The 144179-nt window shown below is 39.9% G+C and overlaps 2 protein-coding genes across 10 annotated transcripts; one reads left to right on the top strand and one right to left on the bottom strand.

The window, feature by feature from the left end:
- Positions 1-47105: 47105 nt before the first annotated feature.
- C2H5orf22 (chromosome 2 C5orf22 homolog) lies at positions 47106-61592 on the bottom strand. Of its 5 annotated transcripts, none has more exons than XM_075142508.1 (9): positions 61402-61592; positions 58740-58885; positions 57399-57548; positions 55115-55577; positions 52989-53051; positions 50708-50829; positions 49736-49802; positions 49003-49142; positions 47106-47614 (listed from the first exon to the last, which is right to left on the bottom strand). In XM_075142508.1, the coding sequence occupies exons 1-9, from the start codon at positions 61498-61500 to the stop codon at positions 47482-47484; spliced, it is 1383 nt and encodes a 460-aa protein (XP_074998609.1). In that variant the 5' UTR covers positions 61501-61592; the 3' UTR covers positions 47106-47481. The 5 variants fall into 5 exon arrangements, with proteins under 5 accessions (XP_074998609.1, XP_074998612.1, XP_074998613.1 ...); XM_075142511.1 differs by lacking the exon at positions 61402-61592 and adding an exon at positions 61126-61198 and having other exon boundaries at positions 57399-57592; XM_075142512.1 differs by lacking the exon at positions 61402-61592 and adding an exon at positions 61126-61198 and having other exon boundaries at positions 57399-57568.
- Positions 61593-61596: 4 nt separating this feature from the next.
- DROSHA (drosha ribonuclease III) lies at positions 61597-137896 on the top strand. Of its 5 annotated transcripts, none has more exons than XR_012672445.1 (33): positions 61613-61665; positions 64358-65215; positions 65319-65378; positions 68430-68522; positions 69489-69720; positions 70637-70778; positions 74390-74544; positions 77610-77690; positions 80293-80379; positions 80487-80573; positions 83619-83690; positions 85240-85321; positions 86632-86706; positions 90094-90263; positions 94886-95010; positions 98210-98309; positions 101303-101410; positions 106071-106178; positions 110099-110237; positions 110916-110976; positions 113159-113218; positions 115138-115237; positions 117984-118086; positions 120580-120650; positions 121748-121792; positions 124818-124975; positions 125829-125934; positions 130131-130272; positions 131254-131336; positions 131428-131553; positions 133614-133706; positions 134506-134552; positions 137454-137896. XR_012672445.1 is itself a non-coding variant. In XM_075142503.1 (33 exons), exons 2-33 carry the CDS (start codon positions 64365-64367, stop codon positions 137582-137584), a joined length of 4071 nt encoding a protein of 1356 aa, XP_074998604.1. In that variant the 5' UTR covers positions 61613-61665; positions 64358-64364; the 3' UTR covers positions 137585-137896. The 5 variants fall into 5 exon arrangements, 4 of the variants coding, with proteins under 4 accessions (XP_074998606.1, XP_074998604.1, XP_074998607.1 ...); XM_075142503.1 differs by having other exon boundaries at positions 131450-131553; XM_075142505.1 differs by lacking the exon at positions 65319-65378 and having other exon boundaries at positions 61597-61665; positions 131450-131553.
- Positions 137897-144179: the final 6283 nt, after the last annotated feature.

Raw genomic sequence — 144179 nt, 5'->3', positions numbered from 1 at the left:
GCTATTAGTGAATATTCATGAAAACCTTGTTCTTGAGAAAATTTCCTAACACCTTATAGGATCTCTGCAGAAGGAGAATCTCCAGAGAGGCATTTAGAAGGGCTCTTTAACCAAAAAAGCTTTTTCCTTCTTGCCTTACTGTAGATGGATTCCAAAATAAGCATCAAACAGGAACTGCAACTGACAGATTTTTTTCACTGCAACTCCTTTTTTCATATTCTAAACAAGTGCAAAAGGAGCCTGTGGTCCTGCTGAAAGTAGGATATAACCAGATTGTTTTAAGAACTATAAATAATGATGAATTGGATTTGAATGGACAACCTTTTATTCTGTTATTTTTAACTTAAGTGCCTGATGTTATATAAATATTGTCACTTCTTAATATGTAAGTATGAGAGAGAAAATTGCTTGTCTGGTTTGGTTGCAAAGACAACCTTCCAAACGTGAACAGCTGCTATTTTGTCTTGGCCTGAAAATCTCAGCTTTGGGCTGCACGAACATTTTCCATTAACATCAGTGTGACATTAACCTGCAAGTAAAGTCATAGCTAAGGGTCACATTTGCCGAGAGATGAGACATACGCTTAAATGACCACTTCTGTTTGCAGGCAATCTGAGTGTGAATCAGATGTGTAGCAAGCCAAATGAGCAAATGCTAGAAAATTTCCAGCACATTTTCCCTCCCCAAACAGAGATTCTGCATGAAACACTAAGTAAGATGAAAATCGCTAATGCTTTATCATGTCCAACTTCCCATTGGCAGTAACTGGAATTACCTGTGAATTAAGTTATTGCCATTCATACTGCGGTTCATGTCCTTTGTTCTCTGCAAATGCCTAAAGGGACTTATGGGAGTAAGATGCTCGACTCCCATGATTGGGAAAGTGGAATCGTAGAGCTCTTTGAGAGTCTTTGTTTATAGTAAAATGTTGGTATATTCAGCCTGAAGTCATCCTTCACCATTACGTTTGCTAGTGAAGATGCTTTGTAAACAGTCTAAACTGATGTGATAGCCTTCGGTATGACACAGAAGTTTATTAAAGATACATTTTGATGAGTGATAATAATGAAAGAAATCAGATTGAATCATAAGAATTCTAGTACCATGTAGGATCAGTTTAGCTTTAGATGGTAAAAGGATTGCATAAAAAGGAATATTTTATTCCTGACCTAGCATATAGGAATAAATAAAGGTTGTTACTGAGCTAACTTCAGTTTAAAACTGTCAGAAACAGGTAATTACAATCCTTTTAAATTGATATGGTAGCTTATTCCTCTCTTTCTAAAATGTAACTGAAAAAGGACAGGAGATTAGGGAAGAAGATTAAGAAAGACTCCAGGCTGGTTGACAGAAGCATCTGTACCTTTAAAAAATCTGTTATATGCAATCCAGTAAAGATCAAATGATGGTAATAAAGGACATGGGACATTGTTTTCCCAAAGTTTCAGTAAATGGGACCCATGTTTTTATCAGGAAGTGATCTTTCTCTAGATTTTCATATTTCAGCAACATTGAAAAAAGGCTGTAGAATAGCTACACCTTAGCTGTACACATGATAGTAATTTCTTCTATGAACAGTGGTAACTATATAACGTTAATAGGGGATGTACAGTCAATAGCTTTTCTACGTGTAGCCATACAAAACACTAGTAAATGCTGAAGTCCATTTATTTGAAGAATCAGTCTCCTCCCATCCCCTCACTTCAGTTCACCATATATTGCCTTCTTGGATAATCCGAGATCGAGCATTACGATTACAAAGGCAACTCATTTCAGCCATATTTAACAGCTAAGCAGAAAAGCAATTTTTTAGGCTCTTGGTACATTATACTATTAATGGATTTTCATGATCTTAGGTAGAGGTAATTGAATTTCCCAGTACAATTTAGAATTATAATAACCATATCAAAGAATAACTACCTAAAAATGAACAAAAATGCATTACACACACACTCTTTTCATTTTTACAGCTTTGATTAAGCCTTCTCCCTGCCTCTCCATTTATTTGGTCACTTAAAATTGTATGCGTATGCAAAAAAAGGATATATCCATTTACTGTAGTTAAATCTGTGTCAACTGTATAAAAGTGCATAATAAAGGAAAGAAAAATAATCCTTGTGAAGTCATTAAGAATTCCAGTAAAGAAAAAAATATATTTAATTTCTCCCCTTTTGCTTCCTTCTTTCTTTCTTCTCAACCTTTACTCTGGCGGCAGCAGCACTCCAAAATACATTTCAGGCCCAAGAGAAGACATTGTAGTTTCCAGAACGATTTGATGTAATAAGCAAAAGTGGATGGAAAAAGAAGAGAAGTGTGCAATTTAACTCAGCTCTGACCAGCAAAGTGTCATAACAGAAGCTTGGAGGCTTATCAGTAACAGGAGTTGGAAGTTCTAGAATTGTCTCATAGATAATGTCATTGTGGTAGTGTGGTGATCCTAACTATGTCTACAGTTTTAAAAGCAAAAGGAACGTGTCAACAAATGACAAAAGTAACATTAGTGCATACTTGTGATCACTTTGCAGAGGTTCATTTTGTTCAGCCAGACTGAAGTATTACAAGCATCCATAATGCTATTTATAAAGTCAACTTTCAACATGCAATACTCCTTTAAGGAACAGCTCCAACACATCTGTCTCTTCAAGTGGCTTTTTTACAAAATTTTTTTAGGAGACTTGGAAAAAAAACCACAAGGTTTTCCAAAGAACACTTACTGGAACATCAGAGACATGATCCATCAGTTTTCTACTTATTTGCTATGCGAAATGGTGCTTGACTTTCTAATCACTAGGCTTAAAAAAATCAGTCTTTTAAGAGAGCCTCAAAACTTATAGGAGAAAAGCAAGAAGAAAGTTAATCAATCAGGCATCTTTTTCTCATAGTGGAACAAAAAATGGATAGAATCTAATCTCAGAGTATTTCTCAATATCACCCTGCAAAGCAGTATCTGTTTAGTAGCCATCCTCTGGTTGTTCTCTCATTTGAACTACCTGATGATACCAAATACTAGCAGCAAACATAGGTTTTATTACAGTGCTTTTGTTCACAGCCAGCTGAGCGGTGATACAGTTTGAAAGCAGAACAATTACTTTCCAGCAGTTCGGGCATTCTGAAACGCAGGCTTATAGCGTCAAAGGGACAATCTTATCTGGAAATTTGAGTCTGAAACATTAGGAAGAGCTGCAAAGTTGTAACTTGGGCTGACAGCACTTCGTTTAGGAAGTGTAATTACTGAGCTTTTTCGTCCACTGCAGGGAAACAGTCTGTTTTTTCAGCCTGCATCAGCATGCGTCAGCCACAGTACTTCCATACTCCTTTGGCCAGTAGTTGAAAAAATAATTTCCTTTTTTTTAGTTGTCTACTTGTTGTGTGTTCAGTGACCACAATTCATTTGAAAAGGCAACTCACATGTACAGGCAATGGTCATGCATTGAAGTCGTTGAAAAGGAGACACAGCAGGAACCAGTTCTCCCATCCTGATTTTAAAATCACAGCCACAAACTCATGTGTCAGACACCTCTTCCAGATTGAGCAAGTCATGTGGGAAGTTAGAGCAGCAGCCCAGACGTGCTGGAAGCGAGTGCCCCCCCTGCTCCCAAGCAGGCATAGAAAGAAGTTAGGATGGCATTTTCCCCCCGATTCTGGACGGTTTCTCTGATACATAAGGAGAAAGCAACCTCGTTCCCACTCTGAGAAAGTGGGGAAACAGCTGCAGCCATCAGAGTGTGTTTTCCAGTGGAACAATGAGCCGCGTGTGGCGGTCTTTGCGAGTTTTACCCAGGCAGGAGAAGAGGAAAGATGGTGAGCTGGGAGAGCTGGCTTGCTGCATCTCGCTTAGAAAGATTTACCAGACTCCCTTCCGCTGAGAGCAGCAGGCGCCAGGTAAAAGGAGAGCTGCTTTCTCCTTAAAATTCTTTCTAGTGGGATGCAGTTCAGCACCTCTTCTCGCACGACCCTCACGTTGGCCTTTACTATATGAGGGACGCGAGGGGCCATGGGCTGGCGATGTCCAGGCGAGGTGACGGCAGGCGGGTGCTGGGGCAGGCTGGGTGGTCGGGGAGGCCAGTGGCTGGGACAGGACTGGGGCTGGGGCTCCGAGGCAGCTCCTAAGCATGAGGTGAGGCCCCCACAGAGGCCTCTCCCGGCTACTTCTCACCTGGCTCCTGCCCGGCAGCCGCAGCCCGGGTCCCGCCATGGTGTGGAGGCAGAGCCCGCTGCGGCCTGCAGGGCCCTTCCCTGCCTGGGGAAGTCCAACCAAGGGCACGGTCACCTCGTGCTGCTGCTGGTCCCTCCTGGACGAGTGCCTGTAGGAGGTCCCAGGGTGTGGCTCAGCTAGGGAAAAGAAATGTCGTGGTACTCTGTAACTCGTAGCGCCATGCCTTGTGCCATCCTAGAGCATTAAATGACAACTGCTCTGAGGGACTGAGACAAAGGAGGAACAGTTTTGTATTTAACTGAGAACCTAAAGAAAACAGGCTTGAAAAAGCTGTTTAGCCGGTGTCGTCGAGCGCTGCAGTTTGTGGCGTGTTAGCTAGACCTGTGTTTGCCACAGGCGCAAGACACGGGTGCACGTCCAGAACAGGCCAGATGGAGACAAGCGGGCCCTGTCCTGCCACCCCCTGGGATGTGCTGTAGGTGCAGCGGCAGCCGGAAAGTAAAATACCAGGATGCTTCGCCTATGGCCTCGCATTTCACAGTTAGGGCTGTGGCCAGCAGTGCAACTCTGATCCCTGTGGACATAAAACACAGAGCTTGTTTTCCATTTTCCTTTCAAAAAAATGCCTATTAATTTAAGTTGCTACCAAAAAAAAAAAAAAAACAAAGCCCAAACCCCGCAAAAACAAAACACACATATACAAAAAAACCTTTCCTTTTTTAAGAGCAGCCTCTATTTCTGTTTGCTGAAATGATTTTAAGCTAGCCAGTTTAGGAAATGTGGGCACTTCAGCTGCAAACTTTGTGGACCAGCTTGTTGCCACAAAATCCGTCGGAGATTTGGGTAGCCTGCACTGACCCTCAGCAGCCACTGGGCGAGTGACTTGTCTGAAGGCTGTTGCAACTCCTGTGATGTCTTTGGTGCAGGAAGAACATGCAAAGGACAGGAGTCTTACAGGAAGATTAAAATTTCATAGATTTAATTGTAGCTTCTCGGTGATGCTTGAGAAGAACTTATCAATTCAGTTGCTGATGGATTCATTTTAATCTCCCTTCCTGCTTTTTGACCTATGTGATAAGGAGTAAATAATTCGTAGCCCTGAATGACAATTGATACCTTGCAGCCACTGAACCTGAAATAATTAGCTTTTGTGAACTGACCTATGTTGCCATGTGAACAGGTATACAGATTCAAACTATAATGCAGGCAAGAGGATTTAGCTGGTAGCACTAAACTCCAGCAAACATTGGTCTCAATGAGAGTTCACAACCATCACCGCAATTTGTCAACAGCAGCCAGATTAATTTTGACTGCCAGAAAGAAAAGAAGTTGTTGGAATCACCCATGCTGCAGTGCAACAAAGATGCACAGTAATAAAGCTGATAGCATCCCTGGGTAGTAAAGGCAGCTTTTGCTTCTAGAGCTTCATGTTTACTAACAGGTCATTACAATGCACCCAAGAGATAACACACCTTTTGCAGAGACCGAAAGGTGAACTACAGGCTGGGTCTCCAGTTCTCCCTTTAGACTAATCCCTAACCTGAATTTACTGATGTTCACTTGGAACATCTAGTCAAGGTAAATATGTATCACTAACTTCGAGAACGAATACCATTTTTTACCTTTGATCACCCAGATTTTAAAGTTATGTCCATCTTACTGCACATCATGTCTTTCCCCCATAACACAGCCTTTCTGGTTTTACACCTTCCCAGACACAGCTGTATTTCCAAAACTGCTCTGTGACTATCCAGTTTAATTTTTATTCATTGTGAGAGAAGCTTTGTGTTTGCCTGATACGCCAAAATCTGCTTCACAGGCTTGAAAAATTCCCAAATTATGTTCCTTCTCCATTCTGAGAGGGATGGGATACTTGGTATCTCAGCTCAGCACATTTAAGCCATAGCTAGGCAAGTCTTTTGAAACTCATTAGACAATTGGCTGGCCCAAATTTTGTAGGCGTTTGAAGAAAATTCTCATAGCTTAGCGTTCAGAATGGTGTTTGAAGTTTGAGTAGAAATTTTCCTCTCCCCTGTGCTACCTGTCATCCTGCTCCACAGGTAAGAACATACAGGAAACAATAATAATGAAAATTCTGTTTCCTGAAGATATGATACAAAGCTTTCCTTGAACAATATAAGGTCTTTTAAAATGAAGAAAACCCAACTACCTAGTATTCTTAGCTGTGTCAGACATAAGCTACACTTATGTACATGTACATAAGTTTTAGCTCTACAAAACAAAACCAGATAATAGGCTGAGATTAAACATTTAGAGCAACAGTTGTCAGACCTTGTCAAATGCTGAGGTTTACATGGGGCATGGACGTATAGGCAAGCCAGAGTAAATTTACAGATTTCTGAAATTATAAAGTAACCCAAATGTTATACCTGTTGGCTATGACTATGTGATTTAGAGTGCCGAAGGATTATGTTTTGGAGACTTTAAGTGATTTTAGTTCAAGTCAGTTTTGGCTATCAAACAACTAGGTTTCCTACAGAATATTTTTCTGATCCTCATGCCTGTGCCTTTGGAGCCTGAGCAGGCAGAGACCTAGAAGCTGATAATGACAAGGAACTCCAAAACTTTCTTATTTATTAATATCTGTGGGTTTATGATACAGACTACCTGGATTAATCTGAGAGATGTACATCCAGTGGAAGAACTCAGAGAAAGCATTTATGAAATGGGTGTTGACACATGCACAGCCGATAGCAGAGACCTGAAAGTCATTGGCTCCCCTGTTACCATGTGACTGAGTGCCTCTATCCTTGAGAAATAATATTTAATGAAATATAGTTTAATCTAGTTTGCAGTATACACCATTGCTCATTGTCTTTTGCCAACTCTTATCTTCTGCGTTATTGCCACCACTTGAGCATTTAACTAAAGTGGTATTTAATATTAAACTAGAGGGTTCATCACTTTTCTTGTTATCATATCCTTCAGCACTCAAAAATATATTTTCATTACAATTAACACTAACAGTTCCTTTAATTGATGTTAGGTATGCTAGGTCACTAATCTAACCATCTTTGCATTGTCTTCTCAGTATGGGTTAGCTTCATGTATTAATACAAACTCTTTTTGAACTGAAGACGTGGGGGTTCACAGTTACAGGACATTAACTGTGTAGCATTTACTGATTTGTTACGATCATTATGCATTCATCTTTTACCAGTGAAGTAATTTTGGAAGAGCTTTTTAAAATCTACATATCATACACATATAAAGGCAAATCTGTACACAAAAATGAAACATGATAACCTGATTTTAATTCTACTAAAACCAAGAAAATAGGTTCTTACAGTTGTACAGAAGGTGTATTCAAATGTATCAGCACACAGATTCAGCTGAATTTGAAGCCATTGTGTTAATTTGTGGTCAAGAAATATTGTAGTCTATAGCTGAGCTGGGTTTTAACAGCAAGGATAAATCTTAACAGAAGCTATTTCTTGTGGTAAACTGATAGATCTGTACTCAGCTTCCTTGGGCTTCTACCTTCCTGTCACAGAGGTGTGACATTTAAACACTACTTAAGAGCTTGTTATCTTTCACTAAGGTGCTTTGAACTGTCAAGATAGACCTGCAAAGATATCTAGATTTGCAGTCTAGAGCTCCAAAAATCTCCTAGCTGGTAGAATTGCAGTAGCACAACGCTTCACTATGAAGCACAATCAATTGATTCTTAAGTGGCCATTATTTGTGAAGTAGACAGTCTGTTCATTAGTGGAACTGATGAAGAGTGAGATGTTAACAGCAAGTATTTTACTGCCAGCTTTCAGAGCTGCAAGGGGAATATGCAGAGGGAAAGTGAGCCTTCAGAATCTCCATTCCTCATCATTACAGCTACCTCCTTAGAAATGCAAAGAAAGTAGAGGAACAGCTTTGATGACTTGCCAAAGGCTGCCTTTTACAGCAATTCATGCCTCGGATAGTTTAATCATATCATGGTGCTTTTCTTCAGATATCAGTTTGAGAGAAGTCTAGTCACTAGGCTCTTATGCCCCTATTTAGCCTTGATTTATCAGAAGTTTGTGATTCTTTCTCATACAGGAAAAATCCCAGTCTTTTCAAAAGTGCAGAACCATGAACACATGCAGCACTGCTGTCTTCTATGGATGGAAGGTACATGTCCTTCTTTCACAGCCCTACACAAAAGTGGACTTGATACTACTTGTAAAGAGTTGTCAAGGTGTATGAGAAGCAGCTACCTTCTCCTTTCAGCCCCTCAGAGGTTATCCCTTGTAGTGCAGAGATATAACCTCCTCCCTCACTGCAAAACTCCATTGCAATCAGGTTTCCACCGTGAACCTTTAGAAGCATGGTATGGACAGCTACAGTTTAAGAGAAAGACTAGTTACCAAAAATGGTAACAGTAAGACTTACTTTTAAAATGTCAATAATTGGTCTTAAAGGCTTTATTTTGAAGCTGTTGGTGAGAGAGAAGAAAACAGCCAGGTATGGCTTCATTTCTATCACCTCTGCTCAGAAACTGGTGAATACAAAGGACAGGACGATGGAACTTTCCACGTTTTATGGATCATAGGGTGAATTCTCAGTCATACTCTTGCTGCCCAGCCTTGGAGGGGCGTTTCAGCTCAGGCAGAAGGATCACTAGACCTAAGTGTTTGGCAAGGAGCCAGCAACACAGGATTTTTCTCCGTTCCACGAGGCTCTAGAAATTCCTAGTGCTTTTCGATGTTACGGTGACAACATGAGCCAAACTGTAGCATTTGTTTAGTCATTTGACAGACTGCCACATATCTCAGGAGTTCAGGCAGGAAGCTAGAAACAACAATTAAGATCCCCTGTCTCAGTAAATTTGAGATATTTGAGGAACTGCTCTTTTGGGGTGAGCTTTTGTCCCAGAGCCTGCCATTAGAAAAGGCTGCAACAATCTTTTAATATTGAAAATATTAGGTAACTGAACCGTTAAGCTTTCAGTCCAAACAAACCTTACCTTGTCAAGCCTGATGTACCTCCACTGAGAGACAATAAATTTTAAACTCCGTTATGACATTTTGACAATCATAATAATTTCTTCTGGTTACATCTTCCTGTTAACATGCCATTGGATTTCCAGCATTTACACTACTGCCACAGGACCTGTAGCATACTTGTTTTCATTAATATTTCAGATTCTCAGAGACTAATGAGGGATCCTATTAGCTCCAAGTACCATATGACATTGAAAAAGAAGCTCTAACATATCTAAATTTTATCTCTGGCAACCTACATTTTAGATATCAGTTGTGATTTCTGCTATGTTTTGCATCTGTTCATAGTTTTGGCTTGTATCTGTTCCCTGCTGCAGTTTTCTTTGGTTTTGTGCGAAGCAGTATATGTCTGAATATATTTACAGTTTATTATTTAATTAAGGAATGTTGGCAAGATGAGTATTTTTTTTTTCAGTTCAACAACATATCACAAGCCTTCTGTCTGTTCTTGGAACAGACAGTTTGAAATTTAAGAATTTGGTTAGAACTGAACAGTTTCTTCCATTTTCTCTTAATGACACTTTTCAGTATACACCCAGAGGTAACTATAAAAGTACATTACAAGCAGAAGCAAGTATGTTCAGAATAATTTGTTTTGTCTGAAATTGGACATGCTCGATGCATTGTAATAACACAATTTCCTTTTTGATGTAGATTGTGTACAATGATGAAATATATATTGCATCTGATGATCCCTAAACAGTTAAGTAATTGTCGCAGCACTGACAAATCACCGCATAGCAGAACATTTAATGCAGCTGCTGGGAGCCCATATTTTCCTACAGAAGTAGTAAATAGGTTGCAGATTCATCAACTCAATAAACCTCAGGTTTTTATTCCTAAGTACTTTCTTTCAGTAAGAAGTCAGCTCATCCATTGCCCAAATATATTGACCTACAGTTATTACTTCTCCATTAAAAAAAAAAATCAATGACATGACCTGTCTCAGTCTCTTCACACTGAAGTACTATAATATAAAATCTTACTTCTGAAGGAATCGATTGTACTGATGTAGATAAGAATCTCTTGCTTCAGGCTTGTGACATCCGACCCAGTAAAAACAACAGAAATCTTTCTGTCAAGGACAATGGGTGAAAAATTAAGTTCCATTATGCATGAGTAGCTCAATCAATTTATTATTTTCTAAAAACAGGCTCTTGAACCTATGCCACGATCTTCTCACAAAAAAAGTACAGGTTGGTACTCAGCTGCCTTTGAGGATCATTGCTAATTTTATTTCTAATGGGTATATGTGGTTCTCCTTCTATAAATCAAATGACAGTACTGCTTGACAATTGGAGGATGACCTGTACATTTCAAGGGAACACACTGGCTATGAAACGGAGTCACTTCTTCTGACTGGAGGTTTGAAGTGCCACTTGATTAAATCAGACTCAGGCAGACTTGGAGGCTGGAGTTCTACTCCCTCCAAAGCAACTTAATGGTGCTAAGTCCGCAACTGCACAACTTAAAACAAAGCATTACGTAGTACAGTAATTTTAAAGGGAATGCATATCTTGCAAGACAGATGCTCTGTAACTTAAGAGTCTTGTTTAATGAAATCAGATATCTGATCTTCCACATTTAAATGTGTGCTGAAGAACCCATACTCCAGCCCATCAAAATCACATCCATGTTTGCTGCTCAAACAGCTCCATATTAGGGCAGATTAATGCAGTCAAAGGAAAAGGGTTATGCAGTCTCTTCACTGCACGTACCAACTTGGTTAGAAAGTTTATAATGTTATCAGGCCCACGGATGGATACACAATCTTACTGTGTTGTTGACAGAAACAGCAAATACATGGATTATCCTTTCAGTCAATATGTTCCTATGACTTTCTCTGGAGGAGGTGGTGTTGCTGTAGCAGGACTGCAGTCTACAGCCTTCTCTTTTGAAGCCACCTTTCGAAGATAATGGGCTACGCCAACCTCCTCCATGTCATTGCAGTCTTCCCACAAATCTCACAGAAGCTCGGCTGCCCGGCCCACATCACCTCTGTGCTGCCCCTTGCACACACTGCTACCAACAGACTTTCTTTGAACACAAAAGCATGTCTTACCCCAATGCTCCCTTCTCCAGCTTTCATACTCTGACTCCTCTCCCTCAGTACCTCCAGTATGTATCTTGAAACCTCACTCACCTCCTCGCAAGACCTCAACCCTGTCCCCAACCTCTCTCTCAGGGACCTCTGGGAAGGGAATTTGTAAGCTTGATGTACTTGGACCCTTATTACCCAACACCTGACAATATCGTCCCTTCCCCAGATGCCTTTTCCTCTCTCCAGTCCTGGAGTTCCCTTATATTCCCAGTTTAGCAGCCAGTACTTTCTCAATAATCACAGTCACTGCTACAGGAGCGATAAGGAAGTAATATCACCAGCTTGTCCTTGAAGCCTCAAGTTGTTCTGGCAGTAGCCTAACCCTCTACTTTCTCCATCTGTGCACAGAATACTACTTTCCTTCCTCGGATATGACAATTTTGGAACCAATAGCAGTCCTTGATCTAGAAGATCTCAGTTATACGATCAACACTCCTATAGCAATCCTGGACTTATTTGGCTTGGGAGTTTTACTCAAGAGATTAACACTGTCACTCCTTCTTAATGACTACATGACTAATGCTTTTCTTTCCCTTAAAAGCACATGTAGGCATAAAACAAGATACAGAACCTTAAAGATTTAGATGTTTTCTCAACTGCTGTAAGCATACATAAGTTGAACTACAACATTAGTATTTAGATAAAGCCATGCATTTTTTATGCTCTTTGTGATCAAGTAAATCCCCTGATGATATTGAGAAATTCTGCTTTGTAGTTTCTACTTATGAAGCAGAATTCATAATACTCTAATTTAAAATAGAGATGAACAAGAGTTTTGACAACTTTGATCATTTATCCAGTTATACCACCACTTTTTATGCAGAGCCAAAAAGGTGAAATAACTTTCTGTCGTGGTTTAACCCGGCAGGCAGCCAAATACCACATAACCACTCGCTCACTCCCCCCCTCCTCGCCAGTGGGACGGGGAGAGAATCAGAAGGATAAGAGTGAAAAAACGAATGGGTTGAGATAAAGACAGTTTAATAGAACAGAAAAGGAAGGGGAAAATAATAATAATAATAATAATGATAGAATATACAAAACGAGTGTACCCGTGGAGCAATGCCCAAAAAACAGCGATCACTACTTCCTGGACATGCCTACCATTCATATACTGAGCATGACGTCACATGGTATGGAATACCCCGCTGGCCAGCTAGGCCAGCTGTCCCGGCTATGCTCCCTCCAGCCTCTGCTTGGTAGAGCATGGAAGCTGTCCTTGACAGGGCACTTAGCAACAACTGAAAACATCAGTGTGTTATCAACATTCTTCTCATACTAAATCCAAAACACAGCACTAGGAAGAAATTTAACTCTATCCCAGCCGAAACCAGGACGCTTTCAATCATAGACGCCTGTCCTAGGCAAGAGAACTTTTGAGGTGTGCTTGTACATCATTTCGTGATGCATGGAAAGAACTGGAAGTTAAGTGGCAACAATCAATTCCTCCCAACACTGTTTCACATGTATTTTAGCTACCCTCAGATTTAAACTCTGATTGAACATTTGCTAAGTTAAGAAAATGAAGAAAGAAACTTTGCATATATTTTTATTTTATGAGAGCAACCGGAGCAAGGACACATTTTAGAATTGTAACAGAAATACATTGACTTTTTTTTCCCCTTGCCCCTTCCAACCTAATAAAAACTGCAGCATCCCAAAGGTATATTCTGTGTTGCAAGAAGACCCCTATTCATATGGATTCTGTAGAGCATAAATAACCTTTTCCAAACTGTGATGTTTGTCCCTGACATGAGGCCTGTCACCCACCATAAACAATAGTCTGCTCTTAACGCCTGCTTTATAGGTTTGTCAGAACTTGCAGCATGGTTTTGTTCAGTCTTTGAAGAATCTTCTGTAAGAGGTGATCAATTTTTCCCCCTGGTTCACATGTTACCATTTAAAATGTATTGTGGCAAACTTTAAATGAGAGCATAACAAATTAAACTAGAGGAGTCCCTAGGTATTTATAACATTAACAGCTGGAGCACTATAACAAATATTTTTCCAATTTAAAAAGCCCTAGCTCATTAAGAGTGAGGGACAGTTCATTTCAGATCTTCAAATGCAACAGGTACTAAACAGTCAATTAACTTTTGAGTCCTGTTTTGTTCCTCAACCTGAATGTTAATAGAACTATATTAATTGAACATTATACCTAAGAGAGAAGAAAGAATCCATTTCATGCCTAGTAATTGTTTAAATGAGCCCAATTATAGGCCACCTTTAATGCCACATGTATTACATTCCTAAGTTCAGCACATGTACTGTCTGCATTGCTGACTTTGAGATTTAAGTTCTGTGCAGTCACCAAAACAATGATTATGCTGTAATAGTGAGAGTGATGGTTACAGTCAGTCGAGGGTACATTTCCTTTCACTTTCATATCAGCAATTTTACCATTTCACCACTTTTATCCATTGCTTACTGTTTTCAATCCCACATATTGCAGTTGGTAAATATGTGGCTGCTTGTCTTGGTTTTTTATGTTCTTAAGGACATCCTAACATGCTCAGAGTCCACATCTAAAAAAAATGCGCTTGGGGAAAAGAACCACAGGTTGAGCTGCAGTTTGAAGTACAGAATGATTTTTACTCTGCTGAACCATATGCTTCACTGTCAGGAGTAGCATTAGAGATGGCAGAAAAATTTTCTACAAATTACTCAGAGAAAAAAAAAAAAGAAATTCCCAGAAGTAGGAGGAGGGAGATTATCATTTGCAAAGAAGCTTTTAAACAGAAAGGTACCATGGGAGCTGAATTTCAGCTCAGATAAACCACTAGAAAGCAGGGAGTAGCTCCTTGTTGACACAGGATAAAATTAAATGAAGTGACGTGACACTGTATCTAACTGTATGCTAGAGATCTACACAGCCAAGCTCAGGGGCTGAGTTTGTAGAGACAGAGTTTTCTGCACTCCATCATTTCTACTTACTTATAAAAGAAGGAATATTAACTTTAATTAACAAGATATACTGAAGAGGGAAACTCCATAGATCTGAGGGAGGAAGATATTTGCACTAAGAAAAGGGCGTGCACAGAAATATTCAGATTCCAGATATATATACCATGTTATCTTCAAGAGCAACAGCTACTGCTTAGTTTTTAAACCAAGATGATGTTTATCACAGGTGTTTCATGGATATGCAACAGGGGACAGATGTATTTTGAAGAAAAACTTCTTAAGCAGAAAGTAATGAAGAAAACCCTGTTCACCAAAGATAACTGCAGCCAGTTATCATAACCCTCCTGAGAGGTCGGAGACTGGCAGATCTGAGCCAAATCTGATTCTCTTGAACAACTTTCCTTGGACACAGAGAGACTGAACCAACTTCAAAAGATCTTGTTTTCAACCCCCTTAGTTTCATTTTTTCTGTTCTTAGAGAAGTTTTACTTGTGTGTAACTGACTCCTCGAAAATTACAGTTTCATGAAACAAGAAGCCCCAGATCAGAAATCTCCAAACTCACTCAAGCTGCAAGGATACAGATCAGGACCACCCTGAGGATTTAACACTCAAGCATGATGCTTAGGAGCTGCATCTAGCCTGGGAAATAGCCTCCAGCTCCAGTGTGTTTAACTGTTTTTCCCCTGAAGCTAGTCACACTATACTTAGAGCCAACTTCTATCCACGTGGTAGTGAATTCTGATTTAGACAACATTGCTCCTACTCACTGTCCTGCCCCAAACCTCGGAAAGCATATCACATTTTGAGACAGCATGCACAACCATATATTGACAGAACAGAATCCATGAGGCTATTTTGTCCAGGACAAGAGCCACGCTAATTTATGCCTTGGAGAATCAAAGTTTATTGTTGAATCTAATGCCAGTAGCCTGACAATTTACATACACCACCAGCTTTTACAAAAAGAAAGAAAGGGGATAAAATTTTTCATTTTTCTCTGCAATACACTCCTCCCTCTCTATTTCTACAGAGTAAAAGCACATCTTCGAAATGTTATTCCCTTCCGTATCTCTTTCTGAAAAAACTCTGTTTTCATTCTAATATTTAATTGCTATAGCCTCTCACTGGATGCTGTGTCCCTTCAAGCAAGCAATACAGGCCTGCATTTCTATTTCTCTTGTGAAAGTCTAATCCTACTCTATAAGGCTTGTAGATTACACTAGCATTTTCATATCTTTTCTGTTTCAGAAAATCAGAATGTAAAGATAGTTTTAAATTCCTTTTATGTTGGAGAAAGTTAGCCAGACTAGGCCGCAGTGGGAAAATTCTGAGTCATGTTGACAAGGGAGAAAAGAAAGTTATGCTGACCTTGCTCTGTGCAGATAAGCAACTTTGAGAAAGTATAGTATAGGGAAAACAGGATGGAACCCGGACCACGTAGCAGTAACCGAAAGTAGGAGGAATATGATAATGTAATTTTTAGAGCTAAGCCAATGATTGTGAGACAAGTATGCATAAGGTAGAACTTAGTGTATAAATATGTGTAGGGTTTTACAATAAAGTTGAAGCTGGCCTTATCACTCACATTGAGTCGACTGCCTGCCTTCCCTCGCTCGTCGCAAGTGGCGCCCGAACAGGGACCCCCCATCCCTGTTTTCCACCAGACAGCGAGATCGGAGAAGCACTGGTAGCAGCGACCAGGGAGCAGAAGATCAGTAGACGCTGTCACGGCGTGCCTGATCCGTGCTTGAACCCAGGATGATTAAAAGGGGTTCGCCGTCTGATAGAAGGCTACCCGTGGGAAAAGGCTGCAAACGACCGGATAATTAAGAGGGTCAAGAGAAGCGCGCAATGGAAGTAGAGGTAGCCTTCGATATTTTAAAATGCTTTTTAGAAGAGCGGGGAGTAAGCCAATTAAAAGACCTGGCTGGGTTAATTGCATTAGGGAAAGCGAAAGGGTTTTTTAAAGACCCTGAAAGTATGTTTGAAGTAGACGAGTGGCGTTTTTATGGAGATTGTTTGTGGGATCTAGTAATCGATGATGATAAATCAGCAAAAAAATTAATGAAATCTTGGAGAGATGTTATTAATTGCATAAAAAGATATAAAACTGAAAGGCGAATAGCTACAGCCGCCTCCGATCGGCTTGAGCAGTCCGATCCTGCCGCTGGACGTCTCACAGCAGGGGGTGACTACTTTTCACCTCCGCCTTCGGGAATTCCTGTTCCCGTCGTTCGCCGACCCTCTCGTCCCCCTCCTGATCCACCGACAGAAAGGGCTTGTCCCTCCGCACCGCCGGGGGAAAGGGAGGGGGAGAGGGAGGGTCCAAGTGAAAATGAGAGGGTAGACAGTAGCGGACAGGAGACTGCTCAAGCTGAAAGTCTTCTACAAGGAGCAAAAAACTTTACAAGGAGCAGCGCAAGTGCAGCAGTGACCCGACCTGAGCCAACTTTGGTGCCCAGTAACTCCACGCAACGCACCACCTCTGCTGACCTGAGTGACCACCATAACAGATGGAGCCCAAAGTCATGGACTAAATGAACGCAGTGGACATTTTGTGTACATTTATGGATATTTTATGGACATTTTACAGGGGATTGTGCGGGCCTGTCCTACGTGTAGCCACCATGGGCCTGGTCTTGGAATCGGCGTGAATCCCAGCGGACTCGAGGCCAGAGAATTGTGGCAAGTGGATGTGACTCACGTTGCTGACTTTGGCAGACTGAGATATATACATGTTACGATTGACACCTATAGCAAATTTATATGGGCCACGGCACAAACAGGAGAACGAGCACTCCACGTAATGCAACATTTGAGTAGTTGTTTTGCAGTTATGGGAGTGCCACAAACGATAAAAACTGACAATGGCCCTGCATACACAAGCGCCAAAGTGAAACGTTTTTTCCAAACGTGGGGAGTGCGACATACTGCTGGTATTCCGCACTCACCCACGGGACAAGCTATCATTGAAAGGGCGCATCAAACGCTGAAACAATATTTGCAAAAATTTAGGGAAATCTCAGATGTACAAGAAAGACTTGTTAAGACTCTTTTTGTGCTAAATCATTTATGTATTTTTGCAGATCAGAAAGAGCCACCAGCATGGGTGCATGGTTATCCTAAAGAAAATAAGGATGACAAGCCAGTTTTCGTTATGTATAGAGATCCAGCAACCGGACTGTGGAAAGGTCCAGCAGAAGTGAAGTATATGGGTAGAGGTTATATGTGTGTACTTACTCCCACAGGGCCGAAGTGGATTCCAAGCCGCTGGACCAAAGCTGCTGTTGCTGATGATGATCAATGCAGCTCTGTCTGTACTGATCCCAGCGATGCCGTTGCCCAGCCGTGCGAACTTATGGGTGGCGTGGGCAAATAAAACTGGGATGACAGATTTTTGCCTGAGTTCAGCTACGGCAACTGAGCCCTTTAAAACATGTCTGATAGGCTTTCCTGAAATTATTGCCAGAGATTTTGATAATTGGACGTCTGTAACAGTTAATTGTATAAATGTTACTGTAGCAAATTGCTCGGTACAACTAATAAGAGCCCTAAATCATACTCTCCCTTGGGACCCCCAAGAAATCGACCTTTTGGGGTCAGAAAAAATTGGAAATGCAACTGATAACGTTACTACTCAGACATGTTTTGTGTTTGGCAGCTTTAGCCGCTTTGCCGCACAGGCCCAGACCTTTCAGTCATTGATCGGCATAAGCAGCCGCACTGATGATAACAACCCTTTTGTTAATACCACCGGTTGGACTGTTGTTTCACCTTTTACGAAAGGATTCGAAATAGGCCAATATTGTGGGAATTATAACGCTTCCAAAACACTCAGTGCCTATGGACGGAGTATGAAGGGAACCAATAACTCTTTGTGGAACAATGATACGGCCAAAGCTCTTCCCCCCGGATATTTTTTGATCTGTGGGGATCGAGCATGGCCTGGCATTCCAAAGAACGCCTTTGGAGGGCCTTGTTATGTAGGTAAATTAACTCTGCTCACAGTTAGCCGACAAAGTTGGCTCAATATAACTACAGTAGCGACAAATCGACACAAAAGGTCTATACATCAATTGCAAGCAGATTGTAACGACAATATAGAATTATGGTCAACCACAGCCAATGTATTTGCTTCCCTAGTGCCTAACATAGGCACTGCACACGCGCTGGCTTGGTATTTTATTAACAATTATAGTTATAGTAAAAATAGCATATCACTGTATTTTAAATAATGTTGTAAAAATGAACCACAATGTATTGGTGGTCCAAAAAGAAAAAGGGGGAAATGTTGGAGAAAGTTAGCCAGACTAGGCCACAGTGGGAAAATTCTGAGTCATGTTGACAAGGGAGAAAAGAAAGTTATGCTGACCTTGCTCTGTGCAGATAAGCAACTTTGAGAAAGTATAGTATAGGGAAAACAGGATGGAACCCGGACCACGTAGCAGTAACCGAAAGTAGGAGGAATATGATAATGTAATTTTTAGAGCTAAGCCAATGATTGTGAGACAAGTATGCATAAGGTAGAACTTAGTGTATAAATATGTGTAGGGTTTTACAATAAAGTTGAAGCTGGCCTTATCACTCACATTGAGTCGACTGCCTGCCTTCCCTCGCTCGTCGCACTTTTACTTGAAACTGAGTAAGAATCAGTGAGCATTAAAGGCAGCTTCATCTTCATCCTGAAGAATGATTTATCTCAGAGAAGAGAATAAGATGGTACACTAACTGCAGTGTTGAGAAATGCCAGTTTCATTCAACCTGTCTCCACAGGAGAGATTCAGTACAGATGGATTTCAAAACAACAACGAAAATGAAATGAATGTTAAAGAGCAATTAAGTTCCTATGTGCAATCTCAAGCCACTACACTCTTCGCGTTCCTATGTGAATGCAATTTGCTGCTATTATTCTAGCATAATTCAATTGTCTACAGAACTAAGATCACAACCTCTTGAGCAGTGAATGAAGATAACAAGAGCTGTTTAACCTGGAACACTAAAATTATATCTGAAGCCATTACCTTCAGAGGAGACAACTGCCTCAATAAGTAGGTACCATGAGAAATGTTTGCTAGCAAAATGTTTTTATATCATGACAGTTCTTTCCCAATTCTTGAGCTATTTCAGCTGAAAAAAGTCTGAAACAGTTCTTACATGTATTTAAAAAAATAAGAATACTACCATCTTTCCTGGTGAGTTTCCTTGTCTGTTTTAGTGGGTTTAAAGCTCTCAAAGTTTCATCATTTTATACAAAATGGACCAGGATGGATTAGTGCAAGATAAAATTTCTTTAAGACAATTAGGCATCTCCTGGGATTTTTTAAAGATCTCTGGTCTACTTTATGAGAGAAAATGCTTTCCAAAACCATCTTTCACTCAGAGTAATCTCCCTTGAATGCATTACGCTGCTGTTCACATCCAGAGGGAAACTTGAGTAACGTGAGAAAATAGGAGGAATATACATTGTCTCAAGGAAAGAGTCTTAATGTTCAAGAAATTCAAGAAATTCCAAACCCAGTAAAAAAGTCTAGATTATAAGACCTAGAAAGTAAAGACTTAACAGAACAATATATCTTTGCAAATCTGTAGAGGTGTCTGCTTTGAAATAGATATTCTTAACCCCAGCCTCGCCACTTTACTGGCATTTCCATCCACAGCTTAGGAGCACCTCCTGGACAGCTGTCAGCAGAGAGAAGTAAGACACAGGACTTACCTGGCATGTTCCCTGAACAGAGCATTGCACAGTCTATTAAAGGCTAATATTAGCAAGAGCCTTTAGCAGACGACAGCATGGAATCAGGCTTTTCCCCAAAGAAAGCTTAGGTCCTGCTAAGGAAAAAGACCAAGTTATTTTACACGGTGTATCAGTCTATGTGCACTCCTTCCAAGTCCCCAGAGAGGTGTTTTTGACAGAACAAGAGGCAATGGGTCCAAACTGAAACACAGTAGGTTCTCTCTGAACACCAGGAAACACTTTTTTACTGTGAGGGTGACCAAGTACTGCACAGGTTGCCCAGAGGGGTGGTAGAGTCTCCATCCTTGGAGATATTCAAAAGCCATCTGGACATGGTCCTGGGCAACCGGTTCTAGTTGGTCCCGCTTGAGCTAGGGGGTCAGACCAGGTGACCTCCAGAGGTCCCTTCCAACCTCAGCCATTCCGTGATTCTGTTCTTACTATTTTTGAGGCAGGTCCCGTGCCAAGAATGCACCTGGAGAGAACCTGGCTTGCATTCCCAGATCCGTAAACTTTATGCAGAGGATGTAAGCCTTTATGGAGCCTGTAATTTTCCAGGCTGAGCACTTCCCCTGCTCAGGGTTCAGAGCACAGAAAAATAAATACTCATTTTCATGTAAAAGACTGGCTCAAATCCTAAAGGCTTAGTAAGTAACAAAAGAGAAATTTTAACTCACCATTCATTTCTGAAGGATCTGGTTGGAGTCAATAACTTCTGTTGAGCTCTTCTTATGCAAGGTGACAAATTCCTAAGTCTGAACTTTTACAAAGATGGTTTGCTAATGTCTTCCTATAGAAGCTTAAATCAATCAACACTTTACAAGGCTTAGGACTTGACTGCTTTCAGGTTCTTGAAGTCTGCAGGCTGAATATTCATAGAATCATAGAATCATAGAATCATAGAATCATTGAGCTTGGAAAAGACCTCTAAGATCATCGAGTCCAACCGTCAACCAACTCCACCATGCCCACTAAACCATGTCCGTAAGCGCCACATCTACACATCTTTTAAATACTTCCAGCAGTATTCAAGCAGTCAGGCCCTCTGACCCTTCTTTTGAGCCTCACTGTTCAAAAGCAGTAAAGATCCCAGGTAACTAGCTTCATTCAGAGTAGAACATCACCCACCCTTTCAGCAATTTTGCTATCACCACTTTCATGTAACACCTGTGACATCTTGAAAATGTACTTCCCTGAGCCTTTTAATTACTCATGTGAAAGCTGAAGTACTTCGCCTCCCAATAAGGAACTTTTGGTTGCAAAACATGAGACAGAAAAGTGACTAAGATCCATTTCTGTGGCCAGAAAGCCACAATAGAAAGCATGGATCAAGATGTTCCAGGCAGCATCAGAGCTTGCTTAGTCTAAGAAAAGTTCAGGACCTTATGCATCAGATGCAAAGAAAGTCATCTCCATGCCTTGCTGGGGTCCTCTGTCAAGGCTGTGTTGCGAGAGAAAGAAGTGCAACTACAGAGACAAGTAGCCTGAAGGAAGGTTCTTTTCCAGCTGAAGACCAACTTTCTCAATAGCTAGGGAGGAGGGAGGAGGATGCATGTGCAAAGAAAAAGTGGCAGCAGCAGCCGCCTATACTTCCTCTTGACAGCACATGCATAGTCAAGCTTACCTTCATAGAAGTGAATGTGTTTAGCTTAGAACAGTTCAGCAAGTTTCTGGCAAATATTTATAGGTTAGTCTGCAAGAAATGATGTTGAGTCAGAGAAACAGTTACTATTACAAGTACAAAATGAGGAGGAAACATTATTCAGTAACTATGTGAAAAAATGAATCATATTTATGCCTCCTCTTATGGGCATTTATGTAGAAGTATCAGAATAAAATGTTATTTTAACTTTTACCGACATACTGTTTCAACAGACATCTTTACTACATAAAATATGCATAACACATCAATGTGAAGTGAATTTTATTTTAATTAAAACTTTCTTTGTATTTACTATGAAATCCAGCTCATCAACACTACTCGCTACTTCTCATTCACTACACCCCTTTCGTTCTCAGTGACTCACTAGTGCATCCCCTAAGAAAGGGAATACCATCAGTCAGGAGCTCACAGATCAAGGATGCTTGCTAATAGGACAGTGCTTCTTTGGGCTTTGTACAAGAGAGACTTGAAGTTTGTTAATGTTAAAGTTTTCCAAAGCCTAAAGTACTTCCAAGCTTTGGACCCATGATGATGCCAGCTGCACTTTTTTATCGTTGTTGGAGGACATCACTTTGAAGTGACCAAGTAAAGATACAAGATGAAAACATCACGCTGTTGCAGCAGTTGTGCTGGGGGGTAGAGGAAGGCAGGGACAGCCTACTTTCCCACTGTTCTTTATAGAAGGAAGCAGACTCAAATTTGCTTGCTTTTTGCAAGTATTATTCTCTTACAAGAACCAAAACAGACTCTAGATGTTGTTTCAGTCATTGCATGATTTTAGAAGAGCAGCAGGACTGAAGGGACCCTGAGGATCCTCTGAAGACAATGCACAAAAATGCTTGTAACTGCTGCATTAGTAACTCAAGAGGTGACAGTTGCATCCTGCCCACAACTGAGCCAATGCCATTCTAGGAGGTGAAAACATTAAAAGATTTTGATAAAAATTTTGGCAGTCATTTTATTCCAGTCCTTCAACAAGGACTGCTAATTCTTCATGTCTAACAAACATACTTCTGCCTAGCAAGTGTACAGTTAGAAGAGAGGCTGTATAAGAGACGTACCTGTTTATTAGCTGTTCCGAAAGGTAGGCTAGAGCTGACTCCACCTACTGTGTTGATGCTTACAGGATAAATACAACCTGGATTTCCCATGGATGGCTAAGGAATCAGCAGGTAAAGGCCAGTTGTTTTTGGCAACCAAGAGAGTCAACATCAGCAATCAAGGAGTTAGGCTAGAAGTAAGCTAGCCCCTCAAGAAGTGTTGGGTTAGAGGACCTACAGTTCTCCCCCAACTCTTCTGGAGGTCAGCACAACACCTTGATTCTTCCTGTTCTGTGTTTGGGATGTCCTTGTTCCTGAACCCAAGGCTCCTGCAGTCAGGAGGATGCTGGAGTCAGACTGGGCTTCCAGTCTGTAGTATCCTAGTGTAACCTATACACTAAAGCTGGTCCCCTAACTAATAGGGAACAGTAACAGTGAAGAGTATATGCATTGACTAAGGACATGAAAAGCAGGCAGAGCAATTTATGACCAATAATGCTGAAGAATTACAGGAAATAAAACCTCACTTACATATAGTTAATATTAGGAAGATCTCAATGACAAGGTCTCAATGCACGCATTTTGTAACCAATAGCTCAACTTTCCTTATTACCAGGAATTTAGTGGTAGATGACAAAGGCTATCATTGAGTGGCTTAACTATCAAATATGTGAAAAAGCCTTTGCAGAACAATCTCATGTTAATTCCACTCATAGAACAGAATTATAGAATAGTTTGGGTTGCAAGGGACCTTTACAGGTCATCTAGTCCAACCCCCCTGCCATGGGCAGAGACATCTTCAACTAGATCAGGTTGCTCAGAGCCCCGTCCAACCTGACCTTCAATGTTTCCAGGGATGGGGCATCTACCACCTCCTTGGACAACCTGTTCCAGTGTTTCGCCACCCTCATCGTAAAAAATTTCTTCCTTATAGCTAGTCTGAATCTACACTCTTTTAGTTTAAAACCATTCCCCCTTGTCCTATCGCAACAGGCCCTGCTAAAAAGTCTGTCCCCATATTTCTCATAAGCCCCCATTAAGTATTGAAAGGCTGCAATAAGGTCTCCCCGAAGCCTTCTCTTCTCCAGGCTGAACAACCCCAACTCTCTCTGCCTTTCCTCATAGGAGAGGTGTTCCTCTGATCATTTTTGTGGCCCTCCTCTGGACCTGCTCCAACAGGTCCATGTCTTTCCTGTGCTGAGGACTCCAAAGCCGGACGCAGTACTGCAGGTGGGGTCTGACCAGAGCAGAGCAGAGGGGCAGAATCACCTCCCTCGACCTGCTGGCCACATTTCTTTTGATGCAGCCCAGGATACGGTTGGCCTTCTGGGCTGCAAGCGCACATTGTCGGCTCATGTCCAGCTTTTCATCCACCAGTACCTCCAAGTCCTTCTCAGCAGGGCTGCTCTCAATCCCTTCATCCCCCAGCCTCTCCCTTTATTTCAGTTGACCACCACATGAAGTGGTATTCTTTAATAAGACTTAGTTTCCCACGTTTTCTAGTTATTTCTCCTTCATCACTAGGATTCCACAAATCCAACATGTTTTTTAAAAAGTGAAAGTTCCTGCCATTTTACTTCATGCTTTTGCATTCTGAGGGAAAAAAGGGGATACAATGCATGCAGCCCCTGGCTGCATTACAATATTACACAGTTCCCATTCTCAGTAATAAGAGAAATCCCTGGGTGTCCTTTTCGTTATGAGGGCACCTCAAGAAATGAGATACCAGCCTAAATGCATTTGGTGAACCAATGCTGTCTACTCAAGGCTACTGAGACTAAAAAGTATGCACTGCTCCAGGTTATTTTGGCAGCCCTTCCTAGTTTCACCTGTATAAACCAGCAAAGAGCTGGGACTGGGACAGCTAATTTAACTGATAGAGTATTTTTCTTTCACAAGCAGAGGGCTAACTCCATGTCTCACTCAACACCACCAGTGTTTTGAATGAACCACCTTTCCAGGAAGCACAGTTCCCCACGTGCACACAACCCCAGGCGTGCTTCCCAAACTTCCCAACCCTCCAGTTATTCTCTCTAGCTGCAACAGTTTTCTCCCACCCGCTAGCTGATTAACGAGAATAAACCCAGTGCTCCCCAGTCCCTACTTGTTATAAGTATGCACATCACAGACCACTTTCCAAGACAGCCTGACTTTCAAGCAGCTCCCCAGACCCACCCCGCAGCTTCTTCACCCTCCTCTGCTTTTCCCTTCTCACCATGTCACACATCCTCTTCACCAGGTACCATCTGCTACAGCCACTAAACACCAATTCTGCCTCATTACAGCTACCGATCCACCCTCTGAACTCCCTGGCTTCTCAATTATATGATTTCCTCAGTAGAAGTAGAGCTTGTGGCATCTCCTTTTAAAGGTCTGTCACCGTTCTTAACGTGCTTTCTATCTCCTTTATATCTGAGGAACATTAAAATGGAAGTGTAAACACATTTGATGAAGTGTAAAAATCTAAAAAGAGAGCTATAACTACAGTTACGCTGAGTTGGGGAAAAAAGCCTGACTCTCTGGGTGAAGCAGCTGTTGCCCTTACAGCAGGCAATTTAAAGATCAGAATTACCAAGTACCTAGACATGTCTAAATGGCACACTGAGCACTGCAAGCAAAAGTAAATAAAGTGTTAAGCTACCCACGAAAGGGCAAACTGTGGTGCAGAGAACAGTTGTATCCATTGCACTCTGAGTCACTGACCTCGATTTTAACTGTGTTTTCCTGCTGCAGATGTTCTGAAGCTGTCTTTGGTCCCAACAAACCAGACTCTGGTTTGCTGATCCATGAGTTTTCTCTTCATCTCTGACTGCTGCGTTGTTTTTCATGGCTGTGTCCACACTTGCTATGTTTGACCCTAGACGCACAAGAGGTGACCCCTGAGACAGCCAGCTTTAGCCCAGACCATGGCAGGCTGGGTGAAGATCAAGAGACTCAGATCGACCAGAACTAAGGAGGCTTCTTTCCTTGTGCAGTTCTGTCTTCTGCATGATGCCCTTGTGTCAGAAAGACTGAGCAGCTACCGGACTTCTCTCCACCACTGGGAGGTCCAGCAGGGCTGTGTGCATGTGTGTGAGCATGTCTGCATGCTCTCGAGTCTCATAAAAAGTTGGCTCATGCTGCTGCCTCATGAGGAGCATTTGTAATGTCTCTTCCCAATCCCTGGTTTGCTCTTTACACAGAGCTTATGGGAGGGTGAGGCTGACAAGTCTGAGTCACTAATCGTCTGCAGAGTTTGCTTGAAGCAGATTAACAGAATTGGCACTTATTTGGGGGAAAACGAAGATGGAGGACAACAGTCACACTCACTCCCACACTGTGGTGATTGATGACTCATTGCTTTAGAAGGCTACACATTTTTGAGAACTTCTCCAGCTCTCCTCCAGACCAAATTGTTTCTCTGTCCTCCACCTACAGAATGGACAGGGCTTAAAGTGTTCATTCAGCTCCTTTTGCTTGATAGCTTATTACACAGTGCAGGTAAGTAAGTGTGTCGCAGTCCCTTCCTTCCAGACTGGAGAATCATCACCAGCATCCTTTGTTGTCGTGAAATCTTCCTCAGCTTATGAAATAATTAAAGCTTCTAAACCATAGCTGGGAATATATTTCTGCCCTATCAAATACCCATGTTACTTGTATGTGTGACTATATATGATTTCTGCTTCTGGAAAAAAAAATAGAAAATTGTTTTGTCGATAAATTTCTTCTCAAGTTTATGTTTTGCAACAGGAAGATCAATTTTCCAAATGTGGCAAATACAAACAATATATTAATTTACTTGTATGTTACATTCTTATTTTTAAAGCAAAAAAAAAAAAGTTTTTCCCTCTCTCTAGCTATCATTGTTTGAAAACAATATATACAACTTGACCTTTACCAGCAGAAGCTCATATCTAATGCTATTCCGTCCTTAGGAAATGCATAACTCTGAAAATCAAAACCGTATCATCAAAACATAACCACAGTATTAATCCTGCTGGTCACAGGGAGAACTCTCAGAGAATAAACACATTCGAGATAATGTCAAAGGTACTTAATATATTAATAGTCACCCCTTCAATAACAACTTACTAGTTCCTGTGTTTTCACTTGTCAATCAGAAACATGCAAAGAATCAGGGAGACAAAAATTCTGCAGTAACAAACATGACAAATGATGGAATAACATTTCCTTCTTCCTTTTCTCCTTTCCTCAGTGGAACACTCACCATGATTGAGAAGGTTGAAGAAAGTGTAGGTTGATTAAGATTGATGTATGTCTAAGATAAGTTTTACTGTTATACACTGTATGATTACAGATTGTGCGTACAGTTATAGGTATGCACTAATGTACATATAAGAGATTGTATTGTACAGATTCCAGCTATAGAATTTAGCTACAGGTACTTCTAACAAGCTGTTTATAACTCTTTATAACACTTTCTACGGGTAAATCTCTAAAGCCATTGATGACTATTCATACCTGCCCTATATTTACAAGTTAAATTGCGTATTAACTTGTCTTAAGTGATTCTTAATATGCCATGTTGCGAAGTGTGATCAATACAATGATGGCTTTCTTTTTATACTTAGGTAAGAAGCTGAACATAGGATGGTCATATTCATACGACAAAATAACTTTCTGTTGGGAACAAATAAGTACTGGCCTGATTTGAAAATCATCAAAGCTAAGAAATGGGCACAGAGTGTGGAAGAAAGTTTTCAGAAAAAAATACATCAATATTATCAGGAATAAATAAACTCTTTGGTGCAAAAACCAAACATTCTGGAAAATTACCTTTCATTCATGCAAAAAAGCAAACAATTGCACACAGCAAACCAATTTGTAAAATACAGAAGTAGGTCATGCTTCTTACTAGCAGGGAAGAAAGCTAAATGTAGTAAATAAAGTATTTACAATAAATAATCTAGCTGTTAAAGCCTTTTCATCAATTTTATTGATGGAACTACGGATGTCACTAAAAGGGAGGTCTTGGAAGCAGACCTGGAAGCTGCTGTGACTTGCAGACAATGGTGGTGTTTTTTTTTAAATGAACTTTTTTTTCTTTCACATTAGATAATGTGACATAAAATATGACAAGGACTGTTTCTGGAAGAAAAATACAGAAGAAATTAAGTACAATAAATCACCAACCCACAACTGTTAAGTTTTACACAATATGTTAGCATCCTGGTTGACAATATGTTTCTTGTTCTTAGCTACTGTTAATCATTTTTTCTTATGTATCAGAAAAATGTATTTTTCTTCTGAAATATATAAGCTGGAGCATTTTGATATTATTTCAATTAAAACTTTTCATTTGTCAGATGAAATTATTTTTATTCATACATTTCCTTAATCTTACTTAAAAAAATATTTCAAAGACTCCACATTGAAGCAAACACATTAAAAACATAAGCAATTTTGACCAACTCAGTATGAAAAATTTTTACAAACTAGTAAAATTACAGATAAAAATGCTGAAGTTTCATTATTGCCAGTGAAACAAAAGGGAGGTGGATTTTTTTTTTACATGACCTAACCAGTACTTACCAACTATGAGCTATAAAATTAGGAATAAAAAATTAGACATCAAAATGTGAAAGGGAGAAATGGAAATTGAGGGAGTATCTTTGGCAGGGTAGGGAAGGTCATAAGACACAGAAGAAGGGGATAATACAGCACATTTATATTTGGAAATTTCTCCTAAAAATGCCTTTAAGTGAGCAGCCTCTCTTCTGTTTCCAGTCACTTTTTAAAAGGTGATTGACCTGTGTCAGGTATTTACCAGGGTTTCCTCAGAAACCTGAAGAATCACCTGAAGAAGCAGCACCAAAACTAAACACATTAGTGGGAAGTCATCCCCAATAACATTTAGTGCTTTAAAAGTGTTTCTTCTCCATGGGGCCAGTCCCAGCATTTTGTTCACTGACCAGTCCTCCTTTTCAGCTGTTGGACCTAATTATGAGGACATTTTGGCAAAGGGCTTAAGCAGCACAGCTGTATAACTAGCCACCCTCTGTTTAATAAGATGTCTAGTTTGATGGTTTTAGTGTTACTTATTCTGCATTGTGCACAGGGTTGTGACTTAAAGTAGGATATTTAATACTATGGCATTCAGGGCTTAGAGGTGTCTTGTGCCTTATGTGCTCTTAAGGCTGAATGTTGGACGTGGCTCGCAGCTCCAGCACACCTGCGTTTCCTGCTGTAACGCAGAACCCAGGACCAGGAAGGGCAAAAGAAAGAGCCTGAAAGTCCGAGGCAGTAAGAGTAGCTTTCCGTTCTCCTCTTGCCTGAATTGAATGAAAGAAGCTGTGTAATTGATTAATACAAAGGCAAATTAATAAGAAAGGTGTTTTTCAGAGTGTGTGAGGCATGGATGACTGTTGTCTAGAGTCAGAAAATATCAACTGAATTAAAGGCTTAGAAGAAAAGAGGAGAGAACCAAGGGGAAGGAAGTAGATTAAAAAAAAAGGATGAGCAGGTGGGAGGGGAAGGAGCAGAGGTTTTGTTGCTGGGTTTGCTTGCCTCCTTGAAATCTGAGAAACAAAGGAAAAAAAGGGAGTTACTTCTACTCTTCTGCACTGTCTAATGATACATGAAGCGACTTGTTAGAAAGGAAGGAGCAGCTTCCATAACCTAGCCAAAGGCAGGAATTTTAATACACATATTTTATTCAGACCTCCAAGAACCTCTTTCCTAGGGGCTGAAGGACTGAGCAATTTGCTTTTTTTGCTGTCAAGCACCCTATGAAAACTGTAGTTTATCATATATATTTTATAAACATATTTCTATTCTTCTTGCAATTTATAAACAAGGAAACAAAAAATTCTATTAGTAAAGTATTTCTGTCTGACACGATATTGTTGCCTGCATTGAAACTTTTGGAAATGGAAGTCACTAATCATCAGCTTTTGATCTGCACTTCTCAGGAACTTTAATGAGCTAGCTGTGAGCAGTCCCATATTCACTTGAAATAAAATAGCACTTAGAGGCATGGAAACAGAATCCATCCAAGATCTGGGTTTAGTTACAGGAATGTACAAAATGCCACACTTCAAAAAAAAAGAGAAAGAGTTGTCTTTCTTTTTCAGTGTTCAAGGTGTGAGGAAGGACTGAGATTTATCACATCAGAGTTGCTTTTTGAGAAGAATTAGCCCTGTGTGCTGATTGAGGACGACCAGCCACCTCCCATTTTAATGACTAGCCTGGAGCCAAGGTAGGGAGGGACTCGGAGAAGCAGTGGGCTGCCTGGAACAAGGGGGCATTCGAACTCGGGCAATTGGAATTACAGAGATGGTAGCAGAAATTCAGTGTTAACGGGAATTGGGTAGCTGGTGACCTGTACTACCCTTAAGTGAAAAAATAAATAAAGCTAAAGTAAAGAGAAGAAAGCCCCAAGGCAGGCTTTGATGTGTGGAAGTCAGGTATTTGAGTTAGCTTGGACATTAGCGTTCAGAACTGAGTGAAATCAAGCGGCCAGGAAGGACCACCTGGTGCAGGGCAGAGCGTTCCAGAAGGCTTTCATACACCTTGGAGTCTTATTAAATTCATGTTTTCCAAAACGTGTATGGCAATAACAAGAATGGCTGGAAGAGATGCTGGGTAGCAAGCAGAGTAGAAAGGACATAAACATTAGGACAGAACATAGTACAGTGAGATTCAGCATATTATCTCAGCTTCATATTAATAACACCGATGTGAGATGTTTCTTGACTGACTGACACTGTACATTGGATAAATCTAAGATTTAATGTCACTTAGGGCAGGTGAGGGACGGACATGTGTTAGACTTGTTTTAGGAGGTCTAGCCCTAAGTTTGCACATAACGGACCTCATTCTGTAACGTAGTGAAAGACAAAGACAAATGTAATATTATTTTTCTTTGTTTTGTCAAGGGCCTTGAGTAAAATTATATGCTAACGATTCTGCAAAAGGTAAGCAATCCCATAAGAAAGCTCCCTGGCAGACCATGCAGTCCCCTCTGGTAGAAGATGTGCAAAACCATTAGGACATTTATGGAAATTGCTGAACATATGTAACTAGCATTTAGCGAGGGAGGGCTGGAATGATTTGCCTCTCTCCAGTGAGGTGGCTCCTTCCTTCAGAGGGCTAAATATCCCTATTTGAAATGATGTATGCCCAAAGTGAATTCCAATTAAACTGTAAAAAAAAAAACAAACCACCACAAAACAGAATGAAAATTCAGACCAGAGCCATTTCTTGAATGTTTGGAGATACGGTGAGCAGCAGCTTTTCCTTGCAGAGGAAAGTTCCCTTACCTGAGAGAGGAGGGAGGTGGGAGTCCCTGTAAGGCTGCGGGGAGGTGAGCATCAGCGAAGGGATCCAGCACCTTCGCGAGCTATGCTTCTGACAGAGAAGCGGGGCAGCCAGGGGTCCACAGACTGAAAGAAAGGTAAGCAATTAATCTGCCTTGCGGGGGTGTTATGGTACTCCCCTGTGGTTGTTGTGGTCCTAGCCTCTCTCCTGAGATCTGAAGCAGGTCTGCGGCTGAAGCTGATGAGGGTGAGGGAGGAGGTCTGTGCCAAGGCAGGAGCCGGGACTGGGTTTGCTGGGTCCCTGACTTCCCATCTGCGTTGGGGTGTGGGAGCTGCACCTCCGCTGTGGGGACAGAGGAGTTCCTCCTGCAAGAGACACTGAAAGCTGAAGGCAGAAAACTGATGTCTTTCCTCTCATCTTCCCTTCTGAGGGTGGATGGGACATGCAAAGGGTTTGTGGCACTGATGGGGCCAGCAGGGGCCATCAGGCAGGCCAGGAGGGGCCCTTCCAGGTGCTGCCCACTGGAGGCATAAGAAGACAGGACCATTATCCTGGGTCTCCTAGAAATGAGTCTCTTCACCCAAGACTGACCTTGCTGGAGAGTGATTTTCTTCCTCAACAGCAGCAGCAGAAGGAACATATTCATGCAGTTGACTCTTCGACCCCCACAGTCCAGCTCTGTCCGTGGCTAGGGAGATCGACTCGCAGTGCAGTCATCAGGGGAAGGGAAAGGGCAGAGCTGCCAGAGACAGAGACAGAAAGCCTGCAATGAGGGGAAGAAATGGTAACGGAGGGCACGGTACCCTCAGCCATCTGACTCATCCCCTGAGCATTTTTCCTGTAAAAGCTCATTTCATTCCACAGTGACAAGCAGGGAAATTGCAGTGTGGCTGGGGTGGAGAGATGGTGATGCACAGGGAAGACAGTCGCTGCTCAGTATATCTGGTTTAAGACCCTATTTTGTATTGCACACAAATGCGTGATAGTTTTACTGTTTGTACCAAAATGCTCGGGCTGATGGTCCATCTTGGAAGCTGAGCCATAATTAAGATAGATCTATCGCTGCATACTTCTGCTGCTGAGGAACATCTGTAAATGCTCTCCAAAGTGGGCATCCTTACTCCTCAGCGGTGCCAAACAGAGTAGCAGGGCTGGCAGGGGCATCTAGCTACAAGAGACAATGTGGAGCTGTGGTCTTACACAGCACTGCTATGCCGATATCCCCAAGTGAGTTTATTTCTAATGGGTCTTTATGTCCCATCCTTACAGCACTGATTAGAGGTGTTATGCATTACAATTTCGTTGTCTTGTTCTGCATAATAGATATTGAAATAAGGTGAGAGGAAATTGAGGCAGACACACATAATGGAGGATTTGTACATGTGGTCAATAAATAAGCCATATCCAGCAGAAGCGAGAAACAGAGATATCTGTTTCTGGTTTTGTTTGATTACTTTTTGCCAAAGTAGAAAACAACCTTGCAAATATCCTCTTAATGTAGAAATTAATGTCTTTGTAATTATGTATGAATGGCATTTTCTGGAATGTATTGCACAGTCTCTGTTAGTCATAGGTTTCAGATGATACCAATTTAACATTCATGAATAAAAACTGCGCCTAAAAGGCACAAATAACTTGGCTAACACATAGACAGTTAATGGTGTTACTTTAATTATGCAGAAACATAGTGAACATGTGTGTGTGTGAGTCGACACAGACAGGACGCAGGAACAAACACAAAACCAGGGACTAAATGCAAAAAGTAAATTTATTTTCATTACCTCGCCAACCGGGGGATCCCCGAGGCAGCACTCGGGCAGAGGCACACAAACAGGGACGCAGGCACCACTGAGCTTGGTCCATGCTTGAGGATCCCCTGGTTGGCAAGGTAATGAAAATTTGGCATAGTCAGCAGGATCCAGGAACAGCTATGGCCGGCAAAAAAGTTGGGTACTGGGGAGGCCACGACGCTGACTCCCCATATTCCAGGATGGCGCAGTACTGAGCACTGGATGGCCGTGGCCACTTTCCTGGCGACACTGGCTCCGCCAGAAGCATGGCCTGAAATAGATGATGGGGCGGTGGTTACCCCCGCAGACAACTGAAACGGCTATGCGCAGATTGCCATGGAAAGCGTCATCGGAGTCTTCTCGCAAGTTAGCGGGGAGATTGGGATGGTTATTAGTTACCGGTCTTAGAGCTCTTGATCGTGAAGTTGTAGCGCTTCAGAGTAAAATGAGAGGGTTGGAAGGGGAAGTCGGGACTTTATAAGATGCAAAGGCGATTGCGCAAGAAGAAATTACTACTCAAGCAGAGCAGTGCCATGGGCTGCAAGGTACTGTAGAGCAGTTGGTAGCATGTATTGCTAATAAACGAAGGGACAGATATGAAAAAGTAAGGTTTCGATTACCCAAGTTTGTGGTCTCATCACAAAACCTTTGTGGGATCCTGAGGAATGGGATGGAAATATCTGGAGTGAATCCTTGGACTCTGAGGTTGAGTTTGAGTCGGATTTAGAAGGCAGGGAGACGGTGGAAGCATGACCCCTCATACAAATGAGGGGGCAGAAGGAGCAAACAGATGAGGGAATGCAGATCACACGTACTTATATCCCAAAAGAAGTAAGAGAATTTTTAGAGATCTATCAGCAAAACAGCGGGGCAGCGATTCTCTAGCATGGACCAAGCTCAGCGGTGCCTGCGTCCCCGTTTGTGTGCCTCTGCCTGGGTGCTGCTTCAGGGATCCCCCAGCTGGCGAGGTAACAAAAATAAATTTGCTCTTTGCATTTCATCTGTGGTTTGGTGGTTGTTCCTGTGTTCTGCCTGTGCTGGCTCACACAGTGTGCTCCAGTTGAAATACGTTACCAGTGATTTTAACAAAGAAACAAAGACAAATGAGTACATAAGAAACAAATGGGAATTCTGTTGAAGTAAGACACCCATGTATTGTAATGGTAGTATTTACAGTCTTAAGACTTTTATCCAGCACATTACAGTAGGCCCAGTTCTTCTGCAAGGAAAACATCTATACCATGCTTGGGTCAAAGCTGTTACTAAAAAACCATATTCATAAGATTAGGAGGTTTTTTTCCTTAAGAATTAGGTACCTTAGGATACTTTGTCAGTGCATCCTTCATATTTTCTTATTTTACTTGGAACTATCCTATTTCTTTGCAAGTTTTTCTGGAGATAAATCAGCTATTAAAATGGTAAAAAGTAGTGCTGAGCTTTCGATATAATAGAAAATCCTTGAATACCCAGGAGGGAATTACCCCATTGCTTTTTCATCACCACAGTTTAGCCACGGGATGAACTTGCAAAGGTTCCAGGTTTCTTCCACCTTACTACCAGCTCTCCAAGCAGCTTTCAAATGATGCATTTATTGCTCCACCTAGTGACCATAACAAATATCTCCACAGTCAGGAAGGATTCCTCAGTTCAAGAAATAATTGCAGCTCATGGGGCTCCAGGAATTGGAGGGTCACAAGAGGATGGTTAGCTGTTTAGATGCTTTGAGCTGCATTGAAACACAAAGCAAGATGGTTTACTTTTCCAGACTTTTGGATGACATAGAAAGTGCCTGCACAAAGGATAGTAGGGAGTGATGAATCTAATGCTAAGCTGCACGAAGTTGAAAAGTCTTCGTTTCATCCCAGTGTGGGAAGCAAGTGAGTTTTGAGATTTTTAAAAGACAGAGAATTGTCTCCAGTGCAGTCCCTAATCCAGGGACTGGATTAGGCTTGACGTGCTGTCTGAGCTTCTTCTAGAGTTTCTTTCTGGACATCCTTCACTCCAACCCTAAGACCACTCTTCTAATTAATAAGAGCTAATTCAAAGCCTATCACTTTGCAAGTCTCATTAGGATCATTGCCTATTACAGTATGGTTAAACTAGCAAAGCCATAAATGTTTGTTCACCCTTGGGGTGACTTTTGACTCCTTCTAGGGCCTTAGGTTTCCTCAAGCAAAAGGTGAATGCTAACTCAGTGTGGTGAGCTCCTACGTGAACTGGGATTCCAGCCTTTTTAGGGTTTTAATAGACCTCTTTTTCTTCACACAGAAATCTGATGGCTGTGTCTAGCCCAGGATGGAGTGGAATGTCTTCATATGCTGTTTTTTTTCTGTTGTTTGAAAACAACAGAAAATTGTAAAATTCAGTTTCACTTTGATGATTCCAGGGGCATGTGTGCATCCATAAAAGTAAGATCTAGCCTCAAGACATATGTTTTTAAAAATGTGTCCTCTTGCACATGAATATAATGGATGAAGTAGGTGACATTTTTAGTCAAGAGATACCACTTGGTTCCCTTACTACTGCTGCATACTAAGAAATTTGAATTCATATTGCTTGTCCTGGTTCAGTACTAAAACCCAGCTACTGTAGCTTAAGCCAGCTGATCTACAGTGTCCTCCTCTTTAGAAAGTCTTCTGCACTCCTTCTGATTTTCTTAAGCTTATGTAACATATTTGTGCCAGAAGGAAATAGCCAAACTTCCTAGAGTATTCTTGCTTTTTGTACCCACACAAAGCAAAAGAAAGCACAGGTGTTACCTTCTGCTTCTGAACTTGAAGTTCAGTTCAGCTTTAATTCTCTGTCAAAGAGGAAGCAAAAGCCCTTTCCAAGGCTTGTTATAAAGTTTGTGTGTCCAAGAAATTATTGCCCATTTCTGGATGGCTCTGTGGCTTTCCATGTGAGTTACCCAATTCTCCATCCGTGCATATATGCAAATGCAATCATTGCCTATCTCCAGTTCATAAGGCTGCACCAAATACTCCATTTTAAAACATAAATATCATATTCAAGCAAGGCTAGCTATTCCGTGTTTCAAAGCAGTACTAGATAAATGCAGTTTTAAAAGGCTGTCCTTCTTAAAACTTGAAAAAAAAAGGTTTGTATTGCAAACAGGCTCATCTTAAGTGACTCCTGTGTCGATATCTCAGAGAAGAGAAAAAAGCAACTTTTACTGCAGTGCTGAAAAATGCCAGTTTTATTCCGTTTCTTGACATAGAAGAAAATCAGTGCTGATGGATTTAAGAATAAAAATGGAAATGAAGTGTCATTTTAAACAGTAATTTAAATTCTAATTCTAAGAGAAACCCCACAACATTCTCAAACTTGCACTTCATTGTAATATGCTGCTGCTGTTCCAGACTAATTAATCCAAGTCAGTTATTTAATTACAATGCATAAAGAATATCATTACGTGTTCAAAAGATCATGTATAACTCATATGAAAGTCTCAGAGCAAATACTAGGTCTAAGATTAATGTTTCCAGGGAGACAACCATCTTGATATGCAGATATCTTGAGAGCTACTTAACATAAAAACTTTCTGGATGTTTTCAGTTCTGTTCCCAGGTCATCCTGCCAATGTCTTGATTAAGGTCAAGTAAGTGCAAAAGAGTACTGGTAAAATTTCAAAAAGCAAAAGCAGATGAAGATGCAGAAATCTGTTTTTGCAGTGATAACCAAATTGGGGGTGGGGTATTCCATGCAGTTGGCAAAGACACTCCACAAAACACAGCAAACCAAAGGGCAAATTAAAAATCTCATCAATCAAGCTGCAGAGAAGGGTTCCCTCTCCTTTATTCCCCTTTTAGACGAGTTTCTGCCAGTAAGCACAACTTGCATTCCCTACCTCTTTAATCTTTGCCCCTCCATGGGAGGTGTAAACCACCAAGGAGTTGATCTTGACTCTTTTTGCTTCTGAAGCTGGAAATCTACCCTGACAGAATGGTAGATTTCCCTGGCAAGATCCAAATCTTGATACCTCTAAAATCCAGCATAGCTGATGTTTCCAGGGGCCTGAGGGGTAGCTGAGGCAGGGATGACCTGAGTGCATGGTGGTACATATCAGCCAGATGTCCCCCAGTCCTGGTGTAAGCCCAGGGTTGTTGTGCTTTTCCCCCTGTGACTTTGAATGTGCTGGGGCACCAGGGGGGCTCAGCACGTCTCCCAGGTCATTTCAAGAGGGTTGCAGTCTACACGTTGGTGACCGTGTTAGAGTGGCCAGTCATTGCCCTGTTATCCTAAGCCCCAGTTAAGGGGCTTTATACAGAGCAGAGCACGCACGGCAAATTTTATCAATAATTTAATTATTACTGCTTCTTCTGCAGTAAAGCCTGGAGATTTCTGGAGTTGTTCTGTATGCTGCCCAGGGTTTGCACAGGCTTTCAAATTTCAGAGGTTGATGGAATAGTGAATACCTATATTAGTCACTCTGCTGTTATAGGTGCTATTTAAAATCAAATCCATTCTTCTCTTAAAATTGGCAGCTGCTCATTCCTTGCAAAAAAATGTTATTGTATTCTTTATTTAAACTGAGTTAATTATAATCCTGGTGCCTTCATGGTGGTGTTTAAAAGCACTATTATGATCAAATTTCTTTAGTAGCATATCTGTACAAAAACAGTAAATGGCTTAAGCTTGTTTCTAATAATTTTATTTTTTCAAACACAAGTATATAACATACTTTAACTGTATTACTTAAGCGTATTACTTAAGTAAGTAATGCATACTTCCAGTTCATTTAATTACAACCTTTTCCTTTATCTTGAGGAAGTTCTTTACAATGTACCTTATTCTTTTCTTTTCTTTTCTGGATGAAATACGTGAAATGTTAAATGCAAAAGTGTCCATTGATATTGGGATAAGTAAAAACTTACATTGCACTGATGTCCTCTTGCAAGAAACAGAAAAAAACACAGCTGGATCTAGGTCACTGAAAACATTCCCTGTAAAGAAAACTGTTACTTTGAGTACTCGTTGCATTTGTTCGGACAGAGGTCCTGACTGGTGAAGTGTTTGCATTAATACGTTCACAGTAAAGTGGGTCAGAGGAATTTCTCACCTATATGTGTTCTTCAAGTGTCATCCTGTGGCAAAACAAGCTACAGGAGTTAGGCAAAAAATTCATTGTTGGTCATCTGGAGGGACTTACAGAGGAAGGTGGAGTGGGAATTTAAAAAATATATTCTAAAGTACAGGTTTGACCTTCTACAAGTAGCCAGTAAGTGAAAGCAAGATGAAAATGTTGCATTGTGCCAGGCAAAAAAACCCAATGAAGATAGAGTTCCTGTTGTCTGACAGAATAAAGTTTGGATAGGAATGCTTTTTCAGTAAAAAACTTACTCTTGAGAAGTAAATTATATGTTGTAAAACCCATTAGCTATGTAGTTGCCAGATATCTCATGACAAGCAAATTGAGCAAGGCTCAGCAAAGGTTCTTTAAAAGTCACCAACACGTTATAATAAAAATTAAGCCCTCAGACTCAAATTCAGTTTTACCCACCCTAGCCTCAATTCAACAGGTGATGAACCAGGCAGTTTTTCATCAATGCTATGGACAGACAGGTTCTTGTGAAGGCTTTTGTTTGCTTTCCAATCTTTCCTCTAAAGCCCTGGAAGCTGGCTATTGCATAAGCATATAAGCAGAAAGCAACCCCATCTGAAGGTGGCTGGTTGCAGTCCATGTAAAAGACAAATATCCACAAAGGATATGAAGGAAACATTAAATTATATTGTATTTGTGGGAAACTGTGGTACAAACAGACCAGGTGTAACTATGAACCTGAACTGGAGCTTGACCTAGACTTTAATTTGGCATAGAGCATCTGTCAGAGGAGTGTATGCTGGTTTATAAATTCAGCCCTTTCCAGATAAATCACAGTAAGTCTTCTCAGCCAGAAACACAGGCAGCAAGGTGCTCAGCAGCACCCACTTCTCACCAGTTCTGTCCTCTTTCTTGATGATTTCCTTCCTGGATGCCTACTTCCGGACTGGACATGAGCTCTGAGTTTCCCTTCCCTCTGTCCTCTTTGGGACAGACTCTTTTTATGAAGAGTTAATCCTTTCTCCCCAGGTCAGCAGCCTGTCTATTAATTTATCACAGCATTTCCAAAATGAATTAATTTGTACACCATTTCCTAATATGAATTTCAGGGTACTCAGAGACTTTACCTCATACTTTATTAGATAAGGGTAATTTTCATGGGTATAAGAATTATCTTGTCTTACTGACAGGTGCTTCTGAGAGTGGAAATTAGTGCAGTGCTGATAGCAGAGAGAAATGAATATACTCCATTCAAGTAGGAAGCTGTTTCTGCAGCAAGGAAAATATTTAATCCCTGAAAAGGCAAGTCTAGCTGTAAAAGCAATGAACTTTCATCTTTCTAGTGGCTATGTAGGAGGAAGGACACAAATGGCAGAAATTTCAGGTAGAATTTTTTGGTGCAGCCAAATTCACTTAGCATCCAATCTCGGACAAGAAAGGCACGTAGAAACACTGTTAATTTTGCCTTGCTGGCCTTAATGCTTCTGACCTGAAGAATAGCAGAAGGGAGGGCTACAGACTGCACAATATGCTTAGAAATGCCCCAGAAGTGTACTTTGGTGCTCTGCCTGGACTCTAATAACATCACAGGAGGTACCAGCTGTTGCAGAACCCTTCTTGACCTGAGAGCAGACTCCTCCTGTCAGATCTTCTGAGAAGGACCAGCCTGATCCAATGCTCCTCAATAGGCTAGGGACCAGCTAAAGGCCCTTCTTTCAGGTAACTTTATGACAAGATTGAAATTAAAGGTCTCTTTCCATCAGGAAGTAATTTTAATATCTAATAGCTTCATTTTGAAAGCTTTTTTAACTCTCAGGGGGCTATTAAGAATGTCTCAAGTTTCTACAATATTTAAAAATTTTACAACAGAATAATTCAAAGACATTTGCTTTGCCCTTTCTTGAGCTCCTTCCAGACCTTAACTATAGATTACCTCTCCTTTTAAGTGTTTTTAGTAATGTGTGTGCCTTTTGGCTATGAAAGAAAAGCAAGCTGTGAACTGAAGAGACGACATTACAATCTGTGGTCCTGAAGTAAAACTGGACTAGCTGATGTTAGTGTGCAACACATCATAAGTGTGTAAGAGAAAACTGGTAACAATGGTGTAATCTTTTCCTTTTTTTCCTAATATTACTTTTAAAACTAGCTTTTTTCTGTAGAGGTGCCATTGATGAAGGTGACTTGTGACAAAATCACAAATATGCTGGTGGAAATAGGAGGCAGATTTGTGATTTTTGTTAGCCTTTCTGAACATGTGTAATTGAATTTGGATCTCTAACACTACTGCAAGGGCACTTCTCTCCCCACACTCCTTCCCATTGCACTAAAGTGCCAGTGGTTGGTAAAAACTGCTCCAAAGAGGCAAACATTCTTGCCACTCAACTTGCTATTGTGCAGTGATTTATTTCTGACTCCCAAATGGCCCATCTTTCTATATAAAGAACAGGAACCAGCTTCAGAGACTAAATTTGTCCCTCTGTCTACCCAGTAGGTGAGGACACATCATGGGGAGATGGATGGCACAGATACCCCATCCTGATCTTGCTACTTGTCCTGTGATGGGGTTAGAAACTGAGGAAGCATTAGGAAGGAAGGATTTGCATGCTTCACAGACATATAGAATCATAGAGTCATAGAATATTTCGAGTTGGAAGGATCATCGAATCCAACTCCCTGCTCCTCGCAGGACTTCCTAAAACTAAACCATATGACTAAGAGCATTGTCCAGATGCTCCTTGAACTCTGACAGGCTTGGTGCTGTGACCACTTCCCTGGGGAGCCTGTTTCAGTGACCGACCACCCTCTCAGTGAAGAACCTCTTCCTAACATCCAATCTGAACTACCCCTGATGCAGCTTCATTCCATTTCCTTGGGTCCTATTGCTGGTCACCAGAAAGAGGAGATCAGCACCGCCCCGTCTGCTGCCCCCCTTGAGGAGGTTGTAGATTGCAATGACGTCACTCCTCAGCCTTCTCTTCTCCAAGCTGAACAAACCAAGTGACCTCAGCCACCCCTTGTAAGTCTTGCCCTCGAGGCCTTTCACCATCTTGGTTGCCCTCCTCTGGACACACTCTGAGAGTTTGATGTCCTTCTTATATTGAGGCACCCAAAACTGCAAGCCGTACTCAAGGTGAGGCCGCACCAGTGCAGTGTAGAGTGGGACAATCACCTCCCTCGACTGGCTAGCTCTGCTGTGCTTGATGCACACCAGGACATGGTTGGCCCTTTTGGCTACCATGGCACACTGTTGACTCCTATTCAACTTGCCACCAACCCAAACCCCCGGATCTCTTTCCATGAGGCTGCTCTCCAGCCTCCCGTCCCCCAATTTGTACCTATAACCAGGATTACCACATTGCAGGTGAAGAATCCAGCACTTGCTCTTGTTAGATTTCATACGGTTGGTGATTGCTCAGTTCTCTAGTCTATCCAGATCTCTCTGCAAGGCCTCTCTACCCTCAAGGGAGTTCACAGATCCTCCTAGTTTAGTATCATCAGCAAACTTACTTAATGTACATTTGATTTTTGTGTCCAGATCATTTATAAAAACATTAAAGAGCACTGGCCCTAAAATTGAGCTCTGGGGAACCCCACTGGTGCCTGGCCGCCAGCCTGATGCAACCCCATTTACTACAGTTCTTTGAGCCCAACCCATCAGCCAATTGTTCACCCAACGTATTATGGACTTGTCTAGCTGTGTGCTCGACGTTTTGTCCAGAAGGATACTGTGAGAGACAGTAACAAAAGCTTTGCTCAAATCCAAACCCACCACATCTACTGATTTCCCTTGGTCAACTAGATGGGTGACTTTGTCATAAAAGAAAATTAAGTTAAGTTGGTTAAGCAGGACTTTCCTCCTGTGAGCCTATTCTGGCTATGACCAATGACTGCATTGACTCTCAAGTGTTTTTAATAACTCCCAGAATAACCTTCTCCATAATTCTCCAGGCACTGAAGTGAGACTGACAGGCCTGTAATTACCAGGGTCTTCCTTCTTTCCCCTCTTGAAAACTGGGACAACATTTGCTACCTTCCCGTCGACTGGGACCTCTCCAGAGTTCCAAGAATGTTGAAAAATAATGGAGAGAGGTCCCGCGATGACATCAGCCAGCTCTTCCAGTACCCTGGGATGAATCCCATCGGGCCCCATAGAATTATGTTCATCCATTTTGAGCAGCAAGTCTCAAACAAGTTCAAGATCGGCTGGGAGTCTATCATCCTCTCAGTCACAGTCTTCCAACACAGGGCTCCAGGAGTCCCAGGACCCATCATTGGTGTTGAAGACAGAGGCAAAGAAGGCATTAAATGTCTCTGCTTTGTCTACGTCGCTATTTGTGAGGTGACCAACCTCATCAAGTAACAGACCAACGTTATCTCTGATCCTCCTTTTGCTGTTAACATATTTAAAAAAGCGCTTTTTGTTGTCCTTCACAGTGCTGGCCAGCTTGAACTCTAATCAAGCGCTGGCCACGTGAATTTTCTCCCTACAGTGGCGAACAGCATCTCTGTAATCCTCCCGTGTCGCCTGTCCTTGCTTCCAACGTCCATACACTTTCCTTTTCCACCTAAGTTCTAGAAGAAGATCCCTGCTCAGCCAAGCCAGTCTTCTGCACCGTTTGCTTGACTTTCGACACTTTGGAATTGTCTGCTCCTGTGCTCTTAAGAGATGACTCTTAAAAAGTGACCAGAATTCATGGGCCTCAATACCTTCAAAAGCAGATTCCCAGGGGACCTTACTAACTACCTCCTTCAGCAGCCCAAAGTCTGCTCTCTCCATATCCAGGGGCAAAGTTTTGCTGGCAGTTTTCCTCCTGTCGTCAATGATTTGAAATTCAACTACTTCGTGGTCACTGTGACCAAGACAGCCACCAATCACCACTTCCTCCACAAGTCCCTCTCTGTTACAAACTACAAATCTAGGAGGGCATCTTTCCTAGTCAGCTCCCTTAGTACCTGCACCAAGAAGTTATTTTCAACGTTTCAGGAATTTCCTGGACCTTTTTGTGTCCACTGCATGATATTCCCAGTCAATGTCTGGGAAGTTAAAATCACCCATAAGAACAAGGGCAGCTGATCTAGTGATATCCCTTAATCCCTTATAGAATGATTCATCATCCTGGCTGAGTGGTCTACAGTAGACTCCCACAACAACATCTGCTTTGTTTGCCTTCCCCTTCATCCTTACCGGGAGGCTCTCAACCATGTCATCACCAACTGCCAGCACCATACAATCCAACCCTTCCCGTACATACAGCGCCAACCCCCTGCCACGCCTGCCCTGCCTATCCCCCCTGAAGAGCCTATAACCGTCCATCATGGCACACCGGTCACAGGACTCATCCCATCAGATTTTGCTTATGCCAGTGATGCCACAGCTCTGGGACTGGGCCAAAACTTCTAGCTCCTCTTGTTTAATCCTCATGCTGCATGCATTAGTATAAAGACATTTCAAATGCGCTCCAGTGTACTCAGCACATTGTGGAGCAGATTGAAGGACCTCGCTAGCACACTGTCCCACAAACATTGGCGTGCCGCCCCATGGCTTATCTCTAGTGAGCCTGGTTTTATCCCTTTCCCCCTTCAAGTCTAGTTTAAAGCTCTTCCAATGAGCCCTGCTAACTTCTACGCAAAGATCCTTTTCTGCCTTGGAGACAGGTGTACCCCTTCTGTGGCCAGCAGGCCTGATGTCATGTAGACTGACCCATGATCAAAAAACTCAAAATTTGTCCAAAGACACCAGTCACAGAGCCAAGTATTGATCTGCTGGGTCTTCCTGTTTCTTCCAACATCATTCCCTGCAACTGGAAGGATAGAGGAGAACACTACTCGTGCTCTTGATCACTTAACCAGTCATCACAAGGCCCTGAAGTCTCTCTTGATTGCCCTTGGACTTCTTATTGCAACTTTATCGCTGCCTACATAAAAAGCAATAATGGATCATAATCCAAGGGCCGTACCAGGGTGGTAACTTTTCTCAACACATCTTTAACTCGAGCCTTTAACTGGAGGCAGCAGACTTCCCTACGAAGTGGGTCTGATTAGCATACTGTGCCTTCTATTCCCCTTAGAAGAGAGTCTCCTATGACAATGACCCATTTTTTTTTCTTTATGGAAGTGGTTTTGATGTGGGGCATAGGCCAACTTAACCTTGACAACACCTCTAACCTAGATGAACCATTGTCCTTGTCATTGTTCGGTTCCACTTGCAGAGCCTCGCACCTGTTATGCAAGGGCACCTGGGAAGGCGGGGTAGTCACAGAGGCAACACGCCTGCTGCACTGGGCAGGAACTTGTCGCCATTGCCCCCAATGCCTTAAGTCACTGCATTCTGCCAGGTGGAGAGAGGATAGGGAATCTTCAAGATCATGTGTCCTGTCTGCCTGACAGGTCTGTTCCAAGGATGGCAGGGTGCAGTTCCAGTAGTCTATCCCTCTCTCAGACTCCCTGACACTCCTCAACCTGCTCACCTCCTCCCGGAGCTCTGTCACCAAGCAGAGGAGTTCCTCTACCCGGGCGCACCTCCCACAGGTGAGCTCACTGCTGCCGGCTGGTGCTGGCACAAGAGCAGGGCACGGCTGCAGCCTGGCACCGGGGTGGCCGCGTGTTCCCGCCGGAGCTCTGCCTGCGAAGGTGCGTCAGTCATGGACATAGGCTTCTGCCAGGTAGACATCATTGCTCCCTGATCGAGCCGGTGGACTTACGGCGCCCTTCCTGCACGAACTGACACGCCCTGGTCACTAGCGCTCCCCGGAGGTTTCTTTTATACGTGGGGAGGGGCTTGGCCGCTGTTGCTCCTGGCCCCGCCCAGGTCTCATCAGCGGCTGTCGCGTGAGCTGCGGGCTCGTGGTGGGTCTCTCCACTCCCCTGAGGTTTCCCCAGTTCAGGAAACCCCGCTGTGCACTGCGCTGGAGCAATCCACTGCGGATTGTGCTGACACCGGAGCTGCTCGCCTTGGCAACTGACATGGAAATGTGGTAAAACTACCATTGAAGAAAAGAAAACTGAACCTCCAGGAAATGTCTATGTGTCCTAGGAATTAACACTACTACAGAGCTGAAGTGTCAAATCTGGCTTCAGGATATACGGAGCCTGGACTGCAGCAACCTGGTTGGAATACAGAGGGAACAGTAAGGACCTCAGCTCACCCCACGACCACTGTACCATTTCCATGCCAAGATGCCTTGTTCCAGGCAGTCTGCAAAACCTTGTCATCACTTGCCTTAAGGATCTGCTGGACTTCCACAACCTCTTTGATAAAAGCTGCAACTTCTAAGCTGAAGGTGGCTGAAGACTGACAGTGTCATTTTCAGGCCAGCCACGTAGGAGGGGCAAGTTTCTGGATGGCCAGGGAGGGGATTAGAGCCTACTCTGTTGCAAGTCACCTTAATGTCACAGGCCACCACCACATGGGGAAATAGCCGCATCCTCAGGGTCGGCTTTCGGTAGAAGGGCGGTAAAAAGATTATTTTGAAGGTCAGGCTTTCTCTGTCTTATTTAGTAGTTTTCAAATATGGCTGTGGAGGTGTGTGCATGTTTGGTGGGGGAGGAAGACAGAGAAGAATGGTCCACAGTACCAGTGATGCATGCTTTTATGTTGAATCCTTGGCACATCCTGGCAGTGAGAAAAGCTAGTGCAGGACACACCTGAGGGAGGATGAGGAGAAGTCACCCTGGTTACAGCCATGGCTCTGAGGGCCTATGTTGTCTGGGCCAGCCCCTGGATATCTGAGCCCTCAAGGAAATGCTCAGGACAGCTTCAAGGACCATGATGGGATGGGACACGTAACAGCTCCTCCCTGCTACTCCTATATCTTCTCCCCTGCTCCAATGTGGGGTGCTCCATGGGCTGCTGTTCCTTCAGCAGATATCCACCTCCTCTGATATGGTCATCTCCTACAGGCTGCAGGGAAACCCCTACCCCAGCGGGGTCTCTCCCGGGGCCGCAGGGGCGTCTCTGCTGGGGCGCCCGGAGCCCCCCCTCCCCTCCTCCTGCTCTCCCCGCGGGGCTCGCAGGGCTGGTTCTCACACGGGTTCCTCAGCCCTGGCTGCCGGGCAGCGTTTTGCCCTTCCTTACCCGGGCTCTCCCCGAGGCGCCCGCCCGCGGCTGAGGGGCTCAGCTGTGCCCTGCGCTGGGGCCGTTGGAGCCGGCTGGAACCGGCTGTGCCCGGCCCGGGGCAGCCCCGGCCGCGCCTCGCAGGGGCCGCCCTGCAGCGCCGCCGGCGGCGGCAGCTGGGCACCGGCAGCCGGTACGAGCTGATGTGCTGGAGCAGCTCTGTCTTGGGAGACGGAAGCCGAGTATCAGTTGGCCGGGCAGAACTGTGCTATTGCGCCCTACGCACTTCTCTTTCTCCACAGCGCAGGAGTATCCCTGGCACCTTTGATCCAATGTTTTTTTGTGTTCTCTACAAACTTATTCAAAGCCCAGCAAGAGCATCTCTTGCCTTAAAAAAACCAAAAAACTTCACACAAGCAGTACGTGATCTGACTCCACTTAGCTTCTGTGCGCAATGTATGCCTATTTATAATTCATGAAGTATTAAGGATCTTGGATCCAAGGCTAGCCACGTCTTTGTGACAGAATGCACACGCACGAAGAAAATGGGTCAATGGTCATGGAATTTATTGTACTGGAAGAAATATTTTTAAATAATTATGTATTTACAATCTATAACATAGTCATTTATATCAACAGCAGAAGTAGTAAAAAACTGTATAAGTGCACAAAGTCTCTGTAGAGTGAATACTAATGTTAAATGAACTTAGTATTTCAGAAGAAATTACAAGCAAATTTTATTCATAATAAAAACCAATATTCTAGGTGGTATTTTCTCCTTCCCATTTCAGTTTAATTCCCAAATAAATCCTGTGGGTTTTTGTTCCTCTGGAAGTGGCAGTTTTCTCTAGAACCAGATTGCTTTCTAAATTAAATGGTTCTAAAACTGTTATTTTCCAAATAGCAATACTGAAATGAGTGAAAACCTGGCACAGAAGGTTTTGTTGCTGACTTCAGTGAAATTAAATCTTTGTTTCTGAAGAAAACATCAATTCAGCTCCTTACAGGATTCACAAGATAAAAGCATGCACATGCACGCATACTTTTTATCCTCAAAAATACATAAAAATGAAAATACCAAGCCAATGTCAATACATTAGGAATATTGTCTGAGTCACCGATGAAATCCTCTAGGACAAAATAAGACAATATTAACGCAACGAAGTATAAATATAAATGATATTCTGTGGATGGGGCAGAAGCCATCAGATGCTCTGGAGAAATGATAGGGGGATGCCTGGTCACCTCGAGCACAGCAGTTCAGAAAGATCACTACGTAAACCTAATGTCTTAATGGCATTCATCAGAAAATTTTTTAAAAGGTACAATGCAACTCAGGAACATGTCTGTTACTCACCAAACTCCATCAAAGAAAGTTTAATTACATAGAAGAAATCAATTTATTTTAAGAAGTTATACATATAATTTTTTTTTTACAGACACTTAAAGAAATCAGGTGAAAAAATACATTTTATGGACAAAAAATAGTTTCTCTTGCACCAATTTTAAGAAGCAAGACAGTAGAAATAATAATCACAGAACTAACGTGAAGAAAGCCAAACAGGTAACAGTTCAAATGCAGCCGACTTGGAGAAAGCAATGCAACTCAAAACTAGCTCTTGGTCAGCTTGGGTTCTAGTGCCACCTGCTGAAATAACAGTATTTTTCCCCTTGCAACCATAGCTAATATGCAAGTTAAATTAATCCACTGCACTAGTGGGCAATACATGAAGAAAGGTCACAAAGAAGATGAGGTGCTTGAGTAATCTAAGTGCACATCCAGAGTGCCATACACCGAACCTAGTAAATTGAGAACCTTCTCTTGAATGATGTCAACCTGCTCTGAAGGGCAATAATCATCCAGACTTGATCTGTAACAAAGAATTGAAAAAAGCATGAGAGAATACAGATATCACCACCATCACCACATTTTGTATTCTTCTAATGCTCTGTGTCTAGACTGAAGCTACTTTCAAACTGTGGTGAGTTCTGTCTCCCAGTATCCCTTGAAAGCATAGTGCTGTGCTTCTCCTCACTACTTTCAACAGCAACAGTTTGCCTGAAGTTAAATAGAAAGTCCGGAGCAGATTAGGAATGTGACCTATTCATCCTTCCAATTCTACTCTTCCTGACTGACACAGAACATGTTGGCAGTCAAGGTTCAACCAAATGAACTAATTAAAGGACTGGTGGAAAGTTAAGATTGAAAAATTCAAATGCTACTTGTAAAATAGGTAGGAAAACTTGAAAAACAAACCTTCACAATCCCTGGGATATAACATTATTTACAGTATCTATTAATGAACTGCAAACAGATACTAGTAAAAAAGCAGAGCTGACAGATTTTATATCTGTCAAGATCTACATAAATGATTCCGTATTTTCCCTGCAACAGTGGATGATAACCCTGCAGCTGGCACAGGAATTACAGCTTTCTTTTATTGTAGCTATGAGCCATATTATTTCTTGCTGACAAAAACAATTTCATGTCAGCCTCTGCTATTGTTGCCTGCCCTTTAAGGGCACACCTGGTTATTCTGAAGTGATTAAATTACAACAATTTGTCAACAGATACACTGTGGTCTTTAAATTAAGTTTTCCCAGAACAGATCCCTGGTTGTCCCAGGTCCCTGACCTCAAACTCCATCCTGTTCTCCCAAATATTATCCTTACAGTCCTGAAAGCATAACTTTTACTCCATACAAAGCTTTACTAGAGCTTACTAGAATATAAATCCCTTTCAGCCTATTAGATGAAAACCACTTCCATCAGAAGTTTCACTGAAAACAGAAATCCTATCTGTAGTATAATGAACCCTAGAACAAGGGAGTAAGGAAGGTGTGATTTCAGCCCACACAGGCTTGTCCAACCTAGCTTTGCTGCTCTAACTAGCACAAGTAATAAAAGTAGTGGAAATGTATGAACTCCGGTGACAGCTATCAATCTCAACACACACAGATTGTTATATAGCCTGTGCTGAAGCTCATTAAGTCATCATGTTTTCACTGCTTTTGAAATCTGTGCTAGCTACTCTAAAGCCCAGTAAAACTGGCCATCAGTGCAGAATCTTCCTTTAGCTGTGCAGATACTGTCACTGCCTCATGATTAACATTTTCAAATGTCAATTTTCATTACACTGTAAGGCTTCCACTTTAAGACAGAATTTAAGATGTGCCAACCAGTGCTATACTGATAGAATCATTTAGCTTTATAAGCACAGTCTGAGTGTTTTAAAGTAAAAATATCTACATAAACTTACCGAGCAACTGTCACAAGTGTGGGCTTAGGCATATCTTTTAGTAGAACTTTAATGGATTGTATGAGGCCTTCGACCTCCTCTTCAGTGCTAACATGGTGAGGAAGCTCCATATAATCACAGGTCAGACCAGCCTGATGGACCTACATGTAAATCAAACAGAGATTTAATTTCTGTTGATGAATTACTGATACAGCTTATCTGTGTAAAAAGTCTCTAAGATACCATGCCTAGCCCAATAGGTAACTTACACCTCTTCAGGCAGTAAAAGTTGGGGTTTTTTTTTCCCCAATTTGTTCTTTAAACAAAAAGAATAAAATTCTGAAGTTGTATGGATTGTTTCTCCAGTACACCGTACCTCTCCTGTGAATTCAGAGTGTGCTGCAGCACTTGGAAGATGATAGGTCTGATCTTTTACAAATAGGTACCCTAAGTTCTACAGAGTGTATCAACAGACCCTGGTGAAATGAAACCTTCCTTCACAGGAAGCAGCCTGAGATGTCACAGTCCTGAAAGATCACATTAATGTTGCCTAAATATAGACAAGCAGAGCAGAATTTTAGAAGCTTTAAAAAGAAAAGCTGGCTTAAGTAATAAGGCATGAAAAAACCTACCAAAATCTCACAAAGTCCTGAATCAAGAAGCAAGTCTGAAATGAAGCATGATATTTTCCCTCCCTGTTGAAGCTATGCTTTTTAAATCTGTCTGCTTTCTGCTCTTTTACCTAGTCACCTACCATTTCGTAGTCTGGGTTTTCCATCCTGGTTTTCAAACTGTGAACTAGTTGAACAAGCGGCTTCATTCTGGAGTTAAAACAAAAACAAAACTTGTTACATGAACAGTTGGAAACACATATATTTACCGTAAGTGGTTTTTAAAAAAAAAAAAAAAAAAAGGGGAGAGAGAGAGAAAAGAAGAAAGTAGAAGTTATCATGGCCTAGGATTTGAAAATGAAATTTGCCCCTCTGTGTCATCTTAAACCTAAGAAAAATGGAAATTATCAGTACTATTGTACTGTTTCACCGGTCTTTCTTAGAAAGCCCCTATACTCATACCTGCCTCTGGCAAGACCTCTTTGCACTTCTTTTAGGGCAGATCTGGAGACAAGCTATTGTAGCTCAAAGTCGTATGAACTTGATAGGAAATGCTTGTGGTCAGTGTTACACAGGTCTGGCAGTAACTGCTGCATTTGATGGGGAAAATGAGTGATTTTCCTATTAAGGGAAAGCTCGGATTTTTGCTGTTTCTTTTCAGCTGAAAACGTTTACTTTAAAAGCATAGCGGATGCTGGTGAGATGTTCTGTGTATACTGTTGCTCAGGTACAGCCTTTCATTCACTTCCATTTTCCACAGAAAGCAGAACCTTCAGGAGCACCAAAGAAGTCCTTCTCCATATACTCCTGTTGCTTTTTTGAGAGCTCTGCTTCACACAGATCACTAAATTTTTAGTCACTATATGTTCCTCCCTCCACAGACAACAGAATTTACATGATGCTGTACAAGGCTGATCTTCGAAGGCTTACCATGGCACTGAAGATAGCAGACTGCCTTTTCTTTTGTTTTGCCTGACTTTCTCCTCTAGAACTAAAGGAAAAATGGTAGCCTTACATAGAACCTATCAGCCTCTCTCCTTTTCTGTTAGCAAAGTGCTGGGCTAATAATTTCTCAAACTACTGTTTGCATTTTAAGCCATTTAGAAATCTCCTACCCAGGATATGAAGCCCACTTCTGTAGGGTCTCTTCATCATCATTGTCGCACAAATCTGCAAATGCTGCTTCCAGATCTTCTAGCTGATGAACACGGTTTTCCACACAATCCAGCAAACCCTCCTTCAAATAAGTACATATAAAAGTATGTTAGGAAAAAAGAAAGGTAAGAATGTCATGGCTTACCCTATGATTTACATTCTGAAATGACTGATCTACTGGTAGTGGGGAATCAGAAAGAACCGATTCATTACTACAGAACATCTTTTTAAGAGGATCAGAATGAATGCCTGCAGAAGCTGTTATACCTTCAGAATAAATCACCTCTCTTTGCTCTGTCTTTCCCACAACAAATAAAAAAAAGCCACATCCACATTCTGGCAGAATACACTGGCAAGAGCTAAGAAACTGTATATGACTAATTGTTGGATTTGTTTCTATAGCACTGAAATGCTCAGATGAGTACAAGCTTTTCATTTTTATGATGAAAGGAGAATTTAATTTTTTAAGTTTAAAAAAAAGAATATTATTAAATCAAATGCATTTTCAGAAAAAAAAAAAAAAAACGGGCTCTTTGATGCTTTGAGGCTGTTTCAACTCTGTGTGCCTGAAAAAACATGGAATTAATTTAAAATGTCAGTTATTGATCCTGCAAAAGTTTATACCCTTTCTTAAAAAGTTCAGAACACATAAAGAGGCAATCTTCTTGGAGTGAGGCTACATACACGAATACAGTTGTACATGCAAACATTTGCATTACATAACATGTCAACTGAAAAGCAATGCTTGGCATAGTTGGTATTAAAAATGCAGTGGTGTGTGAAGGAAAATTATTAAAAAGCACATTGGAATAGATGGGTAACAATTAAGAACATAACAACTCCCTCTTAGGATTCTGCTGGCTGTATCATATAACAGATGCTGCTTCTTTTGGCCAGTGATGTCAACTTTGGGCTAATTTTTAAGAGGAGCTGAGGGTATCAACCATTCGTGAAGTACAGCTTCATGATCCTATCCCGGGGTATGAATAAGATACTTTTCTAAGCCGCACCAGTAACTAACCTTAAAGACACGTTCGATCCCCCTCTATACCTCTTAAAAAACAAAACCAAACAAAAATACCCCAAACATCACATTATCTTGTAGTATGATAGAAATGTACACCTAACCGTACTCTGGAACTATGAAAACAGATTTTAAAGAAACTAGACATCTAGGATATTTTCTGAAACTTTGAAAAACACAAAGTTCACTAGCTTTCTACCTTCAAAGCCTTTAAATTGACTGTCTCGCTATAAAACCATCCATGAATCTAGTCTCGCCTTGTTCAGTTCTACACCTGTCCATTACTCACTGTCTGCTAACCATTTCAGTTGCCTCCTATAAATTTGTTGGCTTTTGTAAATAACTTATGCCCTGACATCGTATTGGGCACTTAAATCACAAGCGTTTACCCCTTTTACATTTAACTACCTTTTAAATAGGTACCTGTTTTTATTGCTGATTGACTAAGAAATATGAAAATCAATTTGACAATCTTCCACATATCTCAATTTCTTTATACACACATATTAATTAGGATTCATTAAGCTGTGATAATTATACGTAGTGAATCTTTCTGTAATAGTGTTCAGATGAGATTACAAAAGCAAAGACAAGATCTTGTTTAGAAATTACTTGGTATAATGACCATTAATATGGCTGTCTCCGTGGTTTGGTCTGAGGGCTGAATGACTATTTTGGCAGCTACAGCAGGCTTACATTTCCATGATTCAGAAGCACACAATGCATACAATGAAAAGTACATTACAGTGGTATAATACCATCCTTTCCACATCTAAATAAATAGGTAAAATACCAGTTTTCAGCACAGATCTGACTATCAAGGAAGAGCAACTAGGGCAAGGAAGGGGAGACTCTAGAGGGCGGGGGGAAACAAACCAAAAAACAACCCAAAACAAAAAAACCCAAACCAGAACCCTGTTAAGCCATAAAAAGAACGAGACTGCAGATGACTTACCATGTTTTCATTTCTTCCTCGTCAAATACCACTGGTTTATAGAAATTAATTTTCACACTTATGCTAAATATTTATGCAATTCACATGTTTAACAGGAAAGAATTCCTAAGATGCTGCTGATTAGCATTCAGCATGCTGCATAGCTTAATTGGAGACCACTTCATTAAGCACCTTTCATAGGTTCTTTCCTTGTTATAACTTATTTTTATTGGGTAAATCAAAAGAATCATTCCCTCATACATCCCACAAGGACATACCATACCTCTGTTGCATTTCTATGAGGCTTCTTGAAATTGTACAACTCTTGCAAAAGCTCATATTCTGTCTTTGAAAAAGAAAAAAGAGGCAAAAAAATTAGACTCTTCAAATGAGAAACAAACTCCTCAAAGCCTTCCTTCTTCAAGAAAAGAATTTGATCGCCAAGATCATTCCTCTACTCTGGCATTGCAGACAACTCTATAAATGCAGGTGAGGAAGAGGCTGTGAGGCTTGAGAAAGCAATACTTCATGGCCTCAGCCAAACATTTTGGGACTGCTTAACTTTAAACCTGACTTCAAGAACACAGCTTTAAAAGCTAAGTATTTACAGTCTGTTAGTTAAAGAGTCTCTGAAATTAAACATACACGTTGCTGAACTAAGGTCCCAATGAGATGCTGAGTAAAACTGAGATGGTAGATTTAGGCAGACAAAACCAACAGGAGAGTATAATTGTAAAGGAAAACAGGACAGGTAAAGGCTTCAGGCTGGCCAACAAGTCCACAAGTAAAGTATTACAAGGGCTTGTCAGCCCTACTCCTTGATAATATTCAGGTTTAATTAATCAAGGATAAACAGATCTCATTATTTACTTAACAGCATTAAAAAGGTGAACACTCATGAGTTTTTCAGAGCAGAGGGAGAAAGGAAGGGTAGACTATTCAATTTTTACAGACACACAAAGCATCTTTAGGGCAATGCTTTGGATTTTAAACTTTTTTGGTGGGAAGACAATACTCTTCTGGATTGGTGAACTATATTTGCTTTTTAGCTTTTCCTTGGATTCTTACATTTCAAGTGTTAACTTAGGAAAAATTTTTGGATGGAATTATCATAATTTACAATAGAGGGACCATAATTAAGAAATATTAACTGCAAATGAAATCATTGTATCAAAAAAGGTACACTGGGTACTGTGCAAGTCCACTTCTGAAAGTGGTTCCTAGAACTGAGAACCTATCATAGCACAAAACCAAAAAAAAGCACAAGAAACAAAACAACCCCCCACACCACCACTGCTGCCAAAACTCAACAAATAAACCCCTTAAAAAACTCCTCCGTTATTTTATTCAGAATGTATTTCAAGCCCTAAGAGGAGTATTGAATTTTATTCTTATATGGCAAGATCCCCACAGTGCTTTCCCTTTGCTGTACGCTTCTTTGTGATTCAGAACAACTGGCATTGCACATTGTCTGAAGACACTGTAATCATAAATACTGAATGTCAGAAGCTAACAGAGGTCAGGGACACTATATTCTCTTCTTTATGGTGAACAAGGAAGCCGTAGTCTAGCTGAAACTCAAAAGATGTCAGATGTTCTCCAGCATAGGCTGAAGTTAAAACAGTGTTAAAAAGAGATTTAAATGCTACAAACAGTCAGGATACTGCAGAATTCGTAAACCTAAATGCCACACCCAATTTTTAGGGCACATTAGTCAGTTCCTAAAAATCCTGTTCATGCCAAGAAAAGGTGCTAACTGCTTTGCACCTTTGAGGATCTACATATTTATGACTCTATACAGGTGAGCTACTTTTGCTTTGCAGCCAAGTTGTAACTGGAATATGAGGCAGAGTCTTAAGCTCGAAGCCATAGCATCAGAGACAAAAGATGCGTACTTATCCTTATACTCAGCAGTCCAGAAAAAGGAAATGAGAGTAACAGCCTCTCATCAGGACAAGTTACCACTCTTTGCATAATCAACACCACCATGCTTTTTTGAACGACAGAGTCTCCTGATACCATTGTGGCTTTCCAATATCATAAAAAAGGCTATAATCTGTCATCCCTCCCTGATGAATCTTGCTATGGGTATTTGGAACATTACCTCTTGAAACCCAGGCATAGCTTTTATGACCCAAGCAACAAGCAGAAGTGAGCCATACACATCTGAGCTTGAATGTGCACTCAATACTGATTTCAAATGTAAGAATCTACCCCTATTAGGTTGTTGAAATTCTCTGGAGCGTACACTCCCTTAGAATATCTCTCCTTCAAATATTACCCTGAATCATTAATCATGATCAGCTGATCTGCTAGTTTAGCTTAGATGAAAGTTTCTCCATAGACATAAATGCTAGGACTGCTACTCTTTCGTGAACGGTTAAGAGGCCTCTCCATTGTCATGCTTACCTGTGTGTACATTTCTTTGAATGGATTTTTAACTGAAAAAAAATCTAAGTCAATGTCTAAAACATATGCATCCCCTTTCTGCAGTACTTGGCAGACATCTTTAACAACTTCCCTTATTGGGCATTCACTGTTTCTGAGAGAGCTTGAAGCTGAGCACTCTGACAACGTTTCTGCCTTGTTCGGGGCACTTGCATTTTGTACTTCCTTTTTCTTCAGACTTGGGGTGCTGTGATCAAGGTCACCAGGAACCACTGATGAAGAGGCAGAAGCGGTGCTTGCTGTGTCATCTGTATTTAGCTTCAGTCTCTTAGCAGATGCTACTTCGCCATTTTCTTCCTGGCTGTTTGATACTTCAGTAGGATTTATGAGAATGACGTGTAAATTTAAAGGCTTCTGGTTTTCTAGCTGATCAGCAGGGACATAAAGACCATCACTTAAAAAGTAATGATCTGTACCTGTAACCCTACAATTGACAATAACTCACAGTTAATATACATCTTTGCAAAGAGCTTAGGAAAAAGCATGTATACTTAAGGGATCCTGAGACGGATGAATAGATGTTTGATGGGTTACAAAAGCAATAAAACTTTGTACACTAAATTATTTATTTTAATCCGCAGGTTTTTAAATTGAAGTTTTTTCTACTTCTTTACTGCTGAATCAATATATTAAAATTCACTCTATATTTTTTATGATAGCCCTACAAGATTTTTAATGGATAAGAAAAAGATTCTATGTTATATGCTACGAAGGTTAATTTGCCATTGAATTGCAACATCCAGAATTTAATAAGGTATTGTCAATATTATGGCATATAAGACTGCAAAGATATGGATATTTTGTCTTCGATTGCCTATTTTTTAAGGAAAATTGTTCATTGTGTTTGAGAAGTGCCCTGAAACCCATGGATATTGATTTAGTAAATGTAAAATATTATGAATTAATACATAGCATTTAACTTTTCTTTACCATCAATAGAGATTCCCTATTCTAAGTGGCGGAGAGCAGGTAACTCGAGGATGAATAGCTACATATCAATGGTATCCACTTAATTAAAAACAAACAAACAAACAAAATCCATCAATTCTAAAAACTCCACTTACAATGAAAATTTAAAGAATATTATTTTCAAGACATATTTCAGTACATTAAGCCTTAAGCATCATAAATTCAGATTAAAAAATAAGCTTAAGAAGAAGTGTGAACTTCTGCTCACTTGCATTAAGGCCTCATTTGATTACAGGGAATCATTATCAATCAACCACAAAGACAAATAATATCAGAATCTTTTGAAGCAAGTTTAACAGAAGGCAGCAGAGAAATACTTTGGTTTACCACCTAAAATAAAACACAAGAGCTCTACAATTCTGATATGCTGGCAAAAGACATGATTTGTAAACGTCCATTCAAGCTGAACAAAATCACAATGCAGTGAATATGGTGAATGCGAAACTGTCATTGACTGCATCCTGCAGAATGATGAGGGGCTCTGACCGGAACTTGAATCACAGAATGATTAAGATTGGAAAGGACATCTGGAAGTCTCTCATCAATCATCTGATCGAAGCAGGACTAACTTCAAAGCTAGATGAGGCTGCCCAGGGCCTCGTCCACTTGAGTTTTCATTTTGTCAAAGAATGGAGAATTCACCGTCTGCCTGTGTACCTGTTTCAGTGCTTAACTAGTGTATTAACTTAAAAAAGCAACAAAACCCAAAAAACCAAACCAAAAACCACACACGAGAAAAACAGAATCACTGAGGGAAGGGAAAAGGTTTCCCCTCTTATTCAGCACCAGTGAGGTCACATTTGACATACTCTGCCGAGGTTTGGGCCTCCAGGACAAGAGAGATGACAACAAACTGATGAAGGGCCGCTAAGGTGATTAGAGGGTCAGAGCACAGGCCTGCGAAGCTGAGGGAACTGGGTTTGTTTTGTCCTGATAAGGGAGGACTGGGGAGGATCTAATTGCTGCCCTCTGATACCCAAATACTCTGTTAAAAATTACTGCTTTCTGAGATGTTGACTTTAATGAAGAGAACTAATTTAAAATTTGGGTAGCTTAAATGAAATGTGAATAGCTAGAATTACCTATAAAAAAAAGAATTTAAGGCACAATTTTAACTGTACCCACTCACAGAAATAGTCAGTCACATTAGGTCCTAAGGAACTCACAAATACAAATTAAATTTTCATCTTTATCCAAGAATACAAAAAAAACCACACCCATGAAACCACCCAGAGATAGCCTTTATATTATTAGCATATGGTAGCAGAAAATTTACCTAATTGTAGTTGTTGATATGTCTTTCCCAATTAAAAAATGATGTTTTCCTTCCGAGATCTGCTGAGCCCATGGAGGGTGAAGCCATACTATTTGAGAAATATGGCCAGCATAAACAGCAGGCATAATCCAGTTCTCAATACTTAATTCACTGTAATGAATGGAGAAAGGCTGGAGATAACACTGTTACTTTCCCTGTAAGTAAAACATGGTCAAGAACACAACAAACATCTTCCACATCTTGAACACCCCCATGTAAATCATCTGAAATTAGTACTCTGTGTAAGGTTCACATCATCAAAGAAAGAAAAAGAGGGAAATCTTTATTCATAAGACAGACCACAAATGTCTACAGTAGAAACTAAAAAGTTAGGATTATAGAGTGCAATCAGCTTCACTCTTAGTATGGCACTTCGATTATGAACTACATGGATTTGTTGTCCTTTTTCTCTTGATACATCACACAAAGGAAAGTACAAGGACCATCATCAACACTGTTCTAAATAACTTCAAACTGACCTCAAGGAGTATTTTATTGTAAACTGTTCTAAGTAGATTTTAAATACAATCTCAGTAATTAAAGTGAGTCAACCAGCACCTACAGAATAGCAACTTTCCTGATTATCAACACCCTATATTTTTAGCTGTATAATAAAACCCACAAAACTTCTTATTCATCCAACAAAGAAAATAAAATATTGACTACGGGTAGCATGATACAATTACTTACATACCAATTACATCATCTTCTCATTGCTGTAAATCACTATAATACTGAAGCAATCGATAGTTATTTTAAAACAGGAAAAGAAAGACAATAGCAAAGATCACTCTGTGGCTTGTTACCTACCTAAGAAGTTTGGGGAGAATATTGGTCGTAATGATCTTAATAGGAAAATCTTGTTCAACTTTACATATTCACCATGTCAACATAGGAGATGTGATTTCAATCTCAAAGTCAATTTTTCAGTATGAAAAAAGAAAGGCTGTTTTAAAACCACAGCTCTTCAGACATAAAGCATCCACTCAGGGTGCTGTCCTGTGACTCAGAGGGACTAACTGGCCTAATAACATGATACACTACTGAACAACTAAACATTGTAAGTCTTAAATTGCTTGATACGCGACTTAAATATTTGACCACATTCAAAAAACACAAACATAACTTTTTCCATCCAAAAAAATAAAGTTTTCAGCAAAAGTGAAAAGACAGAAGATACCACTTGAGGCTGACTTACGCATCTTTGTTCATATGTCCTACGCAGTCATACCAATATTCACTGTAAATCAAAGCCAGCGGGAAGCAGACTTCAAGTATTCTGATGCAGTATCCAGGACTTACCTAAAAAGAGCTTCTTTGTCAAATACAGTGTCTGCAGGCATATTCACAGGAATAAGAAGGTCTGGATGGGAATCAAGATGAACAAAGCTGATGTTACTGGCAGGAAGATGCTTTGAACCAATGGCACGATAGATGAAAGGCAGCACCTAGAACAATAGAGATAAAAATATTTCCATTGTAACCAGTGAGCTGAAAAATGCATTGGCTTTATCAGCAAAAACGCTAGTCCCACTCTTATTCCTTTAGAATTTGGGTTAGAGGGAGGAGGAGACAGAAAACAATACAAGGGGAAAACAACTCCAGCAGCAAGACAGCTCATGAACTCTAATCATTATGAGCCCAAGAGTTCCGCACATGAGAAGCTGCTGAAGAATCATAGCTTTACTCCCTTTTTCCTTCTTTATCGGAAGTCTTGTTTGCAGAAGCTCTTCTCACTAATCATTCAACTCAATTCCTTTTTTTTTTTTTAATTTACAACTGAACCCCAGGAATGCCTTTCCTCTTCTGCAGAACATTGTCCCTGCATTGCCTTCTCCATGCTATAAAGCTTCCTCACAATGCATGGGTGCTGTGGAGATAAAAACATCTCATTACTTGTGTTTTATAAGAGTGAAAACTGACCCCATCATCATTTAAAGTTTAGCTGATCTTTTAACCTATCCCCCTTGAAGAAAGGGCTTAATTCCTAATCTCTACATGATTTAGTGGCTGCAATAAACAGACTACCTTTCTCAACTGCGCAACCTTATCCCCTGCTGAAGGTCTTCACTCAAAGGTGGGAAAACAGGAGATGAGGCAACTCTCCAACCTACAGTGTAGTGAACCACTGAAGTGCAATAATGTAGGGTGGCAAAATGAGCAAACTGATGGCTGATTCATGATACCTCTTACGCTGAACTGCAGTACATGGAGTCTCTCCCACAATTACAGGACAGTAACTGCCTTAGCTGCCAGAATAAATCCAGCAAGGACTGTGAATCACATTCCTATTTATACAGGGAATGTGAAGACTGTAAAAGGACCGGGCAATAAAAATTACACATGATCTCTACATTATAACAGAAACTGAGCTCATTTTTCGGCATAAAACTGATTAAGATGACAAATCCTGTGTACTGCATGGGCATAACCATAAAACGTGACTGACAGCTGAAATCTGGGCTGTATTCAATCTGTCTAGTAATAAATTCCTCAGTTTATCCACTACATATTCAATAATATGTATACTACTCTAATAGTAGATAAAACAAGGTTAAAAATAACAAGGGTTTCCTGATCCATGACTTTTACTTCTTTGGAAAAAGGAAGTAATCCGGCCTACCTGAAAAACCTACAATCTTTGCAATTAAAGTTAAAAAGTTCTCCTACTTTGTATTAAGAACAAAATTTCCTTTATACCAACTGTTATTATTAATCAAAGTATGATGCATCTAGTGACGCCTTGCCCTAGAGGAACATCAGTGTCAGCAAAGGACCATATAAAGTTTCTGTGAAGTTCTTAGACTTTGGGATGAAAGGCCATATATGCTTTATGCAAGATAGACCAATGCATGTACACACATATACTGAAAACAGAGCGTATATATTTAGTATGAATAGACTTTGTTAAGTTAATTGAAAATATACTTTGTTAAGTATAGAGAGTAAAACAAAGACGAATCATTAATAGTCATTATCTCAGTACTCCTATCACAGTGATACTCTTAGTCCCTGGTTACCACTGAAAACCAGCTACCACAGCATCATATATTTCAGTGAGTCTTAGCAAAAGTGACCTGTGTTAAACTATTTACTTACAAGTTCAGAACATTATTTTCTTTAATAAACTTTATTACACTGAAATTTTCTGTTTGCAAAACACTGACAGAGTTAATATTTTTCACTTTTTTCTCCACAAGGCCTTCATGACCCCAGCAATCCTCAGTGAAGTCAGCGGGCTTCTGCACCACTGGGTAAAGAATCTGCTTACTTAGGACTACGGCCTCAGCTTCTGCTACCATAAATAAACCATATAAGAAAACAGAAACAGCAGTTCAAAAGCAACTCCTTCTTCATCCCCTTATTTAATTACTTAACTAAAAAAGCAGAGTTCCAAATTTAACATTTCTCATCAAGTGGCAATCAATCTGCTTGTTAGGATGTGATTATATTTACCAATTTGCTGTTGACATGCCACATACTGTGTAGGGTTGAGTTTTCAAGTACTGCACTAATGCCTAGCTAATTCTAAGACCAGTGTAATGTAGGTATTATTTCCTTTTAACTGTAGCAACGACGACCCAAAGAAGAAAAAAAGAAGTCAGCAATAATTGCTTAAAAAGATGCCAAAATCCGATCATGGCATTAATTAACTTAAACACTGAATCGGGAAGGAAATTCAGGTCACCTGGGCACTGAGCTTGATTTACGTTTCATGAGTGAAAGAGAGCGGGGGTCTGAGGCTGTGGAGGCGCGGGCTACTCCCAGGGACGCGCCTGCAGCGGGCAGAACCCACTTACATGGCGGCTCCATAGGGGTTCCACCGGGCATCTCCCTTCGCTTCCACCTACCAGACTAAGCCTCCGCGCCAGGAGAAAGAAAGAAACTAAGCTACTCCCCATGCACCCCCCGAGGGACTCCCCGTTCCACCGCCCAGCCCGGCCGCCCGGCGCCGGGCACTCACGTCCTGGTGGTCCTCCACCACCCACACCGGCAGCGCCGGGTAGGCCCGCAGGCAGCCCCCGCGGGACCGGTCTCCACCGCCAGCCGCCGGGCCGCTCATACCGCAGCGGCCCCAGGCCAGGCAGGGGAAAGCCGGGCAGCGCGGCCCAGCCTTCTTCCCTCCCTCCCGGCGGGCGGTGCTTCCGCCCGCAGCGCCCTCCCACCGCGTTCCTCTTCCGGAGCCGGCGCGCTGCGGGCCGGGCTGGCCTCGGCTTCGGGGCGCCAGGTGGGCTTGGCGGGCCCGGCTGCCCGCTGGGAGGCCGCGGGGCGGGCCGGGTCTTCCCTCAGGCCGCTCCGCTGTGCTCGTGGTGCCGCGGTCCCCTGCGCGGCGTGGGGGTCTGGAGCCAGGGCGGGCGGCGGGGGCAGGTCTCCGGGGCGCTGGGGGGATGGGGGCGCGGCGGCGCCGGTGCTGGCGAGCTCCTCGGTGCTGGTGCGGGTCGGGGTGGCGGGGCCCAGGCGGCCCCTGCCGGCAGCGCCTCCCGCGGCAGCCGCCCGGCCGGCCTGCGGCTGAGGAGGCCTCTCCGTGTGGGGAGCGGGGCCGTGCGGCGGGAGGGCAGCGCGGCAGAGCTTGGCCGACCGGGTATCGGTCTCCTCGCCGACCCTTTGGTGGCCATTGGAGGCCGTTACAGACCGTTGGGAGGCGGTGGTTGGATGTGGCTTAGTCTCAGTGCCCTGTTGCCCTCAGCTGTGTGTCTGCAGGGAGAGAAGAGTTTTTTGCGGACTTTTTTAAGGCACTGATGTTACCTTTGTGTGTGATGGTTTCCACCAGCACAATAAAGTTCCTCTTCTAGGTGACAGGAAAAGGAGAGTTTGGCCTTTTCAGGGTTTTTGAACTTATTTAAATTTAAATGAAAATTGAACGTGACCGAAGTTTGCAGTAGGGGGAGCTTTAAAATAATTTGGGTGTTTAAAATAATTTTATATATATATATTTGTATTTTTTTTGCAGCTGTGATTCTGTGCATTCTGAAGCAGTGAAATTAAGGTGGTAGAAGCAGAGCGGTTCTCTGGTGTTGGGGAAGTCTTAGAGCTCTATTTAAGAGAGAGCTGATAAACAAGACCTTTTGTTTGAATCCTATGACATGTTAAAAAGAAATGAGCTTAAAGGCAAGGCACTGCAGTACAGTGGCCTTCGCGTTAGTTTGTTTAAGGTAATAAGAGTTTAGCTCAGCCTGTTTAAATAAAATGTGTATGTAAATGTCAGCAAAGTATAAAACAGTTTTTTGTTACAAGCCTGAGCTGTGTAAGATCATGACTGGAGAACTAAAGCAAAATTGATTCAGCATCTAATGGATTAGAATTAATAATGACAAAAGGTTGCATTATTGCCAGACAAAATAAAGAAAATGGACTTTGTTTCTTTTTGAGAGCCTTTACAAAGTTGGATGGTACTGAGCAGGCACAGGCTGACTGGAAGGAACAAGTGGCTTTACCATGATGGCTGCTGCCTCCTAGAAATGTGGGATTCTCACTTACTCTGGCCTTTGGTTGCTCTGGAGAGGGAATGAATGCCACCGCCACCAATTCTAGTGGCTTCCACTGAGCCCTACGTGTGTAAGGAGAGACTTAGGGTCCTCTTGGTTCCTCCTTCTTGATGTCTGTCCTTTCCTCCTTAATTTCTTTTCCTTTCTCCCTCTGGTTCACCAGAAGTCGTCTGCTGTCTCTTAGCAAGCTACATCTTTTGCAGCACTGGCACCAGAATGCAGCTGAAAGCAGTGCTCTGAGCAGTCCAGTTTGGCCGTGTTGATGGTAGCACGTGGGAGAATATTCTGTGCGTGTACTTCAGCATTAGCAAAGCCTCAATAAAAGGGAGGTTTTGTTTTCTTTATCTGGTGATCTTTCCAATTATGTGTGTCTCTCCTTTCCTTCTTTCCCTTGCCCTTATGGAAAACAGGATTGGAGTTCTGCAACTGCATAACTAATTTTTTTTTCCTCTTCCTCCATTCCAGCCAAGACACCGTGAATGATTTTTTAATTTAATTTTAAGTTTTTTTTTCCTTGTTTCCAGTTTTTGAAACTTCACATTGTAATTAAAGAATGAATTTTAACTTTAATGAAGCACAGTGGTTTTCATTTATAAACGTTAATACAATGCATTAAATACATGCATAGTTTTGAGCAAGACTGAAGCCTACTTCAAGCAGTGGCAATTGCTGGAAAGGTAACGGCCAAGCAGGAAGCTGAGGGATTTTTTGGGAACCATTTATTTCAATGAAATTGGAGTAACAGCACAGTCCACATAAATTTTTTTCTGTAACCTGCAAGATTCTCATTCTGCAAAAATATACCTACCTAACTTAAAATACTTTGAAATATCTGTTGAATTCTGTCCTTTACTAAATTGGAGTCTCAATCGTGAATGTAAATTTCTACTATCTCATTTAAAATTTACATGATTTGTTGGACCAGGTAACTTGCAATGAGGTGTTAGTATTCTGCCTGAAGTTTAGAATCATGTTCTAGAAAGGGCTCCTCCTTATGGGACTTTGGATGGCAATTGCAGTTGTTAAAATGAGTGGTTTATTTGGTGTGGGGTATCTGAAGGCTTTATATCAAAGTGTCTAGTGAGTACTAGTAGAGGCGCTTGTATCCTTGGCCAGTCATCATATCAATCATTTGTTGAAATTAACAGTGCCCTGAGTCAGAGAGCGTGGTCCAGTTTGGGTTCTGGATTAAAGACAGTAGAGCGCTTTCATGGATTAGAGGCTTAAAGGAATCAAAAGGGCATAAATGACCTGTACTAGAGGTCCAAGGAGCACAAAGCTCCCAGTGAAAGACGGTGGACATCGTTCACTGCTTCTGTTAAAGGAAATTGCAGAAACTGTAATTTCAGTAGTTCGGGAGTAGTTCCTGCAAATGCATTAAGGACTTCCCGCAAAAATTGTGTGACACTGGACTTTTTATTTTCCTCATTAAAGGTGAGCCATGTCTTTCCATTCCGGGCGAGGATGTCCCCGTGGTCAGGGGGGACCGGGAGCAAGAACTTCAACACAGACCTATCGCCCTCAAAACCTACGGCAGCTTCACCCACAACAGCCCTCCGTACAATACCAGTATGACCAGCAAACTGCCCCTCCAACAACCTATTCAAACCCTCCAACTACCGGTTACATGCCTCCCAGGCCAGACTTTGTGCCCTATCCTCCTCCAGTGCCCCCTTCCACACAAAATCCCATCAGCCAGTGTCCCATGAGGCCGCCATTTCCAAACCACCAGATGAGGCAGAGCTTCCCAGTGCCTCCGTGCTTCCCTCCCGCTCCTCCGCCAGTGCCAAATCCTAGCAATGCTCCTGTGCCAGGAACTCCTGCTGGGCAAGGCAGCTTTCCTTACATGATGCCTCCTCCCGCAGTACCGCATCCTCCCCCCCCACCAGTCATACCGCAGCAAGTCAACTACCAGCCTGTGTACTCTGCAGGGTATTCACAGCAATCGTTCCCACCACCTAACTTCAACAGCTACCAGCACAACTCTGGCTCCTTTCAGAGCAGCACTACCAACAGCAGTGGCGGCAGCAGCCATTTTCGGCACACGGGTCAGTACCAGGGAGAGAAGTCGCAAAGTGAACGACGTTCTCCAGAGAGGAGCAAGCACTATGATGAGCACCGACATCGTGAACACGGTCACATCCACGGTGACAGGCATCGGTCTACTAACCATGGGGATCGTCGGGATCGAGGCCGGAGTCCAGACAGGAGGAGGCAAGAAAGCAGTCGGCACCGGACAGATTATGACAGAGGAAGGATATCGCCTCATCACAGAAGTTACGAGCGTAACAGGTAACTTCAGGTATCTTCTGCCTGCAGAGGGAGAGCTGTCATCGTTGCCCTGTAGTACTTGTTTGCATCGATGTTCTTCCCTCACCCTTGCTTTTCCCTCTAGCTCGGGAGGTAGCCAGTACTCATGTCTGATGGAAAGAGCTACTGTTTTGACATCTTTCAGGTACACTGCTTCTGCCTCACCTTTGCAAGCTTGCCAGACTTGTTGCCCTTGTCCATGGAGATAGCTGGAAACAAAGAAGCTCTTGTTTGAAAACTGAGTGGATTGCTGAGTAGTGCTCTACTCTCATGGGTATTTATGATAGAAACTTAGCACATGTGGCATTAGAGTTGGCACAACTTTGTGCAAAAGACTGTTCAAAGCTGAGCCTTACAAACAGTTAAGTGTCAGCACTTCAAATTACAAGATTTAGGTACCAGAGTTAGTAATCCAGGTGTTACTTGAATTTGATCTTTCTTTCAGTAAGCCCTGTATTTGTAGAGAACCAGCACTTGGAGGGGTTTATAGTCTGATAGGTGCACGTATCTAATCTCTGCAGTGAGGTGTCTTAGTGAAAAGCATGTTGCGCAGTGTTCTCCATCCTGCTCTGTCCTCATCCTCATGGGACGCCAGCGCAGATGTATGCAGGCTTCATGGGACCTCCCAGTGGGTGCTTAGACCTGCCTGTAGGATTCTGTTCAGGATGAAGACCTCAGCAAGCCAGCCTGTGATCTCAAGAGAGGACTGAGGTGAAAATTAGTGTACGCCAATTAAAAGAAATCAGCAAGCAAGTTGTAGGCTATGTTGACGTCTTATGATTCAGATGCATGAGTGTGGACTGCTTATTTTGGGATGTATCATGAAGTTTCTGTCCCTCTGCTTCATAGACACAAACGGCTTGCAAATTATGAACTGACCTGATGCAGTTTGCTGTGTGGTGTTTTAGAGCAAACCATTATCAGTTAAATCTTTCAGATGTCTTAGATTTGCTCTCTTGGTGGCTCTTTCTGTGTCTAATGATCTCGGTCAGAATATTCAAAGAGAGATACTGGAAAGCTAAGTATCTAAATATTTATCAGGGCACCTGGACCAAATGCTCTAATTTTAGAAGCTCTGAGCTTTCTTATGTCACGTGTGAAACATGAATTACACAGTGCCTGTGGAAATGAAGGACTTTGATTTAGTTATGCAGAGATTTAGTTGCAGAACCTTAGAACAGCTGTATTAAAAACAAACAAACAAACAAAAAAACCCTACCCTCACATTCAGTAACTTTACTTTGATTTTCGAAGAGGATTTTCCTAAAACTGAATGCAACTGCCATTAAAGCACTGGTCTTTTCTGTATGATGAGCTTGTGGAATTTTCTGCCCTTTGTACGTGTCTCAAATATTTGCCACATAATTTCACAATTTATTGTTTAGATTTGAAGTTCAGTTTTAAGTTTTGAAAATGCATGTTTTCAGTAGCTTCTTTCTCAAACACTTGTGGATTACTGCTTGAGGCCAACAGCTTCCAGGTCTACTTGCTAATGTATCTGCTTATTTTAATGAGAATTGTTTGCTGGCCTAAGTGTGTTTTCTTGCACAGTATCCATCTCTCAGGCAAATCAGATAGCATAGAATATGCTCTCTCTGAAGACTGAAATCCATGCTTGAACAAGGCACAGGCAGAGAAGGGTGAATGGGTGTGGGGAAGAGCAATAGATAATTTATATGAACTTTGTGCTTTGTAAATTTGCATTCTATTTCATGTTATGGATATGAAAACATACATATATATGTTCATAAATGATCTTGACTCATTCTGTTAGCCCACCAAACCAGCTGAGGCACATATTTATAATTCCTTGTGTATCAGCAGACTCATTTACTAGGAGATTTGACAGATACGCAAATGATTGTGGATTAACGAGTTGTCAGCTGTTAGCAGAGTGTGAAAACAGCATGTTTGATCTTTGCTGCCTCATGTACACAGTAATTTCATAGAATCATTTAGGTTGGAAAAGACCTTTAAGACAAGTCCAACTGTAAACCTACCATGGCCAAGTTTACCGCTAAACCATGTCCCTAAGCACCATGTCTACATGTCTTTTACATACCTCCAGGGATGGTGGCTCAACCACTGTTCCAGTGCTTGATAACCCTTCTGGTGAAGAAATTTTTCCTAATATCCAATCTAAACCTACCCTGGTGCAACTTGAGGCCATTTCCTGTCATCCTATTGCTAGTTACTTGGGAGAAGAGACCAACACCCGCCTCGCTACAACCTCCTTTCAGGTAGTTGTAGAGAGCGATGAGGTCTCCTCTTAGCCTGCTCTTCTCCAGACTAAACAGTCCCAGTTCCCTCAGCCGCTCCTCATAAGACTTGAGCTCCAGACCCTTCACCAGCTTCGTTGCCCTTCTCTGGACACGCTCCAGCACCTCCATGTCCTTCTTGTCGTGAGGGGCCCAAAACTGAACACAGTATTCGAGGTGCGGCCTCACCAGTGCCGAGTACAGGGGCACGATCACCTCCCTGCTCCTGCTGGCCACACTGTTTCTGATACAGGCCAGGATGCCATTGGCCTTCTTGGCCACCTGGGCACACTGACGGTTCATATTCACCTGGCTGTTGACCAACACCCCTAGGTCCTTTTACCCAAGCCTTCAGTTAATTTAAAACTCTTTTGCCCCAGAAATATGTTGGGGTGGTCAAGTTATTTATGTGTATGTCAAGCTGAGTCTTGTAGATGAGATTGATAGTTTCAGCAAGATGCAGATTTTCTGTGTTTATCAGTTTTTTGTGTGTGCTTGAGGTGGCTGTCAGGAAGGGAGGGCTTGCTTGAAACACTTGAATGACTGCTGTGCTTACAAAGCTGTTGTGCATGGAATAGGTTTTCTTTCCCTTTCTTGAGGCATTAAGAATGGTTAAAGATACAACAATCTTACCCTTTACCATTTGTAACAGAAGAGGAAGAATGGCCACAAGTCCTGTGGTGAGTTTATAGAAGTTACCTCTGTATGGTATGAATTAACCGTCATGGTGAGATAGATGGCTTTATGACAAAGGCGGAGCAGATGGGTGACTGTCTTTTACAAATTTCTGGAAGGTCAGCATTAAGAATGTCTGGGGTTTTAGCAGTCAGCAGATGTGTGTCGTTTTGCATAGCATGATCTCAGCCTACTTCTGTGCTCCTTTTGGAATGTATGAAACGCCAGATTTCTCATTTAACTTATGTTTTGAACTCTCCAAGGGAGCGGGAGAGGGAGAGGCACAGGCACCGTGACAGCAGAAGATCACCATCCCCAGACAGATCCTACAAAAAAGATTACAAGAGAGCAGGAAGGTAAGGAAGGTTACATTCGGTCTCTTGTGTATTTGAGGCTCTGAGTATCCACGCATGTGAGTTTTTGTGCATGTATATGTGCATTAGTCCTGGTTTGAAACTCAGAAAAAATGAGTGTTTTAAATTTATAACTACCTGCATATACATGCAGATACCAGTTATCTCAAGACCTTGTAGAGTTAGAAACAGGATTAATCTCTGGAGAAAGGGCTTCGCTGCTGTGTCCTAAAGACTTCCTCTTATATCTGCTTCCAGTCTGTAAAGTACCAAGATTATGTAAAGTCATACTATGTTTAGATCATCTTTTAGAAGCTTTTTTTTATATTGATATAAAAAAAAAAATCCTTCTGAATCCTGGATAGTTGAAATCAGTGCAACATTATTGGCTTTGTAGGCAGAGGAGATAAAAAAAAAAAAGTAGTTTTCCTACATTCCGCTTCTGACAGCATTAGTCTTGCAATACATAAGGAATATCACAGGTTGTGTTGTGCAAAGGAGTACCAGAGTTAGAGATAATCCTTCTAATAAAACCCTAACTCTTTTCTCATGCAAATAGTTTGTGGGCTATGTATTAAAACTTCTTTATATTGTAACTTTTAGTTGTGAGTGATATGGCTTTTAGTTTTTAGTGATGAGTTTCTAACTTTGGAACAAAATTAAAAGGAAGTAATCTAGAATGCAGGTAGGAGTTTTAATCTAAAATACCATATAATTTTTCATTCTAATTCTTTAATAAGGTTTAAAATACAAAAACACTTTCAATTTTAAGTCATTTTTTTATATTAGGTCAGAACTACAAAGTACTCTTTCTGTGGCAAGTTAAAAGCAGGAAGAGGCAACTGGTTTTTCTGTGGTTTATATGATAGAATGATGTACTGATCTGAAGCAAACTGTTTGATTTTTATTATAAAAGTGTCACGGTTAAAATAATAAAGAGAATTGCTTTCTTTGCTTTCTCCCACTAAGCCGGTCTCCAAGCAGAGAGAGAAAGAGACCCCGATGGGAGGAGGACAGAGAAAGGTGGTCTGAGAACCAGAGCTTCAGCAAAGAGAAAAATTACACTGCTATCAAAGACAAAGAATCAGAGGAGAATGCATCTGAAAAAAACGAAGAGGAAGATGAGGAATTACTTAAGCCAGTCTGGGTTCGCTGTACCCATTCTGAAAGCTATTATTCCAATGACCCTATGGATCAAGTGGTATGTTTGTGAGAGAACTCTAAAATTACTGAACACAGTCCTTTATTGATTATTTGATTACTTGATTAATATGAACCCTTCAGCAGGATCATGTTTTGTGTCACTTAATCCTTCTCTCCTCCCAACCATCTCAGTCTTCTAACCCTGTTAAGGGTTTTATTTGTTGGTACTCTCTATTTTCATCAGTTTCTTCTATCTGTTTTCATTCAGATTAGTGGTACATGGAAGAGGGGTACTTTTTTGTCTCCAGGAGGGAAGGGTGGGTTTTTTTCCATTATACCTGTATTTGAGCAAAGATGCCTCAATCACCATATATTCCCACAACCTTGGAGAAGTTTTGTACAGAAGCAGGAAGTCAGGATTCTTTGTACTTGGTAATAACACTTGCTGGTGGAATAGTGATAGAGCAGGGGAGGTTTCTGGTTTTTTGTGGGTTTTTTTTTTTGTTTGTGGTTGTTTGGTTGTGAGGTTTTTTTTGAGAATGACATGGAGAGTGAATTCATGGTGATTCAAAGCAGGCAACAAAATGAGCTGAGCTTTGTGTTTCTTGTGTGTCATAAAATTCTTCTTAATTGCAAAATACTTCCACAGGTCTCCTGTTTCTTCTAAACCTGTTAAAAATCAGTGCTGAGCTATACTAAATATGCTTAGCCGTAGTTCTGCTTTGTTAGGCCAAAGGTTTGATGATAATGCACCAGCAAATGAAGTAATTTCTCTGCTAATTCATCTGACGGAACAATGTAATGGTATGCTAAAGCCTTAACAAGTATTTCCACATTTCATTGAACTACACTGAGATCCATCTTCCCCTCCCCACCCCTGCTTTTCATTGTGAAATGCTGGTGCATGTTGTGTTCATGTGCTATTTCAACACTGTCTTCTTGTTGTTGTTGTTTTTCTGTTTTTTAATTAACAGGGGGACTCTACTGTGGTAGGAACAAGCAAGCTCCGAGATCTGTATGAGAAGTTTGACGAGGAGTTAGGAAAGCGACAGGCAAAGGCCAAAGCAGCCAGGCCACCATGGGAGCCACCAAAGACCAAACTGGATGAAGATTTAGGTAGGCAGAAATGATGACAAAGCTCTGAAATGGAATAATCTGTAGTTAACCTGGTTTTGGCAGTTGTTTGTATTTAATAATGTTGGTAGGTCAATATTTGTTTTTTAAATCCTTCCTTTCTGTTGCGTATCCATGGGAGCTTTACTGTTGCTTTTGATTGAAGTAGAGCTAGATTCTTTAGCCAGAAAGCCTAAGGGAAAATGGAGAGTATCTAGCACTGCCTTCTGCTAAAGTCTCTTCCATGGCATGAAAGCACCCTGAGCATGATCAGATAGGCCAAAGCATGGCACACAAGAGGCTTTGAGGAGCTCCTGGTCTTATATTTCTGAAAAGGAGGTAAGAGTAGTGGTGATAAACTCATATGACTGCTTGTTATGGCACTGAGTTCATCTGTCTTCTGGATTGTATTTTGGCTGTGCAACTCTGCTTACTATGATCTTAGCAGATGTATCAGTTTTCAAAATGTAGTTTGTCTGCTTTGTTATGCACTGCCCATATGGATCTTCTTGCAGTGAAATAAGTCTGCTAGCAGTATCAGCTATTTGTCTACTCAGAAGTCAGTGAAAGCTGTTTTTCTTATTTTGTTTTGTGAGAACTGTTAGTTCTTATTATACTTCCAGTATTTCAGTGTTTCATAGTGTGTTTTTCAGTCAGTTGTGTTAGTTCAAGAAATTCTTAGGCATGTCACATTAATTTAGATACTCCTATGGGCTTGCTTTTTAACTGGTGCTTCGTGTCTGCCTGTTGAACTGCTTCAAACTCTCATATCTAAGCTTAGTAACTCTTTAAAAATCACATATCAAAAATTCTAAAGTTGAAATGTAGGTATATGGGGATATGGTCAGTTACATGCGGGCAGTATAAAAAGATACAATACAAATGAAAGAAAAATAATAAACTCATTAAATAAAACGTGAATTCACTTTTGTAAAGGAAACACCTTTTTTTGAACAGCAGATTTGCACATATTTAAATTCACTCAAGAATCACTATCAAAGTTAACTGCAGGGTTTTTCAGGAGGTACATTTTCGTGCTAATGAAGCGAGGACAAAACTACTACATTCAACATACCTGTGTAAAGCTTCACTTTCTTGGATCTCCTCAATAAGAGTTCCTTTGCTGCTCCAGGCTAAAATATAGGGCCACGAGCAACTTCTCTGTGTTTCTTTTTCCAGTCTTTCTGGAGGACCCGAAGGCTCTGCGTTTGCACTGGTCCCCTGGGCTGACTTGGTGTCTGTGCCGGCTTCTCCTACAGCCATGCTTCTGTAGTGTCTAATAGTTTGTCTTATTTTGTACTTAAGTAAATGCTGTCTCTGTTCTGCCTTGTGTTAGCAGCAATTGTGTACTGTAAGTGAGATAGTGATGCACTTGAAAAGCACTTTTTGATCATGAAAGGCTGATTTCAGTACATGAAATCCCAAAGTTCTGCATTGGTCTTTCAGAATTCCAGCTTACTCTTACAGGTCCCACACTCATTTTGCACCTAAAATCAGGTTTATACAACTAATTAATGTTTACCAGAGAACTTTTAAAATTCAAATGTTTGTGAATATTTGTAGGAATATACGTGTATGCACATTCAGACAAAACTTGACTGCAACTGAGCATATATGACCTATGTAAACCGTATGTCCCAAGGACGTATTTTAATAACACATTATGCTGAATTATGGACTGTATAAAAATACATCTTGATTTAACAAAAAAAAAAAAAGGGGGGGGGGAAGCATATTTTACTAGTAATATTCTCTCATTTATAGTGTGGCCAGCAGGAGTAGGGAAGTGATGATTCCCCTGTGTTTGGCCCTGGTGAGGCCACACCTTGAATACTGTGTTCAGTTTTGGGCCCCTCACTACAAGAAGGACATGGAGGTGCTGGAGCGTGTCCAGAGAAGGGCAACGAAGCTGGTGAAGGGCCTGGAGCACAAGTCTTATGAGGAGCATGTAAGGGAACTGGGGTTGTTTAGCCTGGAGAAAAGGAGGCTGAGGGGGGACCTCATCGCGCTCTACAGCTACCTGAAAGGAGGTTGTAGCGAGGTGGGTGTTGGTCTCTTCTCCCAAGTAACTAGCGATAGGACGAGAGGAAATGGCCTCAAGTTGCACCAGGGTAGGTTTAGATTGGATATTAGGAAAAATTTCTTTACCGAAAGGGTTGTCAAGCCTTGGAACAGGCTGCCCAGGGAAGTGGTTGAGTCACCATCCCTGGAGGTATTTAAAAGAGGCGACATGGTTTAGTGGTGGACTTGGCAGTGTTAGGTTTATGGTTGGACTTGATGATGTTAAGGGTCTTTTCCAACCTAAGTGATTCTATAATCCTATGATTCTATTCTATTTTCTCTCTCTCCCTCTTTTTCTTTTAACTAAGGAGAGTCTTGTATTCAGTAAATACACATATTTTAAACCATAGTTTCACAGTATTTCAAAGCACTGGCAGTGTAGTAACATGTTTTCTTTTAAGTCAAAACTTAGAAAGGAAGAAATTTTGCATCCCTCCTTCCAAGAATAATAAACCTTACTTGCTTCGTGCTATATGTCTTGGCTATGAAGGCATTTATTTAATTTGGAGCTAAGATCATCTGTGGAAATGAGTAAGATTATATACGTAAGAAACGGAGTCACTTGTAAGTACCACAGGAGGTTAGAGATATGCGAGATTGGGCTCTGGGTTTTTTGTGGGTTTGATTTTTTTTTTTTTTTTTAATTAAGTGCAAACACTTATTAACATTACTTTGACAAGACCACAAAGGAGACATTTTAACAAGTCTAAGACTATATTCTGTTTGTTTGTTTGTTTGTTCTTTAGCATTGTTCTCCCCTCTGATATATCAGAAAAATTGTTTCAGTTAATACAAAGAAAAATGTCTTTTAAAAAAAAAAAAAGTAAGGAGGAAAACTCACAGAACAGGGATTCCAAAAAATGGCTGGATTCATTCAGCTAGTAGTTCCAGATTTTCTTCTTGTCTGTGGTTTCTAATATGCGATAATGAATTTATTAGAAATAATTGATTTTGAAAAATGAGTCTAACAGTACATGTTCTATAATAATTCTATCCATATGTGCTCTTGTGAAATTCTTAAATAGACAATATTATGCTACAGACAGGAGCATTTTTAGATAAAATTAAGCTAGACATAAGCACTTTGCTCATAGCAAGCAGAATTAACTTTTAAACAAGAGGTTCTGTTTAGCTCATGCTAATGACCTTATGTGTATTCTTTCTCTTTTCTCTCTCTTTTTCTTTTTCTTTCTTTTTTTTTTTTAATTTACGATCATACTTGTGTTGGTTATAACTCTATAATCTTTAATGTCAAGTAACTGAAATTACTCTTCTACAACTGATCAGTGGTGCTCGTGGACAGCCAAACAGCAATCTGATGCATGCAAACAGATGCAGTTGTTGTAGGCATTTAATATCCATAGCATTTGCTGTCATTTTTAATTAAAAATACAGTTGCTTCCCTCTTTTCATTAGTGTGAACATCGTGCACAACTTTAATAACTTTCAGTATGCGACAGTTAGTTATGTCATGTTAAAGAATGCACTGCTACTGGGGAAGAAAGTGTGTGGAAGTGTTTTTCAGCTGACTTTGTTTTCTCTGTCTGAATCAGAGAGCTCCAGTGACTCAGACTGTGACTCTGAAGATGACAGCAGCTGCTCTAGCAGTTCAGATTCCGAAGTTTTTGACGTCATTGCAGAAATTAAGCGTAAAAAAGCACACCCTGATCGTCTCCATGAAGAACTGTGGTACAATGATCCAGGACAGGTATGGTGAGAGGAAAAAGTACTGTGTGTCTGAAAGTCATTCTCCCCTGTAGACCTGAAATTCTGCATTGTTGTCAAACATGCTGAGTGACATCTATTTCAATACGCATTTTTTAACCCTCTTTTCTCTCTCATCTTCTTCAAAGCACTTCACTTTTGATTTCAAGAGTGTGGTTCCAGCTCATGAATCCTGGAGATTATTCAGCTGAAATCATGTCTGACAGTGTTAATAAAACCTGAATTGCTAGCAGTGTACTAACGCTGTCCTCTTAGCCCTGAGATAAAAGTATACAGATGAATTCTGGGACGGAGAAAAGACGGCATGTTTACCTCCTTTACAAATTTTTCACCTAAAAGCTCTCAGCTCATAATGATAAATAATGTTTTAAATATGTGGTTAATGCTCCTAATTTCTTGTCTAATGGTTCTTTTGTAATTGCATGGAGATGATAGTTCTCATTAAATGTAATTGCTGAGCTCATGAAGTGTTGTTTTGAATGTATACATTGCACAGAAGACTAGTTTTTGTTTGCAAATCTGCCATCTTCATCTTTCTTACTTAAATGTTTTACAGTCTCTTCTAACTCATTGTCAAATGGCATCTCAGTAAATTTATTTTTCTGGCACTTTATGTGATGCATGAGTTTAGTATGTAACAAATCATAATGCCAAGAGATACTGCAATGCTTATTGCCACTGTGGTAATTCAAAGGTCTGTTGAATATTCTATTACAGACTCATATTTATGCTTCTAGTTAAAAAAAAATAATTTGACTGAGCATAGCTAGCTGTTTTTATTTGTATGGAAAACAAAATTAGCGAACTGTTTAGATATTTAACTGAAAAAATTGTGTAACTCTTGGGCACGCTTCAAAGTAATGTTCTAAGCCAGAATATTAGCTAAATAAAAAGAAGTGGAATAATTGTAGGACGAATAGATTCAGGAATGTGTGGTTTATGAGTTTCCTGCTGAAAAACTTTCTTTCCCAAAAACTTTCTTGAGACTGACTCTTCATTGTTCTTGAAGGGGCTGAAATCAGATCATGGTGAGCTTGTCAGCGCTGTACTACTTTTGAGCAGATTTTATTTGAAAACATTTGAAGTTTTCCTAGGTATTTATCTGGTATGCCAGAATGCTTTCTAACTATCACTACATAAAACAGGAACAATTGCCGTGCAACTGGCACGTACAAGTACACCGTCTGACATGGAACTAGATTTTTAGGATGTATCTTCCCAATCCTTCAATCTAAGTAGCGTGTTTGTTACTTTGGATAATCCAGCAGTGCTGGCAGTTGCGAGAAAATAAGTTGTTAAAGCTGATGCCACCACAGTGGCCTTTTGCTTGCAAGTGTTATCTGCTTGTTTGTGTTGCCCTGTTGGCCAGAGGAAGTTAGAAGCCATTGTCTTAGTTTATGTAAAATTGTGATCTTTCAACATCATTTTATCATCACTTCACGATTGCTCTTCTGCATTTTTTGCTATAAGCTATGTCATTAGGGACAAGATAGATATGTATCTGACTTGCTTCTCAAGTCCTGGGCTCTAGAGGTACTTCACATCTCCCTCAGTTTCGGTCTGTGCATTTAATGTAACAGAGGCAGTGTTAGTGCTGAACAGTTCTAAGAATTAAGGATGAGATTTTCCAAAATAAGTGATGATTATTTTAATAGCCTCAGTAGGCCCTTATTTTGTGGGGAGTGATGAGCAATTTGCTATTGACTGCATTTTTTAAGTCTCTTCTGTTTTGTGGCTGTATAAGCCAGTGAGGAAGTATGCTTTTACCTATAAGCATGATTCAATTTCATTGAGCCTGTACTTTCCTCAAGGATCTCAGAGTGTGGAAAGAAATGTGTGAACGAAAGGCTGTCACGTCACTCTGTTGTTAAGATTGCATGACTAAGTTCCCAAAGGAATAGAGAAGTGCCCGACTTCTTACGTTCCTTTGCATGTATGCGCTGTGCCAGTCTGAAGAAACTGAGATTAACATTCAGAGAATTAACATCAAAACTAAAAAGTTGCGTCCCTCTCCCAACTGTCTAAAGATTACATTAGCAGCAGTTTGGTGGTTCTTGCTTCCTGAAGTATCTTCTCTTTATATCTATTTGCTGATGATACTATTTAGCCCCACCATGAATGCTATTTCCATTTTCAGACTGCTTATAATGGCATGGAAAGTTCTGCTGGTTTTTGTATTGCATTGCAAGGTGGTTGTTTTTTTTCTACATCTAAAAAGAATGTTTCAGTTCTTGGATTCAAACTTTAGAAAACTCCATTAAAGCCTAGGGTTTGGGAACTTCATTTGTTTCTGTGGTTTGGTTCTGGGCTTTTTTTGTTGGATTTCTGCAGTGGGCATGATGTTAAGAGCAGAAAGCTTTAGGGTATTGCTGTAATTGATAGTCTGCACTTGAACTTGGTCATAAAAGTGAAAGGAAAGACACTACCTTTATACCATGTGCAATGACCCTTTTTGATATAGCTACTTGATGCACCCATACAGAATACTGAAGTGGATATTTTTTTCCCCCTTCCTCTTTTTTACTGATCTGTTCACAGGATGCATTTGAAGTGTTCCCATTACTTCTTTAAAGTAAAATCTTCAAATGGTCTGCTTTGCATACTTTTGATGATAGCCTTGCCACATTGTGAAGGGGTTAATCAGGGACAGGATTTCAGTCAGTGAACTGAGTGAAACTGTTTGAACATGGAGATTTCAGCACGCAAATATTTGCATGGGCATGTTTAGGACCTGAATTTCATTTTAGGCAGACAGTGTGCTGTTTGTATGTATAAGAAATGGAAATGATGTATATGATAGTAAAGCGGTACAATTCTGCTGAGAGCATTTTTCCATCTTGTGCTTCTGAAACAGTGATGAAGTTCTAATGCTATTGTGCAGTTTTCTTACATTAGTCTATACTGTTTTCAGTTTTATTGGCTTAAGAACATCCACTTAATCTAAGCGTGACAGGCTTTTAGAAGCATCAGCACTCCAGGCATTAAAACCAACATACTTTTCCAAAACCATTTTTCAATAAAAACAGAATCCTATTTTGGTTTTGACAGATGAATGATGGACCTTTGTGCAAATGCAGTGCTAAAGCCCGACGAACAGGAATAAGACATGGCATTTATCCTGGCGAAGAGGTAAGTAATTCTAAGAATTGCAATTATGAATACAAACTTGCTGCTATAAACTCATACTTGGGTTGATTTGAGGTTTTTTCCCCATTATTTACAGACTTAGTAAAAACTCCTGTGCAACTTTAAATCACTTAGTTGTGTAACCACATATTTAAAATGTAATACCAGTAATGAAATCCGCCTGAAAACTATGGAAAACTTTTGCTTGTATTTGTTTAGTTCGAGTAGTTTTTTTTTTTTAAAGTTTCTGAAACACAATTACATTAATAAAAAAGAACTTGTGGTCAAAGATCTACCATCTTCAAGTGGATGAGTATGTGTCCTGGTGTTGGCTGGGATGGAGTTAATTTTCTTCCTAGTAGCTGGTATAGTGCTGTGTTTTGGATTTAGTATGAGAAGAATGTTGATAACACACTGATGTTTTAGTTGTTGCTAACTAGTGTTACTAGTCAAGGACTTTTCAGCTTCCCATGCTCTGCCGGGTGCACAAGAAGCTGGGAGGGAGCATAGCCAGGACAGCTGACCCAACTAGCCAACAGGGTATTCTGTACCATATGATGTCATGCTCAGTATATAAAGCTGGGGGGAGTTGGCCGGTGAGTGGTGACCGCTGCCCAGGGACTGGCTGGGCATTGGTCAGTGGGTGGTGAGCAATTGTATTGTGCATCACTTATTTTATATGTTGTTGTTGTTGTTGTTATTATCATTATTATTATTATTATTTTCCCTTCCTTTTCTGTTCTATTAAACTGTCTTCATCTCAATCCACGAATTTTACTTTTTTTTTTCCCCGATTCTCTCCCCCATCCCACTGTGGGGGTGGGGAGTGAGCGAGCGGCTCTGTGGTGTTTAGCTGCTGACTGGGGCTAAACCACAACGGTCCTTTTTGGCGCCCAACGTGGGGCCCGAAGGGTTGCGATAACGACAAATCTGACCCGAGCGTGTTAAAACAAATTTGTTATAAGCATTCATTATACCAGTTTAGTAGTTGCAGGTCACAATGTTGGTTTATTTGCTCACAGAGTTGTTGGATCTGTTCTTGGAGTTGTGTTATGTAACATCTTATTTGCCATATATACTGTTTATCAGTATTTATATGTTGTTTATCACCTCTGGGAGGTGGATTAAGATTATTGCTTTGCCGTACTGTGTAACACTGGCTTATGGTACGATAAAATTATTGGTTGTGAGATTGTACTCAGCACTGCCGTCATCCTCGTGCTTCGGGAGCTATCTCTCGGAAGCTATTAATAATTACACTTTTTATCTCTTCTCCTCGGAAGGCCAGTCTACAGGGTAGACACCTTCCTTCACCTTCCCCTTCTTCTCCAGGCTAGTTACAATAGCTCTTGGGAATTTTGAATATCATTGGGATGTTCAAGCCAGCGTGCTCCTATTGCTATGTCTCCTGAATGTATATCAGGTTTTGTTTAGGGTTAAACAACTATTTAAAAACATCACCCAGAGATCTGCCCTGAGGCTGGATGGTCACGGGTGGCATGGCATGTGGGAGAATGCAGGCAGGTACTTAGAGAACTTCTCACCCCCAGTGGTCTGGAACTTTACTCCTAAACTACAGGATCCTGATGAAGTGATAGAATGCTTGAAAAAAAACCGCCGTGGTTATTCCAAAGAGGCACAAATTATCGCACTGTGCTGGGCCCTGGCTAGTATCTACCAAACACTGCTTGGTCTTATATAGCATCCTCAGGGAGAAGAGAACAAAAACAAACGAACAGACACTGCGGCTACTCCAACTCCTGCGACAGGCACTGCAGCTACTCCCAGCCCCTGACAGGCACTGCAGCTGAACCAGAGGACCAACTCGTGCTGGTATCGGTTGCCCCTATACACAAGAATTTTTTTTTTTTTTTTGCCATGCAGACAGATGTATTCTGAACAGGCTGCGGCAGCCTCTGAACTGCAGCGAATTGGATGTAGGGCATACGAGAAACTGGTTTTGTCTGACTGCTGAGGATTTTTAGGTCTTTAAACTGGACTGCTTCAGAACAAGCTGGAAGAAAACATGAATCCCAGGCATTTGGTGTTGTATCAGAGTGCACAGAGGGCTGGCTACCTTTGGACCTCGCAGGCAGGCATTACAACCTGGCAGGCAGAGCAGGGTTACCAGAGCTCCCCCTTGGTGATAGACTAATCCCTTCTCTTCAGGCCCCAGATTTGCCCCAAACAGATGAGCTGATACCTGTTGATCTTGGTAACATATTTTGAGATCTTCTCATGTGAGGTCCAGGTTCCTTTTCGTAAGCTTTTAAAATCAGTTTCCTGAAAGAAATTTATATACAAGAGGAATTAGTCTGGTACGTAAACGACTAACTGCTGTGTGTAAGAAAGATGGAGAGTCAAATGGAAAATGAAAAAATTACAGCAATGTTTTTCCTTTTGAATAGCTTTAAAAATATTTCTGAAAGTGAAAATGTAGATAAGGCCCCACTTTCCCTCTTCCCAGAGTGCTTAATTATGACTACCTGCTTTTATTTAATTTTTGCTAGTGCATTTTTCATGGCTATTAGAAATGCTTTATTCTCTCTTTTAATCTAAATTTGCCTTGACTCTACACATAATTCTACTTATCTCTTTCTTTAAGCCCATTAAACCATGTCGCCCCATGACCAACAATGCTGGAAGACTATACCACTATCGAATTACTGTGTCGCCTCCCACAAATTTCTTAGTAAGTACTTTACAAATAATTCGAACTAGGACTCTAATTTTGTTTTCAGTGATGGAAGTAGTACTACTTCTTGCTTACTCCATGGTGGTTTTGTTTGCTTTTTTTAGACAGACAGACCTACTGTTATTGAGTATGATGACCATGAATATATCTTTGAAGGGTTCTCAATGTTTGCACATGCCCCACTAACAAACGTAAGTATGTTTATGGCTACGTACATGGGATTTGTTTGGAAGGCAAGCTGTTTCTGCCCTGTAGTAGAACGTCTCTAAAACAATAGTACGTGTATGTTACAAACATCTCGCCAGCGTTGGGGACCATGGGAAGGACGTTTGTGCTAATGAGTCTCAGGTTTTTTCTTGAGTAATTGTGGTAAGCATTGTCTTCAAATTCTGCCTGAGACTGTGATGTCCAACAAAGTAGTGTGTTTACATGTTTCACAGTTTGGAAGTGAAATAAACCATGGAATAAATGGTTAAAACTGTTAATTGGATTTAAACTGGATGAGGAGGTTTGTTAAGTTGAAAAAGTTTAAAAAAGAGCAACAACAATAAAAAAAGGTTTTCCCTTTGTTAAGTGACAACTGGACTTTTTTCAGAGATCCACTCTAAAGAGACTTCTTTCTTCTAAAAACTTACCTAGACGTATCCACTACTTTCTAGCATCTGTTCAGCTTCTTCAGGAACTAGGCAAGTTATGATTTTTATTAAAAGTTGTAGGTATTTAAAGGCAATTAATTTTATGTTTTGAAAGCAAATATAACAAGAAAAGGACACGACTGGTACCTGCATGCCCTGCTTTTCCAGTATAAGCTGAGTTAGCCATATCTGAATGAAAAATATGCAAATACTTTATTTCGGTACATTTGAAGATTTCTTTTGTCATCTTGATATTTCAAGAACTGTTTTTTCAAATGTTGTAGGGTTGGTTTGTTTCCTTGGTTTTATACCTATTACTAGCTACACCACCAATGCCAAAACCCGGTATAAGAATTGTTATCAGTACAGGACTGGGATGTAAGAATACTGGAACTGAGAGGCACTGAGAAGACAGCATTTTTTTTGTGACAGTTTGCTTGCATAATATATATGACAACACTTTACTTTTGGTGAGCAGGGGAAGGGACTGTAATGTTGATGAGAAGTCAGTAAGAGAATAGAGTTCAGCCTGTGGGGTTGCAGTGTGAAGCGGTCCTGCCAGGTAGCATTAACTCAGCCTTGGGGTTCAAGGCAGATTTGTTCTGAGGCTTTACATTTTCACTTTGCAAGCGAGCAAAAAGGAACAGTTTTGTTTTACTCCCATTAAAAGGGTAAAAAGACTACCTTATCTTTATAATTTTTGTGTCTACTGCATGACAGGAAGGCAGAGAGTAATGGAAATCTTTCATATACAGAGTACAAGGAAAACTCTTCTTCTCTGACAGGAGTAGTTAGGGAAAACATTGACCTTCCTCTTACTGTAAAGTGCATGTGTGTTTTCTCTCATTCCAAATAGGAGAACTGATCAGCAGCAAATGATTACTTTTTTACAGAGTTGAATACAAAGCAACATTGTATTGTCAGTTCCTGTTACTAACAGGTATAAAGGCCTTTGGAAGGAGTCTCTTGCTGTCTTGAGATGATTTTTGGCAACATAAAAACTGCTGTTTGAGAGACATTTTGGAACATATTTGATAAAAGGGAGGTAGCAAAGGGTAGCAAAAATAGGGATCTGAACACCAACATCTTTGAATGAACCAAATTTCTGTAATTTTAAGTCATAGCTTTGGACAGTGTTAGAAGTCTTACTACTGTTACTACTATTACTCAGTAATTGAGTAGGTCAGATATTAGGGAAAATGGTTAGTACAGTCATAAGAGAAATTGTAATTTTCTTAATGTAACTACCAAAACAGTTCTATAGTACCAAGTTACTTTGCTATGTTTTTGCTTGTGTTCATGGAACTCTAATTCATTGAGATTTTGGTTGTCGTCACTTCTCTAAGCATTCATTTTCTGTTCAATACAAAGAAAAATACCCCAGGCTACTGAGTTCCTGAATCAGAATATCCTCTCCTGGTTGAACTTACATGTTAGAAAGTAAGCAAACACTCCCTGTATTTTTTTTTTCTTTTTTAAAAAAGTCCTGCTGATTTCAGTGTGACAGGTTTTCCTCTCCTCAGATTCTACATGGGACATTTGACTTCCAAGGATTTTTTATTTTTGTATTCACATTTAATATTGTATCAAATTGTAGGAAATGCAATTTTTTTGTTTGATAGTTTGGTGTAGCTCCTTCATTTATCATGCACATATCAACAGATTTTTGTAGACAAAATAGTCAAATGTTTGACAGTGGGCTGCAAGAAGATGCAAGCAGAATATTGCACTTCTGCTAAGCCCATTGATTTCAGTGCAACCGCAGCAATGTTCAGATATTTATTTGTGTGCTTATCAATGGAAAATAACCTTGGGTTGCCTCACTTTCACAGACCATTGAATTGTTCTAAGATTCCTTTATGCTTGCAAGGCCAGTGAATAGTAAAACTTGATAAGAGCTGTATATGTGTAGGGTAGGATTAGGCATTTCTGTAGGTTTTTAGAAATCTAGCATTTTTGCTTTAAAAAATCCTATTTGAAAAAACAAACAAACACACACCTTCAGCAGTCCATGGACTTCGCAAACAAAGGAACCCTTTTTCAAAGGTGAAAAAAAGGAATTCGGTGTTTGTCTTACTAGTTAGTTGAGTGAACTTCTGAGAATATTTATTGGATTGAATTAGTGTAAACATAGAAATTTATCCTCAAGTTCTTACATTGTGTTGCTATGACTTAAAGCCATATTTTAAGCCAGTATAGCTAACAGAATTGGCAGTGTGCTAAAACCACCTTGCCTTCAGGTCACTGTATCAGTCTGACTTGTTGTGTCGCCAAAAATAAATTCACTTCCAGATACACAAGTGAGAGAAGGTACGGGTTTACTGAGCTTTGCTTTTTCTTCTAAACAAAATTTCATCTCCAGTAGATGGCATTATTTAATCTCCCTTTACCATCCCTCCTGTCAGCCCTGTGTTATTACAGAGGTGAAAGTTAGAACTGTTACTTCTCTTGCACATGCTTGTGTTCCTGTCTTTGCGTGATCCCCCATGTTTTAGTAAGTGCCTTTTTCAGCAGACAGTAATACCTTTGCATACAAAATTGCATTAACTATACATTTGATGCTGTTTAGTTTTTCATGCTGAATTTCTATTTTCCTTCCAGATTCCTCTCTGCAAAGTAATCAGATTTAACATTGACTATACAATTCATTTCATTGAGGAGATGATGCCTGAGGTAAGAAGGATAATTAGTCAAAAAGTCAGAGTGGGTTATGAGTTATTGATATGCTTAATGGATTAAACTCTTTAGAATCCCATCTCGTGAAGTCTCTAAGAGACAGGCTGTGTTCTAAACGAATGGCTGAAAAGGAACTTGTACTCACAGATACTAGCATAAATCCATCTACCTAGGCTATCATATATTAAAATCAAATAGTAAGAAGTGCTTATATCCATAGCTTCTTTTCATTTTAAGTTATATACAATGTATGTCAGGTACTCTTATCTGTAAGCTGAGTTAGGCATTATCCTTCTTTCACGGATGACAAAAATAAGGCATATGGAGGTGCTGGTTTGCCAGGACCACATAAGTCAGTGGCAGAGCTGAAACTTAATCATGAGCTTGAAGCTGTGAAGATTGCTTATCAGTGCTTAATATAAGCTGTTACCAAAACAAATTTCCGGTGGATACAAACAAAGCACATTCAGTTCATAACCTTTTTTTTTTTATTACAAATTAATCCCTGGTGAAGCCAGTTTGTGAAGTAAATTGCTGCAGTGGAACAGCACGAGTAGGTACAGAAACACTCCTGCATATTAACTACAAAGATAGTATCAGCGTTTAATTTAGTCACATATATTTACATTTTTCTTTCTAACTATCTCTCTCTTTGTTGCTCAACAGCATCAAAATATATGCAAGAGTTCAGCAAGATTAATGTGATCAAAGCAATTCATTTCTTGTTACTGAATCTGCTGTGTTGTCTCCACATCTTGTTTTAAAACAACAAATGGCCACCAAGCAAAATAGGGAATTTGACATTTTTTTGGACTCCTGGTCAATTGGCTACAGCACTATTTGCAGACCGTATTTACTAATGCATTCTTGTGAAAGAGATTGTCTTGTTGGGTTTGGAATTTATGGCCGGTATCATACACATACAATTTATATCAACCTGGCCTGATTTTGTTTGTTAAGGAAGGCTTTTTAAGTTCCTTCATTTCTGAATGAAAGCTCTTTGCTTTGAAGGAGCTTTTTTCCCACTTGAGAAGAATCTCATTCTTTTATTTTTCTTTTTTTCCTTCTCTCCTTTCCTGTTGGCTCTTGAGGTCAAAATCCTCAATTTGTGTTGTACTGACACGTTGCTATGGAAGTGATCATGATATCACAGATGGTGACTTATAAGCTTTTAATATGAACATGTAGGAAAAAGTGTATTATGCAAAAGTTCCTTCTCAGAAATATGTTATCTCCTTAGCTTACTGAGGTGAAAGGGTTTTAGTGCATGGTGAATTATCGCAGATTCATAATTTCTGCCTATAATGTTGATTTGGACATTGACTAAAGAGTCTTCATTACAATGCTTTCTGAAGAGATCACTGTGGTATGTTACAGTAGATGATTACAGATATATCAATACTGTTTCCAAAGCCGGGTGTCTAGCAGTTGGCAAATATGAAGACACTGTTTTTTTTCATTGTTTTGTTTAAGTATACGTGAGTGGCATTATTTGTATTACAGTATTATATAATTATAATTCTGGTTTATTTTTTTCTTTCCTCAGAATTTTTGTGTGAGAGGTCTTGAGCTGTTCTCTTCATATCTGTTTAAAGATATTTTGGAGCTCTATGACTGGAATCTTAAAGGTAACTTCTAGTTAAGGGAAAAAAAACATACAAAAACCCAATTAATTGCAGCTTTTGTAAATAGGACTTTATTTTGTTATGTTCTTTGGTTTAAAAAGAAAAAAGTGGGGAGGGGCCTCAAAAGAACAAAGTCAAATGCTGGTTTACATGAGAAGGACAAACTTCCACTTTGTTCTTCAAGAAGATGAAATATATTAGAGTTCATTAGTGTGGGCTGTAGCAATTAAAATGCACAAAGTTGGCACTGTATTCTTGCAGATAAACTAAATTTCTTCCTTAATCCAAAACTGTTCTTTTTAATCAAACAGTAAATATTATTGTGTGTTTAATATTGCACAGTATCGTGTGCATGGTATTTTGAAAGCCAAGGTGTCAGGTAAACTATTCTCTCTGTTTTTATAAGCTAACAAACAAGTTGCTCATACAGTATTTCTCTACAGTCAACTTACAAAGCAGTATCATAGAGACAGACATAGAGAGATAACATATCATTATAGCTGAATGTTTTTGACTTGACAAGATGAAAATACCTGTTTCTGTGAAGACGGCAACGAAGGAGAATTTCAGGGATGATCCTTCCCTTGGTCTAAAAGAAAACTGAGAATATCAAAGGAATTCCATTTCAGAATCTGTAGGTGTGTTTTAGTGTCTTGACTTTGCCTATGGAGATGCATTCTGCACTTATTGCAGTTAAACAGAGGAGCATAAAAGTTTCATACATTTTGTGTAACCTTCTTTGGTTTGATACTAAATGTATTCTAATATCAATGTTGTCTTTTGTATCACTGGTTCTGATTGTTCTTTCTTTTTTAACACTAGGTACTTATTGGTTTTGTTTGTATTTTCATGCAAAGCTTTGGATGATGAAATAGGACACGAAAAAAACCACAAAATAGCATCATGGAAATTTTCTTGTTATTTTTGTTATTGTAACCAAAAACCACCCCACTAATTGGGAGGGACTAATAAACTAGCACTTGTGTCTGTAAGGCTTAAATGAATTAATTATATAAAATTTTTTTTCTGTATCACTGTTTTAAATAAAACTACAGTGTTTTTGTTAGATTCTTTTTATTTTTAAGCTATTGTAGCTTTCTTTGAAATTGTCCATGTGAAAGCTTTCACTAGAAGTTGTTACTCTTTTCCTCTCTGCTGTGCATTTTGTAACTTTTCTGATTGAAACTTAGGTCCTATCAAATCTAATCACTGTTCATTGATTTCGTCTGTGGCAGGGTTGCCTTCTTTTTTTCTTATTTTGCAAATACATTGCTGTTCATAAATTTTCCTTTTTTTTTTTCTCCATATTTAAGGTCCTTCACTTGAAAATGATTCTATTTGCTGCCCCAGATTTCACTTCATGCCGCGATTTGTGAGATTTCTTCCAGGTAATGTTTATATTATGTAGCTTTATGGAAATTAGATCTAAAACCCCCCAAAACCCCAACAAACCCCCCCAAAAAAACCCAACCCCAAAACCCCAACTTATTGCAAGTCAAATGGTTCAGTCAGTGTAGAGAGCCGGTGCTTCCATCTGAAGCTGGCAGTGTTTGCTGGCAGTGTGGATGGATTACTCAGAACTGGGATTCAGATGGGCAGGCCAAGTCTCGCTTCCAGCTTTTGTCTCTGTCGTGGTGATTTTAGGCAGTGCTGGGTCATCCTTGTCCTGCCCTGCGATGGAGCTGTGGCCTTTGAGGAGTGCTATTACCTAATCTCACATATGAAACTGAATTTAATGTCTCCTCTGCTCTTCAGGATATCGTGTGATTATATTAAAATTCTTGATGTGCAGTTTTGAGGGTCAGCATGATTGGCACCCCTGAGCACATGTTGTTCTGATTGTTTCTTTCTTTATCTTAATGCAAGCTTAGACCTTGCAGCAAACAGTGAAAGACAGAAAAACACCATTCCAATGCAATTCAACCCTAGCCTGCCAGCCAAGGACAAGCTTCCGTGTGGAGCGTTACGCTCGTTTGAGAGAACAGCTTACGCAGGCATTTAACACATCCTAAGATACTAGGACAGACTTTCAGTTGATATAAATGTCATGGCTCCATTGAAAATGTGTCCTGCTGAGATCCTGCCAGTGATTGCTCCAGAAGGGTTGTGTGGACAGGAGGATGCATTTCAGCTGCTGGACTGAGGGTGCAGATGAGACATGGAACAATCTTCATCAAGAGGGCTGTGGCCTGGAGGTGCTTTCTGCTCTGGGCTTTGAAACTTAGTTGGGGTATTAATTATAGCTGTAGCTAAATGAGGTTTGGCTCATTACCGTGGAGAGTACTGATGGCTAGATGACTATATTTCTAATTGTTGTTCCTTCCTGGATACACAACACTGTTCAATCAGAAGCAGAGCTCTGAGGCTTGCTAGCAAACATTGATTTGGTTCTGCTGAAGCAATTTCCAAAATAAGCCATCAAGCCACATGTGGCTGATTAACTTGACCTCATCACAAAATGTGAACAAGTTTGACCTGCCTGGTTCGTGTAGCTTGAGGGTGTTTTCCTCTTAGTTTGGGGTTTTTATATTCTGATTTATTTTAGTTTAGTTTAGAAGTCAGCTCTGTCTGCGCTGTTGGATTGTTTACTGATAGGGAGAGATAAATCTCTATAACATGTATTCCTGTGTGCTTCCTCTTTAAGGTTCCCAGCCTTCTAACTCTTTATAAAAGTGTCTTTTTTCCTGATATTTCTGCATATATATTTGGCTTTTAGCATCTTTATGACAAATTTTTTTTTAATCGAGTTTGCATTTTGTATTGATTATTTTTTGAGATATCCTTGGAGATTTTTAATTTCCAGAGAGTGGTAATCTATTTCCTTCAGGTATGTTTGCAGAACATTATTTATCTAAGTCTAATCAAAGAAGATATATTGGTGCAACAGATCTCCACACATCCATCAACTGTCTCTTTAAAGATAGAAATGAATTGCTGATTTCCCATCCCCTTTACTTTTCTTTGTTTCTTTCTTATTTTTTTAACATGGTCTAAAAATATGAGGTTTGGGATGTCAGGTTTTCTATATGGATTACTTAGAGACAGGCCTTGGGGTAGCTCGAAGCTTTGAGCTGATCATACTGGGTTTACTGAGTGCAAGAGATGTATAGCATGCGGAATAGTTGCTGTATTGTATTCATTGTCATAGATTTCTATGACGATACATATATTAAGAGAGTAAAAGACTAGAAAAAAACCATTCGAGGTCCCAAGTACTGCATGTTCTGACCCCAGGAAAGGTCAGGTCTCTAACTACAGTTCAGCACAGCTATCTATAGCAACATGTACCTTTCCGTACACGGTCTTCAGTGAGTAAGGCTACGCTTTCTTTTTAGTGGTTGTTGGACATGGCTACCTCTTGCGTAACAGTATAATCTAGTTGTTGACAAAGACAAAAGTCTTGTAAACTGAGTCCCCCTTTAATTTGAAGGAAAACTTTGCACATTTAAAAATCTGCCCCTGTAGCTCTTTAGAAGTATTTTCTGTTTCCAGTGGGGTTCGGGGTGTATTTTCCCCATTTAAGATTCCCTCTTGGAGTTTGAAAGAGGGTAGTTGTTCCAAGAGGCCAAGCTGTATCATTCCCTTTCACCTTTTCTGTACCATAGTGCTGTAATCCCAGCTGAAGTAAGAGAAGCGCTTGTTCCCTTGCGTGTCTTGTAGAGTACATCATCTTATGCAACACGGTTATGCAGCCGTTCTGCAAGGCTTTTCCTGTGTGCCTGCGATCACATTCCTTGTGCTGTGGCATCATCCCCCATATTGCTCTAAGGCTTTACTTCTGGTTTTCCCCATTCCTTTTTTTTTGTGTGTAGTGATAGAGAGAATGTACTCAGTGGCAGGACCAGATTGCTCGGGCTCCCTGGGGAAGGGAAATCAACGTTTGTGCTCTGTAGGGATGAACCTTGAAGATGCCTCCATACCTACAGATTAACACCGTGTTGTTGAAGGAGAGGGTCGGAGAGATGTGTGTCAAAATTAAAGCACTGTAGTAACATGTCTATCTTTTTACTTATGTGAGCGGACGTACCGAATTTGAATAGTCAGTATCTTCTGAGTGGTGGTCTGTCAGGTCCGTCACTCACTCATCTTTCCTGTTTGCATCTTCACATCTGTAACTGGCTACCTGGAGCCAGTCAGATGTTTACTATGCTGTCTTCCTTGGTTACAAGCAGCCTTTGCTGTGCATGTTTCCTGGGGTCTCAGAAGTATTTAGCAGTTTTCATGTGCCCTTGATTCATGTAGTGACAGAAGACAGCATGAGGCTCTTTAGTCTTCATTACTGCAGGTACGGCATGTAAGTGCTACAGATGAGTTTAAAATGCAAGGATAACTTGCTACATTCATCCAGAAGTATCCCGTAAAATTTTGAGTGTTCTTTAAAAAAGCTGCATAAATGCCTAAAGGCTTTTTAACTACCATTGTAAAAAGAATGATAGAAGTGTGAAAAGGAAGACATAACTGGACAATTGAACTGATTGTTCTGCCTATTCGTTTTAAAGTTTTTTCAGGCAAGTTAGAAACTTCAGCTTTACAGTATGATAAAACTGTTACTCTTGCTATCATTACTGTTATTGCTTCCAGTTTAGCAAAGTGTTTATGCATGTGCGGTATTCATCAATAAAACATTTGCCTTCATATTTGTCAAGTCGCTTAAGCATTTTGCATTTTATTTTGCTCAACCAAGTATTTTATGTGTTCTGCATATTTTCTCTTTTGCTCACGCTTTAGAAGTGAATATCTGAAATGTGTTTTATTTATTTATTTATGTTTTTAAGATGGAGGAAAAGAAGTACTCTCAATGCATCAGATTCTCCTCTACTTGTTACGATGCAATAAAGCTCTGGTGCCTGAAGAGGAGATTGCCAACATGCTTCAGTGGGAAGAACTGGAATGGCAGAAATATGCAGAGGAATGCAAAGGGATGATCGTTACCAGCCCTGGCATGGTAGAGCAAATAATTCTGATTTATGAACAACCCAATGACACGTACATGTCTTGTTTCAGAGAGTCTGCTACAGGCTGAATTGGAAAGGGAAAAGATGACCAGTGACAGTTGCAGATTGCTATAGGAACAGTTTATTGACTTGTTCCAACCCTGGGAAGATTTGCACCCTCTGCTGCTCTGCTGAAGGGCAGATTTCCAGATGAATGTTGTTTCAATGTGCGTGTTAAAAGGAATGGCTATATTTTATGTATGTGAAACTGTAGCTTGCTCCCCTGCTTTCTTATTTTCTCAGACAGTCTTTATGTGCATGATCTCATTCTTTTTTCCCTGACACAGGACCAGAGAATTAGTAACTATTTGCTATTTTCTTTCATCTTCCTCTTTTGACCCCCTAGCTCTATTTAAGGTGCTCTATCCAGATTCTGCCCTGAATATGGAAAAGGTGTTTTCTTGCTGTTGGTTTGGTGGGTTTTTTTTCTGTGTTTTTTTCCACATTGTTTCTATGTTGCTCTCTCTCACACTGAGGAATTTTGTGTACATTAATGAACGCTTCCATTAATTTTCAGTGCCAAGCTTGAAACCCCTATGGCCTTATTATTTTTGGAACAATTAGTATTTTAAAGCATATGTTCTCTGAACACAGCTCCTTTCAACTCCAGTGTTTATGTGAGTTTAGCCCATTTTTCTGACTTTCACACTTAAGAAATGTGGGTCACAAGAATAGATGATGTCCACTAAAAGCTGCAGGGTTCTGTTTGCGTGGTTTGATCAGTATCACAAAGTGCTATCTCAGCAGTAGAGGCATGTTTTGGACCTAATATTTTAGACTGCCATGCAGCTTTCTCAGTTGTAATACCGTTCTTTCTCTGACTTAATTTTCCTCCTTTGCTCATAGCTCAACTTCTTAGCTTCTCCAGAAAAAGTGTGACTTGGTATCATGCCCAAGGGGAAATTCAGTTTGCTAACTGAAAAACTTGTTCCCAAACTGCAGCCAAGGTGACTTCCTAAATATATTTTTCAAGTTTGTATTTTTAAGTATGGCAGCATTACATTTGGTAAACTACTTTATAAGCCAATCATAACTTGGGCAGGATAATTTATTTTTCCCTTGATTTCATTCTGAATGTTTTCATTCTGGCTAAAACTTCCTAGACCAAAAGGAAAATAAGATTGTCTGTGGGAACATGAAATACAGAATACATGTGAACTCTCACTATGGAAAATTCTACCTGAGCTGGTTAAAACTAAGTGCTAAACCAGAATCTCATGATAGAAATTCTTAGACTGTTTAACTTAACATTGCCTGTGGTTTCTGTGATAGGAGGTACATGCTAGTGCACAAGTCGTCAGCATCTGAATGGTATACGCTGACATAACTTCAGTGGTTTTGCTGAAGATATGCTGATTTCAGCTAGCTGAAAATTTGCTTTTTTTTTAGCGCGTAGGAACATATATAGACTCCTTCCTTGTGTCACTGAACTGTAAATGTCTGTATGCACAAGGCAGTGCAGTTAGTGAGTGGTAGTGTTAATTTTGAGATTTTGTGTGATTTTTACTGACAAACTTTGCAGTCTACAAGACTGCATTTTTAGAGATGCGTATGGACATGAAAATATATAAGCATAAAAGAAATCTGCAGCACTTTGAAACGTTGTCATGTTTTAATGCCATCACTAGAACATGTTTTTTCTCTCAAGAAGATTGCAATGACTTTCTTAGTTTGTGGGCTTTTTCTGTTCATTGCAGCATATGCTGTTGAGTATGAAAGTCAGTGAAAAACAGAGTATGAAAGTATTTTCTATGCATTTTACAACGCTAGAAGATAAAACAGTTCTGTTATAGGGACAATGTGAAACTGTTTTAGAAAATGACAGCTCTTCAATTCAATTTTATCCACTTGACACAACAAAGTAAAATCACTAAATTTTATTTTGCTGCTTTCCTCCACAACATCACTTCAGAAATAATAATTCTTCTTATGAGTAGATGTAAGTTTTATATATGTATTTTATTTTTTTAAAAAGGGAGGTGTATATATGCATGATGGAGAAGGGAAAAAAATTTGAGAGGCATATAAATCCCATTTACTTAAACAACTAACAATAGTTCAGCATTATTTAAAACCAGTTAATTTATTCATGGTATTTCATTATTTCAGTGAAACTTTGTGTTGGAATAGATTTAAAGGTTCACAAATTTTAATCCTCTTTAATACTTCACTCTTTCTTTCTAAAATATTGCTGCTTTTCTCACTAGACAATATGTATGTATCATAACATACTTTTGTACTACATCTGCATGCAATCTCATCATGTCTTCTAATATCAGCAAAGCCTTGATTGATGAGGTTTGAAGTAGGAAACAAAGATAATGGACCTCTGTTCTGTTAGAATTTCTGTTTTCGATGAGATTTTAAAAGCAAGGTTGTGATTATTAGATGGTCTCTCACAGGACTTTTAAAAGAACACAGGGATAAAAACCTGGAAGAATAACATCTAATTTGCTTGCGTCCTGTCTGCTGGTGTGCCATTTATACTGTATCTTTCTGTATGGTGCTGTTTGTTCATTTAACCTTCAGAAACGGCGAGGAAGCTGGTGTTCACCGTGCTGAAGGAAAAAAGCGTAGCTTAGCTACTCCCCTCTCATAACCGTCAGTGAAAGAACAATTGTGATTAAGTCTTAAACAAGGAGTTCTGTTGTCCTGTTTGTTATCAGGCATCTGCGAACAGCTGTGTAACTGAGTGACAAAACTCAAAGGCAGTGGCGTATAAATAAAGGGAAGGAGTGGGTTTGAGTGATCCCGAGGCCATGTTTCACACAGACCCTGCTATAGGCGTATTGAAAGCTCTTCTCCCTTTCACACTTTTGAGGATCAGATTACTTCTATTTAAGTGTCTAAAATGTGAAACATTTGAATAGGAAAACATTGTCTGTAATTTTTTAAAATATATTGATTATAATTGGTTTATTGAGTAGAATTATTCTTCCATAGTCTGTAATCATATTTTGCTGCCTTGGTTGTCAGTGGAGTTGTTGTGTAGCAAGTCTGCTTTTTTGAGGGGGGCAGGGATGGGAGAAGTTCCTCATTTTCAACTAAAATGAGGGGAGAACCAACGAACAACTTTTGTGAAGATAAAAACTTTTCAAATTGGCTTTGTGCAAACCCAGATAAACTTAAATTTCAGGACTTTAAGCTCTGGTTTAGAGAACAACATTCTGCCTGCTACAAATCCTCCCCATGTTTTTCATTAGATTTTGTTGTCCTAATCCCTTTTTATTGGAATTGCTGTGGGGAAAACCTTTTCTCTTCTTTTTTCTTTTCTTTTTATTTTTTTTTAAACCTGGCAGCATGAGCTAACTTAATTTTTTTTATTTTTCTCTTTTTTTGGCTGGGGAGATGTAACTTTATGTTCAGTCATCATGTCCAAAGGGAAGCTAATAAGCATTTTTCCCTTGGAAAATGTTTCTCTATCTGAATGTCAAGATTTTAAGTAAGTTTTTGTTTTTCTAGAGTAGATTGGAAATGTGGCGACCTGATGAGGCTTACCTTTATTTCTTTGCTTATCCATGCAGAAAATGATTCCTTTGAACAGTTCTCCCAAGGTGGTTTGAAGGGTGAAAGCTTTGCTCTTGACACAGTTTTTATTGTTTTGTGAAGAGAATGGTGGGAGCTGTTTCTGTAACTCTGAAACTCATCTTTGAGAAATTCACAATGCTAAAGTAGAAGTTTTGAGATGCAGGTAACTAGAAGTAATGCCCTTTTTCTGAAACCTTAGACAACAGAAAATATTGGCCTCATCCAGCTGATTGCAAAATGGGGAGTAAGCAGGCACATAACAAAGCAGCTTGCCAGGTAATGGGGAAAATGTTTACTTGGAGACAAACTGTGCACCTTCAACTGAGTTTTTAAATATGTTAGATAAGTGATCGAGAGCTCTGTAAGCAGGGTGTCTTCTACAGTGATGTGCAATTACTCGTTTTCTGCATTTTTAGAGGTGAAGCGAAAGTTACCTCCTTCTACACTGTCCTTTTTAACTATAAAAAGAACTTCTGTTTTGAAGTGTAAAAAGGACAAAAGTCTCCTCATTATACAAGACTGTATTCCTCATTGTACACATCAGCCTAGGAGCTTTTTCTAAGAGTAGCATGACAGATTTTTTAATGCTGTTTAGTCAGTGTGATTGAGTGGATCTAATAATGGCTTCACTTGCTTTGGGAAATCAGGAACAGAACTAAAATTAGAGAGGTAACCTGATCTTAGCGAACTACTCTGGCATGTGGGAGCTTGGATGCCAGAATGCTAATCCTGATTTTATTTCCAGTGTGATGTTCAACCAAAGAAAGTTGCTTTAAGTTCCCGGAAATAATCAAACTATGAATTTCCTGACTTGTAAAATGAAAATAAAAAGAATTCCTTTTTTTGCTGGAAGAGCTAAGTCAATTAACATTGTTACAGTCATTTTCATTGCCAAATATTTATTATAATATTAATGATTAGTTTTATGTGTATTTTAATAAGCTTGGAATATTGCTGCTTCATGGTTCCTGGATAGTGTGGGCTAGAGGCAATAAATTTTCCATGGAGCTGTTGTCAATTAGGAATATCTTGTTTTTTCTCCTAGAAACCCAGCTCAGTTCGTATTGATCAACTGGACCGTGAACAGTTCAATTCTGATGTAATTACTTTCCCCATTATTGTCCACTTCGGGATACGACCTGCTCAACTCAGTTATGCTGGAGATCCTCAGTAAGATGCTTTTCCTTCCATCTTCCATTCAGAAACTTATTACTGTTGTCATTTGTGGCTTAAATAGGGCTTATTTATGTGCTTAATGGAGTCCAATATAAAGCTTAGTGCTTATGGCATTGGACACTAGCTCTTGTAAATTAGAGAATGTAAGGTATAACTTCTTTTTTCTGGCATAATTCAGGATCTGCTGAAGTAAATGTGTATGTATGTGCAGTATGAAATTTGTCAACCTGAGAACGGCTCTTCTAGGTCAGACTAAAGGTTCCTCAAGCTCCACGTTATTCCTCTGAGAGGCCAGTTGCGGGTTTTTAGAGAGAGAATAGTGTAACAGGAAGGCAGAGGGGAAGAAATACTTACCCAGGCTTCCAAAGGTCTGTAGCACATGAACTTCTGAACTAGGGGATGTATTTAGATCATTTTGTTTAACAGCCCTGAATAAACCTTCCTTCTCTAAATTTCTCAAATTACTGTTTGAATCTTTTTATGCTGCTCACAGGGAGAAGATTTCAGCTAATCACTTCCCCAGTACTGTTGTGCATCATATGAAAAAGGACTGACTTCTGTTTCAGAGCTGCTACTTGATCGTTTAATTAGATGCTCTTCAGGTCTTACATCTTATAACGAAGAATATAGCCATTTTCTGTTTGCTATCTTCGTGACATTTATGTTTCTTGCACCCTGCCATATCCTACCTAGTTGTCTCTTTCTGTGCCTTGAAGGATTAAGTCTACGTACTGTTTCCTAGCTTGGAAGCTGTTGCGTTCATGCTACTTTTCTCTGTACCTTTTATATCCTTATAGAGATTGGGAGGAATGTAGCGAAGGAGTGGAGAGGGAATCAGAAGTTCAGGCAGAGCAAGAAATACTGTTTCACTGTGGATTTGTGTAGTGGCATAAAAGTGATTGCTGGATTTTTTTCACAATTCTTTTCTTAATTTGACAATTTCAGTGAACTTTTCCAATGATTTGGAGATCTGTTTCCTGAATGATGACAGACAGCATAGAGCCCATCTCTTGTGCATGTATAGTTAAGGTTATCTTTTTCCTCATGCATTTTTGTCCAGTGTCTTTTAAAGATGTTGAATTTCACCTGCGGTTTTGAGGCCAAATCACTCACGTGTGCATGTATGACAGACATATTCTTCTACAGCTCCTTGCTGAGAATTTTAGATTTAATGTGGTAGGAAGTGGGAAGAGTGAGTGCTTATCCAGATAATAACATATTTTCTTTTGGCTTTGAGCATGACTTGTAATCCTCCTCATCTTTTAGTTTTCTTATTCATAAAAAGAAAATAATTAGATCAAAGAATATAAGAACCACCTCTAGTTTGATACTGAATTTCTTAATGTTTGTGAAGTTCTAGTACCTTGCTTTGAAAACAGTATAAAGATACAAAAAGTATTCTTCACACACTTTTTTATTTTAACTTTCTTCAAAATTTCCATGGCTTTTTTTTTTTTTTGTCCAGAGCTGCTTACAGAATTTAGGCGTGCTTCTTTTTGTCAAAGTAACAAAGCAGTTTTTGTGGAAGACCTCTGTGGTGCCATCATAAATCTCAGGCTTAACTCTGGTGTATGTGTGAAATGGGTAATGGCCAGAAAAGTTTTTCCTCTAGTGTGTCTTTTCTTTGTGAGGTTCTAATACAGAATTTTTGTTATTGTAATCTGTTTATTAATTCTCAAACTTAACTGCAATAACAGAGCTTGTTCCACCCATATTAATACTAGTAGTAAAACATATATTGTAGATCATAGTTTCAGGTTCTTGATTTCAGGTTGAAACCTCCTCATGGCATTTGTTTGTTTTCTGGTTGGTTGATTTGTTCATTAACTCATTTTTCTTCTTTGGATGGGGATTTGTGAGAAATAGATGTGCTATTCTGCACATTGCAGAAATGCGGAGAAGAGAGCGTAAGAAAAATCTATGGATTGACCCTTTCAGATGTGTTTATAGACTCAAAAAATATCAGCACCTCTGGAGGCAGAGAGTATGCATTCAAGAATGCTGCAGAGAAATAACTGGAATGGAAAAAATGCCAATAAGAAAAGATCTGGTTTTGTGCCTGTGAATGTGGGATGCTGGGAAGATTATCAAAGAGTAAAAGAGCTGCTGCTTCATTTACTGCTTTGCCACTAATGTGGTAACTTCCTACTAAAACCACTGCTCTAAGTTGGTGCTGAGGAGGATCTTCTTTTATAATGTAAATATAAAATAAAATAAATTACTTGTGTAAACTTCTTCCCTCTGTCCTCTAATTCTCTGCTTCCTATTAAAAGTCTGGTTTTATAGGTTTTCTTGAAAAACCTCTACAGAGGTGATACTATTTTGAAGATAGCGTTGTTTCCTACGGACACAAAGTCAATGTCATGATTCTCTTGGTCGCTCCTTCCATAGTAACTTTTGAACCTGTTCGTCAATTGCAGCTGCATATAATGGTGGGATGTTGTCTACAAATGGAGTAAGTTTTGTGAAAATCCGTGCTAGATAGCAGAGAGACTCCCACCGAGGAAAAAGTTCTGTTACTGAAGTGCCTGTGTAATTAGACACCCCCAAAATACGAGAAGGCTAGACAGTTGGAGAAAATCAGAAACCTTAAGTATATGCTAACCACAGAGAAAAACTTGACTTGCTGTTTCCATTCAGCACAAACCCATAGGGAATGAAACTTTTATTTCACTGTTCACAGAATGACTTCGTGTTGCACATGACTTGTAGAGCTTTTCCTCATGTGCTTCACTGAAATGTTTCAGCCAGTATAAGGACAGACACTTCTTGGGAAAGGCTATTACTGCTTTTCAGTGAGTGATAGGTAAACCCTGTAGAGAAGAGAGAGTTTTTACCTGCCTGAATTGAGATGTCATGCTGCAGGCAGTTCTCAACATGCAGAGGTGGCCCTCTGGAGAGGATGGGTGGGTATCTGGGAGATCTGGGTTCTGCCCTGAGCTTTGCTGTTCATCTCACACTGAACACTAATGCCTGCTCTCTGCTGCTGTGTCCACCCAGCTGCAACAACTGCAGAGACACTGTCATCTCTCTTGGAAAATGGTTTGAGATTTTTTCTGGAGCAAAAAAATGCTTGTAGACAATCTGTGTGTGTATGGGTACATTATTAGCAGCTCGTGCGTTCGTAAGGGCAAACGGTGAGAAACTTTTGTCGTATCGACCAAAATACTTGTTTTCTGGTTTTGTCCTTCAGGTACCAAAAGCTGTGGAAGAGTTATGTGAAGCTGCGTCACCTGCTGGCTAATAGTCCCAAAGTCAAACAGGCTGATAAACAGAAATTATCACAAAGAGAGGTATGCTGGGCCTTCCTATAACTGATAATTGAGCATGGTAATTCAGGATGGAATAAAGCCATGTGACCGCCCTGTTTATGGAAACAATAGAAATCCTTCACAAAAGATTTTCTTTTCAGGCTGTTAACACTGATTTTATGTTCACCTCTGCTTGTTAGTGAATGGATTTTTTTCCTTTTCTCAGCTGTCAAAATACTGCAAGTTTTTTACCCAATTATAGAAATGATCATTATAGAACCATAATTTCTTTATAGCCGTTGCCATTAATGGTTTCAAGAATTAGCATAGAGAAGGACTTTTTATTTCAGAGTGCACTTTTAACTGGCTCATAATATTAAACATTTCTCTTCTGAGATAAAAACTGCCACACTTGTGCATGGTTTTAAACCGTAATTTATAAGACAGTCTTAGTGACATTCTTTAAGATCTTTGAGTCAAAATTCATCTGGTGGTTGTTATTTTCAGTAATATTTAATGGCAAATGAGGTATTTGTTGAATTTTTGTCTTTTCTCTCTTTTTTTTTCCCAAAGTGATGAGCAATAAGCATTTCCTAAGTGCAGATGCTCAACCAATAGGGAATTAAAATCAGAAAAATAAAGTCAACCTAAATATAGACTAAAGCAGCTTGCTCTCAGGTATCTATTTTTTTAAGATCTTGGGCTGAAGTTTTGAATTTGTTCGGTGCATGTCTACCAGGCATTCTTAATTGGACAACTTAGGTAAAGAATACATAAGAGAAATTAACTTCTTTGGTACCGGATGGAATTTACCGAAGTGGTGTTGTATTTTTATTTATTGATTAGAAACCCTGATGATTCACAGAATCGTAGAATATCCTGAGTTGGAAAGGACCCATGAGGATCATTAAGTCCAATTCCTGAGTTTGCCCCGGTTTGCTAATTGTGTAGCTTTGGTTGCAGTAAATGTTTGATACATTTGACATTGCACTTGATTTTTATTATTACTGCAAAGCCTAGTATGCTGTTGCATGAGCAAGAGTCTTAGTTAACGTTTTATTTATGCTGATATTAAATAAGCCCTTAGCTTTCTTACTTGAAAATGGGGAAAAAACACAATGTTGTGACTTAACTGTGCAACACTTGTAAGGAAAAAAAATTTGTCCCTCTAGGAGATTATTTTGTTTGCTACAGCTTTCTACACTCAGAGCAAGTAGAAAGGAAGACTATTGCTTTATGGGCATCTTTTCATTAGGGGCTAATGGATGACCTATTTGTAAAATTGTAGTGGATTGGATGTAGGGGGGTGATTATGTTTTGCTTCAAAAGATAAAATGCTCCTTTGGTATTTATCACTTACTATGTGGTGTGTTGATTTTTGTTTCTAGACTGTATTATCTAGGATAATGGATTTATGAAGTAGTTGTCTGCCATCTGAGAGGCATACGGGCCTGAAGCAGAAGCTTTATGTGAGGATAACCTATGCATTTTGCCAATGGATGCGTCAGTAACTTAGAAGGAGCTGTAGAGCTGCACCTGACTGGTACATGGGCTTTTAAAGATTATGAATCATATATTATAAGTAACCCTGGAGTGCTCCTGAGCCAGTCAGCCTGAAAGTACAGCTAGGTCTAGCAAACACTGTAGCACCCAATGACACAGCCTCGAAATGCAAATTTTAGACAATGCACAAGGGGTGCAGTGCTGTAAGCATCTCTGTTCCTTCTGCCATCGGTCATTCGCTACTACGAGATTGTATGATGTTGTTATTTGTGAAAAGGTCATGCCTGGGGACTTTATTCCTCTAACCTAACTTTGAGCGTTTACAGCAGGTGCATAAATTGGGACCTGAAGGCTCACTTTGAAGTCAGTGGAGAGAAAAATGCATTTTTTTGAAGCCATTTATCCCCCTTCACTGAATGTAAAAGGAGCCAGAGCTAACTAGCTTCTTACCCTAGACACCTCAGTATTGAGGTGTCTGAGGTTTGATGAATCTGCATCTGGATAGATGCGCCTCTTGGAACCACTCTGTAAGTCTCTGCAGAACAGAAGACAGAGCCTGTTCCTGCCCAGAGATGCTCACAGGCTTCAGACTGGAAGCTGGGAAGAGACGGCTTTGAGCAAGTGTAGTGAAAAGGAGAAAGAGAGGGAGGATGGATTGCAGCTTTGAGAAGTTTCATGTTCTGAAGAAGTAAGAGCACTGAGGGAGTCTTTACCATTAGTGTATGCTGTGTGGGGAGCTTGCATACCCTGGGGGCTTTGTAATATTGGAACCAGGAGATCCTGATCCAGGGGTGATTTATTTTAGCTGGTTTTCTTTCATTCCATTTTTACAGAAAATATTTTCTTTTAATGATTCTGTCAGAATCTTTTGATGATTCTGTCCCTTTCAGTTTCTAGAGACAAATAAACTGTTTGCACAACAGCAAACAGCCAGTGGTCAAGGCAAAACAGATTAAATTTTTTAATTGAAAATTGAAATAATATTGGTAGATTTCATCATAATAGGCTCCAGGACTAGTGAATGCTGACACCTTTCCCAGACTGGGAGTACGGATGATGTTGAATAGGAACTGCTATGAAGTAGCCAAGATCACAAAACAAAGCCTTCCTTTTACTTAGTCTGTTTTATTCTTACTGAATGCTTCGAACCAGGAGTACTCACGGTGACGGACTTGAATGAAGAGGTTGTTTTGCATGTAGGGGTAAAGAAGGTGCTTTCATTATAAGGACCTTAACTTGCTTACTTATGTATCATCTTGGATGTACAAGTTGGACTGGGTTGTTCTGTCATTTGCAGTAAAGAATGTAGTCACCTCTGTTCTCTTCTCGCTCTACCAAAATCCTCTGTCTACTCTGTACTCCAGCACGTCCACCGCAGTCTGTGGCTGGCAGTTACAAGATCTGGACTAGTCTTAGTAACTGCTCACCAAAAGCAAACCTTAAAACGGGTATTGTGAACGCACTCATGTGTGCATTGATACTGCTTTGTTGTAGAAAGTTCTTCACAGGAGCTCCGTTCTCTCCCTGTCTAGGAAGCACTGCAGAAAATTCGTCAGAAGAACACAATGAGACGTGAAGTGACCGTCGAGTTGAGTAGCCAGGGATTCTGGAAAACAGGGATACGCTCTGACGTCTGCCAGGTGACTAAACCGCAGAGATGTCTGGAGTATTTTGTTTCTTGATAGCTGCCATTTACCTCTTGCAAGGGTTTCTTGTGATTCTAGGCTGGAGAAATGGAAACGATTACCTTTGCTTCAATAAGATCTGTTGATTTAGGGAACTATTCTAGTGTCCTGTCCATTCCCTCCACACACAAAACAAGTTATTTTAAAATTTTAGTTTTCTTGCCACTGGTTGATTAGCAAAAGGGAGAGGGGGTAGAATGGCCAGCTTGAGGCTGGAGGTTAGCCAAATGTTGAGTCCAGTGTGGAACTCCAAGAGCTTCTTCATCCATCAATTGGGTTGGTTTTAGATATTTTTATTTTAATATATTTTTCTATTTAGATTTTTTTAAAAAAAAAAAATATACAGTGAAGCATGAAGAAATATCTTTTTACTTGAAAGAAAAGAAAGAAAAAAAAAAACACCACAGCTAACTTTTGGATTAAAACAGATGACCCTCAGTAGGAAGATATCTTTCAGATACTCTGTTTCATACACACGACATCTCCAAGATACAGATCTCTGCCAGATCCTATTCTGAAGCAGTTGACAGCCACCAACTTTGAGATATGATGAAAATAAGTGCAATTTTTAGATAATATTGTATTAGTAAAATTCAAGTAGTTATAACAGCCAAGTAAATATACTAGAGGTATGCTTGCATCATTTTTTTAGCTGTTGTTTTGGAGATGTTATTTAATAATTAAATGCTTACAATTTAATATTAATTTAACAGGTTGAAGTGTAAACTTTGGGGGTTGCTAGGCAAAGGTGTAGGTAGAAATCCCGTTGTTATCTTAGAAGTCTGGTAAGGCCAAAGGGGAAATTCTAATGGGAAAGAAATGCTAATACCTAAAATTGCTTTTCTTCTGTCTGAAGCATTTCTTGTGATTGTACTATTGCTTCTGAAGTCAAAAAAAGAGAATAATGGAACAGTATCTTCTCTAGCTGAGGAAAATTACAGCCCTTTTCTAATTTTCTGTTGTGAACTATATCTATTTTTACAGATCAAGTAAACAGTGTAAACTTCTAATTTGGGAGCTTTGAAACAGTTCTGTGTTATTCATAATATCTTCTGTGATTCATCTTCTAATGTCGTCTTGGATATTTCTGTTTCGTTTTGTTGTTGAAGGACAGCAAAACACCAAAGAACGATGAAAGTAAAGCTGTTTCACGTTTTTGTGCCCATCTGCAGCCATAACATCTAAATCAGCCGGTTCTGGTATGAAGGTCCCTTGATATGATTTCTTTGAGAGGCCAAGAGTAGGCAAACTGTATGTCTGTAAAATGAAAGATTGCTGCTGAGGCTTTTTCCCATATTAAAGAACACTAAAACTAAACACACATAAATCAACTCTGTGGGCAGAGCTGAAGTGCAGTTATTTAAAATTAATGCTTTTAAAAGCATTGCCGTTTAGAAGATTGAAACTCTTTTAAGTCACTCTGATAGCTTATAGTTGCTCTAAGTTCCACATAGCAGTAATGACACTGGTCTTTGCAGTCTCAGAAATGAACTGCTTGGAGGGGGAGGAAAAAGGGTGAGTGAAATGTTCCAAAAATGTAAAATGGCTGTGTTCTGCCCGGCTCACTTCAAGTTACCCAGTAGATGAAGTGCACTACTTGGCCACTAAACTGGGCAGCACTTACTAGGCAGTCTGGCAGGATGGGGCCACACTGAGAAGATGCCACTCCCCCACCCCCACATCATTGCCTGTATTGTTGCTGGTGTGCCCTCAACAGCTGTGTTAAGTGTTCAGGGTGAGGAGAGAAATGATGCATTTCAAAATATTTCAGCTCACCTGGTTCTTCCAGTAGCTTCAGGTCAGGAGTGTCTGCCAGCCTGGGGGATGGTGGCACTAGCTGGGGGCACCTGAGAGAGTCCCTGCCTTGCCATGCCAGCTGCACAAAGAAAAGAACATGCAGCATAGTTAAAATCACATATATATTTAAAAACAAAAAAGAAGTTACTTGTATGTTTATAACCAGATGCAAGTACCAAGGTTATGGGATAACTCCTGTGGCCATATGGTTTCAGGAGACTTTTTTTAATCACTAGCCATTCTTTAGCCTAATACAATTTTTAAAGCATATATTTTATTTTATTATAAAGAGATAAATACATAAAACATCAGAAACATCAAATAGCTATAATCCAACAAGATGCACGTTAATTGTGTGTTAATCAAGTATTTAGTTCCATGAAAGCAGCACTTTGTCAGTATAACAGCAAGAGTCAAATTAAAGGCTTTCTGTGTATTTCCAGGGAGATGTCAGTGCTTCGTTCACTGTACCACGTCTGATAAAAATCTAAAACTATATTTCAGTCCTCAAACTCAGGGCCACATGTATTGGTATAAAGAATATTAAACCTTGCTTGAGGAACTCTTTCTGCCTAGTGCAGTGGAACATACAGGCAGGAAAGCAGAGTTGTCCCATGAAACAAGTTTTGGGTTTTTTGGTTTTGTAATGAATTCCTTCTATGAAGGAAGACATAGGAAGCACACCTGTACAGTTTATATGGAAATAAGAGGGGTGTTCCCCTAACTTGTAAATTACTCTAAGAAAACTCTAAATGAGTGATATGGTAACAAAATAAAATTTCACTTACGCTTAGTTTGCTTGGAGTGGTTTTGCATTTTTCTGCCATTCAGAGATCCAGAGAGTCTTTTTCTTGCTGTTAACTAGTTACTTCCATCCAGCGGAAAAGGACTTGGGTTTGTTGGTCGACAGCCAGCTGAACATGAGCCGGCAGTGTGCCCAGGTGGCCAAGAAGGCCAACGGCATCCTGGCCTGTATCAGAAATAGTGTGGCCAGCAGGAGCAGGGAGGTGATCGTGCCCCTGTGCTCGGCACTGGTGAGGCCGCACCTCGAATACTGTGTTCAGTTCTGGGCCCCTCACTACAAGAAGGACATGGAGGTGCTGGAGCGTGTCCAGAGAAGGGCAACGAAGCTGGTGAAGGGCCTGGAGCACAAGCCTTATGAGGAGCGGCTGAGGGAACTGGGACTGTTTAGAGACCTCATTGCGCTCTACAGCTACCTGAAAGGAGGTTGTAGCGAGGTGGGTGTTGGTCTCTTCTCCCAAGTAACAAGGGATAGGACGAGAGGAAATGGCCTCAAGTTGCGCCAAGGGAGGTTTAGGTTGGACATTAGGAGAAATTTCTTTACTGAAAGAGTGGTCAGGCCTTGGAACAGGCTGCCCAGGGAAATGGTTGAGTCACCATCCCTGGAGGTATTTGAAAGACGTGTAGATGAGGCGCTTAGGGACATGTTTAGTGCTGAACTTGGCAGTCTTAGGTTAACGGTTGGACTCGATGATCTTAGAGGTCTTTTCCAACCTAAATGATTCTATGATTGCATTCCAGCTATGTGTTCAGTTCTCAAGAATTTTGCAGTCTTTTACTTAGACAGAAAGTATTGCCATTGGTTATTCTTCTCAGTGTTGTAACATTCACCAGTTTGTATTTTTTGCTGTTCTTTCTTTAATGACATGCAGAAATCTATAACATCATTTATTCTGTAAATTATACATCTGCCTTTGTATGCTTGTTTTTCTTGCATCTCTCCACACTATACGCTCATCTTCTGTAATTGTACACATTCCTTTTTCTGAAATTAATAGTGGTAGCCCTCAGATTTTCATTCCCTTAAAACATGTCATTCTTTTGAATATATTCATGTCATGTCACTAATGGGAATGATTAAAAGAACTGAAATTTGATATCAGTGTCACAAAAATGGTCACATACATAAAATTCTTTAAATACTGATGTTTCTCCTGTAGCTCTTACTTTTCACTCTTATGCAAGATTTTTGATGTTGATATCATACTTGCTTGTACTACCGTACTGATAAATGATACTATTTACTTATTTCAACCCAAATCCGAAGTCAATATTAGTGTAGAAATCCTGCTTTATAACACTGGAAGACGGAGACTTTTGTTGTTGCAACATAGAGTTAGTTAAATTTTTATTGAAATTTTCCCCAACAGAAAAACATTATCTGTTTCCTAGATGATCAAACAGCAACCTTTCTAATATTTTTTAGCACATTAAGCCAGGAAATGCCAGACTACAGCATTTCAAAAAGACCTTTGTTCTTCCTCAGAAGGAAATGAAGTAAGGCACTAATAACTGTGCTTGAAAATTAAGTAGCTACTGTTGTTTGGTGAAAGCTGGTTAAAGTGGTATAAAGTGCTTCTTCCCTAACGTTATGAGACAGAGGGCGAGTGGTCTTTCTTCATCTTTGGTACTAAGCTAAAACTGCAGGATGTTATTGAGAATGTACAAACATACAGCATCGTATTCAGTCACAGCTTATTTGAAATGTGATGTTACTGATGACCAGACGTTTTTTTACCTCATTCAAAATACTTAAGTAGAAGACTGATTTTATGATTTATTTATTTAGTCTGGGTAGGGCTGTGTCCCCACTGTGATTATACAGATGGACAAATCTGATTTAAGTGCTCTGATGATGAAAGTTAGGAAACTATGATTTTTTTTTTTTTCTCATTTAAACCAAAAGAGTAAAACCCAGTGTTGTGACAAATGGAAAGTGTTTGTATTTATAGCTTAGTCAGCTGAGTACTCTGCACACTGAGGTTGAATGCTTTTCCTTATTGCAATTGTTTTTTAGCATGCAATGATGCTTCCTGTCCTCACCCACCATGTCCGCTACCATCAGTGTCTGATGCATTTGGACAAATTGATAGGCTACACTTTTCGAGATAGGTGCTTGCTGCAGGTAAGTTATGAAAAAAATGAACTACTTGCTGGTTTATCTTCCTAATATTACTGAGTTTATCCATAATTCCGCCTGCTGTACAAACTTGAGAAATGCACTGCATTGCCACAGCTTGGACGTACTTGATTACTTGCACTGCAGATCTTTCAAAAGTTTCAGTTATCCCAAGAGACTTCTAAATAGAGACATCTGTTGTGCCTGTAGGCATACACCTACCTTTGCTCCAGTGGTAGCTCTGCATTTGCTTTAGATGTGTAGAAAAACAAATATATGCTTACTGAAAGACTGTCAGGTACATTACTCGTTATTTCCATGTAAGTTCTTTTTTTAGATATTTGTGAAGAATATGATGTTATTCTGCAGATGAGCCTACATGCTTTGCTCCTTCCTTTAATAGTCCGTTGTTCCAAAAAAGAATAACTTAAGTGTTGCTTTTTTATTCTGCATTTATAGCAAGTGAAAAGGAATTTGCAAAATTCTGTTCAGCTCTTGATTTCTACAAGTACATGATGAAATTTTTGCATTTACAAACACAGGCAGGAACTGGAGAGGAGAATTTCTTATTTATTTTAAATGCATCCATGTTGCATGACCAGTCATTTATGTAAGTGTTTATTTGGAAGTGATCAACTCCAGAAGGCTGACTCTTGGCATGGTGGCCCCTTTTCTCTTACTTTTTTCTGAAGTTACTGAAGGGAAATCGAGACTTCTGTTTAGGATTTCCCCCTGAAATAAGCATCCTCTCTCTCCACTGACTGGGGCTGAGAAAGGTGAATTTTCTCTGAGTTCAAAACATGCAGTTTCTCTATGTGTTTGGAGACCTTACTCCCAAACTACTTTAAGCAGAGGCTTTTGGAGAAATCTTTTCTCATAGCTTCTCTGTTTTCTAGAAGTTGGTTTCCAGGGCTTGTCCTACTGTCGCAGATGAGTGATTTAGGTTGTTTAAAGAATCACCGTCAAAAGTACTAGCAAAAAGTGGTTTTAATAGGAATTTATAAAAGCGTGACCTAACAAAGTTCTGTGGCAAGGTTCACTCTATCACTTACTACATGGATGAAACATACAAAGGAAAAATCAAGTTAAAATTCAGCTAGAATGATTTATACAGAGACTGAAGACGCAAAAGGGTAAAGGAGACCCTCCCGTTGAGTCACGAGGTTCAGAGAAGACCCTCTTGCTTTCTAAACTCCTGGTGGAGCTTAGGTGCGGCTAGGTCCAATCTTAGTCTCAGACTTGGACAACGGTTTATGTCTAATACAAAGAGTAAGGAGACCCTCCCGATGAGTCATGAAATTCAGAGTAGACCCCCTTGCTTTCTAAACACCTGATGAAGCTTAGGTGCAGCTGGATCCATTCCTAGTCCCAGACTTGGTCAACAGTTTATGTCTAGTGGAAGAAATACAAAGAGTAAGGAAATCCTCCCGATGAGTCACAAAATGCAGAGTAGACCCTTGCTTTCTAAACTCCTGATGGAGCTTAGGTGCACCTGGATCCACTCCTAGTCCCAGACTTGGCCAGAGATGTCTAAGGGATTATATGTGTCTAGCAGCAGTCTAAGGTTCATTCACAGTTTTAAGGTGGATCACAAGATTGTAGCAGCACTTAAACATTGACTAATTTAACATTTAAAAAATGAGTCAATAGAATTTACTACAGTCACAACAGTGACTTAATTACAGATTCGAGATGGCGATATTTATACTATACTTGCTATCTGGTACCTAAATCAATTAACACATGCACACACACAGAGACACAAAGATATATAAATGTACAAAGATACACCTGTTAAAAATTCCCCTTGAGTTCAGTGAAATATTCACTTCAAATGTCTCGGCATTTCTCAACGGGCAAGGGTTGAGCCTCAAGGAGTGAAGGGTTTCAGCGCAGGTCCCGTCGTCAGCTTTCGGCAGCGGTCGTCGGAACTTCGCAAACTTGAGAGTTTGTGAGGTCTGAGAGGCATCCCACTCAGAGGGAGATGCTGGCCGCAGCCCACTGTGGTCCAAGACAGCTCAAAGGTCCTCACTTAGGACCACCATTTATAGGGTCGCAAGATGATTGGCTTTAGTCATCCGTAAATTTCCATACTGGCCACAATCCGGGTCGGTAATTACAGAATTCTCAAAATTCCAGTAACGATGGTACCGTTCCACTCAAGCTGCCATCCGGGTAAGGAATGTTCCAAGACTGTCAGGGGATGATGAATTATTCCCGTTTTCATTCCCCACCTTGGCCAGGCAACAAGAGTTCCTGGTACGGTCAAGGGACACTTAACCGCCCAACTCATTACACAAAGGCCAAGGCCTAACGGGAATTCCTGAGGTCGTAGACCAGCCCAGGAGAGAGGGGGAGATGCACCACCACACCTACTGAAAGTTACTTTAAGCATTGAGCATCTTGTAGGATTTATTTGTTCACAGGCTGCCTTAGTTTTAATATGAAAGATAAAGATGCAGTGATGGAAATCTTCAAAATGTTGAGACCAAACGCACAAACCAAAAAGCAAATTGCAGTCGAAAAAGGGAGAAATCATAAAATCAAGTGCGTCAGCATTAGTCAAATTAATGTTTAGTTATAACAAAAGTACTTTTTAATGCTTGATCCCTGTGCAAATTTATTTAAAACCTCCAAACTTGTTCCAGAAGAGAAAGAGCTTTTTAAAAATGTGTATAGCACCAGTCACCTACTTAAGCATAGGCAATATTAGATGTGTAATTTTGCATTGATTTTTACCTGTTTCATCATGATGTATTCTTTTTAAAGTACAGACTGGGCAAGAAAGATTACGCTAATTTAACTATTCAGGGAAGTTGTAATGTGTCATCCAGTTCAGATGGAGCAGAAGTTGAGAATGTGCAATTATGACAAACTCAATAATATTAGTGAGGAATTAAAAAGGACTTGGAGAAAGTTCTTATTGTTGATTAAATGTAATTTTGCTCTTTAAAATAATTAAAATGAACTTCTCTAAGTCTTGTGTTTGGAAAGCCACAGACAATGTTTGAATGAACTACTGGAATGTCTTTGCTCACAGCCTGCAGCACCAGTCCTGCAAGTGTTTCAGAAGTAACTTTCCGCAGCTTGAATTTGCCAGCGTATCTCTCGTTTTATATACGAGGTGTGTGTACACATGCACTTATATGCACATAATATTTTTAGGTGTGTATGTGTAAAGAAGGAGAAAATGCATGAGTTTGCAGGATGGAGACATAAAAGCTAGCTGTAGTTCTACTTACTGCAGCCATTTTTGTAGTGGTGGTGTCAGCAGCAGAGTAAGCTTTTGATAATGCTAGGTGGTACAAGTGTAAAACAGAAGACCAATCCTGCCATTGCTGTTCACTTCCAATTGAAGAGTGGCCCTGTATGAGAGAAACAGTTCTTCTGTGAATAACCACTCCAGAGATAATATACTTGTTTGTTGTTGTTTGGTTTTTTGAAGTAGGGAAGTTTTATAGATATTTAAATAACCTAAATCAAATATGTGAATCATTGAGAAGCTCTTTTAGTTGTTCGTATTTTTAATATGAATATTTATGCTGCAATGTTAGAGTGAATGTATGTTTAAATAAGCAAATGTATTGAAATCAGGTCAGAAAAAACTGGTAAGCAAAACTCTTAGGGCAAATTGACAGTTCATGCTTTTTCTTTTCTAAACTAATTTTTCTTTAAAGAAAAAAAAAACTGTTGAAAGTTAATTAGTTAAACTGATGATTGGGCATAAATGTTGCTTCATTTTGACATCTGAAAAGTACATCGTACATGTAAATTGCTGGAACCAAGCTACTAATTGACGACATCACTTTGTAGCCTTTCTTCAGACTAAAAAATAACAATTATTAGCTACCAGTCTAAGATTTCTTTTTTCTTACATTTGCAAAAATACATCTAAGACTTTTTTTGCTGTATGTGCTACATTATAGCTTGCCATGACTCATCCAAGCCATCACTTAAACTTTGGAATGAATCCGGATCATGCCAGAAATTCCTTGTCCAACTGTGGGATTCGACAGCCAAAGTATGGAGATAGAAAAGTTCACCATATGCACATGAGAAAAAAAGGTATGCTGTTACACCACTACCATTTTTCTCTCACCTCACACTTAATCAGTAAGAAAACCTTTTGTCCATTATTATTTCATTGGCCATTGTTCTTCTGAGAGTTCTCTTCAGTGGAGGATTTCAATGGTTATACACAGACACCAGTGAGACCTTTCTAAAAGACTGGATTTTGCAAATTAGTCAACAAGTAAAGAGCTGAGAAAAAGCAAGGATAATAAATGGGAGGATGTATTTTCTTTGATTTTTGGCAAGTATTGTTTTCTTAATTTGCTGCTCAAGATGGTGAGCAAACTGGAGGATATTTTCTAAAAATGTCTTACTAACATGAAAATATGTGGTCTGTCTGCTGCAGAATATTCCTTACCCCTTAAAAGTATATTCAGCTGTAATGAAGTAAATTGTTTATTGTTTATGTAATGTTTGGAATGTCTTTTTCATGCAAAGGTGGTATTTTTATCTGGCTCTGAATGCAAAAATACAATAGTATTGTAATGGGACTGCGGTCAGTAAGGCAGAGAGCATCTGTCAGGATTATACTTGCTGTAAGTAAACCCTGTAAATAATAGGATGATCTTGTGTACAGCAATTAGAAAGTAACATTTTGAGTAATTATTTTCTAAGCCTGTTCGAATTGAATTAGTGGTCGTTTATTTAATAGTGCATTGTTTATATTTCTAGGGATAAACACCCTGATAAATATTATGTCCCGTTTGGGACAGGATGATCCAGCTCCTTCCAGGTAATGAAAATAATTGTTTGCAAGTAGGGAAGCTGTTGCAAAGGGAGATGTTTACTAGAAACAACCAACTTACTGTCAGCAACAGCTCTAGCAAATAGTTGAAATGAAAAGTCATTTTGAATTGGCTTTTATATTATGAAGATGTGCTGAACCTCCATTAGCAGTGACATAGTAAATGTTTGGTCATGCCTGCAGAAAACTCCCGAGGAAGGTTTTAACAGATAATTCTATCATTTTTGTTTATCCTTGAAATGAGGAGGGCTAAAAGGCTGCCTTTTTGCTTTCTGCAGACTAAAAAATAAGATTTGTTGTTATTGTTATCATTGCTATAAATTGGATTCTTCATCACGTTTCCTCACAGTAGCACCTTCCTGGCATGTCACCTTGTTAACATGAGTGTGATACTGAACGTGGGCTTTGCTGATTTACTGGTCCAACTTAGACATATGCAGAAACCATTAATGTTGTGATGTAATAATCCTTAAATGACCACTAAGAATTCTGTACAAATAAATAATGTTTAAGATGTGGTTTATAGCACCATATAGCCAAAGTGAAAAAACAAAGCTCATAGTGCTAATACAAGAAACAGTTGCATGTGAAATCTAAATGCATGAACTAGAGGGCAGAGTGTATTTTAGTTAACTAGTGCTATAACTGGGCCTTTTAAGAGTCATCATTTTGGAGGAAGCTCAGGAATGGGAGAAGTTGAATTCTGAATAATTAGTGCTGCAGTGTTCCCCAAATGCTGTTTCAGCTAGACCATGCCCTTTTCTTTGAGTCAGCCTCAAGCTTATTTCAGCCCTCTTAAGGTAATGTGAGATAAGGCTAAATTGCATTTATTTGCACGAAATAACACAGAAATACAAAATCCACTTCTGAGAGATTTGTGTTTTCTGCTATGTTGCCACACAGAGGAGTTGTAGTTTTGCTCACAGATTATTGTATTACACAGCAGAGGTACTTGAATTCTTTCAGCCCATAAGAAAGGCCTGCTATTTCAGAAATTAGACTAACTATGTAATTGTTGGGAGAGTGCAAATTACAATAAAAGCTGTCAAATACTTGAGAAGGATCTTCTGGATTAAAAAAAGAAAATCCTGGGGCAATGGCCTTGATTCTGTTATAATCATGTGTAAAGTCAAAATGGTGCTACTTATATGCTTTGATATGTAGAGCAGAAATTTGTACATAGAATCATAGAATCATTAAGGTTGGAAAAGACTTCTAAGATCATCAAGTCCAACCATCAACCCAACACCACTATGCCCACTACACCATGTCCCTAAGCGCCTCATCTACACGTCTTTCAAATACCTCCAGGGATGGTGACTCCACCACTTCCCTGGGCAGCCTGTTCCAAGGCCTGACCACTCTTTCAGTAAAGAAATTTCTCCTAACGTTCAATCTAAACCTCCCTTGGCACAACTTGAGGCCATTTCCTCAAGAAATATTTGAAGACAAACTCCCGTTCTTTTTCAGCTGCTGTGTTCTGTTAGTCCTTTGTTATATAAGCAGGCAGAGAGCTTGGAGGAAATGAAACTTTATGCAAAACAAAGGAAAATCAGGAGCAGTGATAGAAGAAAAAGAAAACACAGGAAAGATAAGATTGTACTAGCTTAATGGCATCTTTGAATGCATCTTCTCGTACAGCCATTTTTTCTTTTGAGCTCAAAGGAAGTTATAGAAAACAGGGCATTTAAAGGTGCTATGAAAAATTAAAGCTCCCTTGTAGCTCTGCCATACCAACGAATCTGTTGCAGAGTCATCACACCCTGCAGGTGTTGATGTTAATTACGTACACATCCCTAGTTGCAGGCACAAGACTGAAGACCGGCTATTTGTTTCAATCACCTGGTGCCCACTGATGGACAAAGAAACCCAACCTCAGTGCCAATCAATGGTGCTGTTTCCTTTCTCCATTTGTTAAGCTCTGACAATAGCTGAGAATGGAACGTATGAAAATTTCAAAGGTGGTGGTGTCAGTCCTGAGTTTCAAGATTCATGTAGTTGTTATTCTGTTTTGGAAAGGATTGTAACCCAGAGAGGGTGGGGGAGGCTGCAAGAATGTCTAGCATGGTTGATTAGCAATCAACTCTGATTTGTTCCATTTTAATTGTATTGTGTAAATAACCAGCATGTGTTACTTAGCTCATAGTAAACCTTAAAATGCCTTTTTCAGGATTAACCACAACGAGCGTTTAGAATTTCTGGGAGATGCTGTGGTGGAGTTCTTAACGAGGTAAATGGGAAATTCTTCAACAGTCCTCATCTTTGTATGTTTTTGTCATACCATTGGGCTTATTAAGCTTTGCAGTGTCTACACTATGACTGTGTATGTTTGCAGTCCTGCCTGATATTTAGAGCTGCACATTTGCGTACAGCTCTTTGAAAATTCCTTCAGTGCTGATGATACAACAAGGAAGATTACAAAAGGAAAAGCTGGAGTTTCGGTTTCATGGAGTGCAATTTTAAGTTGATTGGGGTTAGAGATTATTCAGCTACAGACGAGTTGAACTTTGTACCCTTTTTTAAAGGAAAGATATTTTATGGGTTCTTTTTCTCTAGTTGCAAGTTAAAAGCATTTATTGGTAATAATGAATATGTTGCAGTTCTTACATTTCTAGTTATTAGGGCTGTAGCTTGCATAATGTCTGTATGTAAATCATAGTTGAGCACAAATGTAATTTATTTAGAAGTAATAACAAAAAAACATGGTTCATCAAAAATTGTTCCAGTTTTGGTCTGTTTTGAGTATTCTGAAATCAGTGAACAATACAGATATGATCAGTTATCTCCATTGGCCTCTCTTACCTGAGCGCTAGAAGCAGGCAGTTTGCACAAAATAAAGATTATAATCCATTTTCAGCTGCTTTGTTCTCCTGTTTTTAATAGGGGATTAGTCTTGTTTACTGTAAAGCTTCTCTTTAAGCAAGTTCGTTATATGAATAACAAAACTGCCCTTACATCTCCATTCTCTACTAACCTCTACTAGCCATTAGCTACTGCGTATTAAAAGCTATTAGTCTATAAAGGTCTCCACTGCCCTTAAAACCCATGGCCTTTTCTCTCATACAAAAGTACAGGCTGAAAAGATGGAAGACTTGCTGATTAAAATGTCTTGCATTTTTCATTGTCATTGTTCATCAACCATCAGTTGACTTTCTGAGCTAACTTTTGTCTCTTAGCTACATTTCTCTTCAATAGAGCACATAAGCATATTTAAGTCTGAATTTTTTTTCTAACTCTCTTTACTTCAGATCTCTGCTTTTGTGCATTAGGATGCTTGATTAGATTGCCTCTAAGTTTAATAGTAATTTTTGTCCTTAAATAATCTTGTATCCATCTGCACTTTTCTCCCTGTGTACTCTAATAATTAGTGCCATCCACTGCCTTATTTGTGAGATGTTGAAAACCTTCTCTGTATGAACTTTCCGACATGGGTTAGGTAGTCATATATGAAGGTATTCAGAATCATTTATCCGTTACTCAGATCTTGGTTGGATCACTGAATTACTTTTTTTGTTTTGTTTCTGTTTTATGAAGGATCTTACTTGCATGATGACAAATACCATTAAAAGCAGTTGAAAGCCTGTGATTTTTACTCTTTTTTTTTTTTTTTAATGTCTTCACACATTTGATAAATACAGACTGTTGAGTTCTGTTCTTTGGCTCCGTTAGCATCTATTGAAGTACTGTAAGAAACTTGTAAAACAAATATCCTGAGTGGTGGTCCAGCCTGAACCACTGGTATCATCTTAAAGCACTGCGTACCTGCGGCTTGGAGTTTCTCAAGGCTGATGCTTCCCTCGTGCTTTATTCCTCAGCATCCTCTAGGTGTCAACCTTGCTGAACCCACTGCTGCCGATAGAAACCTTCAGCTGAGGGAAGTGCATGTCCTTGCAGAGATTTAGACATTATGTGCTGCCCAGTAGAGAAACAGCACTCTTCCTCCCCTGCTGCCAATGCTGTCCAGTCAAATATTACTGAGCATGGGGTTAATGTTTGTTTCTTTACCTTACTTCAAGCTGAGTTGCCACCTTGGGAAAGGACCTGTGTTACCAGCTAGGATCTGAGGGAAAGGCACTGTTCCCTAGAGGCACACGTGGTTCATCTTTAACCAAATGCTGACAGCATCTGATTTGATTTTTATTTTGCCAGTGTCCACTTGTACTACCTGTTTCCCACTCTGGAGGAAGGAGGATTAGCTACATACCGCACTGCCATCGTACAGAACCAACACCTGGCCATGTTGGCTAAGGTACAGTTGTATACGTCTCTGTATTTGACACCCATAGGTAGGATACTGTTAGCGCATGGATTGCTTCTTGGGGGATCTGCCTGCTTTGAACATCGGTGTCTTTGCCATGTTTTCTGTACAAGATTTGGGATACAGGAACTCTTTTCAGTTTGAAAGTTTTAAATATGAAGTAGGACTTAGTGTTTTTTCCAAAGCATGTTTTTAGGAGGAGTAATTTTTGCAGGCAGAAGGATAAGTTTTTAGGATGCTTATGTTGAAGGTGAGTCTATATTTACCGTTAAATTGCACAGGTAATGAAGCTGATAGTAGAAATTTAGTGAAGAAAAAGAAACAAACTGGTTGTTTATAAAAGGACTTCCTGATAGAATGTGTAGGGAGAACATGGCAGCAGGTGGTAGGGAAAGTGGTGAAAAAATCATTTTGTCTGCTCCCTAACATGTGCAGTCATTTTCAGATTTGCTGTGAACTGTGGAAGAGACATATATTAGAAAAGCTTTTGGTGAAAATTTGTATTTACCTCGTGGGAAAAATTGAAATGCCTCTGAATTTTATTTAATTTAATTCTGTGAATGACAGAGCTTTTTACATTTCCACATGATACTGGGGGGTGGGAATATGATATAGAAAGTTGATTAAGACTCTAATTGTAGATAATTTTGTATTCCCTTAGTCATATTTGATTTTGTTAGCATGTTTTTTAAAAAACAGTCTGAGACTTATTGATCTAATGTATTAAGCTGTGCACGCACACATGCGCACACACATGTCCACTGTGTATTGCTGATAGTTTTTAAGTGTTCATATTCACACAGTAATTTAAACAAGCATATCCAATCTTGAGATTTTGGCAAAAACTGCATGATTTCTAACGGCATCTTTTTGCTCAGTTCTCAGGAGAGGCATAGGGTAGGGAGTGAACTTTAATGATTTAGATAAGCATGAATTGATTGAAATGTTTCAAATCAGGTTTTGTTTACAAATATGATATTGAATTGCCTGACATTTGAATTCATGTTGTTATTTTAAAACCTGCATCAGGAAAGCACATGTATTCTTAAAGCTCTGTTCACAGCCTTTATCATTGTACATGGAAAACTTTTGAAAATTTTTATTGCAAAATTTTTTAAACTGTATTTATTTTTATTAGATACAACTGTAAATATTAGATATCTATACATTCCTGATTTCCCAACTTACCCGTTTTTTCTCTCGTACATCCTATATGACCTTCCTGGTTTTATTCCCTTTAATTATCCCCTGCAGTGTCATGTTGCATTCAGTTTACTTCCTCAATATAATTCTCAGCATCTCAACTTCTCTTGTGCGTGTGGAATGCTGTTTTAATGAGGATCAAATGATAAATTTCTGTAGCTTCTAAGTGACATTGTATCAGGAATTCTAAAAATAGTCTGAAACGTGTTAAGATCAAAATTGAGAAGCAAAACACATGCAGAGTATGCTGAATGCAAGCTCCAAAAATGGAGATAAGCCGTTGGAGGGAGGAGACACACACCAACACCCAAACACCACCAGTTAACATGAAGAAATGACAATAATCTGTAAGAAGTTTAAATTTGATATAAAACAATTAATGTTCCAGTTTTATGTTGACTCTAACGAGTGCTCCCTGCACTTTATAAGGTGCGATGGAACATTGTAAGCGGTAATTCCCCGGGTTCTGGAGCAACGAATAAGCTCTTATTCATTGAAAATGGAAGACTCCTTTTTTTTCCAATTGAAATGTGTCTAAAACGCGCACTTCAAGCAACGTAGTCTCCACTTTTACATCTTAAATGGTGAGGAGGGTGAAGTTGAAATGGTTCTAGGAGGGTGAAGTTGAAAGTTAATGAGAAATTAGTCGGTAGAAACTCACAACCAGTTGGGAAGAACCTATTCTCATACAGACTTTGCAAGATGCACAAATCTCTTCTTTAAAAATCTCAATAATGGTTTTGTGTCAAAAAGATGAATATGTAAAGAGAACCTAGTAGCTCTTGCCTGCATTTCTGTAGCAGAATTATCATATATTATATAAGATATCTAACTCACTACCTGAGATTCTGACTGGCTAGCAGAACTATGGTTTAGGCAACAGATGAATCTTAATGATGCACATTGAAATGAAAAAGAAAGCTAGGTGGCACTGTGGATTAAAGTATTGGTCTTCTGCTTGCAGTGCCCAGAGGCTTTTGTTACTGCCACCTGTTCACACTCTTAAAGAAAAAAACCAGATGTTCACTGGATTGTGTCTACCAGAGTTCCTGTTCCTCTCTGTTGTACTTTATGTTCTTCTTGTAGGCAAAATCTTTTTCCTCAGTGTTAACTCCTCAACCTTTGAATGTCCCTTTGGTGTTTCTGAAGGCAAATCACATGAGGGCAAACTCCTAGCAAGAAACGCAGCACGTTGTACCATCCAGCCAGTATCAGTCTGTTTTTCTGTCACACCCTCAGCCCTCCTCTTGAACTCATTCCTAAATCTCACTAGTAACATGTTTTGATCTAGCTTCCCTTGACAATTTGGTTTGATAATTCCTAGCTTTCCCACGCTATCACACTCTAGTTGCTTGCCTCTGATAAACAAATATGAAGTCTTCCAATTTTAGCTTATGTCTGAACTGAAACTATGGAGAAAAGCTTTAAAGTTCTTTCAAACCAAGTTGCTGCATAATAATAGTGTAGTTGAACTCTAGTGATGAGAACTGGTACTCTAAAGCCACGGTTTTAACTCTTTCCACATATTCTGCAGAAGCTGGAACTAGATCGATTTATGCTTTATGCTCACGGTCCAGACCTTTGCAGGGAATCAGATCTCCGCCATGCCATGGCCAACTGCTTTGAAGCCCTAATAGGTAAAGCATGTGTATTTGTATGTGCAGACTGTTATGTTTTAATATGCCTACATGCCATGTTGACTGTGATGGAGGAGATGTGGGTCTGTGTTGAGTAGTGTTAGTAAGGGTAGGTGATAGTAAAGCGTCTTAAATCTTCTTCGTCTCTTCCCATCTCCTGCACATATGCTGCATGTATAACATGATGAGTGTGCAGTTTTACAATGAAAATGTCATCTTCCGTATCCTGCGTCCCACGCACTGAAGATGCACCCGTTTCATACCGTTGTGACGCAGCACTTCTGTCTGTCACCACAGAACTCCACCTCTCATGTGCCACCATGGCCTGCCACCTGCAGTCGTCTGGGGGGAGTGGTTCAGTCACCATGGCCTGGCAGGAAAAGTCCAGGTTCACTGCTTCCAATAGTACTTGCACAGACCTGCAGAACGTGGAGTCGCACTTCAGCCCTGAATTTTAAACTCTGCAGCTTGCTTTCTGAGTGCACCAGGCACTCCCAACCAGGTCACCAGCCCTGGGGGTGAAGGTTTCCTCTGTGCCCTGCTAACCTTCTTGGGTGAATTAAATGAGACATTTGCCAAGTAAATATTTTTTGGTCTTTGCATTTTCCTTACAAATAAAAAGCATGGCAATATGCCATGGCTGGTGTAATAAAGCTACCAAAACCCTCTAGCTGAGGATGAAGGGGAGTTGTGTCAAATTTCCTCTTGGGGACCAAGATGCTGATTAGTGACTGGCTGCGCTAGTCGATAAATTTATGTTGGAGAAGAAATCAGGACTGCCTGACCACAGTTACCAAATAAGCAAGCAGTAAGGCAGAAATCTGATCTGTTATATCCACACAAGGTCTATTTTAAATAGCATATTTTTATAAAACTTTACTTGTTTGAGTACACAACGCAAGCTAAGTCTCACTGATTTGGCTTTATATTCATCCAAATGTACTGTACAGGATATTAGCCATGGGAACGATTTAGCCCTGATCCAGGTCTTTACATATACACAAGCTCCTGAAGCATTTTGTCCTGCTTTGCAAAATAGATCATAGTTGGCTTAGATGTCAACAGTTCTGTAGATTCTGCCTTGGGCCAAATTGCATTTCGTCTTATCAAGAAATAAGAGTTTTCTTTTTAACTCTATTTTGCTTTCGATAAGTGCTTTGATCTTTAATTTTAAAATAAAAAACAAACAGAAAAGAAATGCTAGATATGTATCTGTGGCTTTGTTCATATACTTCAGCTTGTCTAGGATGTAATGATGAGCACTGTTTGGCAAGCATTGAGATTTGCTAAGAGAGCTGGCTTGCTGCTTAACCTCCAATACAAAGTTGTTCACAAAGTTAATTGAGCAATAAGATTTTGTCAGGGCCATAGCTAAAATCTGGGAGCTTGTTAAGGGACTATAAAAGTATATGTGGGGTCTGGAGCTCCTACTTGGGAACCTTTGTAACAGTCTCGTGCTTCTTCCCTGTGATGAAAATAAAAACCAAAAGTATAAGCAGGCTGCTTAGGACCTGGTTGAAATTCTGTGCTCTCATAATATGCCTCTGGCAAGATAGTCTTCTAAACCCCCAAACTGTTCTCCAAAAAGTCCAAAGAAAGTAGTTGACCTAGTGAGGAATTAAAAGGGAAGAGAGGGGAAAGACACAGCAAGGCAAACCATGTTCTCCCTGTATGTGGGTACATCAACTCCCTTTCTCTGTGTTCTTCATGTAGCTGTGTGTTCCCTTTGCTTTTGTACAGATGTGCTTACAAGAACGAGTTTGAGCTTTTCAGAAGCCCTCCTGTAAATAGTATCAAAGGACAAAATGTTGATACTGAATTTATGAAGTGCCTGTGCAGATACAGAGTGTATATGATACACACAAAAAATACAATATGCTAGCACAAGTTTTGCAGAGCTTGTTACTAATGGGCATGTGGAGGGCTAGTGAGGACTGTATATGCAGTTTATTAAAAAAAAAAAAAAAGTAGCATAATCTCCAGAAATTGAGAGATGCAGAGTTCAGACAACGTATTATTGTGATATTGGGGAGACACTGAGGTTTGGAATAGTCCTGATACATCATTTATATTGCAGAATGTAATGTTGTTGAAAGTACAGAATAAATAAAAATTGTTTGCTAGCTATTGAAATGTATTTCACAGCTTTCACTATCTATGTGTATGGTATAGTTAGCTGATCACTGGAAACTACTTTTAGAAATAAATTGCTTCTAGCCTAATTTGTTTAAACTTTGCTCTTTGGATGTATAATTTTCTATCACTGATTTAAATATTTCAGGTTTTTCTGTGCATTTTATGACCATTGATTTATGTTGGTGTTTAACATGCTTTGACTTTCTCAAAAAATTAGGTATTACTACAGAATGCATGCTTTTAAAAAATAAATGTAATGGAGATGAAGAAGGCAGAGATCTTTGACTTTCCTGTGCTTAGTAATTTTCTAAATACTAATGCGTTATTGGCCTTTGACATATTGGTCCCCTCATGTAGGAGCTGTTTATCTAGAAGGGAGCCTAGAAGAAGCAAAACAATTATTTGGGCGTTTACTCTTCAATGACAAGGTATTTATGTATTTATATGATTTGATTTCCATTTTAAAAATAACTGAAGGCATGCTTTCTTGTCCATTGTTTTACTTGAGAATCACAAATGAACAGGAATACACCTGTTGTACTTAGTTCTTGGAAACGGAATGTAGCATAACGTGTTTAGGACAGCAAGCTGCACTGCTTCAGGCAAAAAAAGTACAGTGTTTTCTCAGGTGTGCTCTTTGTTGGTTGGCTTAGGGAAGGGCGGGTGATGTGGGAAACCAGCAGACTTCCATTCAAAGTGCTGCTCTAACAACAGAAATGGGTGCTGTGGATCCAGGCGGCGTGCTTTGGGGAAATGATGCACATGTAGAGCGACTATTCCTGTTTCATGAGTTAAATCCTCCCACCCCTAAAAGTTTTAAACATATCTTTGAAAAAAATGCAGGGGATTTCATCCAGCATTTACCCAGTTGCATAATAAAAGTCTGATCTAATCTTGCATACTGTGTCTTAGAACACTGTTAGTTGGAATTTATCCCATATAATGGCTAAGGAAAGTAACCAGTATATACTGCTGGGACAATACATGTGGCAGTGGTGAGGGGATGAATTATACAGTCTTTTCCTTCTTGAAAGTCTCTGAGTCTGTGAAATGACAAAGCTTGTTAGAAATAAAGGTATTTTGAAGCCTATTGTAACTCAGTGTTTATTTGCTGCTCAGTGCCTGTAGTGAAGGAAGCCTGTATGAAATAGAAGAAAATAAATTTTTTTTTTTTTCTTTTTTAGTCCTTGCCTTTGGTGAAGTCAAACTTGCTACTGAGGAGTACTTGCAAATAAAGTTAGTCCTGAGGCTTAAACAAATCTGTTTTTTTTTTCCTTTAACCACTTTTTATTTGGTTCAAGGATTTTTCCACCTCTTTGACACAAGCTAATTGGGAGAACTACAGGGCAGTTTGAACAGCAAATACATGATTTTAAAAATTAGTTTGCCAGCACTATTGAATTTGCAATAAGCAGAGCCAGCATCTGAAATAGTTCAGTATTTCAAGTAATGACATTTTATTTAGTACTGTGGAATTTGTTAAATGACTCCCTTGAGCATTAAAGGCATCTCTCAATGTTTGCAGGACCTGCGGGATGTATGGCTTAATTATCCACTACACCCACTCCAAGTAAGTGTATCCCTTTCTGTAATAAATTTCATAGCCCTGTTTTATTTTCAGGGATGCTTTTCCATAGGTTTCCGTTGTAATGACATCTCAGAAATTGTGCTAAAAAGTAGCCAAAGGAGTATATATATTTCCCTTTGTGTCTGTTTTTGTTTTTGTTTTTTTTTTAAATAAATAATGAGTCTCTGCCTCTCTGAGGATTAATCATTCACCTTTCCTTGGCTCATGTTTGATATACAACTGTGTTTCTCATACAGTAAATCCAGTGAGAGGTAAGATTTTGGCGGCGGCTTGTTCATCTTCTCGAAGTTGGGGGAAAAAGGGTACAGAAACAATCTAGGTACATATTTTGTTAACCTGAAATTAAGATTGAAACCTTAATAGTAGGAAGGCACATTAGTTGAATGGAATAAGAGTGCAATTCTGAATTTTTTTTTGTGTGTGTGTGTGCGCTCAATGATAGCATGGTTGTTTCAGTGGTTCCAGTAGCTTTAATACCAAGTAAACACTGAAATTATGAAGGTGTCTGAAGGCTAATTTATCCTCCATGTATTGGAGGATACAAGTTCACAAGTTGTTAGTTCATAAGGCTGGAAGTTGGGAGAACGGTTTCCCAGTCCTTGTTCCCTGACTGAATTCTGGGGGAGACCTAGAGCAAGTCACAGAGCCTCTCTGCACTGTAGCTCCTTGTCTTCACGGCAAACATGGTAGCATTTTCCAAGTGTGCGGGGGTGCTGCAAAAATAGCTGTATTCCAATTGTCATCCGATCAGTTAGTAAGATGTTCAGGATCGTACGAACATCTGAGAGGTTTCTTTTGTCCAATCAAACCTCTGATGTTTTGTACAGTCAGTTTGACTCCTTTGAAACTTTTTATGAGCACACCCTTCCAGCAGAAGGTCACTTTGAGGCCTCCATCTGAAATGTCTCATATATTTGTATGGATTTTGCAATGGGTACATAGACAAAATCTTCAGCAACAAATCAGTGCACATGAAGTGTTTTTTACAACCAACTCTCTGTGAGTGTAAATAGAAGAGAGTCTTACTGGGAAGATAAACTTTTGAGATTCACCACCAGCATTGCATGGTGGCACAAGCTCCCGAGAAAGTTATTCTTATTCTAGATTTCTTTCTTTTCTCTTACTTTATTTTATTTTAACCTCTTTATCTCTTCTTTCTCAAAGAAGACTTGGACTCTACGTAGAGATTGGAGACAGTCAGTATATGCAGTTTATCATTTCTTGCTACTGCTTTAACTTGTGTGATGAAAATCTATTTTCTTCCATTTCCCAGAAGCCATCCTAGCTCTCTGCTTACCAGTAGGGGAAACACAGGCTGCTCAGCTTGGCCTTTGGGCACAGCTAGCCTGAAAATTTTAAAAATTATTAAAAGTCACCGTAACAATATGGCAAATGAAATGCCAATTAAAAAAAAAAAAAAAGCTCTGTGTAAGATATACAGAACTGAAGGCCTGTAACCCTGTTATTTGGCAGTAGTCAAGTCAGTAGAATTAGTGATGAAAAGAATAATTAGTGATCACTGGATAAATGTGGTCTCTTTAGAAAGAGTCAACTTGTAAAGACAAGTCCTGCCTCACAAATGAATGGGAGATTTTAGAGGAGACAAAAAAGCATGTGATGATGCAGATGATACTGTCTGCTGGGCTTCCTAAGAGGCTGTTGGAAAGGCACTCACGAAAGGCTTTTAGAAATGTGTTTAAAAAAAAAAAAAGGAAGGGAAAAAAAAAAAAGCAACTCCAGTGAATACTGTCAGTCCTTACAAGATTTAAAGGAATGGCCGAAACATAAGAAATGGAGAACAGGAGTGGAATGACCACATCTTACAAGGGATGGAGATCACTGGCAGATTTCCCTAGGGATCTTTGCTGAAGTACAGGCTGTTTTCATCGACAGCTTAGGGAAGAGGATGAGCAGTGAGGTGGCGCTTTGTTGACAATACCAAATTATTCAGGGTAGCAAGGACAACAGCAGGGTGAAGAATTGCAGTCTGATTGCAAGAATGCAAGAGTGAATAACTGTGGAGTAGAAAAGCAGATGAAATTCTGTGTAGGTAAATATAAAGAACTGTGCATGAGGAAGCAAAAAGCAGTCTCAGCTCCACATGCAACTGAACTTCAGACTGACCGTTATCACGCAAAGGTAGGATTTTGGTGCTGGGATATGTAGTTCTATGAAAATGTCAGCTGAAAGCTCCGTAATTTTAAGGAAAAAGTCAAACTGAATGTAATCAATTAATAGAAAAGGGACAGGCAACAAACCAAAAAAGATCTTAATGCCACTTTAAAAAACTGTGGCTAATCTTACTTACTGTGCCTACTTACTTAGGCATCCTCATCTGGATGATTCCTCCTCTGAGGCATTGCTATACAAGAGGGATGCCCAGAGTGGCCAGAGCAAATGCCTAAGCCATTTCCCAGCTCCAGAAAGCCATTTAACAGTGTCACCACATCAAGAACATCAGACAAGAAACTGATAAGAAAAGATACTGACCCAAAGTGATAATTTTAATTTTCTTGTGTTATTGTGCCCTTTTGAATTTCATATACTAGGTATTTATTCTTGATTTTTGATAGTGAAGGAAAGCGGGAGAAATAGATTTGGTTTTTGTCTCATCTTGACATGCTGTCAGTCTGCCAGCCCTATTCTAATAATTTTTGAATCTGTTGCAAACAATGTGATAATATTAGAAAACTCAGACACGTACAATTTTACATGTTTTGTGAAAATAAGTAGCCCGTGCTATCCACATGTAGAGACGAGATCATATAAGCAATGTGTTATAAATGCCTCAACTGTTAAAAAAGCGTACATCAGAGCTCACATCTTCTTTGAGTGGTAATTATCCAAGACAAAAAGCCAGAGGAAACTGGGTTTTCTCAGTTCAGCTGTCCATAGAACGACTTGTTCACTGTATTCTTTGCCCTTGGTTTACAGAAGGCTTGCTTTTCTCTGAAAAGTTCTAAAACAGTGTCAGTTTGTCATTGTTTGCATGTCATTTTATTTACAGCTGCAGGAGTCCAATACTGACAGGCAACTCATCGAGACCTCTCCAGTTCTTCAGAAGCTTACAGAGTTTGAGGACGCGATTGGAGTCATCTTTACTCATGTTCGGCTTTTAGCACGTGCATTCACTCTGAGGACAGTAGGCTTTAACCATCTGACTCTGTGAGTACACAGCAAGAGTCCTCATGTAGCTCTGTTGGTCCTTCTGTTAGTATCCCAAATCGCTTTATTTGTAGACCAACTCTAGATGTTATATCTGTTCTCCAGAAGAGAATAGAGCAGCTATGTTCGCAAGTCCGCCTGGCTCAGTATCCCGTCTCTGACAGTAGTCAGTAGTGGATACCCTGGGAAAGACTGCAGAAGATGTTAGCCATCCCGGTGTTTCTTCTGAGCTTCCCGCACCATTGATATTTGCACATCACTCCTGAGACAGTAGCAAAACATACTTGGTGGTACATTTGGGCAGAGGAAAGAAGTGAAAGCATGCTCTTTGGTCCAAGTGCAGCCCTTGTGTTCTGTAGTGTGTAGAGCTGCCAGGCCCCGTTTTAAAGCAAACGGTAGAGCCATACCAGTAGTTACCCAGTCCAGGATCTCACACAGGTTTAAACCCTGAGCCATTTATTTCTTGTGAACGGACAGACCTTTTTCTCTATTGAAGTCATTGCATTCATTAGTTCACTTTCTTATAAGAAGTTGCAGGTAGAGACCTTATACCATTACAGACTTGATGTCAACTGCTCTTCTCCTTCAATTAGTCCCAGATCTGTGATCTAATAATTGTATTTATATGTAGCTACCCTGATTTGCTTTCTTCCTGAAAGTTGTTGTTACAAGAGTAATGAACTGTGTTTTCATCTCACCTGGTTAACACTGGAAAATTGTCTTAAATGCATTTGGAAATGAGCGAGGCTCACTTTCAGATCACTCTTTATTTTAATTTGTGTGTGCATGCTGGTTTTGTTTTTGCCTCCCTGAGTGCTTATTGATTTTGCTGCATTGATGTCTCATTTTTCAGAGGCCACAACCAGAGGATGGAATTCCTGGGTGACTCCATAATGCAGTTGGTAGCCACAGAGTATTTATTCATACATTTCCCCGATCATCATGAAGGGCACTTAACGGTAAGACTGCCATCAATCATGCTCTCCGGAAGAGCAAGAGTGGGATGGAGACTGAAATTATGGGAGCAGCTAGTGAATTATTCTGGATTTGATTAATAAAAGAAGCAACCACTGCTCTTAATAAGGCTTTGTTAATTTTAAGTCATGAGCACTGCAATGAATAGGAAATGATGATTTATGAGCCCAGTGCAATAATTTTTGTTCTGTCTGTGAAATGGATCAATAATTTTAAGGATGTCAGTGATGAGATTGGGAGATAAGACTAGTTCTTGTTTAAAGATGGGTGTCTTAAACCATTTATTTAAATAGGCACATCACATGAATTTTTTTTTATTCATGACTTCTAGACTGTTGAACCTGCAACCAGACAGAGCTATGTTTTCTGATAAGAAGTTTTTACAATCTATTTTAATCTGGTTTTCCTGTTGTCTTCAATCCAGAACTCCTGTGGTAGTTTTTGAATTTAATTTTACTATTGTTATAGTCATCTGTTGTTGATTACTGTAGCCTTTCAACCTCTCTTATCTGGGCTCTGAACAACCCAGTTTGGGGATCTTTCAGCAATTTACAGTACTTTAAACATAGGGTGGTAGTATCTGTAGTGTTTTTTCCTGATTGATTCATTTAGTACTGCAGCTAGACATTTGTGGCTTTATTTGTGAGGAAGAAATTTTCTTAGTCTTACTAAATTTTTCTTAGTTTTCAAGTCTTGACTAGAATAAAAAAGCGATACATATATCAGGAATATAAGTCGAGTCTTCTATTTAAAATTAGGAAGTAGCACTGTATGTTTCTTAGCTACTCAGAGTGGTTTTCTCAAATCAATAAAGGGATGGTGATCCTAGTCTCTGGCAGGCAATGTGTTTTCAAGAATATGCTTCTTGGGTCTTTTGGGCTAAAGCTGTTTACAAGAAAAAAAGTACATGCTCTGACTAAAAGTAATTTTAATTTTTCTTCACCAGTTCTTAAGTTTCGTTTACATTTGTATGGATTCTTCTGCACCATGCAGGAGACAGAGTAGATAAAGCCTGAACTTTTGAAGTAGAAGTTAAAAGGGGAAGAGCCTTGTCATATTAATTCTTCAGAGAAACAAAACCATAAGGCAGAAATCCAAGATTGGTGGGGATTTTTTTCTCTGTGGGTGACTTTTAAGAATGTAGGCATCAGTGTTGTTATAGTAAGATAATCTTTCAAGAACTATTTGGCAGGAAGTGTTGCTCTTAATGGGTGTAAATACTCAGAACAATGATCAGAACGTCTATGTGTTGCTTAATTTAATGATTAGTCAGTTGGCAAGTAGAACAAGTTGCACAGTCCAAGTTTGTAGAGGAAACTGCAAAGAGTGGAATGGATGCTGAAAACACATTAAGATATGGAGAAGCAGGCAATGCCTAGAATAAAATTTCAATTCTGGGGGTGCGCATGCAGTGAAAGAGAAAATTGTCTTGAATGTTTTTAAATTTGAGGACAAATGAAATGAGATGTGTGAGGAAGGAGACTGATGATGTGGGATCTGAAGAGAAACAGCAAACACTGAGCTCTTTCTCCTGTTATCTGGAAACACACTTACATTCAAAGTAATAACGGAACATCAAGCTGAATGGTGTCTGTAGTGTTGAGGACAATTTTGGTGAAGGATGGGAAGATTCCACTTGACTGGCAATGCAGTGGCTTCCCAGTGTATAGTGATTACTTGTGGAGAGACATCTGTAAATTAACTGTATTTAAGAAAAAGAAAGGAGAACATAGTCTTCTCTACATATTTTGAGATAGCCAAGTGATCTGCGAAAAAAGAGCATGAAATTTTGTTGGCTGTTGGAAGATACAGCTTCTCCAGTACTGGCTTGTGCTACAGTCGTACTGTATGCTGTGTGAAGATGGAAGAATAAAAAAAAATGGCTTTGTAATTAAAGTTAAGCTCCAGTTGAGCGTCTGTCACATGTTACAACGTCTGCAATGATGCAGGCTGTGTGTTGCCAGAGTGGAGACTAGCTCTAAAAAAGTTGCTGGGAAGGCACAGGTACCATGTCTTCCCCGTATTGTTAAGGGGAATTGAGTTGCTTGCTAGATCACACTTTTAGAGAAGGCAAATTCTAATACGGAGCAAGTTGATAACCATAGTGCTAGAAGGATTTTTTCCATCTCTAATTCACTGTGTAGTGTATATGTTGCTCTTTGTTTTAAGATACTACTAATCATGATTACGGGTCCCATCAAAATAAATACTCTGCAAACACAGCAAAAGAGATCCTTCTTCTCTCATTACAAGAAACAGATTTTTGTCACATGATACTGCGCTTCTGTCTCGTAGGTTGCATATCCTGCTTGGGATTTTGTTGGGGAAAGTATTGTTTATTTATCTTAAGGACATGAAAGGAAAGAATTTTGGAAAGGAACAAGTAGAAGATGAGTTTAAGCAGAGGTTAGGGAGGCAGGTAATAATCCTATCTGCAGTCTGCCTAGTTTATGAAGATCAAGTTGTGAGTATCTGCTTCATACATCATTGCCAAACAAATTATGAACATACTGTTCTTTATTTATCTGTTGTCAGAGATGAAGTATCAAGTGCAGCAAATAAATCTTGATTTTCATAAGCTCAGTTGACATGCTGGAGCCAGGTAGCATATAACTTGGATCTAATAAGCTGAGCAAATGTGACATGGAAGACAAAGAGAGAAAAAATGTGCATGCAGCTTCTCAACTCTAGATTACATATAGACAGTGGAAAAGAGAGACATTCTTTCCCTCCCACCCCCACCTCCCATAATATCCCTAACTTCTTAAATTAATGCTGTTTCATTTAAAGCAGAAAAGCAAACAAACAGGAGAAAAGCTCACCTTAGCCAGGTGTTCTGGTTTCGGCTGAGCTAGAGTTAATTTTCTTCCTAGTAGCCGGTATAGTGCTGTGTTTTGGATTTAGTATGAGAATAATGATGATAACACACTGATGTTTTAGTTGTGGCTAAGTAGTGCTTACACTAAGTCAAGGACTTTTCAGCTTCTCATGCTCTACTGATGGAGAAGGCTGGAGGTGCACAAGAAGCTGGGAGGGGGCACAGCCAGGACAGCTGACCCCAGCTGGCCAAGGGGATATTCCATACCATATGACGTCATGCTCAGCATATAAACTGGGGGGAGTTGGCCAGGGGGCAGCGATTGCTGCTCGGGGACGGGCTGGGCATCGGTCGGCGGGTGGTGAGCAATTGCATTGTGCATCACTTCTTTCGGATATTCTTTTATCATTATTATTATTTTCTCTTCCTTTGCTGTCCTGTTAAACTGCCTGTATCTCAACCCATGGGTTTTACTTTTTTTTCCAATTCTCTCCCCCATCCCACCGGGGGTGCAGGGGAGCGTGAGCAGGCAGCTGTGTGGTACTTAGTTGCCGACTGGGGTTAAACCACACAATGCCAGGGGTTCAGAAAATTGTATGAAAATTTAAAATTCCAAAATACTTCTTTAAGCTGTTATGAGGTTTAAGCAATCTGCCTAGAGCCTGGGTTAAACACTTCAGGGAACTCTGCTGGAGAACCAGATGTCCTGGACATTGTCATACATTGAAAATGTTAGAGCTGGATCTTTGTCAGGCATGCATCGGTTCATCTATACTGCCTTCAGTAGAGCAAAGAGTACATACAGGCTGTCTGGCTATGTATTTTCTTCTCTGGCCAAATGAATGGAGCAGCTTCCTCATCTGCTTGTTTTGAAACACTAGACTGTCTTGTTTTAATGTGCATTTGTTTTAATTACTGCCTGTTTATTTCTTACTTAGTGGACACTGGGGACTGCTCTATAGACTCCAGAATATTGTATGTTTATACTTTATGTGGAAAAATGTATATAACTGTGTATTACTTAAACTAGAAAAATGCAGATTAGCTGAAAAAGTACAGGACTGCTGAAGAGATGGTATATGATTGCAAAGAAGCTCGCAAACAGTCATTTTAAATGCAAGACATGTCTACAGAAGTAATGTGTCCATAGAATAAATAAAATTTGGTGAGAAGAATTGAAACAGAAGGAAAAAGCAGCAGTAGAAAGAATGAGTGTGTGTTTATGTAAATCATTTGAGGCGTGCTGAAACAAAATGTCAGTAAACTGAGAGAAGTGAGAGGCTACAAGGATAAAAGTAACTTTTTTTCCTCAGTTCTCCCTACCTTTTATAGTTTGGCATTGCTAATTTCTTTCTATTGCAGCTGTTGAGAAGTTCTTTGGTGAACAACAGGACACAGGCCAAGGTGGCAGAAGAGCTGGGTATGCAAGAATTTGCCATCACTAATGACAAGACAAAAAGACCTGTAGCTCTTCGAACTAAGACTTTGGCTGATCTCTTGGAATGTGAGTTAATTTGGTTATAACAGCTTAGTACTTCTTTTTAGTAACTTCTTTTTCCTTGGGGCTTGTTTAAGAAAGCCATTAGAAATCCCCCAAATCACTATTAAAAATGTATATTCAGGTTTTCGAGTGAATTATGCCTATACCTCTGAAAGACAGATTTTTGAACACTAGCTTACATTTTTGAAGTCTGTATGAAAGCATGAAGGAGGTGTAATTGCAGACACAAAGTTGTAGGCTTAGAAATTGAGGGGTCACGGTGGCCAGGTCAAAAGCATGTCTAGAAAGTTAAAGCTTGTATTCCGAGTTGAGCTATTTAACAGCAGTTTCAATGTTTCATTAATATGTTCTTGTCACTACTGGAAGATAAAGTAGTTCCTTCAGCAGGTGAATGTTTCTATGGTTCATTTGACTGTATTTTAGGAGGTTTCAAAATGGTCATTCCACAAGAGGGAAAGCTACATTGAAATGAAATTCTTTTCAGTCCTCTTACGAAAGTTTGTGCTACCTTCTTTCCAAAGAAAGTGGGAACAGTGATAAATATTCTGCAAAGAAAGTTAATCTGTGTCATGTATATTTTGATGTATTTTGTGAGTCATTCAGACCCTTTGGCTTTTGCCAAATCCTCTTAGCAATTGAAAATTGCACACAAACGGGAGCGATTTATATCTAAAACTTTTTTATGGTACCCAGTAGTGATTTATTTGTAAGTATCCATGGCCTCCTGGTTAAAATGTGAGATTAGGAACTGAGTGTTGTTTCTAGCTCTTTAAATGACTGAGTGGATTTGGGTAAGTCACTTAATCTCTTGGTCAACTTTATTTTTTCCTGTGTGTGCAGGATAATAATACCCTCATCAGATCACTGCTGTGAAACATAATTGAATATGGCTTTAGAGCACTCAGAGATACTTGTTTCGAAAAGCGCAAGCCATTAACGTTCTCCTTGGATGAGTGACAGTACCTTCTTTTTTTTTCCCCTCAGCCTTTATTGCTGCCCTGTACATTGATAAAGATTTGGAATACGTTCACACTTTCATGAATGTATGCTTTTTTCCACGGCTAAAGGTAAGACTAGTCAGGTTTCCACTTTCCTGCCACTATGTTTTAACACATTATTGTGTTTTGGACTCTTACCACAATCTCTCAATCATAAAAGCATCTTTGTGATCTTCTTACAGGAGTTTATTTTAAATCAAGACTGGAATGATCCTAAATCTCAGCTTCAACAGTGCTGCTTGACTCTCAGGACAGAAGGAAAAGAGCCAGACATTCCCCTTTACAAGTAAGAACTGACATCTTATGGATACAAGCTAGTTATCAGCCTTTCTTGTATATGGAGGAAGATGTGATCAGTCACCCTATGTTTTTCCCATAGTTTGGTTTTATTGTAGTTATCCAAGCCCTCCAGTCTCTCTTTGTCTGAAGATGGAAAATGTTGAACCAACGTTTTCCAAGCTTTAGGTGTTTTAAACTATTACAAGGAAGAATTAGTAAGCATTCTACCTCGTACAGTTTCACGGGAAAAATATATTTTTTATGTTTGAATGGAGTATTTCATTGGCATCATTCTATATTTGTTCTTCTTTTAACATAAGGAATAGCAGTATTTTAAATGAAAAGAATGGAACAATGGCTGTTTGGATATGAAGTCAAGATACCTCCATTCTAGTTTCAGTCGTAGTATGAAGTTTCTCTACGCTCTACATTATGATGCAAACATAATAAGCGCTTTGTGTTACGCATCCTGATTGTAGGCTGTGTTTCTAATCCACAGAGTCAGGCACTGAAGGGCAACATGAATTTTGGAGATTTTTGCTGTGCAGTTCAGCCCATGTATGTCCTCCTATTTAGTGATAGAAGAGATCAGGGTAGTGAACCTCTTAACTTGTACACCTCAGTTAGATACCTGAAGTTGGATGGGATGGATCTCCCTTCTCTCTTTCAGTTGCAAAATAGCATAATAGCTGCTTCAAAGAGGCAATAATAAACTTAAGATTGTATATTGCATACATATTCATTCAATTAATGTAGGGATGGGTGCAATGTTACGAAAGAAGAGATGAAGGCTATGAAAGTTCAAGGCTTGTGTTGTTGGGATTATTATATCAAAAAGGTATGAAGAATGAAAGTCTAAGTGTATTTGTCACATTTACTGAAGTAAAATTTTCAATGAAATGTAGCAGTTCAGTTATAGTGACAAACAGTGCACTTCAGAAATATGATCGCTTTAACACTGCAACTGATGCTCTGCAAATCTGACGACTCTGTCTCTGTATGAGGGCTCACAGCTTTGTCTTGAGTGAGGGAGATGAATACAAAAGAAACAATTCCTGATTCTTGTAAAACCCACTGAGTATCAAGTACCAAATGTTTGTTTTGTTTTGCTGTGATGATAAATTGATTTTTATAGTACAGCTTAGAGCTAGTAATATGCTGTTATCTTCCTATTATCTTGTTAAATTCCTTTTCTTGGTGTTATCTGTTTCGCTGCAGTCAGTACTATTACTTTTAAATTTGGGGTGGGTTTTATTTGCGCTTGTCACAGCACACAGAGGCAGAGTACTATAGTTAGATACTTTAAAAATTGATGTGAAGTCGGTGCTTCTTCCAAAAAAAAACAAGGTAGTGGACAGAACTTGAGCTGACAGTGGGGAGAGATTTGGGACAGCAGGAAGAAACAGCAGAAGAAGCAATTCATTGCATATCTAGGGAATTATCTTTTTTCCCCTTTAGATGGTTGTTGATGCATGTCCTAAACTTTAGCTCAAATTGAAAGTTTGTTTTGTAACAAACTGTAACTTTTCAAAGCGGATGGAAAATTTCTTTGTACTGTGATAATTCAGTATGTAGAGAGCTACCATGTTCATTATAAAGTCCTTTTAAAACCTTGCTAACTGCACAGCTCTCAGGGACTAAAATTTTAGTGCACACAATAATCATATTGGTGTGACAATCTGCAATCGCACAGCTACACACAATTTATATGACTTGTATTACAACTGTTTTCACAGTGTTTAAGCACTTCATGTTGTAGTTTCCATTTTTGCTTATAGGTTAAAGTTTTAATTTTCAGATGGTGCTCCTGAGTGAACTTGGAGGAATAAATATAACCAATATAAACAAGGTGTATTTTATGTGAATTTCTCCTTTTTATGGCACACCGTACTGGTAATCTCTGGGTTAATGTGATTTATACAGGCATCTTTCAACCCTTGCTCCATGCTTTCCACTAATTCCACTATATGTATTGACCAGACTGAGAGCTTGGTGATGTATGTGCCACAAACAGATTCTGGTTTTTAATACTTCCTGCTTGAATAAATCGTATCTTTCTTATTTCAGGACTTTGCAGACAGTGGGACCGTCTCATGCCAGGACATACACAGTAGCTGTTTACTTCAAAGGGGAACGAATAGGATGTGGAAAAGGTCCAAGGTATAGTGAAAAATTAAAAACATGCTGTTAAAGTTTGAGTGTGGCAGAGTCCAAAATGACTAGCCATGGAGATAGACCAGTGTGTGGTTGACCTTAGAAAAGGAAAGCTATAGAGCCTTCTTCAAGCTATTCTGAGTTTCTGCCTCAGGAATACCTGAAGGGTTCAACGTCTGTATAGTGTTGGTCTTAAGCTTTTTTGGTGAAGGTGGCTAGCAATGCTAACCCATTTGTGGCTCTCAGAGTAGAAACTGCAGAACAGCTTCCAGGAAATAGTGACTTTATTTTTGGCTTTGCTACTGCATTACTGTCCAACTTAAGCTGGCAAGTTAAGGGTGCAAGGCTCTCAGTTTTTTTTTCTGATGTTATTACTTCTAGGCATTTTAGAATGGTTTCTAAAGTTGCAAAGACTTCAACCATGAACGCCAAGACCTCATCTTATTTTCTGCTACCAAATCTGGTGGTGGTTATAAAAATATCATTGGTTTTATAGCATTCACACCTCTATGATTTTGTTCCTTTTTTTCTCTCAAGTAAAAGCAAATGCTTCAGTAAAGAATGGACTAGAATATTCTGTTAGTGTTATTGATCTAAGTTTAAAAATATTCTACTGGAGCTGTAGTGCTATTGCTCACATATTTATGGAAAGGCTGATATATCATACACTCTGGGAATTACTAGCTACTGGTTATCCAAAGACTTTTATTACAGAAGAGTAGCTAGTGTTCCACTTTGTCAGAAACTTTAGTTTATTCTGTACAACTTAGATCTCATGTAACATGTTTTTGTTTGGCTTTCACAGTATTCAGCAAGCAGAAATGGGAGCTGCAATGGACGCACTTGAAAAATGTAAGATGTTTGGGCAACAAAGAAAATAATTTATGGTTTACATCCTTGGTCTTTAGTAAGGTGCGGTGAAGGTTTTGTGGGGGATAAGATTTGAACAGAACATCTATGCTGTCAGCTTCTGAGCAGCAAGTTTTCCTTTTAGTACTTCAAGACAATTTTGTAACAGGTGAAGTTAATATGATACCAACAGGGTGGCAGAGTGGCAACTTAGAGGGAATCCTGTGCAGTGAAGTCTCATTGAGATTTTCCGTGCTTAAATATGCAATGGGAAAAGGCTGCTTAGTCTCTGGTGGTGTAGTTGTCTCATCCTCTAATTTAGGGGAGGAGGAAAACTACTTTTCAGTTGCCAATTTAGAAAATAAAATTTGATCTCAGATTATACAGTAGATTAGGTTAAAATCTAACAGGCAGATCCCCAGCCAATATAAGTCAATATTTATCTGTTAAGAACAGCTTATATCAGCTGAGGATCCAGTAATCTGTGTATGCATCTCTCAAAATTATGCACAGGATAGCCAGCATGGGAGCAGTCCTTCATTGCAATGGAGTCTCAGATACGAAAGGAATGAGTGTATGCAAACATGTTATATGAAAGAACTTCGGTCAGTTGAGTTAAAGTGCCAGGTGTGGACGTACTGTAAGCAAATAGATTACAGGCATTTTGTACAGCAGAAGCTCTCTATTCAGAAGGACATGGAGAGGTACATTTTTTGCATTTGATTCAAAGGAAAGACATGCAGTTCCTCAGATGCCAAAGGTTTTTAATCTGTTATCTCTGTATCTGGAAATCCCAGGGCTTAAAAATTTCAGAAGGCAATGAATCCCTGTAATTCAGAATTTTTTTATATCCATCTGCCAGGCATATACTTCTCACCACCAGTAAATTTGACAAGTAGAAAAACGTAACTTCCCTTCTCTGCTGAATATCTACAAAATGTTACTGAAGTTTTCTTTGAGTGTTTTTTCTTGTGATGGTATTGCCACTCAGAGAGCTGTGAGCTTCATCTCCTATCAGTCCAAGGACTTCACAGCTCTTTTCTGATATATGTATTTGTTTCAATACCATAGACCTCTAGAGGTCTCTACTCCAACCACCCCTCATAACAGAGACAACTTTGAAGTTAATCATGTTTCTCAGTGCCTTGCCAGTCAAGTTTTGACTATCTCCAGGGATGGAGGCTCCACAGCCCCTATGGGTACCTGTTCTAGTATGTATATATTTGTGGAGTGGAGTTTTTTGGTTTGTTTTTTCTTTTTTTTAATGCATAAATAATTAACTTCAAGTAAATGTAATTTTCATGTACCTGTTTATATATATAATAGCCATGATAAGTTGATTGCCTAAATTCCTTTCTCAACATATTAAATGGATTATAAACAAACAGGTTGCTACCAAGCTGAGTTCTTCAGAGTTCTTAAAGAATGACGTTACCGTCACAGTGCTGAAAATCCGATTTTCATTTTATGGTGCACATGAGCAACAAAATATCACAGAACTCCATTAAACAAAGCACTAGTGTTTTTAAAAACAGCAGCAATTTAAAAACAATTTGCTTTTGTTTAGATTGCTTTGTGGTGTAAATAAATATACCCTCCTATGCCCCAGTTGTAAATAACTGATGAATAAAACTTTTATTCCTTTAGTATATAATAAAAGCCACAAATTTCACTGGCCAATAAAACAAAGCAGTAACAAGTCATTCTGCTCTACCACAAACTCCTGCAGATTACATGGCTTCTGCACCATGTTCTCTAGCTGAACAAATCTGTGCTGCCTGGGACCCAGAAAGAGGAGGAAAGTGCTTAGTGCCAAGGGACTCCTCCCTGAAGAGCCTCAGCTGAATTCTCTCTTGGTAGCCAAACAGAGAGAGAGCAGTCCATTGCCAAGATATCTCCCAGATTTTTTTATGGCTTTGAAGGTCAGTGTAGTAACCTTTTGCATTCCTGTCAGACACAGATAGGTAGCCAGAGCTCTGTATGATCCCAGCAGGATTTACCACCACTTACTCTACCACCTCTTTGTTTTCTGACCAGCTGGAGGGTGCAGGTCTGTGCAGCACAGGGACACAGATGAATGTCAGCACCCTGGTCATGCAGAAAACATCATATTCTGTCAGCTGTGCACTAAATTGAGAGCAATTATGCAAGCTAGTTTAACAGCCTCAGTTTTAACTAGTGTACCTACGTACCAGCCGATGGACAAATGTCTGAAATCAGAAGCATCCATCCCCCTAGCTATTTCTCCGTCACCTGTCTAGTCTGTTTTAGCCAGTCTTCACTCATCCATGCTCTTAGACTACACTGAGGTTGTATTCTGGTACATAGCCAAGCATTAACTTTTTCAGAACAGATTTTACTGCATTCCCTTTTGCTACACTATTACTTTCCCATTAGGAACGCTGCCATAATGTGGGGCATGTAGTAGATTCTGCATGGTTTAAAATAATAATAATATTAATGGAAACATCTGTACAATGCTTGGAACCAATGGCTCATGCTTTTTGGAGTGAGAACAAGACAAAAATCCCTGACAGCATTGACAGTAGCCTCACATTTGTTTTTCAGTATCGACCACCTGTTGCTAAGGGAACAGAATGTAAAATCCAGGTAATACCTGGCCATGTTGCTATACCAGGATTTTATATTTTATTTTTGTGAGTGTATTATATTTGGCAGTGCTTTGTAGCAGGAGAAACAGATGTGGAAATCATAAAGAAACCAAAGCCTTATGACACACAGCCTTGGTTTACTATGGATTATTAGAAATAAATGAGTAAAAATGGTAATAACATTATTCCCCCCTACCCCTAATCTCATCAATGTTTAAAAAAAAGAAGAAGAGCTGAGGCTTTCTATGTTATCAGTTTGTTTATTAATGTAAAATATTTTTCCTTGTGTCAGATAACTTTCCCCAGATGGCCCATCAGAAACGGTTCATTGAACGGAAGTACAGACAAGAGTTGAAAGAAATGAGGTGGGAAAGAGAGCATCAAGAGAGAGAACCAGATGAGACTGAAGAAGCAAGGAAATAAAAGGAGGGCACAGAAACAGTGGCATATTTACTTACTTAATAACTCTGACTGTGGCCTATGGAGATCTAACCTAGTTTCTTGCAGATGATGAATGAAGAGTGCCTGTTGATATCAAATAGAAAATCATAATCTCTTCTTTAAAAAGTGTGTGTATATGTAGTATTTCTTTAGTTTGGTTTTAAGTGCAAAGTTTGTTTGGCTTTTTAATAAGATTTGTTTTTAAATCCTTATAATTTTTATGAAAAGTTGTGGGATTATTTTTATTATTTTTACTGTCTTGTATGAAGTAATAAAGTATTAATTTCAAAAGCCTGTAGGAGGAAAAGCTATTTAACAATTGTCTCCTATGTCCAAATACTGTTTTGTCAGTGACCAGCAAAGTTATTGCATGGATTCCGCTGTGGAGGAGGAAAGTATTATGAGAAACTAATTCAGCAGAGCAATTAAGCATGTACCTAGCTTACGTTTTGCAGCTAAATTTACTTCTTGATTCTGCTAAACCTGAGCCATAAACTTCAGGTCCTTTTACAGAAACTGGTACAGTAATTTAAGCAAAGGAGATACTCGGTTTTGTTTTGAACAGTGAATTCCACATCTGGAATGTGACACAGGTGTAGTGGAAGGTTGGGGGTTTTTGTCTTTAAATCAGTATTATAAAACTCTAAGAAAAAGGAAAAAAGTAGTTAAGAAGCAAGAGAATGACAACTTTTTTCTTAGAGAATATACTGAGTTTACGTTTACAAGTTTAGTTTCATTCTCAACTTCTTGCTCTATCAAACTGATGTCTACTTTAATTGTTGTCTTTGTCCAGAACATACCAGTGTGACCATAATAGTCAAATGGTGTATTAGAAACTCCATACAGGTGCTGTTCCAGATAGGTTCGTTGAGAACTGGTTGTATCCAAAGGAGGGCAGAATTTGTCCCCAAGGTGTAGTTCAAAGGTGGCGTACAATTTTAAGTCACCTAGGTTCCTTGATTTTTGGTGTCTGTGGCTTGTATTAGACAGACAGGTGTTTCTTCTATGAAAGCTCTGAATGGTACCGAAAGTGGAACATCCACTGTGTCTGTTGGTGGTTTTCCCCACTGACTACCAGCTTCATTGTAGATGTTGATGCGTTGTTCGTACTTTTAATTTGCCCGCTTCAAGCCATTCATTTTTGTTACGCTGATTTCTGAGTTAAAACAGTCACTTAGTACATACTGTGTAGTCATTTCTTTATCTTTCTTTTCTGATAAGTGAAACAGATACAAGTGAAACAGTCTTATTTTCCTTAACTGCGCATTTTCTTCCTGCTTCAGATCCTTTTTGGTGAGTTATTTATGCATCTTTTTTGATGTAACTAACACAGATGTATGTGATAAGATACCAGGCAGCTTCATGAGTGTGGATGCATGAGTCTGGCCCAAAGAATTCATACAGACTCCTGAAAGAAAACTTTTGCCCAGTGGCCACACTATGCTGAGCAACTAATTCAGCGGTTGTCTGAAGCACCTTTCTGTAGGTGTGCAATGGGCATCAATTTCATGGATATGAAAGCACTTTATTGCAGGTGCCAAAGTAGACCCAAGTGCAGCTGAAAAGTTTAGACTACCCAAACGTCTTCCTGAAGTTTCACTTCTGAGCTAATCAATATGTGTATTTTCATAAGCACATTTTTGTACACATGTGAGATGCACTTAAATGTGTTTTTTTTTTAAAACTTGACCCCACAGCACTACCTCACTTCTTCCAGCTTCTATGATTGCCTTTTCTTAATGGGTTGATGCTTTAAATCCATTTCAGAGGGTGAGAGAAAAAAAAACCAACAAACACATTCTGTAATTTAGAGAGTGATAATAAACCATTAAAACATAAAGGAAGTGATAAAAACAGCAAGATATAGGCAAGGAGCTGCTCTCTGCTGGATGCTACTGTTCTTTGACTTTTGAGATATGATTGTAACTCCTTATAGCTTCAATCTCTAAATAAAAAGCTGAAATGTCTCTGCACAGCAGCAGGCTTGAAGAGCAAGCAGCAAAAACTCCCCTGCCCTCAAGTCTTTTGTATTTCAAATTCTTTTGTAGAATTGCCCATCTGCTTCTAGCAGTAAGTTGAAATGGTGCATTGGTAGAGGGTTAAGGGTAATTGTGTACACCATTATTTTATTTTTCCCTCTTAACTGTGACCACATTCATGTGTTTAACAAGTAGATGTGAAGTGACTTCATTTTCGGGTGTATGGTTACTTTGCAAATTTCTCTCATCATATCCAGATCACCAGAGTACCCCAGTGGAATTGTTAGCTCATAATTTAACATTACTTTCATTCTTCCTAGACATCATCTCAGTTTTCAGCTGTAATAAGACTGTAAGCTTATTCATAAACATTTGCATAAAAATAGATTGAGTTTATCAGATATGCTGTTTGAGGGGAGGAACCCAGAACTGTTCTCTTTTCTTCTTTGACCCAGAAATTGCTTGAAAACAAACAAAAGTTTTAAAACAATTTCTGCATTCCATTATTACAGTTAAGGAATTTTAGGTCTTCCTCAATAAAATGTAGATGATAACCATTTTTTCCATGAGTGGCCTATTTTCCCTTTTTTCACATGTGTAAGCATAGGCTGGGAAGATTGCCTGAAGAAGTTTTGTTTTCCTTGTCTTGAGGGCAGAAAATAAAATAAATGGTAAAGAAATTAATGTTTCCTTTGTCTACATCAAAACAGCAGTGTTTTTCTGTGTATGCACTGTCTAAAACCAGTGGCTGTGAATGTTTCTGATAATTTAAGGAGATGCATAGAATGTGTAATGTGAGCGCAGTGTTTTATAACACACACTTGTCCTGGTTTTGGCTGGGATAGGGTTAAATTTCTTCCTAGTGCTGTGTTTTGGATTTAGTAGGAGGAGAATGTTGATAACACACTGATGTTTTCGGTTGTTGCTAAGTGCCCTCCTAGTCCAAGGACAGCTCCCATGCCTACTGACTGAGCTGGGTACATGAGATGGGAGAGAGCATAGCCGGGACAGCTGGCCAACGGGGTATTCCATACCATGTGACGTCATGCTCAGTATATGAACGGTAGGCGTGATCCAGGAAGTAGCAATCGCTACTTGGTTATCGGTCAGCGCGGGTGGTGAGCAATTGCATTGTGCATCACTCACTTTGTATATTCTATCATTATTATTTTCCCTTTTCTGTTCTATTAAACTGTCTTTATCTCAACCCATGAGTTTTTCTCACTCTCACCCTTCCGATTCTCTCCCCGCCTCACCGGCGGGGGGTAGTGAGCAAGCGGCTGCGTGGTATTTGGCTGCCTGCCAGGTTAAACCACGACAACACTAAGGCGAGAAAGTTGTTTTTTTAAGTTGCCTTAAATTTGGGAAAAATTATTACTGAGCTCATGTTAATCAATGGAACAGCTGTATTCTATAACTAGGCAACTATGGCTGCTTTTTTGGAAATGTGAAGGTGCCTCTGGCTTATTGGTAAAGTAAGGCCCTTTTTTAATTGCTCCAGAGCCTGATCTCTTCTGATCTAGAGGTTGTCATACAAGATCCATTGACTTGATTTGGGTACAAGTAGATGAACGAAGAACAAGACTGAGATCTGTGTGGATCCAGCAGATCCTGTGAAAGCACTTTTTTTTTCTTTTTTTTTCTTTTTTTTTTAATGTGCGTATGTTCAAAGCATTGAATAGAATTGTAGCTCATTTGATTAGGAATTTTAATTGAATTTACATAAAATTCATCACTGTTATTTGCAGAGCCTAAGTTTGCTTTGTAAAATTTCAGTTTCTGTAAGATTATTTCTGTAAGATACTAAGAGAACCTTGGTCTCGAAGACTGTTGTAAACATTGTTGCTAATAAAATTTTCCAGAAAACACTTCAGGCATAGGTGTTACTTGCTAAAACAATTTGGAAAGATCAAAAGGCTAATCCTGATCACCTGTCCCCCTACTTAAAGACTCTGATTATGCAGGCACATATTTAAATGAAGTAAGCAGTTCACTTGTAAAAAGTTTCTGTTTGGTGGAAGTTTGTAACGCCCTGTAAGAGCGTTACAAGAGTAAGAGCTTAGGGAGTTGATCGTCTACATTGTACATTGTGCATTGACTTTCGTGGGGATGGTATCGTGACAGAAATTTCTGTGACCCATACATCCCACCCTGCTTCTCCCCTCTCCCCTCACAGGTTATGTATTTGTCATTGAGCATTTGAAATAGTTTTGTCTAAATGGGGAATAATCAGAACATGGTTCCTGTTTTGTTCCTTGAAGCGTAGTGAAAACTTGTAGTTGAAGAGTGCTCTGCTGTCTTCTGTTCCCTGCAATGTTTAGCTCTTGGAATGACTGACATCTTACTGTGAATAGGCTCAGAAAGAGATGTGACATGTCCCATCATTGGTTGCTGGTAATTATTCTTCGCCAGTAAGCCCTGGTGTCTGGGGACAGGTGTTCTGGATTCTGCTGTCTGTTCTTTCAATCATAGTTAAGCAAATATGGTGAATGGCCTGGAAAGCAGCTGCAAAATAAACTGGTGGCTGCATAATGAACTTGCATTTACTTATTACACTAACAAAAACTAAAAATTGCCATAACAATATGGTAGGTGGAGCAGGGAATTGAATCTCTCATCTGTCATGGATACATTCATTTATTCTTATTGCAGAACTGCTCATTAGACCATCTACCACTGAAAAATAGGCTAACTCCTTGTATTTTGAAGATGTAATTTCTCTTTGTATGAAGATGCTGATTAAAATGGATTGGAAATGTGGAGGTGTACTGGTCACTTCAAATTATAGGCAAGGTGGAGATTTTTATTTTAGTGAGATGGCCTTTTTAAAATATTTCATTACTTTCCCTTGCCTCATATTCTGATGTATTTTGTGTTCCCAGCTTGAGTTACAGATGGTGAGTTTCTTAGCAAATTGTTCATGTTTATGGGCATACTACGTCTACTTAGCAATGAAATGCTAGGTAAGACCATCCATCGCATCTCCTTAGTGTTTCTCTGGATTCCTCTTTTAAAGCAGTTCTCTGTAGAAGGAAATATTGGTCAGTGACTTCGCACTGGTCTTGTTTTGTTTTCCTTATTTTCTGCTCTTCATGGTAGCCTACCTCATTGCTTTTGCAGTGAGTTGCTCAGCTAGAGCAACTCTGAAGCTTGCAGAAGACCATCTCAGGCTCTTTTGTCTGTGCTTTCTGCTCGTAGGTGCATTCTTGACCTGGGAGGTAGTGAGCTGAGGGACAGGAGCACGGCTGGCTGGAGTGCACTGGCTGGTGTCAGCATGCTGGAAGATCTGCCAGGGGGTGACGAAAGCGGTGCAGTCAGAGGGGCTGACCCCGCAGCTGCAGCCGAGTGCATTGGCCAGAACAGGTAGGCTGAGTCTGTCAAGAAAAATTGAAGGAAATATCTCCCTTGTTTTTAAAAAGTCAAAAGAAAATGGCTGCTCAAAGACAAGAAAGAAAAGAGCGCGTATCTTCTCCAACTCTCCTGGATTTTTTGTTTCCATGCCTGTTTTTTCAGGTACCCTCAAATTTCACAGATTCTTTCTGGGGTCCTAAGATGAAACAGGTTACCTGCTCCAGCCACTCCGATTTCCTTACCCGTCAGGGAGCAAGTTACCTCAGAGGCCTTTTTCTTTACCTGCTTGCTACATATTACAAAGATGGCACCAAATTACACTCAAAACCTCACTAACTAGGTATATTTCCCTTTGTCAAAATCTTTCGTGAATATATAAATCGTATACCTGTGACTTGCAATACAGTCATACCTGAATGCCTCAAGCATGTGGTTCTGTTGCTCTTCACAGCACCTGAGTGGAGGCAATAAGGGCTATTTATTCTGTTGCTGGGACATGAAAACAAGGACGAAATTGTCCCTTGGGTCCAGGATTCAGGAGGTCTGTGGTAGGGCAATGATGCCTCATCCAGTGGATGCCTCAGTCTGTGGATTAAGTATCTTCTTTTCTTTGAAAGCCTGCTACATTTCTCTTCCCATGCCTGAGAGTGTCTTTGAGGGAGAAAAAGAAAACATGGGTGTGCAGACTGGGTGCTGTCACCTCATCCCTTTTTCCTGCGGAGTCTTGGGAAACAATGATCGAGAAGGTCTCTAAAATTGGGGACTCTACTATGAGAAGCCAGAGCCCAAACAGTGTGTTGCGTGTGCACATTTTTAGAAAAAGTAAAGAAATAAATAAAAACTTCCACTTATAGCAGACATTTCAAAAGTAATCCACTAGCAGAGGACAGGCTCTTGAGCTGACAAATGGTGAACTTTTACTGGTGGCAGAAGCTCATACATCGGTGGTCCACAAGTGATGCAGCAGTGATGGGTGAGTGAGTGTCACTGGAGGTAGCTTGTTACTTTATTTAAAGATGGGGATGGTGGTCATGGGAACCCATGGGACCCCACTGATGCAAGCCAAGGCAACACTTCTTTTAAAAAAAAAAAAAAAATTATTTCCCTGCAGATTTCCTCCTGTCATTACTTCAGCCATTTACTGTGTCAGAACAGTTCTGACATGGTGACCAGTTTTTGCTGCCAACTAGAATTACAATTCAAATGTTGCAGCTCTGTTTCCAGAGGGATACTGGAACTGGCAAACA

The sequence above is a fragment of the Calonectris borealis genome, chromosome 2, assembly GCF_964195595.1.
Source record: "Calonectris borealis chromosome 2, bCalBor7.hap1.2, whole genome shotgun sequence".
Taxonomy (NCBI): domain Eukaryota; kingdom Metazoa; phylum Chordata; class Aves; order Procellariiformes; family Procellariidae; genus Calonectris; species Calonectris borealis.
This window is presented reverse-complemented; position numbering and strand designations above follow the sequence as displayed.

Bases quoted from the DNA above. Each gene is read 5' to 3' on its own strand.
- C2H5orf22 (XM_075142508.1), bottom strand. From the start codon at position 61,500: ATGAGCGGCCCGGCGGCTGGCGGTGGAGACCGGTCCCGCGGGGGCTGC. The intron at 58,886-61,401 runs GTGAGTGCCCGG...CTATTGTTCTAG, and splicing joins TGGTGGAGGACCACCAGGAC to GTGCTGCCTTTCATCTATCG. The intron at 49,803-50,707 runs GTAGGAGATTTC...TTTTAACTCCAG, and splicing joins AAGTGGGCTTCATATCCTGG to AATGAAGCCGCTTGTTCAAC.
- DROSHA (XM_075142503.1), top strand. From the start codon at position 64,365: ATGTCTTTCCATTCCGGGCGAGGATGTCCCCGTGGTCAGGGGGGACCG. The intron at 131,554-133,613 runs GTAAGAACTGAC...TTCTTATTTCAG, and splicing joins CCAGACATTCCCCTTTACAA to GACTTTGCAGACAGTGGGAC. The intron at 133,707-134,505 runs GTATAGTGAAAA...TGGCTTTCACAG, and splicing joins GGATGTGGAAAAGGTCCAAG to TATTCAGCAAGCAGAAATGG.